This window comes from Hyperolius riggenbachi, chromosome 7 (assembly GCF_040937935.1).
Source record: "Hyperolius riggenbachi isolate aHypRig1 chromosome 7, aHypRig1.pri, whole genome shotgun sequence".
Classification (NCBI taxonomy): Eukaryota; Metazoa; Chordata; class Amphibia; order Anura; family Hyperoliidae; genus Hyperolius; species Hyperolius riggenbachi.
The window spans coordinates 82,489,005-82,633,183 of NC_090652.1; the positions used below are offsets into that span (position 1 = coordinate 82,489,005).

The 144,179-nt window shown below is 43.9% G+C and overlaps 1 protein-coding gene across 1 annotated transcript; it reads right to left on the minus strand.

Annotated features, from left to right (window-relative positions):
* Positions 1-10,623: 10,623 nt before the first annotated feature.
* HS3ST6 (heparan sulfate-glucosamine 3-sulfotransferase 6) lies at positions 10,624-114,583 on the minus strand. The gene is made up of 2 exons (XM_068246711.1): positions 113,652-114,583; positions 10,624-11,672 (listed from the first exon to the last, which is right to left on the minus strand). The coding sequence occupies exons 1-2, from the start codon at positions 114,239-114,241 to the stop codon at positions 11,054-11,056; spliced, it is 1,209 nt and encodes a 402-aa protein (XP_068102812.1). The 5' UTR covers positions 114,242-114,583; the 3' UTR covers positions 10,624-11,053.
* Positions 114,584-144,179: the final 29,596 nt, after the last annotated feature.

Consider the following 144,179-nt stretch of genomic DNA (forward strand, 5'->3'; position numbering starts at 1 on the left):
GGTCTCCTTGCCTGGAGTGAAAAAATGGCCAGAGGCGCCCCTGGTTATGTACATATGATTGAAAAATGTCCCTCAAAAATACCCCTTCTAATCACTGTGTGAGAAGTGGGGAATGGCTAAACTGCCAGCGAACTCTCCGTAGAGATAACCTCCAGGGCCCATATGCAGTTGCCCTTTTCACTTGAGTTATTTCCTAGGAGATAACTTTCATGTTTTCTTTATAACTTTTAAGCATTTTACAATTGAAAAAGTACCCCAAAGTTGGTGAAAAGTGCTGTCAAATTTATTTTGAGTATTTTCTTGTTTGTTGGTGGCTTGGAAAGCATTTTATGACAAGTTGTGAAAAGATCACCTAGGAGAAAACTCAGTAGAAAATGTGAATTGCATTTGGACCCAGGGTTTACCCCTCCTGGCAGTATGCAGTTTCAGAGGCTGCGTTCGCAGGAGGATTTTTTTTTTTATAAAATGCGTTTTTTATGTTTTAGCTAGCACTTCGCTAGCTAACTATGTCCCCTAAACCCCGCCGCACCTAACTAAACCCCCCGATCGCCGCCGGCAATATTTACCTTTCCGCGATCCCGCGAGAGCCGCAGCTTCACCATTCAGCTTCACTCGTCGCTATGGCGACGATCGGACATGACGTCATGCGCGGTCCCGATCCTCCCCATAGCGAAGCCTGGAGCTGATTGGGAGGCTGCGCCATTGCGGGATCCATGAGAGGTACGTATTATGGCGACGATCGGGGGGGATCGGTGGAGAGTGGCGAAACTTGGGGGACTTAGTTAGCTTGCCAAGTGCTAGCTTAAGCATATAGAACAGATTTTATTTTAAAAAATCCTCCCGGGGCCATGTGATCCTCTGCGGTGGCTACCCCGAGTGTAGCTCGGGGCTACCGCCAGGAGAGTTAAGACAGCATGCGCTAGGGAGTTGGGTCACTGAGCTTATCTCAGAATAACAGGCTGTCTGCATGTTGGGCTGATGTGGCTGTGTGAAATGTATAAGCTACAGGTTCACTATACACCAGCGGTTCTGGATTTGCACGTGGCTTTCAGGGGCATAAAGAGATTATTTGCATATTGGGGAGTGATGCATCATGGGAAGCCACAGTTGCTCATTTAAAGCTGATTTATCACAAATACCTTCCGTTTTTTAGAAGGGAAAATTATATTAAACTTATGTCATGAATTATCTCACCTATTTTTCACAAGTAATATGTTGGGATGTGGATGTAGCACCTTGCAGTGGATATTAGTATTAGTATCTTCTGGCAATGTGCACATTGGAACGCATGGTACATTGTTACCATTTAGTTGTAATGCGGCCGTAATGTGCACATTATCCGTTAGCACACAGCTCAGCTCGTTTTGTTATGGTGGAACCCAATGCAACAGAGAGGCAATGCACACATGTGAATGTGCCTGCTCTGGCACCCTTGCAGCATGTTACTGTATGATTATAGTTTAAAGAGGAACTTTAGCTAAAAGGCGAAAAATAAATCAATACATTGCAGTAAGAAGTTAAAAAATAGAAGAGAGATGAAGAAATGATTGATATTCAACCATAGATTTACATAGGTTACGAGGATAAAAGTATGACAGGATTTTTAAGCTGCATAATGATTGTAATATTTTTTGTAATTTTTAACTTTTAAGTTCTAATCCTTTAATTCTGGTAATATGCATGTAAACGGGCTGTTCCTCCACGCTTAGCGGGGTATATGAGGATTAACCAATAATGAAAGGTATTCACTAAGTGCCCCCTTAGGAACCAATGATGGCGCTGCAATCAACCAATAGCAGTGCCCAACATGATGGGCAGTAGGAGCGCGGTGCGCACTCGCTCTCAAAGCCAATGAGGAGTGGGAGATGACGTCGCAGGGAGGCCAATAGCGTCGTAAAGCTGGCAATATTTATCCTAGTACAGTCTCTGTGCCCCTGATGAGTAATGAGGGAGTGACGAAATCGATTAAGCGGAGACTGGGCGTACTAGGAACTACACTTAGACATGCAAAGACCGGCGGCTCATGCTGAGGCGGAGCGGACAGCAGAAAAAACAGCAGCATGTTCCGGGATGCCCCAGCCAGGCAACGGGGGAGAGCCCGTATAAAAACTCTATGCTATTATAATAGCAAGGAATGTGTGATTTTAAAATACATTTTTTATTGCTTTTACGGTTTCACGCTATGAGAGCATTTTTTTAGGTACATGTTGCAAGACTGTAGGAAATTATCTGGCAGTGTATACAACCTTCACATTTGATGGCACCAGAATCCTGAGGCTCCAAAGCTTCCTGGATATGTGCGCATTTGGCCAGTCTAGCAGTGGCCAAATTATCTGGTGAGTCTGTATGCTATCGGGTGTCTATGGTGGAGAATTATTGTACATGAAATTTTTACGGACTATTAATAGGTTTACCAAACCTGGTTATAGCGCACTCCGCACTTATTGAACTGTATATCTCTCAGATATAGTGCTTTGATATGTTTTAAAAAAGTGTACTCAATAGCTACTTACCTCTATCTTAATTTAATGCATTTGGTCATCTCCCTTCCCTACTAAAGAAATTTGAAACCCCCTTTCCAAGCTTTGTTAGGGTCACCAAAAACTACCTTTCACGGTACAACTTTAGCTTGATTTACTAAGGTTGGAGAGCAGTGTAGAGCTTGTTAGGCTAGGTTCACACTGGGGCATTGCATTGTTTGCCTCAAAAAAACAGGATTATCAGCGAGCCACGCAACGCAAACAGTGAAGCATACGGTTTATGAAAAGTACGCCTCGCATTATGCCACTGCACTGCTAACCTGCCGATGTGAATTATGGCATAATTGCATCACATTGGCAATATGATTATACTTTCCACCAAAACGCCCCAGTGTGAACCTAGTAAACGTTGTTTTTGGGTGACAAGAATGTCAAATTTATACATAATTAATGGCTAGCCTTTCTTACTACGCTGCCCAATTGCTAAAAAAAAAAACACTCAGCACCCCAATCCCTGGCAGGCCTCCATTCTGTGAACACTGCTGTACTGACCCCTCTCCCTGCACTGAGGCCCCAGCACCAGAACCTGGTCATGTGGTGTGAGAAGTTGTTGCTTGAAAAGAGGTTTTGTTTCTTTTAACAGAGATACTGTCAAAATGATCCCTCTGCACCATAGGTTAGCCACACTATTGCAAAGACAAATTTTTTGTGTTGCTAAGGATGGGGGGGGGGGGGGGGGGGCGGTGTCTGACAGGTGAAAAGAGCTATACACATGTTATTATTATTATTACTTTAATTTTGTCCTATTACTTCTTTAGTGTCATTGTGATCTCTGCAGACTTGCAGATTGTTTCTCCATATCAGACTGCTGAAGATAAATGAAAAGTACTCTGGTTTGTAGTAAAGGCGATTTTTGCAAAGCCAGGAATGAAATGAAAGGAAAAATGATATGCCACTTTTGCAGAGAAAAACAATCAATCCTTTCAGTTCAGCTCTGTATATTGCAAGGAATGATGGACTTTAGAATACTTTCCCCTGGTTTTGCATACCAAATACAAACATCTTCCTATCAGAAACTGGCAGATCAGAGCAACCAGCTTTGTTGCTGGTCATTGAATTAGTTTAGGTGTTTAGCTGATTGCTTCTTCAAAAACATGGGGGTTATAGACAGTTTATCTGGAGAATGTGTTGGCATATCTGGAGTGTGTGTTGGCATATCTGGGGGTGTGGTAAAGTTTGACTAGAGGTATTGAGTCAGTGATGGACGGTAGGTTTGGTGGCAAGGGCATGGAGGAGGGTGAGGCAGCATAACTGGAGGTGCAGTGGTAGTGTGACTGGATAAATAATTGGGGTCTTAAAGGAAACCTGAGATGTCCAAGTAAAAAGATTTTATACTTACCCAGGGCTTCCTCCAGCCCAATGAGCACAGATGCATCTCTCGCCGTCCTCCCGAGTACCTCCATTCGCGGGTCATCAGTCTCGGTAATCCTGCTCAGTCGTGCCAGTCGGCTCCTGCGCATGCATGGCCCCTCAGAGATGTGGTAAAAGTATGACTAGAAGTGTGTTGGAAACTAAAGGTAACCAAAGCGATGATAACTAAACGTTTAGTAGGGATGTAAGTTGAGGTGTGGTGAAAGTGTGACTGTTGGATTTGTGGTGGCTGGAGAATTGACAAGGGTGTAACTGGAGGTGTGATAGAAGTGCGAGAAGTCCATTACTTTTCCCCCAAAAAATCACTATTATTTTTTGGGTCATCTTAGAAAGTTGGAAAACATGGCATTGCGAATTTGTGTATGAATATTTTGATTTATTTTTAGTATTTTTTATAATAGTGCCCTTTTTAGTTCATGTCACAATATTTGTGCTTCCGATAACCATTATTTATTGGGAGCAGACCAAATTACAGAGCGGTAAGTCCAATGATCGGTTAGCACACCAGGCTTCTTATGAGCAAAAAGGTAATGGTTTTATTCCTTCAAAGTACGTGTTAAAACACCATTGATAGACAATTGTTTTAGGGGCCATACAGGGTACCCTTCTTAAAGAGACTCTGTAACAAAATGTTCAGCCTTATTTCTTCTATCCTATAATTTACTATACCTATTCATATGTGCTCTAGATTACTGCAGCCTTTTCTAGTTGCACTGTCTCTGTAATATATCTAATCTTTTTGTTGTCAAGTTTTGTTGACCCAGGGAGGAATGCACTGCCTCTGCTGTGATAGGGAGAAGTTATGCATGCCCCCTCCACGCCCCCTGCAGGCTCTATGTGTGTGCTTTGTTTATTAGTAACAGACAGGTCTCTGCTCTCAATTTCAGCTTGTCTGAGGGGGGAGGGAGCTGCCCATGCTAAGAAACTGGGAGAATCCCTGACTGGAGTGAAGATAATTCACTATGTAATAAAAACTTGTAGTATACTGTAACATGATATATATATATATATATATATATATATATATATATATATATATATATATATATATATATATATATATATATATATACACATATACAGTATATACACACACACACACACAAACATCACTTCCTGGTTAGCAGCCATGTTTTTTGTTTGTAATCACTGCCTAAAACTGGCGATTAAATGCTAGGATCGCGGCGGAAAACGGCAAAGAGGGATCCAGGAAATCACAGTGACTCAATTGGTATGTTTTTTATTGTACAAATCAGACCGTACACATTCTCTTTAAGAAAAGTGCAGACAGGACACTTACTCATGAGAAGCCTGGTGTGCTAACCGATCATTGGACTTACTGATTACGCAGGGTGTCTGCTTTGCACCCAAGGTTATGCACCCACCCAATAGGGTAAGGTGTGCCACTCTAAGCCTTCTACTTCATCAAATTACAAAGTGGGTGCCGCCATAGCTACAGTTACGTTGTGGAATAAGGGGAGCTTATTTTAAGGAACGGCCACCAGGGCCCAAATAACCTGCTTCGTCCCTAGATTGGTCACTGCAGTGACATTACAAGATGGGGAAGGGACAGCTTAGCTTTAAAGAAAAGATTCATTCCAGGAAAGTGTGCACTTCTCATGTAAACATGCCCCACAGTGCTAGCACACCTCTAGGTTCACATTAGACCAGGGCTGTGGAGTCGGAGTCGTGGAGTCGGAGTCGTGGAGTCGGGCAATTTTGGGTGCCTGGAGTCAGAGTCGGGAAAAAATGCACCGACTCCGACTCCGACTCCTAATGAATTTGTAACTGTAATTAAAATAGAAAATATGATAAAATGTTCTATTTCTCAGATAATAGTCATTAAAAATAATGTATATATACAGTCATATATAATCAAAATTAGTTACTTGTGCTGCTTCAATAAAGCAGTCACCGTATTTTTAAGGTACATATCTGATTGTGTGACTGTATATATGATGTGTACACAGGAATCTCTTATATATACTAAATAACATCTATGCTGTAAGAATAAAGCCTGATGTGTAGCTGTGTCACTAATAGAGATGGTCAACGAGATGGAAATAATTCTGCACTGATGCTGATTTAATTTCATCTGTCTCAGGTTTACTTTGTTACACAGTAGTACTATACTTTACATATGCACTCCCCACAGAGCTGCAGGGAATCCACTGAGAATGCTGTGCACATTGAACACAGAGGTGTTGTCTGTTTACAATCTCCTCATTCTCCTGCAGAGTACCTGCACATCATTCTTACATGTACCCACACTTACATTGCCTAGGTCCTGATAGATGTTCTTTGTTCCGGTTTGTACCTTTTACAAGTACTCTTACCAAGGACTAGTTTTAGTCTAAAGGGAATAAATATAGTAGTCTACATATCCTTCTCACTTCAGTTGTCTTGTAAAATTCCTAAGCTTTGGCAGTTAAGAGACGAATTTCATGTTACATACTTTTAAGCAAAAAAATTGTAATATGCAAATTAGAGGAGTCGGAGTCGAGGAGTCGGAGTCGGTGGAATCCTAAACTGAGGAGTCGGAGTCGGTGGATTTTTGGACCGACTCCACAGCCCTGCATTAGACATGAGGTGAAGTCAGGGCATCGGAATTTGTATTGTTCTTTTCCATTTTTCCTCCTCCCCCAGTTTTAACCAGAGCCAGAGCAGCATCCATGTAAAGATGCCAATGCAATATTAGTCCAGGCAGATGCTACCCCTCCAAATACTTTGTAACTGTTAATTCGCAGTGAAGGGAATTCAATAGCGCTGTCTTGTCCAGAAGAGTTTTCCCTGAGATGTATAATTGGCTAATGGAAGATTCAAAGCTGGTAATCAGCTGCTGATCATTAGAGGTTAATGAGGTGTCCCTGCATTCGTTACACAAATCAGACTCATTAAAATGGATCTTTTTTCCTGCTCGTTAGGTGCGTTTCCCATAGCTTCTTATTCCCTTTATCTGTCTCACTGTAATTTGTCACACTGGTTTTTATTACATTCCTGTTCATCCAGAAATAGTTGTTGTTTTTTTATTCCAGGAAGACTAATTATCAGTTTATGCTGAATAAGCAGCTTATTTGGTATGTTTACTTTCTGCACAGCAAATATTTACATATACATTTCATTGGTAACGCTCATACCTTTGTCATCCAGCGGACTGTACACATTGGACATATTTTCCACAAGAAAGTATGGGGTGGATTGACAAATCTTTTCTTATGAATCATCTAACCTTATGGCTACATTCAGGCCTCATTCACACATAAAAACACAATCATTTTGTGGTTTTGTGCGCTTTTCTTTACCCCCCTCCCAGCGCTCCACTGCGTGCTGCGTGTTTTGAAAAAGCACTTTTCTAAGCGCTTTTTGAGAGGGCACTAGATACCGGGGAACTGTATAGGAGAGGGAAGGGGGCCACTAGACAACCAGGGAACTGTATAGGGGAGGGAGGGGGCCACTAAACACCAGGAAACTATATAGGAGAGGGAAGACCGCTAAACATCAGGTAATTGTGTAGATGAGGGTGGCAGGACCACTAAACATCTGGGGAACTGTAAAGGGGGATGGAGGGTGCTATTAGACACCAGGGAACTTTATAAGGGAGAAAGGTGGCCACTAGACATTGAAGTTAGCTCGCGACTTGGTCCCAGAGCTCAATTTCGTCCCACTTTGCATTGAGCTCGACACCCCTGCTTTAGAGAAAATGTGGCTGGTTGCAGTGTGTACAATATGCCCTGATATAGTGCACTCCATTGCTGATGTTCTGAAGGCAAACAGCCCTGCTCTGATTAGCCGGACACAAAGACTTCCCAATGGCTGCTACTCTGAGCTTGTCAGCATCTCTCTCCAAAACTGGCATTGTGTGGACTGGCCATTTAAGTTGACTGAATAGTTGTGTTTGCTCTATGCACTTTAAAAAAAATTGATACATTGTGTGACAGGCAAATTGCAACATGTAACATATCCAAGCCTGAAACACAATGCTTGGTATTTCTCAGAAGTATTTGTATCACACATGAAAGGACACATTTCCTCATTACAAGTAATAAAAAAGTTGGAGGTATTTAAGATTGCTGTGCTATTTTATTACAGATGCCTTTCATGTGTCCCAGGTAGAACAGGCGGTCCTCTGGTTTCCTGTTTCACCAGCTCTCCTCTGTGATTGTATTTCAAAGTGTTCCAGGATGACAGCCACTGTTCCCTGCGCAGTGAATGGCAGCTCCCAGCAATCATGGCCCAGGGTGCATAGACTGGGAAAGGTAACACTGCAGGAATGCTGCCTCCAATGTACGAACCTGTTCTAGTTTCTGCAGGTGTCTGCACTAGAGGAAGTAGGTCAGGTCTAATAGCAGGCTTCATGCACAGCTAGAACAGTCAGGGCTGTTTTTAGCAATCCTACTGCCCTTAGTACACATATGATGTATGCTTTCATACTGGCCTCGCCTATTTTCTCACAGTTATACCATGTGGTCATGCAAATTCCCATTTGAATGTGCTTTGTGAGGTGAGTGATGTTTTCTTCACACACAGAGACACTAAGAATCTGCTGTCCTAGTACCTGCATGTAAGGGTGAAGAGCAGTGTATTTACATGAAGGGTAGCCTTATCACCTATTTAAAGGATACCTGAAGTGACAGGACACATGCATGGCCCATATGCAATTCAAATTTTCTCCTTTTTTGCCTAGGTCAGGCATGTCATGCCAAATGCGGCTCACCAAGCCTTTTCTGGTGGCCCTCAAAGCTCTGTACAGTTGGTAATTTCATGTAGCCCACAGGCCATAGCTGCAGTGTCGCATGGAGGGGCCACCTTGTGTTGCAGATTTTCCTCCCCCACTGATCACCTGTAGGTTAGCAGCCACCACTGTAGCAGAAGCAGCTACTGATTATCAGCCACCACTATGCCAGCCGCAGTAGCGGACACTAATTAGCAGCTGCGACTAAGCTAACGGCACAAGGTATATGGGTTATTTCACGTGGAAATGTCACAGGCATAGTGTACCTAACAGCAATCTGCAAAAAATTTGTTTAATTTGACTAGTTTGGGCCCCCTAGCACTCTCACGAATGAGAATATGACCGTTGGCCAGAGTTGGACACCCCTGGCCTAGGTGATATTTTCAAGCCTTGGCAATAAAAAATATTAGATCTCCTATATACAGTGTTCCCCAACTCTGTTTTCAAGGCCCACCAACCGTGCATGTTTTGTGGAAATCCACACAGGTAGTTAATCAGCTCTGCTGAGTCACTAATTACCCCAACCTGTGCATGTTTGTGGTTTCTTGCAAAACATGTACTGTTGGTGGGCCTTGAGGACAGGGTTGGGGAGCTCTGTCCTAGACGTAGAAGACAACCTAGGAGAAAAAGTGAATTGAATAGTGGCCATGATGAGATTAATGTGTACTACAGTCCCATTCTTGTTAGCAGGTGTGACCAGCACTCAGCAACCAAGAAACAGTCCATTTCATATAGAGCACATATGGTGTATCACATACCCTGCAGCCATCAGTACATCAATGTTAACCAGCCAGCAAGAAAGAAGCAGGACGGCACTGGTCTCACCACTGATTGTTTATTTTGTATGGGGATTTGAGACCAGTGCCCATCCTCCTTCGTTCTTGCTGGCTAGTTAATTGTCCTTACATAGAACTAGCCTATGTTCCTTTTTTCTCACTGTAAAAGTGCAGACACACTTATGAAAATTGGTTGGTACTCAATCTCTTGAGTGATAGTTCAGAGCCAAGTATGATAATTTATATATTCATATAATATAAAAAAAAATTGTTATTGATGAAAGGACACCCAAGGCAATGTTACCTAAGTCAAGCAGGTGTGCTCATGCTAAATCCACATACCTTTGTGCCTCTCCTGCCCCCCCCCCCCTTCCTGGTCCCTATAATAACTCCTCAAAAAAATTGACTTTTGCTATTTTCAGACAGGAAGAAGAAGTAGGCTTGCTGCCATGTTTCCTCTAACCCCCCTCCATTTCTTCCTCTTCCAGCAAACCTGAATAAAAAAAACAGATACTTACCTGAGGAGAGGGAAGGCTCTGAGTCATATTGAGCCTTCCCGCTCCTCTCACGGTCCCTTCATTCCAGCGCTGTCTCCCCCGTGCAAATCTCCCGCCACCGGATGCTTTGGAGGACTTCAGGAGCCCGAGTGCTCCTGTAGACAGGCAGCTCCGCACTGCACGCGCGCAAGAGAGTGAGCTTATGCATGTGCACTATGGTGCCGCCCGTCTTCAGGAGCACTCAGGCTCCTGAACACTTCCGAAGCCTCCCACGATGGCACAAAGCAACATTGGACCAATTTACCACATACTGCTAAAGGGGGAGACAGCGCTGGAACGAGGGGACCAGAAGAGGAACGGGGGGAGGAGAGATTGGGAGAGCGATAGGAGAAAAAAACATTGCAACAAGCCTGCCTTATCTTGTCTGAAAATTTAATTTTAGCCAAAAGTCAGTTTTTACAAGGAGTTATTATGGAGACCTTAGTAAATCAGTGGCTCTATGTAGAACAGAGTTTTCTTTATTTTTGGTAAAATGAGTGGTATTTTTTCTTATGCATTAAGCCTAGTATGTTAAATCTGTATTAAGCCTACCTCTACCACTGTATTAAACCTACCTCTTATGTAAAATTAAAAAAACACAACGTTTTGCTGTATTTGATCATCAGAAAGAAGGGAAAAAGACACAGCCGGAAGGTATATTTGCTTATGAAATTTAATGTGTGTCTTGACATAACTGTCACAGGCACAGTAAAATTCCTTTAATCCACAACGCTAATAAGCCTCACCTTCCTGATCACTGGACAGCCAGGAATAACAGTTCCAGTGGGTCAAATGTACATTTTTCTGAAACTGGGAAAATATATATTTGTGAAGGAAACAAAATGAGGAGGGGGATGGTAGAACTGAATAAAAGTTACAAATTAATGTGAATTTAGCCTCTTTATTTATTTTCATGCAGTCTGCTAATCAGAAACACTTGATAATCCAGCGTTTCTGTGGTCCCACAAATACTGAATTAAAGGAATTTTTCTGTATGGATGATAGCCAAATTTGTGTTTTCCATTTTAAAAGAGAACTAAGGCCTGGTTATACTGGCATATAAAAGATATGGATTCTATATACTGCGTTCGTAAGACGTTAGTCCCATCCAAAGTCGTGGCCCGTCATTTGGTAGAACTTCATATTGTGCGGTCTGTAAAAGTCTTGGAGTCTCAGTAAGGCTTTCTTGTCAATGTTGGGATGTGGACGGCCCTTTGATTTGCCCAGACATCTAGGCTTTCCACTCCCCTCAGGTTTTTTCAGGCAGGGGAAGCCCTTGGTTTTGTTGAAGTAAAAGTGTTTGTCTGTTATCACCCTTTTTAGCCCCAAAAAGTCTTGAACCCTTTCCATCTCTCCAGCTGGGTCGCTGACCAGTCTCTCCCCGCTGACAAAAAGGAATTTGGAGAGAGGAAAGAACTGAAGCCAGTTTTCTAAGTGCTTGGCATAGATGCCAATCCTAATGGCACTCCACGAAGTGTCAATGGTCCCTGTGCTGGTGTTCTTAAATGCCAAAGCTTGGAAGGTGGGGAGTGATGGGGTTTTAGAAAGTGTCTGTGTGTAGTCAGAAATCGCCCTGGTCACAGGATTCCTGACCACTACGATCAGCTTGGTGTCCTTGGACATATTGTAAATCCTTTTTGGTGCCTCAACAGTCACAAAGTAGCTTGGCGTCTTTTCCATAGTAATCTGCCCCTCCAACGTTCGTGGCATCAGGTTTCTAAAAAGAAAAAGATATGGAAGACGGTTATATCCAAGAACTCAATGATTAGCAGAAGCAGACTTTTATTTTAGACAGGTTACCTTATCACTACAGTCACAAAAGTTTGGAGAAATTACTTTTTAGAACCAATTTGATTTGATTAAAATTAAGATAACGATGTACTGCACCACCCTTACAACCTCGTTACTTGTGAAACTTTATCCAACGTGGTTATGTTCAAAATTAATACTCATTACCTGTGAAACTTTATCCGACTTTGAAAAGTTGAAAATAACACTAATAAAACATTTGTTTTAATAAAAAAAGATAAATAACCAAGAGAACTTTTTTCTCAGTTTGTATAGTGGGTAAAAGATAAAACCTCTACCAACTCATCCATGCCCTCATAATTTCCCGCCTCGACTACTGCAATGCCCTTCTGTCTGGTCTCCCTATGACCAGAATAGCCCCACTGCAGTCCATCATGAATGCGGCATCCAGAATTATCCACTCCTCCCATCGCTCCACCAGGGTGGCTCCCCTCTTTGAATCCCTCCACTGGCTTCCTATCCAGTCCAGAATCAGATTCAAGATATTGTGTCTGACCTACAAATCCGTCCACAAAACCTGTCCAACCTGCATTTCTGATCTTACTCAGAGATACACACCAAGCCGCTCACTCCGCTCCTCCAATGAACTTCGCCTGACCGTCCCCCGCATCACCCAGTCCCATGCACGCCTCCAAGACTTCTCAAGAGCCAACACTATGAAACTCCCTACCTCCACCCATTAGGGCAGCCCCCTCCTTCAACACCTTCAAGAAGGCCCTCAAAACTCACCTTTTCACTCTGGCCTACCACCCCTTACAATTGCTCTAAACCCGCAGCTGAACTCTGGTCCCCTACCTCTCGTGTCCCTACTTCTCCCTCTAGATTGTAAGCCTTTGGGCAGGGTCCTCCTTTTGTGTCCTACCTGATCATGCACCTCCATTACTGTGCACCCATGCTATGCATTTGAGTAAACCTAACTTGCCTAATCTCCTTGCTCCCCTCCAGTGACTGACTAAGCATTACCTTGTACTCATACTGTGCTGTGCGATCTGTGTTTTCTTGTATTCCTGTATTGTCATATTGCTGTATGTCACCCCTAAATATTGTCTGTAACCTAAATTAACCACTTGAGGACCGCCCCCAGCCGATGGGCGGCGGCAAAGTCCGGGCCCAAACGACCGCAATACGCCCATCGGCGGGGGCGGCTGCGTGGGTGGCTATGCGGCGATCGCGTCATTCGTGACGCGATCAGCCGCCGGGGACTGGCTCCGCCCACCGCTCGTAGTAACCCGCCGGCCGTTCGGAAGCGCCGGCGGGTTACTAGCACCCGGATCGCCGCATGGAAATAGTATAATAGGCTTTGTAATGTATACAAAGCCTATTATACTGGCTGCCTCCTGCCCTGGTGGTCCCAGTGTCCGAGGGACCACCAGGGCAGGCTGCAGCCACCCTAGTCTGCACCCAAGCACACTGATTTCCCCCCCCCTGCCCCCTGATCGCCCACAGCACCCCTCAGACCCCCCCCTGCCCACCCCCCAGACCACTGTTTGCACCCAGTCACCCCCCTAATCACCCATCAATCACTCCCTGTCACTATCTGTCAACGCTATTTTTTTTTTTATCCCCCCCCCCTGCCCACTGCCCCCTCCTGATCACCCCCCCACCCCTCAGATTCTCCCCAGACCCCCCCCAGACCCCTCCCCCCGTGTACTGTATGCATCTATCCCCCCTGATCACCTGTCAATCACCTGTCAATCACCCGTCAATCACCAGTCAATCACCCCCTGTCTCTGCTACCCATCAATCAGCCCCTAACCTGCCCCTTGCGGGCAATCTGATCACCCACCCACACCAATAGATCGCCCGCAGATCCGACATCAGATCACCTCCCAAATCCATTGTTTACATCTATTCTCTCCTCTAAACACCCACTAATTACCCATCAATCACCTATCAATCACCCCCTATCACCACCTGTCACTGTTACCCATCAGATTAGACCCTAATCTACCCCTTGCGGGCACCCAATCACCCGCCCACACGCTCAGATTGCCCTCAGACCCCCCTTTATCAATTCGCCAGTGCAATATTTACATCTGTTATTCCCTGTAATAACCCACTGATCACCTGTCAATCACCTATCAATCACCCCCTGTCACTGCCACCCATCAATCACCCCCTGTCACTGCCACCCATCAATCAGCCCCTAACCTGCCCCTTGCGGGCAATCTGATCACCCACCCACACCAATAGATCGCCCGCAGATCCGACATCAGATCACCTCCCAAATCCATTGTTTACATCTATTCTCTCCTCTAAACACCCACTAATTACCCATCAATCACCTATCAATCACCACCTGTCACTGTTACCCATCAGATTAGACCCTAATCTACCCCTTGCGGGCACCCAATCACCCGCCCACACGCTCAGATTGCCCTCAGACCCCCCTTTATCAATTCGCCAGTGCAATATTTACATCTGTTATTCCCTGTAATAACCCACTGATCTCCTGTCAATCACCTATCAATCACCCCCTGTCACTGCCACCCATCAATCACCCCCTGTCACTGCCACCCATCAATCAGCCCCTAACCTGCCCCTTGCGGGCAATCTGATCACCCACCCACACCAATAGATCGCCCGCAGATCCGACATCAGATCACCTCCCAAATCCATTGTTTACATCTATTCTCTCCTCTAAACACCCACTAATTACCCATCAATCACCTATCAATCACCACCTGTCACTGTTACCCATCAGATTAGACCCTAATCTACCCCTTGCGGGCACCCAATCACCCGCCCACACGCTCAGATTGCCCTCAGACCCCCCTTTATCAATTCGCCAGTGCAATATTTACATCTGTTATTCCCTGTAATAACCCACTGATCTCCTGTCAATCACCTATCAATCACCCCCTGTCACTGCCACCCATCAATCACCCCCTGTCACTGCCACCCATCAATCAGCCCCTAACCTGCCCCTTGCGGGCAATCTTATCACCCACCCACACCAATAGATCGCCCGCAGATCCGACATCAGATCACCTCCCAAGTGCAGTGTTTACATCTCTTCTCTCCTCTAAACACCCACTAATTACCCATCAATCACCCCCTATCACCACCTGTCACGGTTACCCATCAGATTAGACCCTAATCTGCCCCTTGCGGGCACCCAATCACCCGCCCATACCTCAGAACGTCCTCAGACCCCAGCCCTGATCACCTCGCTAGTGCATTGCTTGCATCTATTTCCCCCCTCTAATCACACCTTGAGACACCCATCAATCACCTCCTGTCACCCCCTAGCACACCTACCCATCAGATCAGGCCCTAATTTGCCCCGTGTGGGCTCCTGATCACTCGGCCAAACCCTCAGGTCCCCCTCAGACCCCCTTCCGATCACCTCCCCAGTGCATTGATTGCATCTATTTTCCCCTCTAACCGCCCCCTGAGACACCCATCAATCACCTCCTGTCACCCCCTAGCACTCCTATCCATCAGATCAGGCCCAAAACATCCTGTCATCTAAGAGGCCACCCTGCTTATGACCGGTTCCACAAAATTTGCCCCCTCATAGACCACCTGTCATCAAAATTTGCAGATGCTTATACCCCTGATCAGTCATTTTGAGAAATTTGGTTTCCAGACTACTCACAGTTTTGGGCCCGTAAAATGCCAGAGCAGTATAGGAACCCCACAAGTGACCCCATTTTAGAAAGAAGACACCCCAAGGTATTCTGTTAGGTGTATGATGAGTTCATAGAAGATTTTATTTTTTGTCACAAGTTAGCGGAAATTGATATGTATTGTTTTTTTTTTCACAAAGTGTCATTTTCCGCTAACTTGTGCCAAAAATAAATCTTCTATGAACTCACCATACTCCTAACAGAATACCTTGGGGTGTCTTCTTTCTAAAATGGGGTCACTTGTGGGGTTCCTATACTGCCCTGGCATTTAAGGGGCCCTAAACCGTGAGCAGTAGTCTAGAATCCAAAGGCCTCAAAATGACCTGTGAATAGGACGTTAGGCCCCTTAGCGCACCTAGGTTGCAAAAAAGTGTCACACATGTGGTATCGCCGTACTCAGAAGAAGTAGTATATTGTGTTTTGGGGTGTATTTTTACACATACCCATGCTGGGTGGGAGAAATCTCTCTGTAAAAGGACAATTGTGTGTAAAAAAAAATCAAACAATTGTCATTTACAGAGATATTTCCCCCACCCAGCATGGGTATGTGTAAAAATACACCCCAAAACACATTATACTACTTCTCCTGAGTACGGCGGTACCACATGTGTGGCACTTTTTTGCACCCTAAGTGCGCTAAGAGGCCAAAGTCCAATGAGTACCTTTAGGATTTCACAGGTCATTTTGCGACATTTGGTTTCAAGACTACTACTCACGGTTTAGGGCCCCTAAAATGCCAGGGCAGTATAGGAACCCCACAAATGACCCCATTTTAGAAAGAAGACACCCCAAGGTATTCCGTTAGGAGTATGGTGAGTTCATAGAAGATTTTATTTTTTGTCATAAGTTAGCGGAAAATGACACTTTGTGAAAAAAAACAATTAAAATCAATTTCCGCTAACTTGTGACAAAAAAAAAAATCTTCTATGAACTCACCATCCTCCTAACGGAATACCTTGGGGTGTCTTCTTTCTAAAATGGGGTAATTTGTGGGGTTCCTATACTGTCCTGGCATTTTAGGGGCCCTAAACCGCGAGGAGTAGTCTTGAAACGAAATTTCTCAAAATGACCTGTGAAATCCTAAAGGTACTCATTGAACTTTGGGCCCCTTAGCGCAGTTAGGGTGCAAAAAAGTGCCACACATGTGGTATCGCCGTACTCAGGAGAGGTAGTATAATGTGTTTTGGGGTGTATTTTTCCACATACCCATGCTGAGTGGGAGAAATATCTCTATAAATAGACAATTGTGTGGAAAAAAAATAAAACAATTGTCATTTATGGAGATATTTCTCCCACCCAGCATGGGTATGTGTAAAAATACACCCCAAAACACATTATACTACTTCTCCTGAGTACGGCAATACCACATGTGTTGCACTTTTTTGCAGCCTAACTGCGCTAAGGGGCCCAAAGTCCAATGAGCATCTTTAGGCTTTACAGGGGTGCTTACAATTAGGCACCCCCAAAATGCCAGGACAGTGAACACACCCCACAAATGACCCCATTTTGGAAAGTAGACACTTCAAGGTATTCAGAGAGGGGCATGGTGAGTCCGTGGCAGATTTCATTTTTTTTTGTTGCAAGTTAGAAGAAATGGAAACTTTTTTTTTTTCTTTTTTTTTGTCAGAAAGTGTCATTTTCCGCTAACTTGTGACAAAAAATAAAATCTTCTATGAACTCACCATGCCTCTCACTGAATACTTTGGGATGTCTTCTTTCCAAAATGGGGTCATTTGGGGGGTATTTGTACTATCCTGGAATTTTAGCACCTCATGAAACCTGACAGGTGCTCAGAAAAGTCAGAGATGCTTGAAAATGGGAAAATTCACTTTTGGCACCATAGTTTGTAAACGCTATAACTTTTACCCAAACCAATAAATATACACTGAATGGGTTTTTTTTAATCAAAAACATGTTTGTCCACATTTTTCGCGCTGCATGTATACAGAAATTTTACTTTATTTGAAAAATGTCAGCACAGAAAGTTAAAAAAATCATTTTTTTGCCAAAATTCATGTCTTTTTTGATGAATATAATAAAAAGTAAAACTCGCAGGAGCAATCAAATAGCATCAAAAGAAAGCTTTATTAGTGACAAGAAAAGGAGGTAAAATTCATTTAGGTGGTAGGTTGTATGAGCGAGCAATAAACCGTGAAAGCTGCAGTGGTCTGAATGGAGAAAAAGGCTCTGGTCCTTAAGGGGCGAAAAGACTGTGGTCCTGAAGTGGTTAATGTCCAGCGCTGAGTAATATGTTGGCGCTTTATGAATACAATAAATAATAATAATAACTAATTAATGCTATTTAATTTCCTGTCCTTGACACCTCAAGGATTCATTTTAAATTCATGGATGTCTGAGGAACAGAAAGTGAGCTGAAATCTTTCCAGAGTGTTACAGCCAACACTATGAAACCTAAAGAGGTTCTATGTCCTTGCCACACTATCTAAAACGGAAGTATTTTTTTTCTGCAGTTTGACTTTCATGTCAATTGCATTTAATTGCAATTGCATAAAAACCTAAAGTACCTGTAAGCGGAAAATGATAGAAAGGAAGGATATATTAAAAGGGAAAAAGTCAAAGAGTTAGAACAACATGAAGAAAAAATGTTTGTGGTATTGTAGATAGGACATAGAAGATGATGAAGATGTCAAGACTTGAGTGAGTAGAGGAGAGGAGCTCAACACTGGAACCTGTTTAAAGCATGTTTCTCACCAGGCTGTTGAACGTACCTAATGAAAGGGTTAAATACAGTGAGAAGATTGTCTGCAATAAAAACATTTCCCTATGCAATTAGCACAGAAAATGAACATGCTGACCAGACTATGTCCTGATGAGTCACCTAATACGAGGAAATATGTAGGACAGGTCCAGACACAGAAGTAAAAGGGAAAGAAAATGTAGCTTGATGGTGGTGAGCATTGCTTAACCCCTTGTACCACACAGTGGGAAACAGCCAGAGGTGAACAAACTGGGACAGAACATGTGATTTGCACATCATTTTCATGTGTATAGTGCAGCTTCATGTTTTAATAAGTTAGTTGGGGTTTTACACTATTGGCAACATAGCTACAGACCTGTCGCTAATCTTCCCTTTCTGGGGAAGGTCGTTAATAATGCTGCATACCACCAGCTAGAAGCCAAAGTTTTGCAAAAAAACATTTATAACTTTTTCCAGTCTGGCTCCAGGAAACATCACAGCACTGAAACTGCCCTCATCCATCTTGCAACCACCTGCTCATGGCAAGAGACAGAGGAGAGTGCTCCATCCTGATACTGATAGACCATTCTGCAGCCTTCAATACAGTTGACCATGACATCTTGATAAACAGGCTACAGGAATACTGTGGCATTGAGGGCATGGTTCTCCAGTGATTTCAGTCTTTCTTGAGTGGCAGAAGTCCTTCTCACCGGAAGGTAGCGCATGACATCAAAGCAACTTCACTTGCAGTCTTCACCACTGGGAATAGGAGGCACATATCTACACAGCTATGAGCATGTGTGTAGCCTGGGAGTTCTAATTGATGGGGATTTAAACTTCAGAACTCATATTTCTGCTTTGGTAAAATCATTCTATTTTCACCTGAATAACATCGCAAAAATCAAGCACCTCATCTTCCCCAGAAAATATGCCAACCTTACTTCATGCCTTCATTATTTTCGGCTGGACTATTGTGATGCTTTTTACACTGGCCTTCCAAAAAAGAACTTGTACCTCCTACAGCTGACACAGAATACTGCTGCCAGACTGTTAACCAACCAACCCCTTCACTGCCATATAACAACAGTTCTGCACTCCCTTCACTGGCTACCTATAGAATGGAGGAGCCTATTCAAGATCGGCCTACTGACATTTAAATCACTACACAATCTGGGCTCTGGCTACATGAAAGAAATGTTGCAGCTGTGTAGCAATCCCTGCAATTTCAGATCCACAGGTTCTAATAATCTAGTCGTACGCAGAGTCCACCTGAAAACTATTGGTCACAGAGCCTTCTGTCGTGATCAGAACAGCTCCATTCCTGAACGTGTTTAAATCCAGACTGAAACCCACCTGTTTAGCATTTGCAGAAATATAATTTTATCCTCTGTGTCAATACTTCATCCTACTACCATATACTACCATCCCACTACCAATTACTGAATCTGAGAAAGCCTAAGCGCTTTGAGTCCTATGAGAGAAAAAAGCGCTACAGAAATGTTATTGATATCTGATGTTATTGAGGTGTATGGTCATCACACTAGTGCTGGCAGTTCCGCATGACAGGAGAGAGTCTGGTTCAGAAGGTGGGGAAGCCCTCAAACGTCCCCAAATGCGAGGTGGCGGTCCCTTTCTCTGGTGTCTGAGCAACTGAAAGAAGAACATCTGAATACAAGTTTATGAAATTATTAAGAAGTTTATGGGAGGGACTGAATATCAAACTAGAAATCATGATAAACTATGAACCATCTGCCTGACATCTCTCTTCCACCAGTCATAAACATACCAACTTTCACACATTCTAATCTCTTGCTCTCCCCTAGCCTGGAAATTCAAGTATTAAATTACAGAATGCAAATCAGGGTAAGGAAAGGTTTTACAATGGACAAACTGACTAAATAATTTTATATTAAATTTGATTATCTTAATTGCAGTGGAGTTGTGAATATCAACAGCCTTCTCACTGTATTAAACCTATTTAGTAGGTTTGACATCTGTTGAAGTGTCAGATTTACTGAATTCAGTCTACATACCTAGATTCTAATCAAAGATGCTAAATTTAGGCAATTATCTCTAAACGCGCCTACACACGCCATATTTTCACAAACGACGGGTCCTTCAGACCCTCCCGCTGGGCGGACGTTCTGCCGACAGTAGGACGTGTGTACAGTCTGTCGGCAGACTGATAAGACTGTTTTTGACAGATCCGCTGAACGTGTGTATGCGCCTTAGTACACAAACCCCATATGCAATTAACTTTTTCTCCTCAGTTCTCTTCTATGAGATAATTTTTCATCTTCTCTTAAAATAAGTTTTGTCTTTTCAAGCCCAAGCCTGCCCTCTTGTGGCTCTGCTATAATGGTTCCTGAGCAAAGCCAGACTTAATGCTCAGTCAGGGATTTTATCAGGGCTGATAACAAGCAGGCTGAGCAGTGACGGATAAAACAGAGAGCAGGGTAGGAGTTTTCTCTAATGTTCCCACTGATATGTTTGGTAAAATACATGAGGGTGCTTCGTCTCTGGTTCACTTTAAATTTAAAATAAAACCATGGGATATCTAAAAAAAAGTCATTTTTAGCCGTAGGGGGGTAAATAGAATTGTTTATCTCATCAGTTTATGTTCACCTCATGTTCACTTCAAACTACAGGCACTTACATTGTTCATATATACTTTGCTGCTTATGTGAATATCTAGTTACTATTAGTCATATTTAGTGCGGTAATGGTTCAGCCTGGTGTACAGAGAGCTTTATAATGAATAGAGATATTTTATAGGAAAATAAAATGATTAATCTAAGACCTGTGTTCTCACTTTCTGCTCCTCAGGGGACATGAGATTTGAGAAGATCTGGAAAAAAGAGGCCTCAGCCAAATCTAATATTTGTTGAAACAGTAAACTGTGCCAGGGTTTCCTCAAGCATCAGCAGATAAAGGTGAGCGTACACGACATTTCCATTGTCACATCCATCTCCGGACTATCAGATAATACGCCATTACTGCTGCCATCCGATACCTAACATGTGGAACAGGGAGCAAATGCGGTAATTAAGCTTTCAGCCTAGATTGAAGGCTCTTACACAGATGAGATCCAAATGCTTTAACTGAACTTCTCTCCATTCACCAACTGTGGGATAAGAGCTCAAGCACAATTCTGGTGATCCTCAATTGGGGAATTGTCATTGTATCCTTATCATGTGGAATGAATGAGGCACAGAAAAGGGATGCTGGACGAATACAGGGCAGGGATGGGACCATTCATACAGTACATACACAGCAAGCAGTGGCTATCAACACCTGCCGATTAATCTACCTTATCGGCAAGGTTCATTTGCATGCTAGTTTGAGAACAGGTTGAATTAGAAATGAACTTGTCAGAGCTTACAACCTTTGAAAACGAACTGCTGCTTGAAGCAGACCTGAAAAATACAGCTGACATAGGGCTGTATACACAAAACTGCGGTAAGGATAATACTATGCCTAAAGTCTTACCCCACAACAAGTAGAGCAGAATGCAATACATTACATGCAATTCATTACCCTCTACTCATCATGCTTGTGCACATTCTTTTGCTTACCCAAGATTAGTGAATTACCACACTTCATCACCCAGACATGTGGACAGGGTTGGGAAAGTTTACTTAGTTGTGCTTTTCATGTGACTCGTGAAGTGCAAATATGTGAACTGACCCTGTCCACTTTTATGGGTGCTAAAGTGTGGTGACAAGCTAATCCGGGTTTCCAGATTTCAATAACTTGAACACAAAAAATAGTCATAACACCTCCATTTACACCTTCATCACACTTCTTGTCACCCAATAATCGCACCTCAAGTCATACCTTCTTCACTCTTCTAATCACCCCTTCATCATGCTTCTTGTCACCCCTTTATCACACCTACAGTCACACCTTCATCACACTTCTAGCCACCCCTTTATCACACCTACAGCCACACCTTCATCACAATTCTGGCCACACCTTCATTGTGCTACTAGCCACTCCTTTATCACACCTACAGTCACGCCTTCATCACAATTCTGGCCACACCTTCATCACACTTATAGTCACCCCTTTATCACACCTACACTCACACCTTCATTATAATTCTGGCCACACCTTTATCACGCTTCTAGCCACTCTTTTATTGCACCTACAGACACACCCTCATCACAATTCTGGCCACACCTTCATCACACTTATAGTCACCCCTTTATCACATCTACAGTCACACCTTTATCACAATTCTGGCCACACCTTCATCACGCTTCTAGCCACTCCTTTATCACACCTACAGACACACCTTCATCATAATTCTGGCCACACCTTCATCACGCTACTAGCCACTCCTTTATCACACCTACAGTCACACGTCATCACAATTCTAGCCACACCTTCATCACGCTACTAGCCACTCCTTTATCACATCTACAGTCACACCTTCATCACAATTCTGGCCACACCTTTATCACACTTATAGTCACCCCTTTATCACACCTACAGTCAGACCTTCATCACAATTCTGGCCACACCTTCATCACACTTCTAGCCACCCCTTTTTCACACCTTCATCTCAATTCTGGCCACACCTTCATCACACTTCTAGCCACCCCTTATCACACCTACAGTCACAGCTTCATCACAATTCTGTCCACACCTTCATCTATCTTCTAGCCACCCCTTTATCACACCTACAGTCACACCTTCATCACAATTCTGGCCACACCTTCATCACACTTATAGTCACCTCTTTATCACACCTACAGTCACACCTTCATCACAATTCTGGCCACACCTTCATCACACTTCTAGCCACCCTTTTATCACACCTACAGTCACGGCTTCATCACAATTCTGGCCACACCTTCATCACACTTATAATCACCTCTTTATCACACCTACAGTCACACTTATAGTCACCCCTTTATCACACCTTCATCACAATTCTGGCCACACTTTCATCACACTTCTAGCCACCCCTTATCACACCTACAGTCACGCCTTCATCACAATTCTGGCCACACCTTCATCACGCTACTAGCCACTCCTTTATCACACCTACAGTCATGGCTTCATCACAATTCTGGCCACACCTTTATCACACTTATAATCACCTCTTTATCACACCTACAGTCACACCTTCATCACACCTTCATCACAATTCTGGCCACACTTTCATCACACTTCTAGCCACCCCTTTATCACACCTACAGTCACAGCTTCATCACAATTCTGGCCACACCTTCATCACACTTATAATCACCTCTTTATCACACCTACAGTCACACCTTCATCACAATTCTGGCCATACCTTCATCACAGTTCTAGCCACCCCTTTATCACACCTTCATCACAATTCTGGCCACACCTTTATCGCTTCTACAGTCCTGCTTTCTTCACAGTGGAACAATGATACAGTATTTCTCAGGAGCAGAAAATCAGGTTTCAGCTGTTAAATGAAGTAAGTATTAGGAATAGTTGTTTTGGGCAACTGTTCCATTTTGTCTCCCAGATATCTCTGAGTATGATAAAACAGACCCGGGTGACTAAATGGGATTTTTTTTTTACTCTAATCCCAAAACACAGCTTACGGCCTGTTTCCACTGCGAGACGCACAGCGGCACTTCCTTGTTGAGCGAGTACGCAGCCTAATCCCGGAAGCAGCTATGGGATTCGCTGGCTCTAGCACGGAAAAATGCTGCAATGTCGTCCGAATAGCTATGGCAAGCGATTTGGTCCGATTTCCGCAGTAGTGGAAACGGTCCCTTAGTGTTTATAATGAACAATGCATACTTTAGTGTATACTGCTATTCCTCATTTTCTGTTTTTCTAGGGCTGGAATAAGCAGGCGTTTTCTACAAACCTAAAACCCTTTCCAGATGAGGTTTCACCCGGCCTGTCATGCTTTCCTGTAAATTGCCTCGCTTAATTATTGATAGCGTTCATTTGTACCTGAGAGACAGAATGGACATTAAACCTTGACTGTGCATTATGCATCCTTTTCTCTGCATTCTCGTAACTTTAATTAAAATTGCAGCTAATCAGGAGTGACCTTAGAATTCTGATTTGGAATGTTAAACATAGCCTGCAGGTATCGGATGCTGCAGAGAGCACAACCTGTAGCGGAGATGACATTAAAAGTCTTACTTTGCTGAAAGCCCAGGAATCCTGGGGAATGCTCAGTCCTGCAGAACCTGCAGCCATCCGACTCAGTCACACAGAAACCTGCACAGAACTCTCAGCCACTTTATAGATCATACAACTTATTTTTCACAGAGGAATAATTTGGATGGCATTATATGGTCAAGACCTTTCCACATCCTTATCTGCAAAATGTCAAGTCTTCTGGAATGTATATAGATCAGGATATTAGTAACAGCAGCCTACACATTGACTAGATTTGTTTGACTTTTGAAGTAAAATTCCAGACACAGAAATTGTACTGAGCTGCTTTTTATGTTACCAGGTTTATAGCCAATAGCTTACCGTTAGGGCCTGAATGCACTTGCATGCTTCTGTGCCAATTTCAGCAACATACAATGTTACAGACTGATGTGCATTGCTGAAATCAGCAGAGAAGCAGACCATCTTGTGCTAGTGTGTTCAGGCCCTTACCTAAAATTAATTACAGGTAGTCCCCAGTTAACGAACGAGATAGGGACTGTAGGTTCGTTCTTTACCTGAATCTGTTCTTAAGTCGGAACAATGTGCTATCTCTGTCCCCTGTACCTCCTCTGAGCCCCCCATGTGCCTCCGGTGTCCCCCTCTGTGTCACCTCTGCCCTCTGTACCTGCTTATACAAGTTTAAAAGCCATTTTTTCTTTACATTTTTTAAAATCGATGTTCTCAAAAACTACAAGTACAATTTGAAAAAACATTTTTGACTTGTTCCCATGGAAACACTGAATCCATTCCGTTCGTATCGGCAGTTTGTTCGTAAGTCGGGGACTTCCTGTATTGCTGAATTGGTCAGTCAGAGCTGGTTCTAGACTCTATACTTTCTGAAACATTGTGAATATTGGGAATATTCTAGCAACAAATGACATCTGTACATAGCTTTGGGGTGTGATAAGATGAAGGATTGGTCAAAAAAGTCTGTTTTCCTATATAGCAAGTATTAAAAAAGAAAATTACAGTTGGTATGTATGCAAGTTAGCTTGTCAAACAGCTTGTCAAGTTTAGCCATAGAAACCAAAATCTTTTTATCTGTCCGAGAAAATCATGCTGATAAACTTTAATGCTGGAAGGTTCAGAGGATCATTACTTCTGTTTGTTTTGCAGCACAACAAAGCAGATTTTACATCAGACTGCCATTGATGGCATTAAGTCGTTGGCATCACTGAGGCGAAGCAGGTTATCTCGGCGCCGAGACTGGGCGCCACTAAGCAGCAATATAATGCTGCAGTAATTCGGGGCCCCGGCGGTTGCCAGACCCTGCATTACATCTCTCTCCAAGTTGCGACAACTCGGAGGGGGAATAGTATTTAACACCGCCAGGAAGTTTTGCAGCAGGGGGGAGAGCCGTCATTCGGCTCGCCCCATGCCGAACTGCCTGGTGCTGTGACAATATGTACTCTCTCTGAGGGCAGTCACTAACGTGACTATGTACTCTGTAAAGTGCTGTGACAGAAGTCGGCTCTATATAAATATATAACAATATGATAGGACAGTGGTAGGGATTAGATTGTGAGCTTCTCTGAGGACAGTCAGTGACATGACTATGTACTCTGGAAAGTACTAAGGAATATGCCAGTGCTATATACTTCACTTCCATGAAACTGATATGGTAGAACTCTGGACTAAAAAAATGGTGGGGATTAATAGTGATCAAATCTGTCTAAGATTGTTGCTGCAATGTGGTTTTCTGATTGTAATTTTGATTTCCAGCCAAAATTGATAAAAACTGTCAACCCAATATGCTGGAAAGATAGCACCTAAAATGGGTTGGTTAGGTGCATGGCAGTATCGGCGTCCGATTTCCTGACGAGCGATGGACCCAAATGTGTGATTTGTATCCCCCAAGCCTGTGATGAGTATGGAAGCAGTGCCCAAGTGTACCTCCACCAGTGTCCCAAGTATTCTCTACACATCACCGCCGGGCGCCTGTACCACATGACCTGAGGGCATGTACGAGATCACGCATGTGCCACCAGTTCATGGAGTACAGGCACCCAGTGGCGATGGAGAGAAGACACTGGAGGAGGCCCCCTGGTGGCCAGTTGAGCTATGTGTGGTACATATTACATTAGACAGACCTGGGGGGCCCGACAGGCAGATTTCTAATAGGTTTTATGCTGAAATCTATTGGAAATCTGTTTGCAGTACACTGGCAGCAATAGATTCCTCTCAGAACACATCAGAGAGGGATCTATTGAGGAATCTGTCGAGTAATATATTAGCATCTTTAGTGACATGACTGTGTACGTTGTAGAAAATGTCAGCGTTTTATTAATTATTATTATTATTCTATCATGCATACATGCATAATAATAGCAAATGTATTGCTTTTGATTGTATTGTGCTAGTTTTTTTTATTATTATTATTTTAGTCCAATTCTAATATTTTTAGATATTCAAGGGTATGTAGTTAGCTAAATCAAGATAGAAATGCTTATAGGAATTGTTTGTTAATAATCAACAGTTTTCCTTGTTCACCAGACTGCTGCCTTCTCTTACAAACCCCACCATTTCTGTCCTGTTTCCAAACCTTTTCCTTCTTATTCCCCAGTGCCCATCTATAAGTAATCTCTATGTTTTATACATTTCTTCTTTACCGGTAACTTCATACATCCAGATTGTAGTTGGTGCCAGCTAAGGCAGACGCAGAAAGCGGATATGACTGGAAGTAAATATTTTATTACACAGCCTGCCGTACCAGCGGCACAAATGCTCTGGTATGGGACGGAGGAAGCCTATTAACTTATATTGGGGTTTTTACAGGGGGCTGGGACATACCATGAGGGGAGCAGCAATCCTACTAAAAATATTAACAAGGAGATACTGGATCAATAACAAAAGCCTATTCAAGGACCACTTTGAAGTGTGATCTCAATATATTATGTGTTATAGACTCACAAACACACACACTTAAAGAGGAACTTAAAGAGAACCCGAGGTGGGCAGATGGGACACAGAGGAATGTTCTCTGCCTCCTGACATGCCTCTGTGTCCTCACACCGCCATTCTCTGACACCCCCCCCTCCCCCACCGCCGCGCTATGGCCCCCGAGATTGCCCACATTATTTGTTGCCATCTGGGAGGTAAACACAGGGAGAGGGTTTCCCTGTTCAAAATGCCTGCCAGGGGCATTCCTGCAGGGTTTCCAGAGCTGCCATCACGCACCTCTCTCTCTCTCCCTGGCCACGCCTCCTGCTGCTCCCCCACCTCCCTGCCTGCTGTAAATGAGAGAATGAATCTCTCATTCCAGCGTTGTGACCCAGAGGTCACAAAGGGGAAAGTGGCCAGTGCGGCCCACTGGAGCAGCGGTTTTTGCCTCTACCTGATCCACTCAGCCCCACGGATCAGGTATCCTACTTTTTTTTTAATTATTTGAGCCCACCTCGGACTCTCTTTCAAGAGGAACTGTAGTAAAAATAACGTAATAAATAAAATTGCTTATTTTTTACAATATTCATTGGTAGATTATTTAGTCAGTGTTTGCCCATTGTAAAATCTTCCCTCTCCCTGATTAACTTTCTAAACATGTATCACAGGTGATGACATCTTGTCAGGTGATCTGTACGGAATGTTCGTTACTGAGAGTTCTATGCACAAAGGGAGATATTGCTTGACAGTTAGAATAAGCAATTATTTCCCACAATACAACGTGGTTCACAGACTGCAAACTGTCAGGGCCATGGTCATGACATCACACTGTGGGAGGGGTTTCACCACATTATAAGCCACACAGACCCCCCTGATGATCTATTTGAGAGAAGGTAAAGATTTCTCATGGGAAAGGGGGCATCGGTTACTGATTGGGATGAAGTTCAATACTTGATTAAAGTTCCTCTTTAAAGACAACTGTAGCGAAAGGGATATGGAGGCTGCCATATGTATTTACTGTTAAACAATACCAGTTGTCTGGCTATCCTGCTGATCCTCTGCCTCTAATACTTTTAGGCCTATACCCTAAACAAGCATGCAGCAGATCAGGTGTTTCTTACTTTACTGTCAGATCTGACAAGATTATCTGCATGCTTATTTCTGGTGTTTTCAGAAACTACTCCAGCCAAATAAATCAGCAGGGCAGCCAGGGAACTGGTATTGTTTAAAAGGAATTAAATATGTCAGCCTCCATATTCCTCTCATTACAGTTGTTCTTCTTTTCCCTTATCATACCACAGTCAGTACCATATAATAAGAACACTTTGACACAAGGATATTGCCCCTATACTGTGTGTTTAGGTGATTACAATCTGGAGACTGAAGGGCTATGGAAATTCTCTGAATGTACAGTAGTGTGAAGAAGTGAAAGTACTAGTAGCTATCAAATCTGTATATCTCAATTAACTGCAAAAATAATAACCAAAAGAAAGTCAGCCACCCACGTTTCAATGCTGACGTGGGCTATTCAGCTCACTGACCACAAGCAAATATCTGTAGTGCATGAGAGTAAATATCTATTCGATCAAACGTAGTAAATTATACGCTAGAGAGAAAGAGCACTGTCATTTTAAAACTAGAAAATGAAGTGGCAGGCTGACAATATACCAACAATAAACAAAAGTTCCCCCAACTCTTTGAGCGCCTCTGTTCACTCCATGCAACCTCTTCCTCCAGGGTTAGCTTACATATATGTAAGAAAGCAGATGAGAAACATATAGCACGCTCTGTAAATACAGGCTGCTACCACCAGTCCACCGGTGAGTGTGTTCAAACTCTGGCTGCCCCGCCGTCATGTGCCTCACTCCATGTGCACAGCTCACCTACCATATCAAATGGCTGTCTAGACTATAGGATACCGTTATCAGTGTCCACTCTAAGCTCAGTTGCAGCTCTCAAACAGATGTTACACTGTAACTTTCTCCAGTCCTTTCTGTCGCCTCCATCTCCTCCGTAGCCACATAACTCGACAACAGCCCACTCTATGACCAACACCAGCAACAAGATAAGTAATCCATTGGGCTTCCGGCGGAGGGAGGCGCGACAGCTTCCGCAGCATCAGTTGCCAGGTCCATCCGCCGTGTGTATGCGGAGGGACCTGGCGACGAGCTGTTGCCGGCCTGTCGCGCACACGCTCACGTGTGCTGGCGACAGGCCACTTTTGTCCCTCATGAGTATGGGCCATAAGGTTGGAAGATCTTCTAGTGGGATGAGGTGTTTAAAATTTACAATCAGCCTTGCATGAAAATATGAAGTTTTTTCAACAGCAGAGATGCTATTTCTGAAGTTCAATTCCTGGTCAGTTAAAGAGGAACTCCAGTGAAAATAATGTAATAAAAAAGTGCTTAATTTTTACAATAATTTTGTATAAATGATTTTGTCAGTGTTTGGCAATTGTAAAAGCTTTCCTCTCCCTGATTTACATTCTGACATTTATCACATGGTGACATTTTTACTGCTGGCAAGTGATGTCAGTAGAAGGAGATGCTGCGTGCGTTTTTGGCAGTTGGAAACAGCTGTAAAGAGATTTTATTTCCCACAATGCAATGAGGTTCACAGACAGGAAACTGCCAGGACCATGGTCCTCACAGTTTTCTGTGGGAGGGGTTTCACCACAATATCAGCCATACAGAGCCCTCTGATGATTTGGTTGAGAAAAGGAAAATATCTATCATGGGAAAGGGGGTATCAGCTACTGTTTGGGATGAAGTTTAATTCTTGGTTATGGTTCCTTTTTAAAGAGACACCGTAGTGTAGTGCCATATAGTAGAATGCGGTAAATTATTCAGGATACCCACTTTTATGTTAATTGCCCTGGTTTCAGCATCAGAAACACTTTCTATAGCGATATATTGCTGCATATTGGTATATAGCCCTGCCCTCCCACTGAGGCATTACTTAGGCTGTTTCTTATGTTCTTATGCAAAATCCCGCGGAGACCAGAATCTTTTCCATTGGCTTTAGAACTCCCAGTAAAGAAACATTCCGCATAGATCACTTACCAGGACTAGAGATGTCGCCACCTGATCTGAGCTCCTCTCAGCCCTCAGTGGTGCTGAATGAGTGTGGAGCAGCTCACTGCCAGGCACCGACCTTCAGGGACAACAGCTTCAATTTTGACCACGGTATATACAGTATGTTATGCATACTTTGTGCTACCTACTGTTTATGACTTATGTTTACCCCAAGGTTGTGGTGCTTAGCGTTCTTTCAATCCAATTATGCCGGGCGGTCTTCAGTTCTTAATGAATAAACTAAAGAAGGCATGGTAACTAAAAGGGCCCATACACTGGTTGATTTTAGCTATTGATTCTATAGAATCGATCGGAAATCGATTCTTTCAAATCAGAAAATCGATTGATTTGCAGCTGATTTTGATCAATTTGATCTATCTGAAAGGATGGAAAATCTAAGTCTATCTGCTGCTGGCAACAGATTGATGGCCCATAAGAGTTGTATTGGATCTAATGGTCCAATAATGCATTTTCAATACATTTAATTCTAGTGTGACCCACATCAGATAGATTCCTGTCAAATTCGTCTTGACAGGCATCTGACAGAAATCTATCTGATGGTCGAATCTGCTGAAAATCCATAAGTGTATGGCCACCTTTATAATGATTATGCCCCTAAATATATTATTATTATTATTATTATTATTTATTGTATTTATAAAGCGCCAACATATTACGCAGCGCTGAACATTAATTTAGGTTACAGACAATATTTAGGGGTGACATACAGCAATATGACAATACAGGAATACAAGAAAACCAGATCACACAGCACAGTATTAGTACAAGGTAATGCTTAGTCACTGGATGAAGCATGGAGATTAGGCAAGTTAGGTTCACTCAAATGCATGGCATGGGTTCACAGTAATGGAGGTGCCAGATCAGGTAGGACACAAAAGGAGGAGGACCCTGCCCAAAGGCTTACAATCTAGAGGGAGAGGTAAGGACACGAATGGTAGGGGACCAGAGTTCAGCTGTAGGTTTAGAGCACTTGTGAGGGGTAGTAGGCCAGAGTAAAAGGTGAGTTTTGAGGGCTTTCTTGAAGATGTTGAAGGAGGGGGCTGCCCTAATGGGTGGAGGTAGGGAGTTCCATAGTGTTGGAGCAGCTCTTGAGAAGTCCTGGAGGCGTGCATGGGACTGGGTGATGCGGGGGGTGGTTAGGCGAAGTTTATTGGAAGAGCGGAGTGAGCGGCTAGGTGTGTACCTCTGAGTAAGATCGGAAATGTAGGTTGGACAGGTTTTGTGGACAGATTTGTAGGTCAGACACAGTATCTTGAATCTGATTCTGGACTGGATAGGAAGCCAGTGGAGGGATTCTAGGAGGGGATCTGCCGTGGTGGAGCGATGGGAGCAGTGGATAATTCTGGCTGCCGCATTCATGATGGACTGCAGTGGGGCTGTTCGGGTCATAGGGAGACCAGACAGCAGGGCATTGCAGTAGTCAAGGTGGGAAATTATGAGGGCATGGATGAGGAGTTTGGTGGTGGCAGAGGTCAGGAAAGGGCGAATCTTACAGATGTTACGAAGGTGGAAGTTGCAGGACTTTGTGAGGTTTTGGATGTGGGAAGTGAAGGAGAGTGTGGAGTCCAGGGTGACACCCAGACAGCGGGCTTGAGAGGTAGGGCGAATGGTAGTGTGGTTAACAGTGACATGCACATCTGGGAGGTTCGTGGATGGCCGGGGTGGGAAGATCATAAATTCCGTTTTGTCTAGATTTAGTTTCAGGAACCTAGCAGACATCCAGGAGGAGATGGCGGATAGGCAGGAGGAGACCTTGTCCATGGTAGTGGTCGATATGTCAGGGGTGTGGAGGTAGATCTGACACTTGCAGATTTCTATCTGCTGCCTACAAGCATTTAATACATAGCATAGTTTTGGACTGGACTGGCCTGGCCGGGAACTGTGAAAACCCATGTGTGGTCAAACAGCACTAACTATAACCCTCTAACCATCACAGGGGAATCTTGCTACTAGAATGGATAAGAAATGGTTACTGCTGCTTGGCTACAGGTGGATTTTCCCAAGTCTTTCACAGACCGGACCAACCCTGGCCAGGGAACATTTGCTTCTAACGGCAACAATAGAGGTGACTTGAGATACTTTCCTTTGGTTTGTCACATTGACCAGCAATGAGAGCCTCTCCTACACTATAGTACATCATGTTCAGTGAATAATTAAACATGCATATCGTTTCCTGTGTTTAAAGCGCAGGAATAGAATCTCTGAATCCATGGCATTACCGTGTTACATAAAGCAATTGATTTCACATCTTGCTGTCTCATTTCTGGCCTAGAACAGGCATTATTCTAAATAAGCTGATGAAAGTGGACACTGGAGTGAAGAAAGAATCCTATTAAGCAAAATTAACAGGAAGAAAACATATACTTGTCTCTAAATTGTCTATTAAAAGGATTAGTGTACTTGTAAAGTACACTTATCCAAAATGCCGTCTTCAGCCTCCACCGACACCCCTTAGAGAATGTGACGTTAAAATAAACTTGTGAGATGATTATTTGTATGTGTAGTACAGCTAACAAATAGAACATGAGTAGCACAGATACAAGTCTCATATTGTTTCCAGTACAGGAAGGGTTAAGAAACTTCAGTTGTTATCTATACAAAAGAGCTTTTCTCTGACTACTTTAGTCAGAGAGCAATGCTATTATCTGAAGCACTTATCCCAACCTGACTCTGGCTGTTTCTTGTTTATTTTAGGTTTTTCTGCCAGGAAGTTTAAAGGGTCATTAGCTCTGTTCTATTTCATCATTTAAAATAGAGTGTAATTCGTAAACTGCAAATATTAGAACATGATGCAATGTTATAGAAAATCAGCTATATAACTGAAAATAAAAATATGAGAATATTTTCCTTGCTACTAATGTTCTATGAATTATCTGTACTACACATAAAATTCATTATATCATAAGTTTTTTTTGCTTCTCTTTAGGTCCATCACTGCCGCCACCCACCCGATCCATAGGTACCATAGTCCTGTTGCTTGTATCGGCCAATGAGGTGTTTATTTACATACGGTGGCTTCTGCTCCCTCCCACAGTTTAAACAGCCCAGCCAATCACATAGCAGTTGTACTAGGTCATGTAAAGTCACTGTCAGTCGGGACAGACAGAAATGGCGCACAGCGCCGATAGTGTCAGAATGGCGCTGCAGTAATTAACTTAAAACTATATTTATCGTTTTATATGTTATTTTTTTTTTTAACAGGGATCGGGCTGGCGAGGCAGGGGGCAATGGGCTGGCAGCGGGGGTTGGGCTGGAGAGGCAGCAGGCAGTGGGCTGGCAGTGCGGTCAGGGTGGAGAGGCAGCAGGGGTCGGGCTGGAGAGGCAGCGGGGTGGAGGGAGTAGGATTAGGTAGCATGTGTATACATTACCTTGTCCCGGCCGGCGATCGCTCCTTCACTTCATAGCTTGCACGAGTCCTGCATCCAGCCAATCACCATGCGGCTTCAGTTTCCGCATGGTGATTGGCTGGATGCAGGACTCCTGCAAGCTATGAAGTGAAGGAGCGATCGCCGGCCGGGACAAGGTAATGTATACACATGCTCCCTAATCCTACTCTCTCCACCCCGCTGCCAGCCTACTGCGTGCTGCCTCTCCACCCTGACTCCGCTGCCAGCCCACTGCCCGCTGCTTCTCCAGCCCAACCCCCGCTGCCAGCCCACTGCCCGCTGCCTCTCCAGCCCGACCTCCTCTGCCTGACTAGCTCCCTGCATTTTTCAATGGCGCACTGTTCCGCTGTTCTATAAAACGCTATTTACCGTTTTAATGTATTTACAATAAAATGGTAAATAGCGTTTTATGATCGGCAGAACGGTGCGCCATTTTTTACTCTGCGCCATTTTTTACTGTATGCTCTGTCAGTGTGTAAACCTGACAAATGCCTATCAGACGTATGCAGAAGTGGTTATCAAGCAGTTTTGAAGTGGTTATAAGTCCACTTTGGGTCTGTTTCTTGCGAACCACAATTCACTCAAACACACTCCACATTATTGTTAAAAGTGGACAAAGATTTTGCTAGTATTAGGCTCTAGATTGGATAATGTTAGGAATTGGATAAGGGTGACTTTACTATTAAATTCTGGATGTGGTTAAGGTTATTGTTAGGGTTAGGTTAGTGTAAAGTATTGGACAAGGGTTAGGTTAGTAATAGCCTCTGAATGTGAATTAGGTTATTATCAGGCTTCAGGTGGGGGCTAGTTAGTTTAGGGATTTTGGATAAGGGTCAGAATAGTGTCAGTCTTCACAGGAGGGTCAAGTTATTGTCAGGGGCCTTTTACACTATGGTGTAAGTATTTATACTGCAAAGGCTGCTGAGGCAAAGCGCTGTATCTGAAGTAGTTAATTTGCCGTAATCCCATCACAGTGTGAAGACGGCCTAACACTGCACTATCCTAGCCATCACCCTATAAACCCTAACCTGATGCCAGAGCACTGAACTCACAAGCCGGGTCTTCTGATGGCGACTGCTTCATAAGGCTTTTCCAGATATTTAACCCTGAGCCCACCCTCATCGGCCAGCACATTATAGGGCCACATCACAATTCAGCTGTGTGTTTCCAATCATAGAGCAGCAGGAAGTATTAGTAATAATCCCGATTCCTGGAATATGATGGGAAACACATACAAGGGATCTGCCCTTTAACTTTTTTTTTCCCTTTAGTCTCTTGTTTGTTTTATTCTCACATCTGCATTTGTGTTTTTATAGCAGAAGTCAGCCAATAAAAAATAAAAAAAAGAGTATGATGCTGCAGAGGCATTTTAAGTGAATGAAATAAAAGAAAGAAAAACACACAATAAAAGATGAAATACAGGTTTAAAACTACATCTGCTGTTCTTCTGAGACAGGCAACAAAGCATGCTACTTCCAAGATGGAGTTACACAGCAGCAACGTAACGCTACAACGACCAACCCAACAAATTGAGGAGCCCCATTTTTTAAAGTGTGTCTCCGGTCACAGGGGCAAACCCAGGATTTTCAAGGGGGGAATTCCTGAAAGGTCTTCGTAAGTCACGCACATTATAGTATAATAATATGGTAGAACATCATGCTGGGTACACATAATGCAATTTCCCGAACGACCAACAACGGGATCGATCAGAAGCAGTTTGGATACAGATAATACTGAGGACAGCAGACATTGGTAATGAAGGGGATAGTGAAGCATTCACACACCAGAGCTGCTCCATGCTCTGTACACATGCTGCTGCTCCATCCAATGTCAACTGTAGCAGGGAAAGAATGGGGGCAGTGCTGTGAGCTGCAGGATACCTGCAGATATTCTGGCGTCTCAACTTGTGCCTGTCCCCAGACACTGCATCTGCCCTGGTCTGAAGGGGGATTCTGGCCATCTGTAATCCCCCCCTGCGTTTTCCTATGGGTCACAGGATCAGGACCAAGTGGCCAGGCTGAAATCCTGTTATCATAAGAATTTGTTTTCTTTATACAGTATTATTGTGTTATAGTAAACTCGGATATAGTAAAACTTTGGGTGTAGTAAACTAAATTTGGTCAATGGCAAGTCCTTAACATAGATATATTGATATTCAACCGTTTACACGAGATACACAATTTTTGAGGATCCCGTGCAAGCGGGAAAGGACAGAGCGGTTGAATATCAATATATCTATGTGAAGGACTTGTCATTGACCACTCATAACAATGGATACGTGTAGATTGAGTGAGATGGATCCTTCAGTTACACTCTCTGTTTTAACTCGGAAGGAACTATTTGGATAATCGGATAATCTGATTTAGAAATTGTTTTATGTGAAGTACAAGCTTTTTATGTGGAGTGGATTTACCACAGAATTTGAGGACTATATACATATAAAGAGGGAATTTTGATTGGTTAGAAGAGCCCTTCTACTTTATGTGGGTGTGGCAGGATTGTATGAATGGTGTGTTTATTTTGGAGATACAGCCTTATTGATCTTTGAAAATATTTTGAATAAATGGCTAATTGTTTTTGCTTTTATTTAGCGCATGTTACATTTGTTTTTATTTTCTAGAAGTTATTTTTTGAGGGTTGGAGGGATTCCCTCATGTAACGTGCAGCTTGTTTGGGAGAGATCACCTAGTGCTAATTGTGATTGGTACACGAATCCTAAACACTGTCTGTGCATTTGTTTAACTGAGGGAATTGCTTATCATCTGTGACTTGCTTGTGTATGTTTGCTATGTATGTACAGCACTATACCTGTGCTGTACTGTATCTGGAGCTGCATCTGAATGACTTGCTTGTGCATGGCTGCAATGATATAGTATCATTCAGACTGCACAGTTATGTGGACCCAGGAGCACACATTTGGTACCTGTTTAAACTTGTGAGACTTATGCCTCCTATGTAAGCTGTTATGTGTTATTGCAGTCAGTATGACAAATTCTGATGTAGTACACTTTCAAATGTAGTAAACTACTTGGCCTGGTTCCTTGGAGTTTTCTATAAATGGATTCTACTGTATCCTGTAATGGTATACCTGCTTTATAAACATTCTGAAAAATTCAGGGCCAGAGCAATGCACTGTTAGTTACATCTCCGATCTGTTGCTTGAACAATGTTCTGTGCTTTTTATGTGCTGTTTGGACGCCAGGAAAAAAAGAAAAACAACCATTGGTCTATTCGGAGAGGAAGATACGGTATTTAAGTGTTTTCATGCACAATGCGAAATGCTGTGGCTGTTGTTTAAAAACTACTTCCATTCACTGGAATAGACTGCAGCTCATCACTTTTAAACATTGCTTTTGTCATATGCCGAAAAACTTCACGTTTCGTGCCACGCACAAGCCCATGTGCACCAGCCCCTAATACAGGCAGGCATGTAATGTACGGGTCAGGTCTAGCTTAAAGCAAAAAGCTTTTTAGGTACACATGTGGAAAAGATAACTTTAAAGGGGAACTTCAGCCTAAACAAACATACTGTTATTAAGTTACATTAGTTATGTTAATTAGAATAGATAGGTAATATAATGTTTTACCCACCCTGTTTTAAAAGAACAGGCAAATGTTTGTGATTCATGGGGACTGCCATCTTTGTCATGGGGGCAGCCATCTTTTTGGTTGAAAGGAGGTGACAGGGAGCGGGAGACACAGTTCCAACTTTCCTGTGTCCTGATAACCCCTCCCAGCTGCACACACTAGGCTTCAAATGTCAAATTCAAAATGTAAAAAAAAAATTGCACCAAAACAGCAGAACGAGAACAACAACATCAGAAATCCCATCATGCTTTGCACAGCATAAGGGGAAAACTGCCCGGGCAGTTTTCTTCTGTGCAGCTAAAAATGAGACTTGTATAAGAGAAACAAAGTTCTGATGCTGTGAAACTGTTAAAGAAACACCAGGCCTTTTCAGTGCTGCTGAGTCGATTTTTAGTCTGGAGGTTCACTTTAAATAGAAAGTCCTCTTTCGTTGAGTTCTGTTCTGTATTTTGTGATTTATTTGTGCCCTTTAAATCTGATATTTGCGCCTCTAGTTTATGTGAACTGCGATTCTGGCAGTAGGCCTCATTTGACAGTTTGAGCCTCATGCATACAAATAAGAGGTAAAAAGAACATTTTTTTTCAGCCTGTAGTAACCAATCAGATCCCAGCTGTCATATTTGTGATGATTGATAGCTGCAAACACTTTCCCTTCTACTCTGCATCTCATTTGTCAATCATCTTTTCTATACTCTCCACACTGAACATATGCCATTATTTCTGGATAAGAGCGCAGCCTTTCTCACTCGACAGGCAGCGATTGTCCCGTACGCTGCATGGGGGGGATCTGGGCACAGTCACATGCTGTGCGGTAATGAGAAAATTAACCTCGGATGGGTCGTCCAAGGTGCCTGGGCTGCCAAGACGGGCTACTGACAGCCCATTAGCTGCATTGCCTTCCTGTGGCCAACCGCGTTGGCTGCTCTGCGCCGTGAGAGCCAGTGTCTGCCAGATCCCCTCTCACACCCTGAGAGATGGGAAAGTGCATCTGTTGCCTCTCCTCCTCACAGAAGAAATCTCACACGAAAAGTGCAGCCAGTGTCTGTTTTCATTAGCTGGCAACAGAAAATCACCCTTGAAAATTTTATAGAGAAAACATCATTACAGAATTACACAAGGTGTTAAAGAGGAACTCCAGTGAAAATAATGTAATTTAAAAAAAGGGCTTAATTTTTACAATAATTATGTATAAATAATTTAGTCAGTGTTTGTCCATTGTAAAATGTTTTCTCTCCCTGATTTACATTCTGACATTGATCATGTGGTGACATTTTTACTGCTGGCAGGTTATGTCACTGGAAGTAGCTGCTGCTTTTTTTTTGGCAGCTGGAAACAGCTGTACGCAGCTATTTCTCACCATGCACTAAAGTTCACGGACAGGAAACTGCCAGGACCATGGTCCTCACAGTTTCCTGTGGGAGGGGTTTCACCACAATATCAGCCATACAGAACCCCATGATGATCCTTTTGTGAAAAGGGAAAAAAGGAAAACCGAGAGCCCAATATAATGTAGTATGTACAGTGAGTTATGGTAGTATGAAAGAGTATGATGAATATACTTACAAGTCAGTGTTACCTCCAAGGCAACCACTGCAAAGGCAGGTGAGGAGATTACCCTGTCCCCACTCAGGAATAAGAAGTCGCTCTCTGTTGACAGGAAAAAAGGGGGTATCCCTCCCCACCAAGGGTGGATAATAAATTTGTGAAGAGATTACAGAGGCGACAAAAGGATAACAACAGATGATAAAAGCATTTAAAATTGCTATTGAGGCAGTGGTGGACTTACCTCATACAAGCAGACACTAAAACTGAAATTCAAAATAAATATAAATGTATTTTGTGCAGGGGGGGGGGGGGGGTTAGTAGTTCTTACATGTATGTGGGGAGAGGGCAGTTATTGGCCCCGCCCCCTTCGCCCATAACTTCCCTCTCCCCACATACATGTAAGAACTACTACCCCCCCCCCCCCCATATGCACAAGCAGTGTTACATTCCCCCCCCCCCCTCCCTCCTTGCCCACAGCCCCCACCACTATCCATGTATCCCCTTAAAGAGACTCTGAAGCGAGAATAAATCTCGCTTCAGAGCTCATAGTTAGCAGGGGCTTGTGTGCCCCTGCTAAACCGCCGCTATCGCGCCGCTAAACGGGGGTCCCTTCACCCCCAAACCCACCCCCGCAACAGTTGGTCGTAGACTTGGTCGTGATTTATTTCTTCCTGGAGGCAGGGCTAACGGCTGCAGCCCTGCCTCCAGTCGCGTCTATCAGCGGCGCATCGCCGCCTCTCCCCCGCCCCTCTCAGTGAAGGAAGACTGAGAGGGGCGGGGGAGAGGCGGAGATACACGCTGACAGACGCGCGTGGGGCAGGGCTGCGGTGGTTAGCCCTGCCCCAATGCGGAAGCGCTCCCCAGCTGTATGGAGGGGATTTGGGGGTGAAGGGACCCCCGATAAGCCGCGGGATAGCGGCGTTTTAGCAGGGGCACACATGCCCCTGCTATCTATGAGGTCTGAAGCGAGATTTATTCTCGCTTCAGACTCTCTTTAAAGCGCATATCGCTTGCACAACACTTTTTCGAGCATGCAGATATGTGCATATATTGTATACAATTGACACTTGGGATCTCGATAATACTACAGTACACATTAACCACCATTGGTGGGTTTTCTATAACAATGTACGTATATCATACATCTTATACAATTCTGCTGTACACCTTGTTTTTTGCCTTTGTCTCCAGTTGTATGCTCCCAACTTGCCTGAGGAAGCGGGTTTTAGCCTGCGAAACGCGTAGCAGTCCCCCTTTTTGGAGTATGTTAAATAAATTTATATTTGTTTTGAATAGACAGTTTCAGCGTCTGCTTGTATGAGGTAAGTCCACCGCTGCCTCAATAGCAATTTTAAATGCTTTTATCATCTGTTCTTATCCTTTTGGCGCCTCTGTAATCTCTTCACGAATTTGTGAAAAGGAATAGTTTTCTCATGTAAAAGGGGGTATCAGCTACTAATTGGGATGAAGTTCAATTCTTGGTCACGGTTTCGGGGTATCAGCTACTAATTGGGATGAACAAAGTACAGTATCTCAAAACTATAGCAGTTTTTGCTAGTCATTTTAAAACCACTTTTTACCCCTGCTTTCAAAGATCACCTTAAACATTGTGTGTTTATTTTAAATAGTTTTGCTAAGTTCAGGTTCACTTTATGCGCCCATTACAGATGACTAATCGCTCACATTCACTGTTTTTGCTCACATTTTTGCACAGCGATTTACGATAAAATTTCTGGTGTTTTTAGAAGAGATTTTGTTTCAGTGCTTGCGTTTTTAATTTTATTTTTTGTGGTTCTGGTAGTAAAATTGCTGCAAAATCGGCACTTGCAAGCCTCTAAATAAACTGGCTGATAAAGGGTCAATATCAGCTGCCACTGATCCTGACTGATCATAAAGTGGATGGATAGTGTACTATTCAGAGAGGCCAGCGCCTATTCAGTAAGGAGCCCTTGTGCAAGACACCATAACACTTGAGGGGGGGGGGCTGTTGAGCGCGCTTTTAGTGACTGCAGCTCTCAAGCACTTTGAGTCGAATGAGAGAAAAGCGCTATACAAATGTTGTTATTATTATTATCATGTGATTCTCATTACACCTACAACAGCCCAGCAGTTTATTTCTCACAGCAGTCTGCTTCCAGATTTACTGTACAAGTCATTCAGCATGTGAATAAGCAGTGGAGTGTAGCTATAGGCATAGCATTCATAGTTGCTGCTGTGTGGCCCAGGGAGTTTGGAGGGCCAAGGGAAAGACTTGTCAGGTGATTTATATCGAATAACAAAGGGTCATTGGATCATAGCTTGTTCACATGGAAAGCAATGTTGTCACATCTCTGGACTTGGACATGCATTTTAAATGCAGAACAGGTTTTTTCAGGGTTTCCTTTTATTTTCCTCCCTCTTTCTACTTATTTTCTCACTAAGAGTCTGTCATCGAAATCCAAAATCTGTCTTTCAGCCTCACTGTGCAGTGGCTGGAGTTTAATTGCCTTTAAGCTGTGGATGGATATGCTAATGTGGTCCCTTAATGAGCAAATGATCTGTCTGGAATAAAAACGGCTCCTGCTGACTTCAAGGCTTTTCAATTAGCGACAAGGGGTGGCGAGTAAAAATCATTTTCATAACATTTCCCCTTTGCCCCCAGACTCCTCATTATAGCCCTGAGCCAAGGCTGGCTGTGCAGACTGGAAGACCTTCAGTGGATTTTACTAGCCAGGCCCAGGCTGAAGGTTTATAATTCACTGAAGAGTTATAAAGAGGGCTCTCTGTACTTTGGGCCCAGAACGCCATTCTGGAGACGCAGGCTGTAATGGACTCTGTAACAAGCGCGTTAGATCATTATTTTTCTTAATGTGGTTGGTGTGCGGTAATAAAAAAAAAAGTTTGCTTCTTAATCCCTCCTCGTTGTTTAGTAATGATGTGATCACAAAATAAGACATAATGCCAAAATCTACGAATAATGGCAGTCACATGATAGCTCCAGACAAAAGCAAACGACTCTGCCTCAATTCATTTTGATGCAGAGCCAGTTTATCGGGCTTCCTCCCCTAAGAGGTAAATACTGCTAATTTATTGGGTTGGGAAGATCAGGGAAGTATTAGAATTAGGCTTTATGTTTGTTGAGGGTTAATTTAGCTTGATATTTGGTTTATAGCCACTAGTTACGGTACTTCTTGACATCCAATCTAACACTAACCCGAACAGGAATTTGGAATTGATGTCATGATGAATTGATCCCATCAGTGGACTGCTTTGATGTTTCTCCCACCAATCAGGTGTTTGCACTCACACTCCATGCTACAGGTCACACCTCCAGATTGATATTGATAGGAGGCTAAAGGGTAGGCTGCCATTGCTGTTTTCCCAGAATCCACTAAACCATGACACCCCTAGCCACATCCCACAAGATCATGCCTTAACATCCCACCCTGCAGTCAAACCCCTTAGAACAGTGGTCCTTAAACTAAGGCCCGCGGGCCGAATGCGGCCCCCTGAGGCTTTTTTACCAGCCCACACACAAAATGTATTACTTTTGGATGCGGTCAGCTACATCTTTAAACATTAGTGTTCCGCATATAGAATAGCAGTGCTGGCACCACCCATCCACATGGAAGCCAGAAAGCAGTAATTTGCTGGTTTCCAATCAAATTCCACATCAGGTGACATTGCTGTCCAATTGGACTGCAGGTTGTCACCTGGGTATGCTTCACTGTCTGGCCCGCCAAGAATTCTACATCATTTTATGTATACTCTGGCCCCAAGCAGTCTGAAGTATGTTGACCTGGCCCTCGACCCAAAATGTTTGGGGGCCCCTGCCTTAGAAGATTGCATGGGAAGGGAGGTTGGGGGTTGTTAAAGTTATGACCTTCTGATGGAGAGAGCATAGGGTTTGCCACCATGTGTAATAGGGGTAAACAATGGCATCAATTAACTAAGCAGTTTAGACTGTTTTTAAATATTTTTGAATAAAATAATTTTCTTACTAACATGGAACGGAGCCTTATGGATCACAATTGAAGCCCACCAAAAGGCCCATACCTACTAAGTGATTTTCGCAAGCGATTTTGTGTGGCAAACTTTTTTTTCACGATATTGCACAGCATTGTTTGATGAAAAGTAATTAACCATTTAACGGCAATCTATCGTATTAAAACGACATGCTTTTGCCTGTTAATGGCAACATGACGTTTTAATACGTCGCGCGTTCCCGCCGCCGCTCCGCACGTGTGTGCGCCGCTACCGCCGCCGTTTCCGTCGGAATCCCGTGCTGAGTGATTGGGGAAGAGGACCGAGCAGTCCTCTACCAAATCGCACTGTCTGGAGTGAAATGACGCCACCGCAAACAGCATCCGCGTCCATTCATAAAAACAGGAAGCTGTCACAGTTTAATACTTCCTTTACGGGAGAGTGTTCACTAGCGCCATCTTGTGGCCAAAAAGTATATTACACATGCATATACAAATACATACACACTATTAATAAAATTAATAGAATTACACTTCCAACCCTCCCCCCCCCCCCCCCCCCCCCCCAAAAAAAAACCCCACAAATAAATAAATAGTTGCCTTAGGGACTCAACTTTTTTTTAATCTATATTTTATGGGGGGAAATTAATTTTAATTTATTATATAGGGGCTTGTAATTATGGCCAGAACAAAAAAAAACAAAACAGGAAACTAACACATATATTTCAAAATAATATATTGTCGCCGTGCATTGTGATAGGGACATAATTTAAACGGTTTAATAATCGAGACAACCCGGCAAATAAAATGTGTGTGTTTTAACCACAGGAGAATGTTTAATTTTAAAACTATAATTGCTGAAAACTGAGAAATAATAATTTTTTCTTAATTTTGTTGTTTTTTTCCCAATAAAACGCATTTAGAATAAAAAAATTCTTAGCAAAATGTACTACTCACAGAAAGCCTAATTGGTGGCGAAAAAAATGAGGTATAGATAATTTTCTTGTGATAAGTAGTAATAAAGTTATTAGGGAATAAAAGGGAGGAGCACTGACAAGTGAAAATTGCTCTGGTCCGTTAGAGTAAAAACCCTTGGGGGTGAACTGGTTAAACGATGTTTGACGATGCAAGCCGCCCGCTGCTATCATTCGTTTTTGAACGACCGGCATGTCCGATTAAGTCGTACTTGCACAGGATTTCCCCAATCCATGTGACCGTATCTGCCGGTGGGTATTTAGCTTATGACTCCAGAGTTTGATTCCCTGCACATCTGATGACCATTGGTGCTGAATCACTTTGTATGTACTAGCTAAATAATCTTGGAGAAACTTCATTGTGTAACAATGCGGATTGTGATTGTGACCAGTGCCCTGTTTGACAGAGTATATTTAAGATGAAGGCTAACATCCACTAAATAACAGGCATTGATTGACTGCTATAGATCTCAGTAATGTAAAACAAATAAACCTTTCTTCTTTGCTTTCAGCTGTTTATTCCCTTTAAGGCTGTAAATCTGATCCTGTACAAGGTCAGAAAACTGTAACTGTTCCAGCCCATTCCGCCTTTATCCGTATGATGAGGTCTGATCTTCTGAATGGTTAGTCAGCCACAGAAATGCAAAAACTGGCCAATAAACAAGTCAAATAAAAAAAGCTTTGGATTTGTTGTTATGAAATGTCAGAAAGGGGCCTGTTTGTATATGGGACCCCAAACATCCCCCCTACCCCAGAAGACCGCGGGACTAAATGACACCTTTAACTACTAATTACCTCTGCACAACAGAGAACTGCATTGTGTTCCTTCCTTGTAGGAATTATAGAGAATTCCAAGGGTGCAGGAGGAGGAGAATGTATGATTACAATTATTTATTTATCTGCATGTATTTGTATAGCACTGACATGTTGCGCAGCACTGATGTCCTCCTCAGGAATCTCCAGTTGCCTTCTCACTTTCTACCCAGTCAGACAGAAGCCAGGACAGGCTGTTAGTGAGCAGAGGGATGCGGGCAGGCAGCTGTAAGCCAAAGAGGATCATTGAACTTCTGTAAGGCTTTGAAGCTGACATGAAGTCTGTACACAGGTTTTTCCAGAAAACATTCATCAGTTATCAATGCTAAATTCATTTTTGACTCCCACTTTTCTGTGGGTTGAAATGTATTTTATTTCTCTTGTATAAAAATAGGGCAGCTTCAAAAACTCTCTGAAAAGCTCCAGATGCGATGTAACCTGGCATATATTACCCAGTTATTTCTCCTAGAAACACTCCCAAATTTCATGTCATTCTTTTAGCCCCAAGCTAAACATTTACAGGAACATAAAAAAAAATCACCCCTTCAAAATATTAACCTTTTGTATGCTTTGCAGCCAGAGAGGAAGACATACACACACAAAATAATTTACAGCTGTATTTATCCAGTGCAGCTCTTAACAGCTCAGGGCAGGTGCGCTTCTGAGCGCTTTTCAGATCACCAGCACTTTGAAAAGCACTTGACTACTGAAACCCTATGAGTTTGGTCCCACAGCAGCGTTGTGGTTTTTCTAAAATCGCGAATGTGCTGCATGTAGCATTTTTTGGAGCGATTCAGCTTGAATGAATGAATGAGTAAAAACGCTCATTCATTCAAAAATCACGCTGAAAATCACTACACAGAATTGCTTTTGCAAATCGCTAAGCGCTAGCGATTGCAATATCGATTTTGGGGTCCACTAGCCCTAAGATGCAAAAAGGATCACCGCCTCCTAAAACATACTAAAAGACTTGTAAACTCAGTCAGGTATAACTAATTACACTCCCCATTGCACCCCAAGCAAATTGTTTCTTCTGTGTTATTATTTTGATTAGTTCTACAGAAAAACAGCTATTTCTGGAGCATTCCAGTGCTTAGTTGCGCAAATGAAAACAAACAATCAACTGTGGGTGAATAGCACTGTTATATGGATCTGAACTCTTGCAAAGGACAGAAGGAAAACATAGAGAAATCCACCCCGGAATTGAGGTCCTCTCAATTCCACAGAGCACAGTAAAATCTATGATAAAAAGTAGAAAGTGTGAGATACTATTAGGATCCTTCCAGATGAGGCTATCCCTCAAATGGAGTTGGATAAGAAAAAGGTTCACATATGCCATCAAGAGCCCCATGGCAACTTCGATGCAGTGACAAGAATGTATGGCAAAGAGTGGTAATTGTCTGCATGTGACAACAATAGCACAAGTGCTTCACAAATCTGGGAAAGTTGCAAGAACAAAATCCACTCCTTGAGAAAAGACACATTAGGCCTCAATTAAGCGTTGCCAAAATGTGCCCTGAAGATTCTAAGGGCCAAATGGAAAAAAAGAGCTATGGTCAGTTGAAACCAAAATGCAACTATTTGGCCTCAACTCCAATGGTCTATCTAGCAGAAAGGCAATACAGCTCACCATTCAGAGAAAACCATAGCTACAGTAAAGCATGTGTGTGTGTGTGTGTGGGGGGGGGGGGGGGGGGGGATGTTTCACCACAGTGGTACTGTGGCATTATTTGTCTGGACAGAAAGAAAAATGGGTGGGGCAAAATACCATCAAATTCTTGAGGAAAATCTGCATCCTTCTCTTAGAAGGTTGTCAATGGTAAGAAAGTTCACCTTTCAACATACCAGTGACCTGAAGCACATAAGAAAACTGACCACAACTTGGCTAAAGGAGAAAAAGGTAAATATTTATGCACGGCCTACTCCAGACCTTAACCCTATTGAAAATCTGTGTAATGTCTTTTAGATGGAAGTCTACTAGTAGTCACCATCCAGTTTGACTGACAGTTCTATAAAGAAAAGAGGTCAAATATTGCATAGTCTAGGTCTGCAAAGTCTGTGTAGAAGTATCCTAACAGATGCAAAGCTGTCACAGGTTGTCGAAGGAACGACGAGAAGGACCGTAGACTGGAAAAGCTCTATGGTATCCAGAGCATACCCTCTACTTAGGTTTGTATCTAAACTGTAGAGAGAGTTTCCTCCAGGTTTTCTTTAAAAACAAAAAAGAAGTTCCACAAAGTATTGACACGGGGTGACCCTTAACGTTAGTCAGTGAATGCGCCCCATACATCCCATTTCATCCTTGCATTCATCAGACTAGCTAGAGATCAGCTTTAGCAGAACAGTGAGAACACTGGGGCTTTTTGCTGACAAATTAATGGCCAGGACTCCCAGCAGTAGCTTATAACCCCAAGTCTCTCATTAAAAGTATAAAACAATGACCGTCTGTCATTTACATGTGTAAATGTTTTACAGGGTTTCATTACACAAAGAAGGGGCAGGGGGAACAGAGCTCATGCAGCACATTCCCAAATATGACCTCCTCTAAGTATAATATTGTTGTGCTGGTGGGGAAAAAGTGGTTAAAATATAAGTGAAGCGAGGGATTGCTTAAAAAAAAAATTGGAATGGGGAAGAACTAGACTTTTTTCGGTACTAGTGTTTCACTTTTGACAAACCGTCACATCATAAGGTGATTGATACAAGAGCTTCAGACTGATTTTTTTTTTTTAAATAATTTTGGTATCTATTCACTGTGGAAATTGGAAACTTTCCTATAGCACTATAGAGTCAGCGTGCAAAGCCCCTCTTCAAGAAAAGTGCACAATATTGTTAACTTGTTTTTAACTGTGGCCAGGTACTGACTTCTGTACTGACTTCTGTACTGACCTTACATTACAGCAAACAGAAAGTCTGTGATCAGCTGCTGAATGCAGTTTTCAATGACCACTTTTGTGGGTTGTTTTGTGGTCTCTGTGGGTCAGGGAATCCTGTGCACTGCTTTGCCTGATCATTAGTTGCACTACACATGATGCAGAGACGGGCGGCACAGTGGTATAGTGGATTGCACTCTCGCCAGGGACCCTGGTTTAAATCTGGGGGAGGACACTATCTGCATGGAATTATAATGTTCTCCCTGTGTTTGTGTGAGTTTTCTCCAGGTACTCAGGTTTCCTCCAACGTCCCATTTTTTTGCTGAATGTTTTTGAAGAGATCCTAAAGCCAAACTAAGAAGCAAAGAAAGCAAAGCAGCATAAAGCGGAGCTTGCATTCTATACTTGACATCCTTCTGAAGATACTGTCTACGTACGTGTGCATGAATATGCGTCCCTCGCACTCCACTGGACTAGCACCCTAGCTTTTCACTGAAGAGGAATAAGTACTGTTATTTTCTTGCTTTTATTTTACCCACCTGATAATTCTGGGCAGCCACAGTTTAAATTGCGCACGCTTCCTAGCCAGGACTGCGTTCCAAGAGAGGCTCGTGTAAATTCAATTTTACAGAAATTAATACTTGTTGCTGTGCATTGTAATGCTAGTTATAATTGCACTGCATCTCACTGCAATGGTCCCACAATGGTGTACATTCCAAAAGGGCGCCATGGTAATTTGGGCGTCAGAGAAAGTCATATTCCAGTATTGTCTGTGGCTAATAACACCTAACCTAATCCTGTCCTCACACGAGCCGTACCTCTACCGATGCCTAACCCCAACCAACCCCCTTGAAGCAACATTTTCCGATATTAATGCCTAACCTAATTCTCAGCCAACCCCTTCCCTTTACCAATGCCTAACCCTAACCACACCCCCCACAGCTCAACTTGCTAAAATTTACACCTAAGCTATTCTCAGACAATCTTTCCCCTTATAGATGCCTAACCCTTGCCGACCTTCTCCTAAATGTATTGGGTACCACAGACGCCAGCTGCCTAATCCCAATATTGCATGGAAGTCCCCCCTCAAAATGCCTGTTTCTTAGTGAACAATACCGGTGTGACATACTATTTATTGCTTTAGTACGTGTACACTCTCTCTTTGTCCTTGTCTTCATAATGTGGGCACGCAGCTCCATAGACAGGGACAGAAAGAAAGAGAATTCTTTTTACTGGGGACACATACCACAATTAACCTCTCAAATGTTTTCAAACCAATTCCGCTAAAATAATGGCTTTTCCTGAAACATTTCTTTAAAGAAGATCTTAGAAAATCAAAAATAGAAACTCACTGTAGCACTCTCCACCCCCTAGGTTGCTAAGGTCACGGTAGCTGTTATTAGTAAAAAAGAAAATCCTCTACAAGACGTTTTTTTAGTCTAATCATATAGAAGTCATGCAGCCACGGCTGCCAATCTTTCATTCTTTCTCTCTGAACTGTGGTAGGAGCTTTCCCTCTGACGTGATGACATGTTGTGTCTATTGCACCCTCAATGCTGTATTGGTCCTGGGATGCTGGATATCGCCTGGTGGACTAAGAGCAGCCAAGTCACAAGACCACCATGTTACATAGCTGAAAAAAGATGCGTAAAAGTTTTTTTTTGCTTTTACTGCAAAGTTAGCAGATTGGGAGCTTAAAGTGTACCCGAGGTGACATGTGACATGATGAGATAAACATGTGTATGTACAGTACTAAACAAATTAATAACCAGGGTGTTTTACTTATTTTATTTTGCTGGCTGAAAGAGTTAATTTTTAAAGATGGAAGTGGCAGCTTTTGTCTTGTCAGTAGCTTGTCAGGAATATTGTAAACATCACTGATAAGCAAATCACAGCCATAAAAGTTTTCCTGGCAGAATACATTTTTCTACATGTTTCTGAGAGCAGAGAGAGAGAGAAGGGGTCAATATAGTTCATGTATTTCCATTTAAGGACACTTAATAGACTGCAACTGATCAGAGACTACAAATATTTAATCTACTTTATAAACGTTTAAATATAAAATAAAATCCTGGGATGACTAAAAAAGTCATTTTTAGGAGTAGGAGGATAAATATAATGGTTTATCTCATCAGTTTATTTTCACCTCGGGTTCACTTTAACCACTTGAGGACCACAGTGTTAAAGACCAGCCTGTTTTTTCTCTAATTGGCCACTGCAGCTTTAAGGCCAAGCTGCAGGACCGCACAACACAGCACACGAGTGATCCCCCCACCAACAGAGCCCTCTGTTGGTGGGGTCTGATCGCTCCACATTTGTTTTTAATATAAATATTTCCTTTTTTTTTTTTTCCAATAAAAATGCCTATTTTTTATTAGTCCTCCCCTGCTCCCTTCCTCCCTCCTCCCGCCAGCCAATCAGGGTGATCAGCTGTCATAGGCTTCACCCTATGACAGCCGATCACTGCGCAACCTCAGGAGGGGACAACCGCCGTATCACACGGCTGTCGCCAGTACAGGGATCACGCCGTCTAACAGTCTTCCGAGCGGCAATCGAAGAGGGGGCGGAGCTCTGCCCCCCGAGCAGGAGATGCGCACGATCTCATGCAAATTAGAGCCCCAGGACTTGACGCCAATTGGCGTTAGGCGGTCCTGGGGCTGCCGCCGCGTCCACGCCCATTGGCGTGGTAGTTAATAAGGAATTTCAACCAAGGATTGAATTGCCATCCAATCAGTAGCTGATACCCCCTTTTCCACGAGAAATCTTTACCTTTTCTTGAATAGATCATCAGGAGGGTCTGTGAGACTGATATTGTGGTGACCCCCACTCCCTCCCCGTGTGATGTCATGACCATGGTCCTGACAGTTACCAGTCTGTGAACCTTGTTGCATTGTGGGAAATAACGGCTTTTTCCAACTGCCAATGCTATCAGCATCTCCCTCTATGCATAGAACTCCCAGTAATGAACATTCCGTACGGATCACCTGGCAGAACTAAAGCTATCAGCACCAGTGATACATTTCATGCTGTGAATCAGGGAGAGGAAAGATTTTACAATGGGCAAACAGGCTAAATAATTATAAATTAATATTGTAAAACAAATTATTCGTTATGTCATTTTCACTCCACTTCCTCTTTATAGGCCTGGTGCACACCAGAGGAGTTTTTCTAAGCGTTTTGAGTTTTTAAATCTGCTGCTAATGTTATCCTATGTGTCTGTGCACACTGGAGCAATGAGGTTTTGTAAAAAACCCCATAGCATTGCATTGGGAAGAGCTTTTGCAACCTCTAAGGCCCAGTGCACACCAAAACCGCTAGCAGATCCGCAATACGCTAGCGGTTTTGGGAGCTGATTTTAGAGCGATTCTAGGCATGTTTAGAGAGGTTTTCTAAACATACCTAGCGGTTTTGGGTGCGTTTTTGTGTAGCAGATTACACATATTGTTACAGTAAAAGCTGTTACTGAACAGCTTCTGTAACAAAAATGCCTGGCAGACCGCTCTGAAGTAGCGTTTTTCAGAGCGGTTTGCCTTTTTCCTATACTTTACATTGAGGATGAAACGCTTCCAAAATCCGCAAACGCGCAGCAGGAGGCGCGTTTGCGGCTTGGCAAAAACCTCAAACCGCCGGTGTGCACCATCCCATTGCAATACATTAGCCAAGCGTTTTTCCAGGCGGATGCGGCCGGCGGATCGCTCCAAAAACCGCTCGGTGTGCACTAGGCCTAAAAGCTCTTCCCAATGTAATGCTATGGGGTTTTTTACAAAACCTCATTGATCCAGTGTGCACAGACACATAGGATAACATTAGCACCAGATTTAAAAACTCAAAACGCTCAGAAAAACTCCTCTGGTGTGCACCAGGCCTTACAGCCTTTGAGCTGGTAAAAGGGATTGGCTCTGTGGCGCCACCATAACTACCCTCTTCTATTATTTATTCTCTCCAGTGTTATCTGCTGTGCTCCAAGCATAGTAGATCAACTCCTGTGACTGCATCTGCATTGCTGATTGGCCAAGAAACTCTCACTATGTAAATCTGATTCCAGCGGTTCTGGAGGTGTGGTTAGCTTACAGGGACAACAAAGTATGATTTGCATATTCAGCAGTGATGCATCGTGGGAGACGGCATATAATACAATATACAATACAATAACATTTATATAGCGCTTTTCTCCCATAGGACTCAAAGCGCTTAGGCTCTCTCAGATTCAGTAATTAGTAGGATGAAGTATTCACACAACAAAAGTTATATTTCTGCAAATGCCAAACTAAACAGGTGGGTTTTCAGTCTGGATTTAAACATGTCCAGGGATGGAGCTGTCCTGATCTGTTGAGGTAAGGAGTTCCAAAACGTAGGGGCAGCATGACAGAAGGCTCTGGGACCAAAAGTTTCCAAGTGGACTCTGGGTATGACTAGATTATTAGAACCTGTTGATCTGAGAATGCGGGGATTGCTACGCAGCTGCAACATATCTTTCATGTATCCAGGGCCTAAATTATTCAGGGATTTAAATGTCAGTAGGCCGATCTTGAATAGGACCCTCCATTCTATAGGTAGCTAGTGAAGGGAGTGCAGGACTGGCGTTATGTGGCAGTGACGGGGTTGGTTGGTTAGCAGTCTGGCAGCAGTATTCTGTATCAGCTGTAGTCGGTACAAGTCCTTTTTTGGAAGGCCAGTGTAGAGAGCATTGCAGTAGTCCAGTCGGGATGTGATGAAGGCGTGGACTAAGGTTGGCAGATCTTCTGGGGGAATGAGGTGCTTGATTTTTGCAATGTTCTTCAGGTGAAAATAGGATGATTTCACCACAGCAGAGATTTGAGTTCTGAAGTTTAAATCCCAATCAATTAGAACTCCCAGGCTACGCACATGATCAGAGCTGCGCAGATCCGTGCCTCCTATTCCCAGTGGTGAAGACTGCAAGTTAAGTTGTTTTGTTATCATGCTCTGCCCTCCTATCAGAAGGACTTCAGTTTTGTCTGCATTTAGTTTCAGCCAGTTGTCATTCATCCATTGCTGTAGTTCACGTAAGCAGGCGTTTATAGTTAAAGTTGGGTCTGTCACACCAGGCTTGAAGGAAAGATATAGTTGGGTGTCGTCTGCATAGCAGTGGTATGTCAGGCCATGTTTTTGGATTAGTTTTCCCAGCGGTAACATGTAAATCGTGAAAAGCAGGGGAGAGAGGATTGAGCCCTGGGGCACCCCATACTTAAGTGATACAGGGGTGGACAGGAAGGGCCCCATAGACACTTTGTGGGTTCTGCCACTCAAGAAGGATTGGAACCACTGAAGAACTATGCCATCAATGCCGCAGTATTCCTGTAGCCTGTTTATCAAGATGTCATGGTCAACTGTATCAAAGGCTGCAGAAAGGTCTAGCAGTATGAGGATCGATCACTCTCCTCTGTCTCTTGCCATGAGCAGGTGGTTGCATATTTGGATGAGGGCAGTTTCAGTGCTGTGGTGTTTCCTGAAGCCAGACTGGAATGGGTCATAACTTGTTTTGTAGGATTTTGGCTTCTAGCTGGAGGTAAACAGCTTTTTCAATTAGCTTGCCCAGAAAGGGGAGGTTAGAGACAGGTCTGTAGCTGGTCATTGCGTCTGGGTCCAGGGAGGGTTTTTTGAGGAGAGGCCTGATGATTGCTTCCTTCAGTAAAGCAGGAAATATCCCTGATTTTAAGGAACAGTTAACAATTTTTAGGAATACCGGTACGAACAGGTCAGGGCAGTTCAACATGAACTGTGTTGGGCCAGGATCTAGGTCACAGGTAGTTAGGCGGACGTGAAGGAGGATGCTTGATGTGACTTCTTCATCAATTTCTTTGAAGTTTGACCAAGGTGTTACATATGCTCACTCCCACCTGAATTACCGCAAATACCTTCTGTTTTAAGAAGGCAAACTTTTGTCTTGCTTATCATTTTAGTAAGACGGCTTTTTGGTCCCTTGTAGCCCCCTTACACACTCCAATGAGTTCTGGTTCACAATGAGCTTTCTGGGTAGCCTGTAACTCTATGTAAATCTGAATAAACCTCTCACTGGTCTTGCTTCAGAGGTCAGGTTTGTGAGTTATTCCAGCCCCCACCTTCCACCCCTGGCTTTGTCCATCCTGGCCAGCCGTTCCCTAGAATCCCATTCCTGTGCTAGAGCAGATTTGCGTGGCGTCTGGCTGGATGTGACGGCTGCAGTATTCTGTGATGAGGTGAGAGGATTAAGGATGCTGCTCATCTGATTGGGACCCTCTGGGACAGACATCCGTGCTGTTTTACAGCTGTGATACAAATTAATTTTCTAATATCTCCGCTTCATCCTCCGCACGCTGCAAGTAAAACCACCAGGAGCCGCCGCTTTTTAAATACCGGTCCCCTCTGTCAGGCGCAGCACAATCAAACATGCTGACAGGCCCTATAATTCCTGCCTCTCCCTCAATCAGCAGCTGTTAGGAGAAATACTCCACAGTCCCCCGAGAGAGGAATAATCTGACTATATTTGTATTTATTTCCTCCTGATAAACACTGGCTCTGTCATGGAAGAAGTGCGGAGGTAAGCACTATCTGGCTGCTGTTCCTGCCTGGTGGACAGGGCACTTTGGGCCTGAAAGCTTTTATAAAACAAACCGGTAATAAAAGATCAGAGCTGAATTGCAAAACTTGCAGATATGCTTGCGTTCCTTCTTTCTGAAAACACAGCTCTCGGCCCAAATGTCATCCTAGGTTTTCTTGTAGCTAGTTTTTATGGGCAGCATGGTGGCGTAGTGGTTAGCGATTTCACCTTGCAGAGCTGGGTCTGCGGTTTGAATCCCAGCCAGGGCACGATCTGCATGGAGTTTGTATGTTCTCCCTGTTTCTGTGTGGGTTTTCTTCTGGCACCCCATTTCCTCCCACATACCAAAAAAATACAGATAAGCTAATAAGCTCATTGGTTTCCCTCTAAAATTGGCCCTAGACTACAATACATACACTACACTGGGGATTAGATTGTGAGCCCCTCTGAAGGACAGTTAAAGGATACCTGAGGTGACATGTGACATGATGAGGTAGACATGGGTATGTACAGTGCCAAGCACACAAATAACTCTGCTGTTTTTCTTTTTTTTCCTTTCTCTGCCTAAAAGAGTTAAATATCAGTGGCTGACTCAGTCCTGACTCAGACAGGAAGTGACTACAGTGTGACCCTCACTGATAAGAAATTACAACTATAAAACACTTTCCTAGCAGAAAATGGCTTCTTAGAGCAGGAAAGGGATAAAAAGGGTCAATAGTTCATAGATTTTAGCTCTGGCATGCTTCAATGAGTATGTCATTGAGCAAAAACAATAAAACAGTTAAAACTTAAAAAGTAGATTTAAACATAAAATAAAACTGTGAAATATCTTAAAAAGTCATTTTTAGGAGAAGGAAGATCGATACAATCGTTGATTTCATTCGTTTATTTTAGTGACAAGACAATATACTCTGTACAGCGTTGCTGAAGATGTTGGTGCTATATACTGTAAGTACTAAATAATAATCTTTACGCTGTTATTTCCTTCCACTGGGCTGCTATAAGTCACATGACTACATTTTTAAAACCAGACTACAGTAGCGTCCCTGGTATCCAGCACAGAGGGGATTGCCTGAATCGGATATGTGTTGCGTCAGAAATCAAGCAACCGGGCCTACATTGAACACCTCCCCCACAGATCAAATGCAAGGCAAGTGCAGTGGAAACAACTTCCGAGACCTCAGGGCATCCAAGATGCAAAAGGGTGAGAGCCCTGCTCTTGCGAGCTTACAATCTAAAGGAATGGGGGGGGGGGGGGGCACAAGAGGTGGAGTAGTATACAGTAAGCATACCTAGATGCAGTGTGTTTTTAAGTTATCTGTTCTGCAGTTTTGCGTCCCAGTACTTGGTCAGACGAAACCAGTCGAGCTGAAACTGAAGCACTTTTCCTCCTTTGGGGCATACTCTGCTCCCCTGTGCGGCTCCTGCTACTCTGCTCTCCCGCATAGCAGTGCCCGGCAACTGCGGCTGGGAAAGTCATGCTAACTAACTGGGTTTGCGCACTTCAGAAGTATCTTTCTATGGCATTTTGCAGCCAGCCATGAATTTTTAAAACTTACTGAAGCTGCCACTGCTCTTCATTGTAAGCCAGAAACTACCACTGCTGAATGAGTCATTAGCTGCACAGGGGAGATGCTGGTAACACATTTCCCACACATGGATTAATTCCAGTTACTGGCAACTAGGGATCAGCATGAAACTCACAAAGTCAGATTTGTGGAAAATCTGGCTGATTCACTTTGTGTATCTTCTCGGTTAATTACCTTTTTTTCCTTTTCTATAACCAATGGAGTTTTCCCAGGTATCCTTGCTTAGGAATAAGACTGTATAGAGCCTGCCCCTAGCAAGCAATAGGAATTAGGACCTACCTCATACCTTTATAAAGGGGAGAGTGGGAGTGTTTTCTCATTCTGTGTCCTGCTGTCACTCTAGCTGTAGGGAGAGATGCAGGAAGAGTTGTATTGGATTGACAGCATCAGTAAGTGCATAAGGAAAGTAGGATTTATTTATGTGTTTGCTGTACACACACTACACTTGTACAGGCAGTCTTTCACTGATAAATCACTGTGGGGATATTTTGTTCGAATATCAATATTTTTTTGGTATCTCTTTTATTTTTAACTTTTTTTCACTTACAATTACAACTTGCAATACATTGATTTATTTTTCCTCCTATTACTATTTTTTTTCACGTTCCTCTTGAAAGTACTTGGTCAGTGATCCTGATATGACCATTTCTTGCACCACTTTCCCTGCGAAGCGGTTAGCGCTCTCGCCTTGCAGCGCTGGGTCTTTGGATTGAATCCCAGCCAGGACACTATCAGTATGCAGTTTCTATGCTCTCCCCATGTCTGCGTGGGCTTCCTCAGGGCTCTCCGGTTTCCTCCCACATTCCATAAACCTACAAATAAGTTAATTGGCTTCTGCCTAAAAATGGCCCTAGACTATGATACATACACTACACAATACATACATAGACATATGACTGTGGTAGGGATTATATTGTGAGCCCCTCTGAGGGACAGTTACGTGACAAGACAAAATACTCTGTACAGTGCTGCATACGATGTCAGAGCTATATAAATATGAAATAATAATAATAATACTTTGACCAGCAGAGTGATTCAAAGCAAAAGACAGTAGACCGTCCAACAAAGCCTTATAGTGTCTCCCTGAACTCTTTTTTGTGATTAAAATTTCAAAATAAGATTTTTAGCTTCAGAATCCCCATTTTACATATTTAGTACAATGCTGGATTAAAATGACACATGTAGCCAAGGTTTAGTTCAGTACACACAATCCTGGTAGTTCTCCATAACCCAACTGGGTACATTCTTAACATCAGAAGACCAGAGTTGTGCATTAAAGCATTATGGTAACCTTGTATGGGGATCACAGATTCCAGTACACAATACAAAGCCTCCAGATGTTCTATATAAAGAATATCAGATGTCGCCACATTCTAGAACTCAGCTTGTCAGGCTTCTATGAAAGCCGGAGCAGCAGCCTGGAGAAAGAGGAAGAGCTCCATTGCGGCTGTGTTAAACAGGACCATACAGGTGATAGGGTTTCCTAGTAAATTCCTGCCGAGGAAATGCCTTGGCTTTCAAAGCTGTGAAACACTCATGCCTAAGGCTGAAAACCAGCATAGAAAATAAGCAGCAATCCATCTTTCTGAACCTTCACAGGTCTGTGATGAAAAGTTTCACGTGACATGTTATTTTTGTTTCATTTTATTCCTCAGAATGTGTGGCTTGCACACCACGGGGAAGTCTGAGAACACTTAGGGAAGTATGTATGGAGAACCGGCAGGTCCGCCAGCATGGATCCACTGACGTTTGTTTATAAAGCGTATGGGTGGATACTGCCCCATTGAAGTGCTGGCGAATGCAAGTAAATCTAAGTGACTACACAGCGCCTATCAGTAAAGTTGGATTTTAAGAGCTGTTTATTTTTAACCAAACCTACTTTGAAGAGTATTCCATGAGGTGTCAGTGTATCAGTCATTAAATAAGAAAAACAATTCAGACCTTTTTATAAAACTTAAACAGGAACTACCAGAATTTGACTTTGTCCCAATCAGATACCCCCTTTCCCATGGTAAATCTTTAACTTTTCTTGAGTAGCTCATCAGGGGGGTCTGTGTGGCTGATATTGTGGTGAACCCCCTCCCCCAGTGTGATGTCATAACCATGGTCATGACATTTTCCTCTCTGTAAACCTTGTTGCATTGTGAGGAACATTGTCTGTTTTCAACTACAAAGCAGCCAGCATCTCCCTCTTTGCATATGCATCGCTATATAAAAAAAGTTCTAGCTTGTTGTTAGTGGGTGTGGCTTTAGATAATGGCAGTTGGTGCTGTCTAGTTTTTTTTTTTTTTCTGCCAGCAGTAAAAATGATGACACATTGTGGCTCAAGCAACAAGAATGAATTACATGGCGAATATAATTTCAGTTCTTGATCTCTCTTCTATTTTTGAACTCCTTAATTTGTAATGTCTTGATTTATTTTGTCCCCTACTACTATTTTTTGGTAAAGTTCCTCTTTAGATCTTTTAGAAGTTGTTAGCACTCACCTATTTCACTAAAACGGGAAATGATAGGAGAAGAACAAGAACAAAAGAGTTATAATGTATTTAAAAACACACAAGGGTGGCAAACAAATCATGAACCTGTTTTTCTCAGCCACACAGGCTTTTCCAACCTCTAACTACTTATTAGTGAGAGTTACGCTATGGTTTGACTACAAAGAGAATGTTATTTAGAGCTGTGAATTCTTAACTGCAGAAAAACTAATTTGGATCCCTGAATTTGGTTTGGTTCACACTGCAACGCAAAACGAACATATTCTTTGGTCCATTTTGCCAGATCGGAAATGCGGATGTTCAGAAAGAGATGGTTACCTAAAGAGAGGGAAGCCTTAGGATCCTATTGAGGCTTCCCTTAGCATCCTCTGCCCTTCCACTGCCAAGCAGGAACTGGGGCCGCACTGCGAGGTGGGACAGCAGAACACTGAAGGACACCGCAATAGGATCCTGAGGCTTTCCTCTCTTTTTGGTAAGTATCTCCTTTTGCTCAGGCACACTTTAACGTCAAGTACCAGACTTAACCACCTACACCTTCAGGTGATCACAACTGTGTTCATTGTGGATCCCTTCCATGCAAACGAAAACCAACAGCAAACGAAAACCAAAACTCAAATAAGTGGAAACAGCCATCCCACATCAACAGTACTAATTGGTACAGTACGATTTTTAAATGAGAAATATATTGAGCACAAGAGATACAACCAGCAGCTGTCAGCGAAACGCAATGATTTTTTCAAACAAGCAAATGCGCTTTCTGTAGAAGTCTATGGTGGATCACATTGACCTCCTGAGTGGATACTGCACTGTACGGTCCGGCTGGCCATTGGAGTTCCAGTACAGTTGTGACCCAAGCCTTATAGTGATAAAAAAGGAACACAGCCTTGTACAGTGTAGAACAGGCACTGTACATATACGTTTATCTCATCATGTCACGTCGGTCCAGGTGCTCTTTAAACCAGATGTGAAGAAAAAAAAAAGGAGATATTCGCCTATGGAGAGGGAGGCCTCAGGATCTCACAGAGCTTTCTCAATCCTCTCTTCATCCCTTAAGTCCACCGCTGACTTCCATTGAATTTCCGCACCTTCTGTAGTCCTTGGAGGGCTTCAGTAGCACTTGTGTCCCCAAGTGCTTCCAAAGACAGGCGGCTCTGTACTGCACATTTGCAAGTTTGTGCGAATACTTATGAAGCCTTCCCAGGACTCCCAAAAGGTCTATTTTTTTGGCCAGATGGTCAAATAGTTTCAACGGGAAGCCGGAGGGGAAGATGGTGTTAGGGGGAAAAGAGGACTCAGACGTCTCTATGAGATCCAGAGCCTTCCCTCTTCTTCTTAACTTTTGTTTTTTCCTAGTGGCTTCAATTTTACTACTATCACTAGATAATTACTGAGACTCTTAATTCCAGTGGGATTAGAAGCACCAAACATTTCAGGTGTTATGAAGGAGGTCAGAGAAGGTACCTGCTGTAGAAGATCTCTGTGTTTCTAGAAAAATCCCTCTCCTGATCCTACACTGATTAGGTTTGTGCTAATGCTTTTACAAATAAGGATGTATGTAAAATAAATTAATAAACTGTATACATACAGTGATTGCTGCAATACCAGTTTATCAGTACCAAGACTTTGGATAGCAGAATTACAGGGATGCTGATCTTATTCTAAAAATGCTAGTTGTCTGGCTGATCCATTGGTTTCACATTTGAATCACTGACATGAAACAAACATTCAGCCAGTGAAGTCAAAGTGGAGACAGAAGGTATTGGGGATTATTCAGGTTGGAGTGAGCATATGATGTCTTCCACAATGCATCACTGCTGAATATGCAAATCAGCTTGCTGAGCAATCTGTCCTGGATCAGTAACTCAGAAAGATATAAGTATAATTGCAATTACAAATGCAAGCTCAGTTATCCCAATGCCCCTAGTTCTTCATAATACTAAATACCTATACTCACCCCATTCCCATTACATGCAGACTGGGGTGTTGCAGTCACACAGTGGACTGGCCAATCAACATAATTACTGATGTCAGTCCATGCTTACTCTGGTTCTGTGACTTATTTGAAGGCAAAGGAGATATTTGAAGGCAAAGGATCAGCATGACAGTATTTTCATATTCTCTCACACAGCAAGCACTGTGGAGCACCTCGTATGCTCACTCCAACCTGAATAATCTCAAATACCTTCTGTTTTAAGAGGACCAAATTCTGTTGTACATAGCATTTTTATTTAACCACTTAAGCTCTCAGTCGTTTTCACTTTATGCATCCGAGCAATGTTCACCTCCCATTCATTCGCCTATAACTTTATCACTACTTATCACAATTAACTGATCTATATCTTGTTTTTTCCGCCACCAATTAGGCTTTCTTTGGGGGGTACATTTTGCTAAGAGCTACCTTACTGTAAATGCATTTTGACAGTAAGAATAAGAAAAAAAACTGAAACAATTCATTATTTCTCAGTTTTCGGCCATTATAGTTTTAAAATAATACATGCCTCCATAATTAAAACCCACGTATTGTATTTGCCCATTTGTCACGGTTGTATCACCGTTCAAATTATGTCCCTATCACAATGTATGGCGACAATATTTTATTTGGAAATAAAAGAGCATTTTTCCCGTTTTGCATCCATCACTATTTACAAGCTTATAAAAAAAAAATTATAGAAATATTTCATCTTTACATAGATATTTAAATAGTTTAAACCCTTAGGTAAATATTTATGTGTTTTTTTTTTAAATTGTAATGTTTTTGTAATGCCCTTACAAACTCCTAGGAGTTCTGGTTCACCATGAGCTTGCTGGGCAATCTGTAACTCTGGGTGTCTCAAGTCCCACCCCATAGATCCACATAAATCCATGCCATGCACTGATGCTGATCAACCAATCCAAAACAGTCTGTATGTATGTTGGATTAGTTTGGCTCTGTAATATCAACAAGCTGACACATCATTGCATTCCAATGGTTCTGGAGTTGTGGTTAGCTTATAGGGACAACAAAGAGATGATTTCCATTTCCAGCAGTGATGCATTGTGGGACACCTCATATGGTCACTCTACCCTCAATAATATAAATACCTTCTGTTTTGAGAAGGCAAAATTCTGTTTTACACAGCAAGTTTTCTTTCCGTGGAAATGACTACATAGCGAAAGACGTGACTACGTAGCGAAAGATGATCTCGCGAAACAACAGAACTTTAACAAAGTGCTGAAATCGACTTGGTCTGAAGTAATGTGTGGCCCCAGTGCTGCCTTAGATTAGTTCCAAAACTATATTCCCACAGCAGAGACATTTCTGTGAATCGCTACAAGGCACAACAAATGCATGACATCTGCCTGAATATCGGCGTTCAGAAGAGCAGACATCATCCCTGGCCATGCCAAGGGGGGGAGAATACTGAGGCTTTGAAGTCTGGCAGCAGGCTGTTCCGCCGTGGAATATTGCGCCGGCACACGGCAGAATCACCATCCCCTGGCTGTGTAATGAGACGTTATGCAGAGCATTGAAAGAGACTTTCTGTTATACTGGGAGATTTATCCAATACGCTCTCCATAATTTCAAAAACTTACACATTGTTCTTCAGTTTTTGATGCTGTTACTCACTGTAGCTTGGCCTACACAAGTGAACACATTTAGGTAGGAGCCCTTTATTTGCGCACCGGAGCCTGGTTATTATACTGCGCTGATAAAGTTTAATAGCTGCCAGCGACTTTCCACCTAGGGGGCTTTAGTTGAGGGCCGCGTCATAGCTGAAGTAGCGGCATTTAAATTTCAGCTCCTAGTGCTTGGATTCAGAATTGACTGGTGTGGAGGGTGGCTGTCACTTAGGATTAGTGATTAAGGTTAGGCATGAGTTTAGTCGGACAATGCAAAAAATGTGCACTATGGATCCACATAGACGTCACAGCAGCCTCCAAGATGGACGACTCTTCTTATCCACTAAATGTCACAGTGGTTCATCCTAAATAGCAGTTGTGGTATGCACCAACACCGCACCCCACTGTGGTGGGAACTCACCGGATGAGGCGACCTAAAAGGTCATAATGCGCTAAATAAACAACTAGCCCATATTATCTCTGTACAGCTGCAACAATCTTCTATCTGGTAGTCCACTACTACACTTGCCTGTATAACCTATCATGAATACTGCAGCTAGACTTCTCTCTCCTTCTCGCCACTCCTCATCTGCTGCTCCTCTGCAAATCTCTACACTGGCTTCCATTTCACTGCAGAAGCTAATTCAGGCCACAGTGTTTTTCCTTTAGATGAGCCCACTGTTCTTGACACAAATGCACCCCTTAATGCCCTCTCCTATCCTCCAGTGACTTTCTCACTAATTCCCCACATGGTGCTAACATTTCTCTACAGCTGCCCCCCTCTTCGGAATTCAGTTCCCTCCCTCACACCATTAGGCTTAGGCTTACCTATAGGGAGGACTCACACCTGACAGCAGCTGACTGTTGGCAATGGGAATCGCACGCGGTATGCGAAAAAGTGATGCAGGCAGCAACGTTTTTGCCCCTAAACTGCATGCGATTTCCCCCAAGTGTGACCCCTGCTTTAATGTATGTAAATTAAAGACCCCAACCCCCCCCTCTTCAACTGTTCTGTCCATCTCAATGTCTCCTAACAATATATAATGAACCTCGGTTCTATTTCCCTTCCCTATTGTACAATATGCAAACCACCTCCTAATTTGCATTGGGAAGGGTCCAATCATTGTCATGTACTTGTTATGTATGCAGGTTTGTCATCTGCACCTCTATTTATTATTCAGGGCTGCGTAATATGTTTATAAATAAAAGATAATGATACAGAGTGTGCGCAGAGTGCGCGGGGGGGGGGGGGGGGGATAGCTGCGTATTCTGACACCTGAGCAGCCTCAGTAACGGCCTCTGTGGGACCATGCTTTTGGAAAATGTTATTGTTTATGTAAACAGAGTAGCTGATTGTTAAAAGACGTGCAAATCTGTTTCCCTCCCTCTACATCTTGTTGTTGGAATTGTCATTAATTCAGCTTATCATGTAGAGCAGGGTTGTTGTGCATTGCTGTAAGGGCCACACTACACCGGATACAGTGCGGTGCTTTCACAGCACATCCTGAGCGGATACGCTGTGCCCCGTCGCAGTGTGCAGCAAGATTTTCACACTACCTACCATTGTGTATGCGGTCCGAGCCTGCCGCCGTTATTCAGGTCTGCCGCCGCTCCTTCTCTTTCTTTTAAAGTGCATAGAAATTAAAGTAATTACTAAGAAAAAATATCAGCCACAAAAAGCCTAATTTTTCCTGAAAAAAAAACAATATATAAATCATTTAGGTGTGATAATTAGTGATTAAGTTATTACCAAAGTAATCAGAGATGTGCTGAACTGTGAAAACAACTTTAGTAGGGAAGTGGTTAAAATGAACCCAAGCCCAAGCTCAGGTTCAAAATCAGAAGCTTACCCTGCAGAAAGGGAAGCCTCAGGATCCTATTTTTACAGATACTTTACTATAGCTAACCTTATTTTCATACAGAGCCCTCCCTCTAACAATGCCTGGAACTAACCATGCACCGTTGATGCCTAAACCTAACCACCCCCTCCAATACCTAACCCTAACCACCCCCATCCAATACTTAACATTCCTAACCCTAATCACCCCCTCTGCTGATGCCTAACCCTAACTCCTCCCCCCTTATCCCTCGATGCCTAACTCTAAACCCCTGCTCCCCATCCAATGATAATATAGGCGCTGCCATTTGCACCTGCTATTTGAAGCCATAATTTGCATTGCGGCGGCCCCGGCACTGCTGTTTTATCACTAATTGCAGCTATTAATATAGTAGTTTATGACAGTGCCCATTTTACCCGGATGCCTCCGGTGTTCAATTGGTCTGAAATTCTGACATAACATTCAATAAAAATGCGTTTTCCTACTTTTTATTACTCATATAGTTATCATATTTGCTTTGGTGCACAAGTAATAGTGTCTGTCTACTAATTATACATTTCCAAAGTGTAGTTTATCTTGCCCTGAAAGCTGCCATTGCATTTTATTTCAGCTGCTTTTTATTATATAGTAAAATCTTCTAGTGAGCTGCTCTGAACTGTGTGTATGCCTGAAGCAGAAAAAAAATGTATCAACATTAGAATGTATACAAAGATACTGAGCTCTCCAGTTTGGATGCGGTTTTGAAGCTGAATAGCATTTCCACAGTGCAAAGTACAAAGTGCTGTGTTCAACCATTTTAATGATGTTCTGCTACAATTTTTTTTCTGGGATATTAGCTTTAATGTAAGGAATCTTTTAGAGCAAAGTAGAAATGCCAGGCCACCAGAACAAGTATGACCTATTGTTCTTTATAGAGCAGTGTGATGCCCCTCCCATAGGTATGTCTTTGCTTTTGTTTATATTATATTAAATATATTATATATTGTATATTATACAATATATATTATATATTGTATATGCAATTAGGAATCAAAGAGCTCTGGAAAGGTGAGTCTACATAACTCTGTAGTATGATTTTTTCCCTATGGGCCCAGTAATTCATAGGAGTAATTAGATCAGTATTCATAAGCATTAAACATAACGAAAGATTATTTTCACTTGGGGTAATTTGGAGTTGATACAGCATGTGTATATATACATATATCCTTATAAATGTGCAAGTGGAGCTGCCAGATGTTTTCGTTATGTAGCTTCTGAGCAGGAAACACATCAGCAGACACATATTCAGGACATTCCAGATTAAATCCATCTTCTTATAGCTTTCTCATGGTGCCAAAATATTCAAAGAGGACAGTCAAATGTGTCTTCTAACTAAATGCCATAAAATGAAATGTAAGGGAACCAGAGAGGAGTATGCATTTGTAACACTCCCTTAAATTGTAAACCTGCTTGGCAGGGGCCTCCTCCCCATGTGCTCTTCTCCGCTACCATATGGACTCAGTGACTCCTCTGCTGTACTTATCCCTTCATTGTTACATCACTGTTTTGTGTACCATTGTTAAACACTATAACGTCCTGTGTAGAGACGGCACACTACTGGCTGCAATTAACTTGCTATGTATTTTGCGAACTTGCAAAATACGCAGCAAGTTAATTGCAGCCAGTAGTGTGCCGTCTCTTCATTCCTCTTTGATGTGACGTAAGCTGTATGAGCAATCCAGCTGTGGCAAGGCACCGGCAAAGTGTTTCAGGTAGTTTGACACCTGACTAAGCTGCATACCAGGCACCACTAAAGTTTGTAAACGTCCTGTGTAGCATTGTTTGCTTCTGTCACTTCTCCCCTATCAGTTGTACAGCGCTGTGTAAGACGTAAGTACTTTATAAATAAAGTTTAAATAATATTCCACTTTTAGACTTCTCTTTACCTGCCTAGGACAGCTATTTGTTATTTTACTAAACTTACTTTCTAAAATTCAGCTCAAGGGCAGGCTAGAAATACACTACATAGGCTATCAATGTCCAGCCTGAGCTCAATGCTAGCAGGGCTGGGACCCACAGGAGCTGGTTCAGCCACACTTTGGAATCGCCAGTGATTCCAGAGGCGCTAGGCTAATTACAGTCAATGACCCCCAAATCCTAATCGCGGGTCCTACAGCATTTCTTAAGTGATTGCGTAAAGTATAGGATTGCTGCAAATTCGCTTTTAAAGCTATGTTCCAACGTCGCGATTTTCCCGACGACCAGCGTGCTTTTGAGCACCGAGCTGTCGTTTCCACACGCAAATGTTGCTTAGCGTTGCACCGCATAAGGACTGTCACAGCAGATCGGATCACAAAGATCCCCCATGACTCCCGCGCAAAGTACCGCGATCACTTGAAGTCTCATCCGCTCCTGACGTGTAGCGTCACGTGACGTCTTGCACGCCCGCCGGCAGGAAGAAGTATCACTTGATGACCGTCATCAAGGGAACGTCACAGGACCCGTTGGGTGAGTAGTGAGCTTAAATGGCTGTACAAAAGTGATTTTGCAGCAAATTTATTTCCCAGAACCAAAAAAGACCGTAAATTGCTGTGCAATCACTACTATTCAACTAAATATCGCTTCAAAATCGCTGGTTCTGAAACTGCGCATAAATCACTACCAGGAGCGCTCAGTGATTGCGATCATCACGGTTTGTGCTTTCTAGTGGGCACCAGCCCATATAGATTATCTTCTCCGATGCTAAGAAAATCACTGACTAAGAGTTTAGCCATTACGGTCTTGCTGATGGCACCTTTGGATACTACATGGCTTTGTTTTCAGTAATGAGCCAAATTCCCTTTAAAGTAAATGGGACTCGTTAAATAAAAAAAAGAAACCAGATACTTACCTAAGGTGAGAAAAGGCTCTGGGTCCTAATGAGCCTTCCCTCTCCTCTCCCGGTGCCCTTAGTGCAGCGCTGGTATGGAGTGACCTGTCTTCGGGAGCACCTGAAGCCTTTACAAAAGTCATCAAAGAAGTGACATGGCATATTAATTAAAGTGGATGTATACACTTCTATCTTTCATTCTTCCTTATCTGTCTGTCTGTCTATGTATTTGCATTTTACCAGCTACATAAAGCCGATAACAAGCTTTAGCAAGACCAGCAATTTTGTTCATGGCCTTATATAAAACAGTTAGAGGTAAATTTAGACTCCCTAGGCTGACCCACACAAGAGATGCACACTTAGCGTTGCCACTTTATCTCATTAAAACCGGACAGACATCAGCTAACCAGCGATTAATTGGACTTAGTTATTGCCTTAGCTTTGTTTAATCTGCCACAAAATCTGCACAGTTCGCATGTGTCAGACATTAAAGAGATGAAGTGGCAAATTTAGACATACCTCTCCTTTTATCAGAAAGCCCAGCATGCTTTGAAAGAATCATGCATCCCCCGGTGGAACTAAGAAAAAAAAGACCTGTAAAGAAAAAATGTTTATACTTACCTCATTTCTGGCAGCCCTGTTTCATCGGCATGCTACGGCACTTCACAGTCAGTATGTTGAAGTAGTGGCTAGAAGTTAGATTCCCAAATTTTAATCTCACCCAGGACACTATCTGCTTGGAGTTTGTATTTTTATCCCCGTGTTTGCATGGGTTTCCTCTGGGAAATCTCAGTTCCTGCTACTTCCCTAAACATACTTATATGTGATTTGGTTCCCCTCCAGTGATTAGACAGTGGTTTTTGACTATGGTTGTGATAGGGAGAAGATTGAGGGCTTCTCTGATGGCACTCAGTGACATGGCTATGTACTATGTATGTAGGGTTGCCACCTTTTGGGCAGAAAAATACCGGCTTGGGGGTGTGGCCTAAAAGTGGGAGGGGTTTGTTACGACCTTTTTTTCCCAAAATAGCACTAGAATCTGCAGAAAAAAAGCCCTTTTGAGAAAAAAATGCTCAGTGTCCTCTTAAAAGCCCAATTAGGTGGTCATATAGACAACGGCATAGCCTCCCTTCCCTACCCCTTATATTTCGTCTGCTGCTGGTCTGCTCCTTAGCCCCTCTTTATGACTGTAATAGCCAAAGCTCCAGTACAAAATACAGCAAAGGAAGCCTCATTTGGATCCAGAGGCTTCCTACTCCTAATGCTTGGGTACACACGATGTGTTTCCACGTTGAATGCGCCGCTCGATTCAATTATTTCCGAGCACATTTCGATGATTTTTAGGTCGAATGCCATGTAAAGTATGGCAAATCGATCTAACAATCCATCGAAATGCGAGTCGGACATGTCAGAAATAAACGAATCGACGGAAATCGAGCGGCGCATTGAACGCGGAAACGCATTGTGTGTACCCAGCATTAGGTAAGTATTTGTTCTTGAACCTGTGCTTCAGCTCAGGTCTTCTTTAATGTATAGTCTATATTGTATATCTAGATGCAGAGGGGTGAATGGAGCAGGCATTCACGTTCATTACTCACTAAGCGGCTGGCAACATGAGCAGTGTACCCTAAGCTACATACTCACTCTAAGATGGATCAGGGGATATGGGACGTGCAAGCGTTCCCTGAGCCATGTTCGCAATCATGTACAGCGTTAACAAGCGACGGGAGCGAAAGAGACTTTAAACCATCGCAGTAATTATGTGCAATTGTAAAGGGATCCTGAGCTGTAATTTAAAAAAAAAGGAATCTGGACTTACCAGGGGCTTCCTCCAGCCCCCTGTAGCCAGTGAGGTCCTCTGGGATCCTCTTCTTCCTTCCCCTGGTCCCACTAGCGGCTCGGTAATCTGCAACTTCAGGTAAAGTCGCATCTGCGCGCCCCCACAACACGCCTGTTGCCATAAGCCTCCTGCGCATGTGCGGCTCTCTAAAGAGTGAACCTCTCATGCGCAGGAGGCATACGGCAACTGGCGTAATGATGCAAAGGTTGCAGTAAAGTCGCTGATTAATGGAACCACCAGCCAGAGCAGAAGAAGAAAGAAGATGATGCCGGAGGACCTCACGGGCTACGGGAGCTAGAGGAAGCCCCAGGTAAGTTCAAATTCAGTTTTTAAGTACAGCTCAGGGTCCCTTTAAACTAGCTCTTGTGCAGTTTACAATCGCTCAGAGGGATTTCTGGAAAGGCTAAGGAGGTAAGTGGACCAGGGGGAGGGACCCTGAGGAGGACAACAACTTGCATCTGGACATGTAGCAAAAGGTAATCTAGCCCACCATGTTTCCATTATGTTTTTCATGGGTCAGGTGTACTTTAATGCTGTGCAGTGTATAAAAGTGTAGAAAAACAGCAGTAAATAGAGCTGACAAAGAGCCCCATAAGAAGTGCAGGCGTATGAAATAATTGTAGGGCCATCGTTCTGCTTAGTCAACCACGGCCCAGATACTCCCCTCTGTTTAAAGTAAATGTGAAGTGAGTTGGTAAAAAAAAAAAGTCAGATACGTATGGACAGGGAAGGTTCTGGATACTATAGACCCTTCCCTGTCTTCTCTTACACCCCTCGTTCCAGTGCTGTCACCCCTGTTGTGCGTACTCGACTAACTGGTCGAATACACGACTGGGAGGCTCAAGTGCTTCCAAAAACTGGTGGATCCGTATTCGTGCATGAGTATACTGCACATGCGCTCTCGCACAGTACAGAGCCGCACGACTTCATAAGAACTCGGGGAGGGGACACAAGTGCTTCCCAAAGCCTCCCTAGGTGGCAAATGTAAATGGGGGTGATAGCGTTGAAAAGAGGCGAACAAGAAGTCAGGGAAAACTCTATAGGATCCAGAGAGCCTTCCCTGTCCATAGCTGTCTGTCTTTTAGATTTTACCTCACTTCACATTTACTGTAATGTACATTAAACAACCTTTTCTTCACAGTGTTCTTTGTCTGCAATTCAAAGGCAGTGACAATGCAAAAAAAACACAAGGAAGTACCGTAAATCGAGCTGATCTGGAAGCAGTATAGTCACTGATGAGAGCTACTCAAAGTGCTGCTCTCTTTACTCTGATGTTTCATTATCACACTACAGGTCTGCTGCCTGTCAGCTTCAGCGTGTGACTCCTGTGAGCTGGGAGCTGACCTTACTGATAACGATCTTCTCCGGTCTCCTCTGCCCCTCTCAGCTGCAGCTGCTCTGACTGTCACTGAGGAAGACATGCACTGCACAACATTCAGGCGCACGGAAGGATCTTCCCTGTTCTGCAGCGCGGGGCTTCCTTTCTAAATTGTGTCCCTCCCTCCTCCACTCCTCATTGGATAGCCTCAAGCAGCAGCTCCAGCATTGGCTAGTGGAAAGCTGGTGCTGCTGCCGCTATTGGCTAGATCTTTCCTTTTTATATTAATGACACTTCTGTGTGTCATGACTTAGATTGCGCAGCAGGGATTTTCCGGCAGATGACGTGCCGGTATAAATTAGATACCGGCTTCCGGCTTTTCAGTGAAAAAAACGGCCGTACCGGCCATATACCGGCAACCCTATATGTATGTAGGATAATATGGCAGCACTATGGCTATGGTAGGGATTAGATTATGTGCTCCTCTGAGGACAATGACATGACTTTGTACTGTAAAGTGCTGCAGAAGATGTCAAAACTATATAAATGCATAATAGTACTATTTTTGAAAATTGAGTGTGTTCTTGTGATATCTGCCTATGCTTTAAGGGCAGTGGGAAGAAATAAGGTTATGGAGTTACTTATGTGGTCTGACTTCAGAGCTATCTGGAACAATTGCAGAACTTTTTTTGCTGGAAAGGCACTTCAACTATGTATTCAGGTCTTCTTTGAGGAGTCCGGCTCACAACCTCAAAGTAAATGAAGTAGGAGAACTATGTATAAAAGCCTCACTTTAAATTATGACTGCATCCCAGAAAAGGTTCACTGCGCAGAATCCACTCCCCAGGCCATCAGCGGCTCTGCCCTGGCAGACCGTATCATAGCCGCGCATGTGGGATGCTTGGCAGGGCAGGACGCACAGAGCACTTTCTAATTAGCACAATGTGAAATCAGTATGACGCAGTTACTCCGTTTAGGCAGAGATGGCCAGAAAGCCCTTACGGCTCACTGATCATATTTACAAACAACGGGCTGACGCGTCCAATGTCAGAGGCTCCTGACCATCACTGCACAATTACTATCAAGGCAAAACAGATGGGAAGCCATGAAACGGGATGCAGAGCACAGCACAGTGCTGCTCTGTCGCTCCCACTGCCCATATGGTTTCATTTAAACTCATCTCTGGTACTAGCAGAACAGGATGCGGATCCCTGTGCCCAGCCACTTAAACCCACAGCTAGACCCTGCCTGGGGCCAGGGGGTCTGCTGCTCCAGATCCGGCAAGCTGATTCTTTCTACGGAAGCCAAAAAGGACAAAGACAGAAGATTAGGACAGGATGCCTGCATGAAATAAAGTTTTGTTAACTCTACTTGTGCTGAAAGCAGAAACAATGTCCATAAATACACTGTAAAGAATTATGTTACATTACGGAGAGCCGGAAGCAGTTTCGTACAGAACGTAGAGAACCAAAAAGCTGCAAAGCAGGCTGGGGACATGAAGGGATGAGGTGCATGGTCACTCACTGGCCTGGAGTGACGTGCTAAGGTGGCCACACAACATACATTTGTTTAAATATCTGTTCAGTTCAAGAACAGCAATCAGTTTTTCTGACTGATTGTAACTTTTCAAAAATCTGACCAATGGACCACACACCTATGTTCCATTTTTCCCCAATTATGATAAAAATGATTGGAAACTCTGAGAGAATAGCTTGAGTGTATATATTAATAAGTTGTCGATCTACTACACACCATTCAAGTTTCATAAAAATTGATCAGAAAAATCCACCATTCCCGAACTACTTTTATCGAATGAAAACGGGAAATCCAATTGGATTTCTTGTTCGCATAAAAAAGGATTTTTTTGGGGGGGGGGGGGGGGGGGGATCTGATCAAATTGCCATAAAATAATTTTATTGTATCGTGTGTGGCCACCTTTATAGAGGTTCTTGGGGATCATGGCAAGCTTGCAAATACCTTCTCATTTAGGAATGCACTATTTTACTTGGCAAATAACTTAGTGAGGAACTGTGGTCAAAGTAACATAATAAATAATGTTTTTTTGTTTTGTTTTTTTGTTGTTGTTTTTTTTTTACAATATTCATTTATAAAGTATTTAGTCAGTGTTTGCCCATTATAAAATCTTTCCTCTCCCTGATTTACTTTCTGAAATGTATCACGTACACACAGTGACATCTTTAGTCCTGGCAGGTGCATCTCTGTGGAATGTTACTAGGAGCTCTAAAGCCAGCAAACATAGCTGGTCTCCCAGAATGCTTTGGGGAGAGAGAATTATGCATACTAAATAGCCTCATAAGCCTCATTGGGAGGACGGGGCTACTCACCAATATACACCAACATATAGCTATAGGAATTGTTTCTGATGCTGACACTGGGATTTTTAATGTAAATGACTTCTCCCTTCAAGTTGCTAGGACTTGGAGGGGGAATAGTATTTAATGCTCCTGGGAATTTCAGCGATAGCGGGATGAGCCATCTTTAGGCTTACCCTGCGCCAAGCTAGCCGGCAGCATACTGTCACGTACACCTTGGTAAAGCCCCTCGCTGATAAAGGGATACATTCTGTCCTATTGCTGAGAAACTCTATTCTAGATGAGTGGTGCATAAAGTATAGCAGCCAGAGGATCAGCACTACAGCCAGGCACGATGCATTTTCAGAAGTAGGCCAGCAATGACAGACTCCATATTTCTCTCATGAATAGTGTACTTTAAATATATCATACTCCTCCAAACCTCATGCATCACTTAATAAGATGGCATGTGCGGACAGCTATTTTTGTCATGCATGTCAGCTCTTCTCGATAATCTAGGTCGTGTTTTTTTTATTGACGGGTATGCTGAGGCTTGTAGTTCCACAGCAGCCAGCGCCTGTCGGCGCCTGGTGACCTGCATGCTATTGTATGTGACTCATTGCATTACTGTAAGCACATAAGGCTCCATCACAGCAAAAATAGAAGCATTCTCAGACAGAAAGGACAATAATTGCTTTTCCTGTGTCCTGGTACACAGGGTTCTGTATCCTTTTAAAAATAAAAATAATAACAGTTTTTGACGGCAGATAAAGACCAACTGCTCTGTCTTTGTATCTGTCCATTTAAAGCATACTTTAGTTCTTCCCAGAATAGCCTGCTCTATGGTTTATAATGGTTGCAATTTTGGGGTTTATTAAGAAGCATATGTGCCGGAAATTTCCACCAAATATCAAACAGACTCCCTTATATTTAAAAGGTACTAATGATCCCGGACCACAAACATACTATTATTATATTTTGCTATTAAAAGTGACTTGTGTTTTGCTCATTTCAGAACTTGTTATTATGTTACGCATGAATTGTTGTGGTGCTCTTTACTGGCATTTAGACTTTTAAAATAAAATAAAAATAGAGTTACGAATTTAAATTTGATCTCTCCATTAGTCCCACATCTAACTGATCCACACTGGCTACTCTTCTAGCTGGTCTTCAGTGGCCTTCCCTGTAACCACTCTCTCTAGCAGCTTCCATTAAATGTACTCCTTACTGGCTCCCATTCTGATGCCTCTCAACTGGCTGCCCTCCTAAATCCTCCCCACTAGCTAACATTCTAGGACCTCCTTAGCAGCTTCCATTCTAGGTCCTCTCATTGTATAGAACAGTGTTTCTCAACATTTTATTGATATGTACCCCTTTTAAAATTCTGTACTCACCAAGTACCCCCTAGCATAATACACATTATCACAAGTACCCCCTGACAAATATATATTTAAATTGTAGTACATGATAATTGGTTCTAAACAATGTCCAAGCATTCACTATTGCTTTTAATTAGATAAAACACTAATTTGGTACTGTTTAAATAAGATTTATCATTTTCTAAAACTCTAAATTTGTTATTTTTGGTTAACTATATCAAGCCTGAGTACCCCCTGGAACCATCAGAAGTACCCCCTGGGGTACACGTACCACACGTTGAGAAACTAGGGTATAGAACCTTCCCCCCCCCCCCCCCCCCCCCCCTTCCATAGCTACCATTCTTTATAAACCCTCCCTTGGATTTCAGTCTTTGTCCTTCCTGCTAGCTGTCATTCTAGGTCTTCCTCACCAGCTACCATTCTAGATTCCCACTGGCTTCTATTCTAGGTACTGTCCACCAGCTTCCTTCGGCTACAATTCTATGTCCTCCTCACCAACTACCATTCTGAGTACACTCCACCTGTTCCCACACTAAATACTCCTTTGTGGCTTCCATTCTAAGTCCTCTAATTGTAGGTGCTTCCTGAGAGTTTCTATTCTTTATGTTCCCATTTGCATCCACTGTCTGATGCTTCCCATCTCAGTGCTCCCTACCTGGCATCACTGCCTACTTCTGTACAGGGTGCTCCATCTTGGCCCCACTTGCTGTATATACTCGACTATAAGTCTAGAAATGTAGGTCTAACTCACTAAATAAAAGTATAGGGGTCGACTTATACACAAGTCACAGGCAACACTGAGCACACTAAGTAATGTGTGTACTAATAGTGACATTCCCGTTTGCAGCAATTTACCTAGCGGTAGGTGACACTTTCTTGACAAAGGAAATGCCAAGAAAACACAGGTCTGAAAGTCCTGCCCACAACAATGAATAAGGAAAGGGCGGGGGAAAATACTTTGCTGCAGGAGGGGGAGTGAATAAATGTTGCACTTGGGGACCAGGAAGAATTAAAAGCTGCACTTAAAGCGGAATATAACCCTGCATTTCAACTTTGCTCTAAAACATTATTTACAGCATATTATATACAAAAAGCATTTTTTTTTTTACTAGACCAGCATTGGAAGGGTTAAACACAGAAGTTTAAAGTTCCGTGGAGAGATATGCAGAAGTTCAGATTGTTACATTCTATTTAGTTAAATGTATCTATTAAGAAATGTTACACACTCTTTGGCTGTCCTCCAACTCCTTCTCAGTCAGAGACAGTGAGTCACATTCAACACTTAGATACATTTATGTAAACAAAATGTATCTATGTCAGCTTCGGATGCGTCTGCAGAAATCTCCAGGAACTTTAAAGCCCTGTGTAACCCTTCCAATGCTGGTCTAGTAAAAAAAAATGCTGGTTGCATATAATATACTGTAAATAATGTTTTAGAGCAAAGTTGAAATGCAGGGTTATATTCCGCTTTAAGGGACATAAGGGGGTTAATTGCTGCAATACTTTATGCAGTGCAGTCAATAACCCCTCCTGAGCCCCGAATGCAGCTTTTAATTTTTCCTGGTCCCCAAATGCAGCCATTAACTTTGCTGGGTAGACTTATAAATGAGACAATAAAAAAAATTCCCGCTTAAGAAGGTCAAATATTGGAGTCGACTTATACACGAGGTCGACTTGTATTCGAGGATATACAGGTAGTTAGTTTCCACTACCTTCCCATCTAGATGCATATTGCATATTGTTAGAATCTAACTGTTTCCCACTGGCTCATGCTCCCTCTCTAAGCTTTTCCCCATTCTAGGTGCTCTCCAACATCAATCAATAGATATAATCAATTTTTGCTGCATTATTTCTCCCATAGTTCATATCAAAACAGGAAATGAAAATGGCCCATGACAACATAATCATCACTTCACTTCCTGTGTAGGATAAAACTCATCATGTGATTGATATGTAATTCTTTACTCGTCTGGTTGTGATCATGTGCCACTTTTGCTTTCAGTTTTATTTAACATTATTTTGCCTAAAGGACACGAAGGGCTTTGTGCCTAGTACTGTTGTGATTAGATGTTATGAAATTTCCCCGACTGATTTAAACCTTATGTAGGCAGAAAATGTTTGAGAAGGATCTTATCTGTTGGATCAAGCAATGACCTCATCTGTACTGGATTTGACCATCCTCTAGAGCCCACCCTGCCAGTATGGGTAGCAGGGGTTTCCTACTGCCTCTTTCCTCCCAGTCGCTGCCTCTCTACATACAACACATACACATTCAGTAAAGCATGTTTGTCAGCATTAGAGTCACTAGGCAGGAAAAGTTATTTTGCTTTGTGTGTGCAACTCCTATCTCATGTGTAACAAGGTTTAATTGTACAGCTACAACATAAGAAATGTATTCTGACTGCATATTTTAAAGTAAACTTAAGATAAGAATTCATACATACCTGGGGCTTCTTCAAGCCTCCATTTGGTCTGAACGCTCTCTCACTACCATCTTCCGCCTCCTGGATCCTTTGCTATCGCTCCCGGTAACTTCTGGAGTTGGTGCTTACTGCACATGCGTGGCCCGGCCACACACGCACGTCCAGTCGTGCTCCTGTAGCTGGGAGAGATCTGCACCTGCACAGTACTACTGCACTGATGCGGAACACTCCTGGCTGGGGAAACGCACGCGACTTCACTGCGCCGACTGGTCAAAGTTACCGGGATGATTGCGGAAGATCCAGGAGGCGGAGGACGGTGGTGAGAGAGCGTTCAGGCTGAAGGGGGCTGGACCAAGCCCCAGGTATGTATGAATTTTTCCTTTTAATTAATCTCAGGTGCACTTTAAGGCCTGTACAGACTCAGGATGGATGTCTCCCAATGGGGACAATGCCTGCTGTTTCTATGCGGAGGTACGGAAGGCACAGAGAGGTTCAGAGTGGATGTCACCGGGTGAAGCAAGTGGCAAGCACAAAGGTATTGGTCGTTAGTCGCCCAAAATTGATCCGCCTGGGAGAAAGTTGGCCGGGTGACAGTCTGGGGTGGTGGTCTGCTGTACACACACTGGATTATCGGCAGAGGCAGTCATTATCAGCCACTTCAGCTGACTTTAATCTACAGGTCTTTAGACGTTGGCAATCTTATAAAAGCCTATGTTGCACATCAGAGTGTATTGTGCAATTTGCAGGGAAGCTTATCTAAAGCACAGGCGTTGAACTCCAGGCCTGGAGGGCCAGATCCATGCCAGTGTTTAGAATGGTCTAAGAAATAGAGGAATGTGTTCTACCTGATGGACCACACCTATCCTGATTCAGGCCTCATTCACACCTAAAATTGAAAACGCAAGCGTTTTGCGTTTTTGAGCGCTTTTTCCCCCCTCTCGGTGCTCCACTGCCCGCTGCGTTGTTGCTAAAAGCACTTTTCTAAGCGTTTTTCCAGAGTGGTTTTGTAATTTACTGCCTGACGCAAGTCAGGAAGTGAACTCTTTCACCCGGAAAAGAATAAATAAAATGTATTTATTCTAAAAAAACGGGAACGCAATCGCCGCATAAAGCGGTTTTGTTATTCCTATACCTTCCATTATAGGAAAAACGCCTCAACAATGGTACAGGCACCGCTTTGCTGAACGCACAGCGCACGAACCGTGCTGACATGAACCTTCTCATAGAGATTCATTGCACAAGCATTTTGTGGGCGATTTTAACAACCGCCTGGGCTTGAAAAAAGGCCAAAAACGCCCCTAGTGTGAACGAGCCCTCAGTCCCATCAATTCATTTGTGCTGCGTCAAAAATGTGTGAGGACCTCGGCCTTCAAAGGACCGGGTTAACATCCCTGATCTAAAGAAACAGTAATGCAGCTTCAATTGCACACAATTTAATTTTTGTGTTCTAGAAGACATTTCTAAACAGGTGCATTTCTAAACAGTACAATTCTGCTTTATCTTTCCAGGATGTTGTAAAGACAATACACCCTACAGCCAGGTACTGTAGGGGGTCGGGGGAAAATGAGTTGAAGTTACCCGGGGCTTCTAATGGCCCCCCACAGACATCCTGTGCCCGCGCAGCCACTCACCGTGGCTCCGGCCCCGCCTCCGGGTCATTTCTGGAATTTCTGACTTTAAAGTCAGAAAACCACTGCGCCTGCATTGCCGTGTCCTCGCTCCCCGCTGATGGCACCAGGAGCATACTGCGCAGACCAGAGACCATACTGGGCTTGTGCAATACTCTCCTGGTGACATCAGCGGGAGTGAGGATGCAGCTGCGCAGGCGCAGTGGTTTTCAGACTTTAAAGTCTGAAATTCCGGAAGTGAACCGGAGGCGGGGCCGGAGCATCGGTGAGTGGCTCCGTGGGTACAGGATGTCTGCGGGGGGCCATTAGAAGCCCTGGGTAAGTTCAACTCATTTTCCCCCGACCCCCCTACAGTATCCCTTTAACCTCTTGACGACCAGCTAACGCCGATTGGCGTAAACTGGTCGTCTGCGGGTTACCATGGAAACGGCCGCACGATCGAGCGGCCTTTCCATGTCAGTTCACGGAGGGTGTCTCCGTGAACAGCCGGAGAGCCGCCGATAGCGGCTCGCCGGCAAAATGTAAACAGGCGGGGAAGAAATCCCCGCTGTTTACATCATACGGCGCTGCTGCGCAGCAGCGCCATAAGTCAGATCGGCGATCCCCGGCCTCTGATTGGCCGGGGATCGCCGCCATATGATAGGCTGAAGCCTATCCCACAATGCGCAGGACAGTTATCCGTCCTGCGCAGCCCAGCAAGGGAGAGGGAGGTAAGGGGAGGGAGCGCACAAAACGCTGCGGAGGGGGGCTTTGAGGAGCCCCCCCCCCCCGCTACCCACTAATGGCCGTCGGCGATCAGACCCCCCCAGCAGGACATCCCCCTAGTGGGGAAAAAAGGGGGGTAGTCTGATCGCCCTGCTGCACTGCTGATCGGTGCTGCGGGCTGTAGAGCCCACGCAGCACCGATCAGTGAAAATTCCCCTGGTCGGCAAGTGGTTAATGGCCTAGATCAGTCGCCCTATTCTCATTTTCTAATGCGTAGGATGGTAAATCTGCATCAGGCACAAAGTTCTATTCTTTTTGCATTAAATATATTAAAAGTACCTTGCTGGCTGTGTCCCGTTGTTCCTTTTCCTGCTGAGATATTGCTATAATTTCAACAGTTTTGATTTGAACAGTTTAGATCCTTGGTTATCCATACTCCTCCCCATGTCCCATCATCATCTACATAAGCAGAGAGAATCTGGAAGGGGGGGCACCAGCAAAATCACCTCTCCCCACCTCGCTCCTCCCTCTGATGATAAGCGAATAACTATTTGTGGTCAGCATTACAACTTAGATGAGTCTTATTTCCCTAAAAGAGCAGGCAGTGTTATTAGAAGCGCAGGTGGCTTCCACAAGTGCATTGGAAAGGTTGTAGAAAGGGTTAAATGCCTTCTTACACGCTATGCAAGGAGGAACTGGGCTGGATGGTCTGCAATAATTGTGGAAATGATCTGAGTAGTGGCAAAGTCCCGTATTCAGCTTTACCAACAATGAAACATCCAGGTGGGTGAACTAAGGCGTTAGTTATCATCTGCACTGTTGGCTGGACTGACTGGTGCCCTGCAGAAGTAATGTTTCATCTCAGGGGCGTAACAATAGACCCTGCAAGGAATGCATCCGCAGGGGGACCCAGAAGCAGCAGGGGGCCCTGTGGGGGGAGAAGTTTATTTTCCCTGTGTGGAGGGAGAAGTTTATTTTCCCTATCCTGAGAGACTGCCAACTAAGGGCACAGAAAGAAGAAGCTTTCTGCTCTCTGCACAATTGTTCTAATGACTGCATCTACTCAGCCACTGATAAGGAATCATACAAAGTTTTGCAGGCAAAAATGTGTAGACAGTCCCTATACAGTGTGCAGCGGGGTCTTGTGTACAGCGCCCTGCCCCAAACCTCTCTACCCCTCCCCAAGTGCTGTGTACTGTAGTGATGCTGAAGAAGTCCGCAGAGCCAGTTCTGCTCCAGGGATGGACAGAGTGAGTGTAATAAGCTGAGGCTGGGAGCACACTCTTCTGTCGGTTTTCTGTATGCGTTTTCTGCACACCAGGGGCTCGATTTTCTAAAGTGTGATAACTGCTATTGCAGCAGTTATCTCGCGAGCTGCCGTGCGCTACCCTTTGCAGCTTTACTTGAACGTGAACAGCGTTACTTCACGTGATAAGCGAAGGTTTGCGCTCGATCACGTGCGCTTTTCACAGGATTACTTCACGTGATAAGCGAAGGTTTGCACGTGATTACGTGCGCTTTTCACATGAAAAGCGCACGTGATCGCACGCAAACCTTCGCTTATCACACAAAGTAATGCTGTTTGTGTGATAACTGCTGTGATAGTAGTTATGACACTTTAGAGAATGGAGCCCCATGTGTGTCTGTATGTGTGAAAACATGCATGTTTTATCACAGAAGCTAATGTAATTGATAGAGAGAATGCTTCCAGTGCTTCACTTTTTATCAGCATGAGAAAATAACATTCAGGTATGCACTAGCAAATTGTTCAACATTGGTTCTTAGTTTCGAACACGGTAAATCCAGCGCTGGAGACTTGGGCGCAGCAGCGCAGGAGACTTGGGCGCAGCCGGCGCCACCATAGGCCGTAATAGGAACTACGGCTATCGCAGGCACATGGAGTAACTTCAGCGCCGTCAGAAGACGGATCTGAAGTTGCTTTTAAAACAATAATTCGGCTTCCAGCTATTGCTGGAAGCCGAATTATTTCATTCCCCCACTATCCATGTCGGCCTGGAGGGGGAATAGTAATTAACACGGCCGGACTTGTGCGGCAGCAGAATTAGCCATATACTGGCTGTGTCCTGCGCCCAAGTCTCCGGCGCCGTTCTCTCTCGTACGCCTTAGTTTACCTGTGCAGAAAGCCAGGGGGGGAGGCCCAACCAAAGTTTTGCAGGGGGGGGGGGGGCAGTGATTTCTAGTTACTCCCCTGTTTCATCTCCAAGAACACAAAAAGTTGTCCAGTTGAAGCCACCTTATTTTACCTTATATGTACCAGGGCCTGCATAAATGAGCACATGCACATCAATAGTGCCGAAGAACATGTTCTGCTCAGCAACAGACAGCTTATTATATAAAACAATACAGAAAACTGTGATAAAAACGTCAGATTGAACAGAACAAGGACAAAGGTACTAAAGTTATGCAGTTATCAAAGACTGGATGAACAGAAAAGGTACAGCACATTCTGAAGTTGATGTCATTTTGAAATGTCAGTTTCATCTTGTTTCTGTCACTATCCAAACCTGGTATTTTTTCACATTCTTCCATCTTTGACGGGCATAAAAATCCAGGGGACCCTAAGGACGTGACTTTCATGTGCCTGACGAAAGTCCGCCTTTGTTTAAATACACCTTTTAAACCCGAAGGGAGAGTGATGCTTTAATTTAGTAACTCCTGTCAATTGACAAAAAGGTTTATTGACAGTCCGCTTACCAGGCTGCCAGTTACTCACTGACAACTCGGAGAAGTTATTGGCAGGTGCGAGCGATGAATGGCAGCGATGATAAGAGCACAGTGCCGCTGTCTAATTAATCACACACATCAAACTCTGCTCAGCAAGGCATTGTGGGAATGATTGTCCACTGCATTTCTTCACCCTCCAACCAGGCATGTTTCAGTTACTTAAAGAGATCGGAGATCGGCAAAGAGAATTGTGTGAAGGACTTCAGGCTGCTAGAAAAGTGTTGTCAGTGACGAACTAATTCTACTCGTGAAACACTGCATCTATGGGGAATACAAAGGGGGCAATTTATCAAGATCAGTGGCTGGATAGTGTTGTGGTTACGGGCTCTGCCTCTGACACAGGAGACCTGGGTTCAATTCTTGTCTCAATTCTTGCTGGGCATACACGGTTCGTTTCCGCCGCTCGATTCTCCCGTTCAATTGTTTCGCCGCTCAATTCTGCAGTCCATTCTCTTATATTCTGATTGTTTTTCTTATCTTTTTCCATTCACTTTTATCACAAATCGAGCGGCGAATCGATCGAATGGGAGATCGGAAATGTCGGAAATTATCATTTCAAATGTCGGAAATTATTATTATTATAAGGTGCTGCTTATAAGTAAGGCAGCACCTATTCAGCAAGGAGTCTCAGTACTGCCTACTGAGCGCGCCCTTGTAGCTGCAGGAGGACTGTGGAGTTGGTACAAGAATCATCCAACTCCTAAGTTTATGAAGCCTCCAACTCTGACTCTAGGTACGCAAAATGGCTCAGTCTCCAACTCCTTAATCTAATATTTACCAGGGCTGTGGATTTGGTACCAAAATACCCCGACTCCTCAGTTTATGAAACCACTGACTCCTACTCTGACCCCAGGTACCCAAAATTGCTCTGACTCCTCGACTCTGACTCCGACTCCACAGCCCCGGGCTGCAGCTCAAGGGCCTTGAGTCCACCAGGAGAAAAACATGTGCAGCAAGAGAAATGTTATTTGTCTTGTCTTCTTATTGAAAAGATGCACTCATACAGTGCAGCTAACAAAAAGGCAATTAGCAGCTACTTCCCACACAGGAAGTACAGGATTATGGGACTCACTACCCTACTTCTTTCTTTCAAATTTTGCCAGCCATTCAAAACAGACATCATTTATGAATAGCGATGATCAATTCTGATAGAAATAGTTTCACCACAGAAGAGTTGATGAAGATGAATGAAAGCAATTTTATCAAGTGGGTTTTCAGATTTTTTTACCCACATTCGTGTTATCTTGTCCCACTGCTATTTATGTGGACTGAAACAGGAAGTGGGAGTAGGTCATGATCACACAGTCAGCCAATAAGAAGTACAGATAATTTACCTGACCCGACTGATCATAGAACTGACAATTACCTTTTAGGTAAAGCTATTTCACCCTCGACGTATTTAAATCTCATTTGAACCCAACCCTTTCTAAACCCTTGGAAAGAAGGGCGCCGCCATAGGCCCCCATTATAGAAGCAGTGATAAGTGGCATTGGGAGGAAATTTAGGCACCTAGAGTCACCCGATAAAATGCTGGGTGGTAGGTTGAGGGATCACTGCGCCCTGACGGAGACATGGGAGAAGTGAGAGGAACTACACTCTGCAAGCACTGTTATTGGGGACACCATAAGGGCCAGTTTCCACAACCTCCAAATACACGTTTCCCTGCAAACAAGCCCGATGGGGAAACGGAACGCTGCCTATGCTATATAGACAATAAGCTTGCTGTCTGAATACATGGCGGTGAAATTCAGGACGAAATGCTGCAGTTTTCCGTAAGCATGCATCCAAATCGCTTTAGCAGTTTATGGCTATAGCAATACGGCCTCTGTGCATTTTACATTAACCTAAATGTGAATTAAGATTTGATATAACTGGTTACGGTAATTGTTTTGCTGCAAGTGGAGTTATGCTTTTAAGCAGATCTGAACTCAGAACTTCCTTTCTGCTCTAAAAGATAATCAACAGCATAATAACCTTTAAAGAAAAAACATTTCTTTGTTACAGCTGATACAAATCTGCAGTGTTTTCATGGAAGCAGACATATTGTTAACATCCTCTGTTTAGAAATGAGTTGCTCTGCCATGGCAGAGGCGATTCTTCAGCTATCACAGCTGAGAGATCAGTCACAGATGAGGGGGGATTAGACAGGCAAAACTCTCTAAATACATACAGGGTGCATTTCTCTCTGTTTTCCCTCTGTCCTGTGCAAAAGTTCAGGTCCACTTTAACTGAACTAACTGCAGACTGTGGTTGCCAACAGTGTCAGAGCAAAGCATAAACCTGTTCCACCTTCCCTTCCTCCCATTCATCTTTATGTTCAATTAATCAAAGATCCCGAGGTTTTAGATACTAAAATTCTGCTTCCCACAAAATCTGCTTACCCTCTGCCATCCATCCAGCTTTCCTCACGTCAGTCTACCCAGAGGATTATTTACAATGTAAACTCCTATTAAACTTTATGGATTGGATTTCAGGCCATGTCAAACAAGCCTAAACATCATGTCAGGAGAGGTCCTGGGGGCATTGGCTCAGTGCATTGACCTGCCACCAGCAGTCATTTTTACTCATTTTCCGAGGCAGACGGGGCTGGGAAGAGGAACCGGCATAAAGAGGAAGGCTGAGACCAGACTGCCTCTTTTTTCGGGAGCCCTAATTCCGTTTATAGACAGTTTGACACTAATAACATCACAAACTCTTTTCTTCCCTGAGTCTATAATGACTCAGACAACATTACAGCGCACCACTAATCTGCAGAGGATTAGAGAGGATTAGGACAGAGTAGCCTCTTAAACGCTCTAGTAAAATTTCAAAGATGATGGATAACGGGTAAAAAATGCAGATTAAGGGCTGAGAAATTATACGCATTTTAAGCAAGGAGAAACGTTTTTAAGAGCTCGTGTTTCATAGGAACGTTTATGGGATCAATTTCCTTGGAGATGACTGTGACACATCAAGGGAGCGTGCATTGAAAAACAAACATTGTATATACTGTCATAAAGATGTCTAGATGTGAGAATGTAAAATATAACAAGAGGTATGAGTGTCCTGCCCAGGGGACTGGAGTTACACATGCCCCACTCACCACAGCGATAGGGCGTGAAGCAGGCCATTTCAAGGTGCCTGCTCTAACCAACAATGCGCTTGACCTGGGCGCCGCCATAGACATAATTTTACTATGTCTATGGCCGCCCAGCAGTGTAATTTGCGTGCCAGTGATCGCTGGACTCCTAATTACTTCCCTCTATGAGTTGCTACGACTCAGAGGGGGAATAGTAATGAACTCCACCCGGGATTTGTGCGGCAGAAGGGTGAGCTGTCATTTGGCTCGCCCTGCACCAAAACGATGGGCGGCGAGAACAAATGTGCACATATGGCGGCCCACAATCACATGTAGTGGGCTAAAAGGAACCTAAAAACCCTCTACAATACTTTACAAGTTACAGTATACTAAATGTCTTTTTAAGACTCAAGTCTGAATGGCACACCTGAAACAAGCATGCATCAAATCCAGTCACACTTCAGACATCTGATCTGCAAGCTTGTTCAGTGTCTATGGCTAGAACTATTGGAGGCAGAGGCTAAACAGGACAGACAGGCAATTTGCATTGTTTAACCTGATTGGCGGTATGATTATTTCCGCCTTCTAGGTTCTAAAAGTAGTTTTTTTGCACTTGTAGACCCTAAAATCTAGGGGGAAAAAAATCATACCCCAGAGAGATCCTCCGGCAGCCCCTGCACAGGACTCAGATTAAGCACTGCATTTCTTCCTCCTGTCCTCTGGGTGGCGCTCTATCTCTATGGTGAGATCACATGACAGACGGTGATCTCATCTGAGGGAGATGCTGTGCTCAGCTGCGCCCGCTCTGCAGTAACCTGCCCAGTGGTCACTCGGATCAAGGCTCGGGATTAGTGCTTGCAGCCTGTTTTTTCACCTCGAGCCTCTGGAATACCATTAGGGAGGTTAAACGTGAGAGAATTTGTCAATTAGATAGCTGAATGTTAACTCTTTAAGGCATACAAAGAAGAAAAGAAGCACAGCATAGGTATTTGTATGCTTGCCACTATACAGATGCATGTCTATCTCATCATGTCACTTAAGCTTCCCTTTGACATTCTGCTGGTGAAGATCTCGTTATACTAATTCCTTTCCCATCACATATGAGCATTCTATCTCCCCTGCATTGTGGATCCTTTTCACATCTCCTCATACACTGGTATGTTTATTTCAGGCATACAGGCTGATATCCCCATGGCTGGCAGGTTGCAAGTGTGTCACCTCCCTGTAGTGCTAACACCAAGCCATATGGCTCAGCACTGGGCATATGCTTGAAGAATATCTTGTGGAATATGTTATACATCATGCCGATAGATAGTTGTGAGCAAGTCTCTCTGGCTGCATCTTTAATACCCCTACTGTGCTACATAATCCAATATAATACAGCTTCTTTTCTTCATGCTAAAGTGATGCACATGTAGTGAAAATAACTTAATAAATAAAATTGCTTATTTCTTTACAATATGCATTTATAAATGATTAAGTCAGTGTTTGCCCATTGTAAAATCTTTACTCACTCCGATTTACAGTCCAGTCAGGCGCAGATCTGTGGAATGCTTGTTCCTGAGAATTCCAAAGCCAATTAAAATAATGCCTGGTCTCCCAGAATGCTCTGGGAGGTGAATTCCACATAGCTAAACAGCAGAGGCTAAGCCTCACTGGGAGGGCAGGGCTACATACCAGCATTCAGCAATTTATTGTTATTATTGACAAGGCTGCATACCTCCAACTTGAAGGCAGGCTCTCAACGAACAACATCTTGGACCCCCTACAATCTGGCTTCAAGAAGCACTACAGCAGTGGAACAGCCCTTGTCCAGATTTGCAATGACCTGCTCATGGCCAGAGACAGAGGGTTCCATCCTGATACTGCTTGATCTCTCAGCGGCTTTTGATACAGTTGACCATGTAATCTTGCTTAACTACTAAACGACCGCTCCATGCCAATTGGCGGGGATCCGGCGACAGCCCCAGGACCTCTCAATGCCAATTGGCGTGAAGTCCTGTGTCAGAGTTTTGCAGGAGGTCGTGCACACCGATGCGCGCGCATCTCTGCTTGACTGACAGAGCTCCACTCTGTCATCAGTCTCCCAACGGCGGTCACCGTCTCTTTACACTGTACAGCGATGCGATCTACGGCAGCGCTGTACTGGGGACAGCCATGTGACGCAGCTGATCGGCTGTCATAGGCTAATGCCTATGACAGCTGATCGCGGTGATTGACTGGCGTGGGGAGGGAGGGCCGGCTTTCTATAAAAATAAAAATTGTAAAATGTATTTAAAAAATAAATACATAAAAAAAAATTAACAAACAGGGCGGCAGGGATCAGAGCTCACCAACAGAAATCTCTGTTGGTGGGCAGAAAAGGGGGGGGGGGGGGGGGGGATCACTTGTGTGCTGAGTTGTAAAAAAATAGCCTGGTCTCTAGGTGGGTAAAGCCTGTGGTCCTTAAAGGGATACTATCGATTAACATGTGTTTTTTAACCTGAGTTTGAGAGAGTTCCTGAAGTGCTGGTAAATAATAATGTACCGGTATACATTTCATTTGCTATCTCTTTTGTTTACTGTAACAAATTCCTTTCACTCTGAACTGAGGGCAGTCTGTTCATTTTGTGATGGGAGAGTGAACAATGAGGGGGAGGGGGGGGGGATTTCCCTCACTGTTATCTCTGTATGTAACTGTGTGTGAGAGAGCTCTCAGAAGCTGCCTGTGTTTCTGAGCTGTCTGCAGAGAGCAGGGGAAATGTAACTTGTTTTAAACATTAATTGTCAGTGACTCAACAGCTTTTCATACATTTTTTGCTTTCAGGGAAAAATACTCTGTAGTCTGATATGCAAAAAAACAACACTGGCTGTGGATTGAAGCAGACACCCCTTTGCAAATACACAGTGAATTAAGGCTTTTGCCTCTGATATTTAACATGAAAATTAGGAAAATGTTTACACAGCTACTTAGACAATTTTTATACATTGTCATTTTAGAACACTTGGGTATTGATAGTATTCCTTTAAGTGGTTAACAGGCTGCAAGAAAGTACTATGGCATTAATAGTTTAGTCCTCCAGTGGTTCTATTCCGTCCTGGCTGGCAAAACACAAAGGGTAGCCTTGGGGCCTTTCCAGTCCAACTCTGTACTACTAAAATATGGTGTGCCTCAGGGCTCAGCACTATCCCCTTGGTTGTTTACCATATACATGCTGCCACTCAGGAAAATCTTCCAAAAACACGGTCTGACATACCACTGCTACTTAAAGAGAGTCTGAAGCGAGAATAAATCTCGCTTCAGACCTCAGAGTTAGCAGGGGCATGTGTGCCCCTGCTAAACCGCCACTATCCCGCGGCTTAACGGGGGTCCCTGATCCTCCAAATCCCCTCCGTAATGCGGGGGAGTGCTTTCTGGTTGGGGCAGGGCTAACCGCCGCAGCCCTGCCCCACGCGCGTCTGTTAGCGCGTATCTCCGCCTCTCCCCCGCCCCTCTCAGTCTTCCTTCAATGAGAGGGGCGGGGGAGAGGCGGCAATGCACTGCTGACAGACGCGACTGGAGGCAGGGCTGCAGCCGTTAGCCCTGCCTCCAGGAGCGACCAAGTCTGCGACCAAGTGTCGCAGTGGGGGGTTTGGGGGTCAAGGGACCCCCGTTTAGCGGCGCTATTGCAGCGGTTTAGCAGGGGCACACGTGCCCCTGCTAACCATGAGCTCTGAAGCGAGTTTGTTATGATCATGTCTGCAGCGTTTACTGATGGCTGCAGTGGTATTGTAACCCAAGCAGTTCTGATGTCATTACATGCATTTTCTTGCATAGTTTGGTTTGCACTTAAACTAGTTACCATAATGTTAAGCTTGGAGGTGTAATCTCCACAGTCAGCATACAACACATAAGCTGACGTGAAGGAGGTACACACACCAGCACAAGGGATCAGGATATCCCCAGTTTAGTGGAGGAGAGGACTGACTCCAATAGGAGATTGTGGTGCACAGAGCCGGTGCAGATCCGAACAGCCACAAACAACACTTTCGTAATAACGTCTCAGCGCAAAGTAGCGCTGAGCGCATAACCAGGACTGAGGAGATCAGAACAAGTAGACAGAATGAACGCTTGCTAGCTAGCGGCTACTTAGCGACAGCAAGCGTCCAAAACCAGACAGACTGGAATGAGGCAGCCAATGCGTTGCGGCGATGGCGTGCCTCACAAAGACAGGACAGAAATAGTCAGAAAATAGCAGGATCAAGATAGATGAACGTAACACAGATAAATATACAATAAGTATGTTTTCCTAGCGTATTACAATTACAGCTATCAATGAAACTCTTTGTAAGGTCTGACTAACATATGTATATATCGGCAATGAACCGATATATGACATAAGCAGGAACGCTGACTAGGACTGGAGTAATACAGGGAACAGGACTCAGAAGGATTCGCTATCTCTTCGCAGAGATGAACGCAATCCACAAACAGTAACAGAACAGGATTCAGAAGGATTCGTTATCTCTTCGCAGAGATGAACGCAATCCACAAACAGGACCAGGAACAGGATAACTAGCTCAGCACGGGTGTTCACGGTACGCGCAAACTACCAAAACGTGCTGGAAAACTGACTAACTGAACACAGGAAATAAACAGTTCGTGTACGTATATATCAGCGACACTGATATATCAACGTAACACAAATACAAGGAAAATAACAAAATGCGCAAGTATGCGTATATATTGGCGATGAACCAATATATGACACAAGACAAGCAAGTAGCAACTTCTAGAACAAGAGCAGAACTAGGAGGACTCGCTGACCCCTTCGCAGGAGTCAGCGCAGTCCACACGGACCAGGAACGAGGTGGGGCACGAGCAGAGTAACAGACTGAATCTGAGACTATGGTAGCCCATGAGACATTGCAGGAAGCAGTTCTTTATACTGAGGTCATCCAATGGGAGCAGACCTGCAGATTCCCACACAAGTGAATGGTAATTAATCACAGGCTGACAGCAGGAAAAGGCAGACAATGATATGCAGCCTGCAGGAAAGGGACCGCCCCTCCACTGCAGCAGACAATGTTTGTTTACACAAGAGCATGTTAAACTGTCATTAATTTCAGAGTGACTGCAGATGGAATCAGCAACTAGTTTAAGTGCAAACCAAACTATGCAAGAAAATGCATGTAATGACATCAGAACTGCTTGGGTTACAATACCACTGCAGCCATCAGTAAACGCTGCAGACATGATCATAACAGAGATTTATTCTTGCTTCAGAGTCTCTTTAAACTAAATGCTGACAAAACTGAGGTTTTTGTCATCAGAGGCCAGCGCCTAACAGCAAAGCACTCCAGACACAGTCAACACCACTGAAGTTAGGGAAACCTTACTAGCTCCAACACTGTGCACAGCTTGGATTTACTGATTGATGGGGAATTAAACTTCAGGAATCAAATCTCAGCTGTGGTGAAACATTCCTACTTTCACCTAAGGCCATTTTCACACCTGCATTAAAACAGATACTGTACATATGGAACGGAAGCAAACTGATCCAATGTTAACCTATGGATCCATTCACATCTGTCCATTTAAACGGATCCGAAGTTTGCTGCAGCACCTATTTTTCCGGATTTAGCCCAGCGGAACTGAAACGGAAAGATGAAGCACTGCATTGGGGGCAAGGAGAGAACGGAACGTTTCTTAACACTATTGAAGAAACAGACCGTTGAGGGCAAAATCCACTGGGAGTGAGGGAATGTAGGGATGCAAACTGGGCCATACCCGAGCGGGCGGGTGAGATAGGGTGCAACCCAGAAGGAGAAAGCGTAGTCACATGACGCAATGTGGGCTGCAATACAAGGCAAAAGAAGACAGAAGCCTGGAAGAAACCCTCCTTACCGCCCGGCTGCAATTGAAGAAGACGGAGGCCTGGGTAAGTTTAACCCTCCCTCATCCGGCTGCTGCACCCTCCCTCATCCGCCCGGGTGCTGAGGCAATGGAGTGAAAATGGATCCGATCGACCAGTGATCAGATGCGTTTTCATGGATCCTTTGCCAGTGTGAACCAAGCCTTACAGATCCGGTGAAGCAGAAACCAGATCCATTTTACCGGATCCGTTTGGTTGAAAATTTTAGCCTGAAACGGCCTGAAGGAATGTTGTAAAAAATTAAGCACCTCATTCCTTCAGAGGATCTTCCAACCCTAGTTCATGCCTTCATCACATCACAGCTGGACTATTGCAATGCTCTCTATACAGGTCGTCCAAGTAAAGACCTACACCGCCTGCAGCTAGTACAGAATGCTGCCGCAAGACTTGTTAACAAGCCAATCCCATGCTTGCCACATAACAATCCTTTGCTCACTACACTGGCTACCCATAACATGAAGAATACTTTTCAAAATTGGAGGGAGGGGGGTCGGTTCCTGGGTGGGGTCCTAGTGCTAAGCATAGGTATAGGATGGCTCATGTGAGCATTAGCTATCAGTAAATTTACCCGTATTCTAGTAATGTTGAAAGTAGATGGTACAATATTGGTAAATTTACCAATATTCCGGTAACAGGTATATCCACGCCTATTTTAACTTATGGTTTTCATAAATGTGCGCAAGGCATGAGTTCGTTCTGAATGTGCGAAATGATCTGACATCGGACCTAGTGTGACCTGACCCTCACTAAAATGTCACTTTTACAAGCTGCCTTACGCCAAATTGCACGTGTCCTGGTGACACGCTCTCCCGCTCTGTAAAGTGCTTTTGAAGTAAGCAAGCATATGTATGCAATTGTTAAACAAATAAAACATATATTCTAAAAATAACTAGTGCCATTGTGCTGGAAAACATTGCATGTAGAAGGCATGTGGATTTATGAAAATGGATCCAATATGACACAGAGAGGCTTTGCTGAGATTTATGTCTCTTGGGTGGGGGGAGTTTCGTGAACTCTTCCTATTGTACAGGGAACACTTGCCAAAACAAGCATGGCACATATAATGTTTCACGCAGCAGAAGCACGCGAAGAATGTTCTGTGGAAATCGCAGCAAATGTTTCTTTATTATTCTTACTTATTAACTTTATAACTTTAAAAGGAAGAATAGTTGTGTTTGCTGTAAATAGCACTATAATGTGTGGAGAATCAGAGTGGTGGCCCATGCAGAGCTTACTATGTCAAACATTTGCTGTGACAGTTCGGAAGATGCTGCGCCAAACCTCTATTATGTATTTCCAATATTTTTTTTTTAATGTGGAATGGGGATCACAGCACGTCGACAATTTTCTGTGCTATATTGCTGTGTATTGGGGTAAAAGAGAACACTGAGGGCACTGGGATTCGCTCTGTACTCCTGCCTATTGGTTGCTTTGTTATAGGCAGCCAAATGCTAGGCAGTCTTAAAGGGAACCTAAACTGAGAAGGATATGGATTTTTCCTTTTAAAATAATACCAGTTGTCTGAATCGCCTGCTGATCCTGTGTCTCTAATACTTTTAGCCACAGCCCCTGAACAAGCATGCAGATCAGGTGCTCTGACTGAAGTCAGACTGGATTAGCTGCATGCTTGTTTCAGGGTGTGATTCAGCCACTATTGCAGCCACAGAGATCAGCAGGACTGCCAGGCAACTGGTATTGTTTAAGAGGAAACATCCATATCCCTCTCAGTTAAGGTTCCCTTTAAAGCGCATCTGAACTCAGAACTTCCTCTCTGCTTTAAAAGATAAACAACAACATAATAATAATAATATTTGAAGAAAAACATTTCTTTGTTACAGCTGATACAAATCCTGCAATACATCTGCAGCGTGTCTACTTCCTGCTTTCATGGAAGCAGACATATTGTTAATATCCTGTGTTTACAAATTAGCTGCTCTGCAAAGGCAGCCAGCTGACACAGCTGAGAGATCAAATTACAGTTGTGATTAGAATGATGATGGGGGCACTAGACAGGCTAAACTATCTAAATACATACAGGGTACATTTCTCTTTATTTTCCTTCTTTCCTGTGCAAGAGTTCAAGTCCACTTTAAAGGGAACCCAAAGTGAAAGTGATATGGAAGCTGCCATATTTATTTCATTTTAAACAATGCAGGTTCCCTGGCTGTCCCTCTGATCATGTGTCTCTAATACTTTTAACCATAGACCCTGAACGAGCATGCAGATCAGGTGCTCTGACTCAAGTTTGACTGGATTACCTACATGCTTGTTTCAGGATTGCGGTTGAGACACTACTGATGCCAGAAGATCTGCCAGGCAACCTTGCTTTAAAAGGAAATAAATATGGCAGCCTCCATGTCACTCTCACCTCAGTTCACTTTAAGCTAGAAACACATGCTAGATGATCCTCAGCTGAGGTGGCCGTTCAGTAACGAGTATATAAACAATGTATGTCCCTGTGTTCTTATTGTGCAACATTGGATTGACTCCCCTATCTATTGTACAGTGCTGCGTAACATGTGGGCGCTTTATAAATAAAGTTTAATAATAATATATGGGGGGCATGTAATATACTCTTATCATGCAGAACACCCAGGTTCTGTATCCAAGAAATTTGGAGAAAGAAAAGAAAATGTTAAAACTTGTATCTAGGCAAGATTACAATATTGTGTAGAATGAATCTGAGAAAATTGCCTTTTATTTTTTGTGAAATTATTTGTGAATAATAAGCATAATGTAAAACACCCATTTTCAAAAGGTTTGACCAAAAAAGCCTTTGCTGTTCCCCCCACAAAAACAGTGCAAATATGCATTATGACACAAAGACGTTAAAACATTTTTAGTTATTTTGTAAATACAGGAAAGTGTGTCAAATGATCTACTGTGTGTTCAAGTGTTTAGGAAGGAGGAGAGATAAATGGTGTGCTGTCAGAGGTGGACAGTGCCGTGGAAACTAATTACTATGAAAACAAACCTGACAAGAGAAGCAGTCTTTAAGATACAGTGGGTTGCAAAAGTATTCGACCCCCTTGAAGTTTTCCACATTTTGTCACATTACTGCCACAAACATGCATCAGTTTTATTGGAAGTCCACGTGAAAGACCAATACAAAGTGGTGTACATGTGAGAAGTGGATCGAAAATCATACATCATTCCAAAATTTTTTTACAAATAAATAACTGCAAAGTGGGGTGTGTGTAATTATTCGGCCCCCTGAGTCAATACTTTGTAGAACCACCTTTTGCTGCAATTACAGCTGTCAGTCTTTTAGGGTATGTCTCTACCAGCTTTGCACATCTAGAGACTGAAATCCTTGCCTATTTTTCTTTGCAAAACAGCTCCAGCTCAGTCAGATTAGATGGACAGCGTTTGTGAACAGCAGTTTTCAGATCTTGCCACAGATTCTCGATTGGATTTAGATCTGGACTTTGACTGGGCCATTCTAACATATAGATATGTTTTGTTTTAAACCATTCCATTGTTGCCCTGGCTTTATGTTTAGGGTCATTGTCCTGCGGGAAGGTGAACCTCCGCCCCAGTCTCAAGTCTTTTGCAGTCTCCAAGAGGTTTTCTTCCAAGTTTGCCCTGTATTTGACTCCATCCATCTTCCCATCAACTCTGACCAGCTTCCGTGTCCCTGCTGAAGAGATGCACCCCCCGAGCATGATGCTGCCACCACCATATTTGACAGTGGGGATGGTGCGTTCAGAGTGATGTGCAGTATTCGTTTTCTGCCACACATAGTGTTTTGCATTTTGGTCAAAATGTTCCATTTTGGTCTCATCTAACCAGAGCACCTTCTTCCACATGGTTACTGTGTCCCCCACATGGCTTGTGGCAAACTGCAAACGGGACTTCTTATGCTTTCTGTTAACAATGCCTTTCTTCTTGCCACTCTTCCATAAAGGCCAACTTTGTACAGTGCATGACTAATAGTTGTCCTATGGACAGAGTCTCCCACCTAAGCTGTAGATCTCTGCAGCTCTTCCAGAGTCACCATGGGCCTCTTGAATGCATTTCTGATCAGCGCTCTCCTTGTTCTGCCTGTGAGTTTAGGTGGATGGCCTTGTCTTGGTAGGTGTACAGTTGTGCCATACTCCTTCCATTTCTGAATGATCGCGTGAACAGTGCTCCGTGGGATGTTCAAGGCTTTGGAAATCTTTTTATAGCCTAAGCCTGCTTTAAATTTCTCAATAACTTGATCCCTGACCTGTCTTGTGTGTTCTTTGGACTTCACGGTGTTGTTGCTCCCAATATTCTCTTAGACAACCTCTGAGGCCCTCACAGAGCAGCTGTATTTGTACTGACATTAGATTACACACAGGTGCACTCTATTTAGTCATTAGCACTCATCAGGCAATGTCTATAGGCAACTGACTGCACTCAGATCAAAGGGGGCCAAATAATTATGCACACACCACTTTGCAGTTATTTATTTGTAAAAAATGTTTGGAATCATGTATGATTTTCATTCCACTTCTCATGTGTACACCACTTTGTGTTGAAGTTGAAGAGAAATCGAGAGCCCAATATGGTGTAGTATGTCAAAATTGATTGGATAAATGAAACAGTGAGATGGTAATACTCACAAACACGGGTTACCACCTAGGTAACCACTCATTAGGCAGGTGAGGAGATTAGACCTGTCCTCACTCAGGATTAAGAAGTCGCTCTCTGTAGATAGGAAGAAAGGGGGTAGATCACCCCTCCACCTGGGGTGGACTCAAATATATTGGTAGGTGAACAGAGGCGCCAGAAGGATAAAAGCACTCTCTGTGACAGAGGTGCTCTGCTTGCTATAACTGAATTGCTGTTGTTTATCCCCTGCTTATTGCCTGAAGAAGTGGGCTGTGCCCGCGAAACACGTTGCATCTTTGGGGTATTTTCAATAAATGTGTATATCTATACATTTACAGTCCTTGGTGTCTGCTTTAACGGAGGCGAGTCCACCACTTCCTCCCAGCAATTTTTTAAAAATTTTATGTACTTTTATCCTTCTGGCGCCTTTGTTCACCTACCACTTTGTGTTGGTCTTTCACGTGGAATTCCAATAAAATTGATTCATGTTTGTAGCAGTAATATGACAAAATGTGGAAACTTCAAGGGGGCCGAATACTTTTGCAACCCACTGTATACCCACTGTACACACGCTGAATTAAATTTGGTCAAGGTGGCCGTTAAGGATTGTCTTAGCCAAAAATCTAGCATGTACAGGAGACTCCCGATGTTGCTTATTAGTAACATCTGACCAACCCCCATGTACAGTGCTGCCCATAGTTATTCATACCCCTGGCAAATTTTGACTTAAAGTTACTTTTATGCAACCACCAAGTAATTTTTTGACAGGAAATGACATAGGGGTCTCCCAAAAGATAATAAGACGATATGCAAGAGGCATTATTGTGGGGAAAAACATTTTTCAGCTTTTATTTACGTTTGAGTAAAAGTAACTTTAACTCAAAATTTGCCAGGGGTATAAATAATTATGGGCACTACTGTACAGTATATTGCTTTATTTTGAATGAAGCCCTGCTCCACCAGTGAGGTTTAGCCTAGGCTGATTAGCCATGCACAATTCCCCCCTCCAACATTCTAGGAAGCCAGATGTCTTTTGTACTGGCTTCAGAACTCTCAGTAACCAAACATTCTGCAGAAATCACCTGCCAGTTGTAAAGATGTGATGAATTTCATAATGTAAATCAAGAAGTTTTAAATCAGGATGATACCATTTATTGGCTAACTAAAAATGAAAGCAAGCTTTCGGCCTTGCAGCGTTCGTCGGGCTTACATCCTGTGTAATGTATAATGTATTATGATGGACAAACACTGACTAAATAATTTATAAATGAATATTGTAAAAACAAACAAAAAAAAAGCTAAATTTTTGTTATATGCAAAATAAATTCTCTCTTGTAAGTTGCTATTCTTTCAAGTTGCAGACTTGTAAGTGTTTAAGTTACTATCCTGAATTCTGGAACCCCATGTGCACCACTAGATAAGGCCCGGTTCACATTAGCGGTGGCTATCCGGAATAGCCGTGCCGGAGCCGCACCGCATGCTGGCCGGACGAAACGGACGCACGGCATAGCAATGTAAATCTATGCCAGGGTTCACATGTGTCCGTTTCGTCCGGACCGGAGCCGGACCGGATCCGGACTCCGGTGTCCGTTCCAACATGCGCTATTTTTTGGTCCGGCTCCTCCGGCAGCCGTATCCGGGGCGGAGCCGGACTGCACCATCCGGCCAATGGAAACCAATGAGAACCGGAGAGCGCACAACACACTGGCAAAAAATCCGGATGTTCTACCCCACTTCCTATGCGGATTTTTGCGGCGATATTGGCTGGGGACACATGGGCAAGCATTTTGGAGTGGAGCAGCACAGCTGGATCCGGATCCGGAGATGTTGGCAGCATGTCGGAGGTGGAGGTGAGTGCTAAACAGCAGAGGGCCTGATTCCACAGGTCCCCCTTCTGCTGACCTCCCAGACCCCAACATTTTTTTTTGTTTTTATACAGGTTGTTACTCTTTAAGAATCCGGATCCGGACCGCAACCGTGTTCATACCGCACGGAAACCGTATGCAACCGGACCGGATCCGGACAGGAACCGTACGGTTCAGGTCCGATCCGGCTCCGGTGCGGTCCGGACATCCGGTGCGGTTTTTGCAAAACCGCAAGTGTGAACCGGCCCTAAGATTTCCCTCACTTGCAGAGGTCTTGTGCACATATTGCATGCCTTACGCTTAACAATGTTGGCTTTCCCTCCTACTATGTTAAGAAAGGCACAAATCTGGCAATAGATCTGGCAGGCATAAACTCATTCATAATCAAATGGCGCTGATTCATATGCAGTTACTTTCCCCTTTCCCGTATGCAGAAAATGACTTCACCAAGTCTGTGCAATCAATATGTGTCAGGGACTTCCCTCGGGAGCTCATAGATGCCTTTGTACATGCCAGAGTTCTCCAACACTGACCTTAGGTTGCTCCGTCAAGTCAGGCTGAGTGGTATAATTGCTTTCTCTGTCACTTAGACTAATCCACTTGTGCAGCACTTACAATAGCTTGGAGAGACGAGCGTTGTTTGGGATCTGAAAGCCACCATGCCATCCGGGTGGGAAAGATGCACGACGTAGCTGCCAAAATGGTAAAATAATTCCCAGGGACATTTCATGACAAAAACTGGGTGGTCAGATGACCAGATGCAATTCTAACCGTTATAGGAAATGTTTTGTAACGTGTCCGGTTGGTTGTGAGCCTCTAGTCTAGTCAGTGCAAACGTTTGGCGGTTACCTATTGCTCAGATTTTCAAGTTGTTGCCCAATGAAAATGGTGGAATAATGGTGCTCACTGATGATCCAATCTTTTTTGTCCAATCTCACCAAATCTACAGTATGTAGTAGAATGGAAAACTGAGTGAATGTATTGAATGGATAGGCAGCCCCTTATATCACATAGAAATGGTAAGATTGGACAAAAAAGATTGGATCATTAGTGGGCATCTTTTAAGGTGCAATATTTTCATCAGATGCGATCTATCGATGCAATATTTACGATCGGATTGTACAGAAAACAGCGCAGTGTTTGTTGAAAAGCGATGTGAAACGATTCTTTTGTCAATTGGAACTGAAAATTCTGTCAAACCGAAAGTTATGATTGTATTTGAAGAGAGAAAATTCCCTAATCGACCTGTTTATGGGAACAATTGAGAATTACCTTCCGATTACTTTCGATTGTAAAAAGTGCATCGAAAGATCCCATCTGATGAAAAAATCGTATCGTTAATGGGCACCTTTAGACTAATGATCTATTATTTTTGCATGCTTGGAATTTTGTGCATGCCAGAGAATACTGACATTAAGAATTAAAGTCAAATTCCTGGAATTTAGCTGAATGATCACTTACTGACTTATTAGCCAATAAAGTTCCATTGTTTAAATATAGTTTAAATAAAGCTTGGCGGATCGCTCAAGTCCAGTCTTATCAGCTGCACGACAGACTGTACACAAGCCCGATTTGACGTCCAAATGACGGGTCGTTTGCGAAAATCCGACGTGTGTACGAGCCTTTAAGGAGAGATAAATAAAGGGTTAAGTAACGTGAGCTAGCTCATGAAATAAGTTAGGTCTATTAACCCCATAAGTAGTAGGGTACATGCGCTCTGGAACATGATCTCTGTCATAGCCTGATTTGGCAAACAATAGAAGAAGCAAAGGGTTGTCCAAGTGTAAAACCCCAGGTCTCCTCTATGGCAGAGATACTGTAGATAACCAATTAGACACAGAGAATAATACACAAGTCATGAAGATCGTGGGTTTCACGAACCTGCAGTGCATTATTAGTGAGTTTTACAAACACTAAAGACTGGTTCACACCGAAAACTTTTTAAAGAGAACCCGATGTGGGTTTGAAGAATGTTATCTGCATACAGAGGCTGGATCTGCCTATACAGCCCAGCCTCTGTTGCTATCCCAAACCCCCCTAAGGCCCCCCTGCACTCTGCAATCCCTCATAAATCACAGCCACGCTGCTGACAAACAGCTTGTCAGAGCTGGCTGTGTTTATCTCTATAGTGTCAGTCTGCTGCTCTCCCCGCCTCCTGCAGAACTCCAGTCCCCGCCTGCATCCCTTCCCTCCCTGCTGATTGGAGGGAAGGGACGGGGGCAGGGACTGGAGCTATGCAGGAGGTGGGGGAGCAGCTGAGACTGACACTACAGATGTAAACACAGCCTTACAGCACGGCTGTGATTTATGAGGGATTGCAGAGTGCAGGGGGACCTTAGTGGGGTTTGGGATAGCAACAGAGGCTGGGCTGTATAGGCAGATCCAGCCTCTGTATGCAGATAACATTCTTTAAACACACCTCGGGTTCTCTTTAAGCACTAGTGATTGGAAAAGCTCTTGCTAATGTAATGCTATAGGTGATTTTTCTAAAATCCCATCGCTCCAGTGAGAACACACACGCTCCAGTGAGAACACACACATAGCATTAAAAGGAAGGTCCAGGCAAAAAAAAAAAAAAGAGTTTCACTTACGTCGTAGTCACTCACTGCTGCTCCGGTCCCCTTCCGTCTGCTCGTTTAGTTTTTGCCGACCTCAGAGGTCGGGGGCCGCATTTTTACGCATTCCCGCTAGGTGCAGGAATATTAAGACATACATTTTTACGCGTTAGTGGTGCAACGCCTAAAAATGTACGCGTTGCAACGCCAACGCGTAAAAATGTATGTGTTAATGTTCCTGCACCGAGCGGGAATGCGTAAAAATGTACGCAATGCGGCCCCCGACCTCCGAAGTCGGCAAAAACTAAACGAGCAGGCGGAAGGGGACCAGAGCAGCAGTGAGTGACTACGAGGGCACAGGATGGCTGCATGGGGCTGGTAGAAGCCCCAGGTAAGTGAAACTAATTTTATTTTTGCCTGGACCTTTCCTTTAAGGGGCCCATACACTGGTGTATTTCAGCCTTCGATCGATCGACCGCAAATTGATGCATGATCGATCGGCCGATTATTTTGCAGCCATTTTTGATCGATTTTGATCTATCTGACAGGATGGAAAAGCTAGATCGATTTGCTGCTGGCAGCAGATTGATGGCCCAAAGAGTTGCATTGGATCTAATGGTGCAATAGTGGATTTAGATTGATTATTAATAGATTTCCAATAGATTTCAGCATTAAATCTATTGGAAATCTGTTCCTAGTATATGGCACACATCAGATAAATTCCTGTCAGATTCAACCTGACAGAAATCTGATGGTCAAATCTGCTGCAAATGCCCCCACATCACCCAGTCCCATGCACGCCTCCAGGACTTTTCAAGAGCTGCTCCAACACTATGGAACTCCCTACCTCCCCCATTAGGGTTTCCCCCTCCTTGAACATCTTCAAGAAGGCCCTCAAAACTCACCTTTTCACTCTGGCTTACCTCCCTCACTAGTGCTCTAAACCCGCAGCTGAACTCTGGTTCCTACCTTTCGTGTTCCCATCTATCCCTCTAGATTGTAAGCCCTCAGGCAGGGTCCACCTCCTTTTGTGTCCTCCCTGATCACGCACCTCCAGTACCGTACACCCATCCTATGGATCTGAGTGGACTCAACTTGCCTAATCTCCATGTTCCATCCTGTGACTGACTAAGCATTACCTTGTACTCATACTGTGCTGCGTTATCTGTTTTTGCTTGTAATCCTGTACTGTCATATTGCTGTTTGTCAACCCTAAATATGGTCTGTAACCTTAACTAATACACTAAATAAATCTATCAGTGTATTGCCACCTTTACATTAGCAAGAGCTTTTATAACCATAAATCGCTTAGAAAAGCTCTTGCAATGTGAACCCGCCCTAACTGTGATTTGGTGCTCTACATAGACTGGCCTGTGGTTTGGACCTGTGCTGACAGACAGCACACAATAGTAACCTTTCAGGCCAATCAGATTGGCAACATGACCTATATTGGTAAACACGAAGAGTAAGACAAAAGCAGAACTCATCATTTACACATGTGCATAACATTATTACACCATCAACATCAATTTTAATTTCTTGTTTTGAATTGTGTAGCATTTGACTTCCATGCAAGTTTGTAGAACACAAATCTGCCTTAAATTAAGAACTCCATAAACTGGCGACAGTGAAAGTTGCAGGACATTAAAAATAGTTAAAAAATGCATACGTCACACAACTATAAAATTGACTATCATTGTTTAACTTCTGGAAGTTTTGAATCAGGATGATACCAATTATTGGCTAACTTAGAGAAAAATAAAAAGTAAGCTTTCAACTAATAATAAGCCTTCATCGGACTTGGTTCCTGTTTAACCTGTGCAAAGTTGTATTTACATGCACCCGCCATAGAATAAATCCCTAGCAGAAGCTGAAAAGCCTTGTATATTGCCTGTGGCTGTCCTCTATAGTGGACAAGGATGTATTTCATTCAGGCCATCGGCATCTTTACATGCAGCAGTTTAACACAGTGGCCAAGTTAATATTCTAGAAGTCCCTCGTAAACTTGGCACCTTTAAAGTGTTGTGACATCTGAGTCTTTATGAGCTGCCTTTTCTCACGTTACAAAGGCTGTGACCCTCTCGTTATCTCTAATAGGGAAACTATATCCCAAGTAACAACTGCCCAGGGGCCTGGGTTAAGGGTCACCCCATTCCTGGCCTGATGATGGCCCGGCCACGTTGACAGCACTTAAAGGTTTATTGTAAGGAAATGTGAATGGCCTCAGCACAGATAAGCTGCTCTTTTGACTGATTCTATGACTTCTGCGCCCCTTTTGTATTGCATGGCGCATTGATGCAACGGTCAAGTCTGTAAACAGCCGATGTACTTGATGTGAATGAAGCTCAAGAAATATTTAAAGACTTTCTCTTTTCAGGGCATTAAAAAAGGCATTTTTACGGCTGTCGTGGGTGTCGTAAATCAGAAGACGGCAGGGGAGCCAAAGTGCTTCTCCTATAACATGTGCTTGCCTGCCACTGGCAAATAGGGGAATCTGCTCTATATTTATATGGGACCTCTGCATTCCAACAACCTCATCTACTCTTAGGTTAGTTTATTTCTGTGGTTACCCCATAAAATAGCCATAAAGGTCGGCACCGTGCATCATAAATGCCAGCAAGTGTGAGCAGGATAGTACATTGGGCAGCACAGTGGGGTAGTGGTTAGCACTGTAGCTTTGCAGTGCTGGATCCCTGTTTCAAATATCAGTCAGGCGTTCGTATAGCTCTGCCGCCGGTGAGCTCAAATCCCCAGCGGCTCTGAATATTATTTCGCCTCTGATTTGTAGCAACTCGAAGAGAGATGTAATTTGGGGTCTGGCGATCGCCGGATCCCCAAATTACTCTTGCCCGCCCTGCACAGCATAGCACTAATGCTATGACGGCGCCCAGCTTCGGAACTGAGCGCTGGGTGTCCGAAATGACCTGCTTTGTCAGCCAGGGCACTATCTGCATGGAGTTTGTGAGTTCTCCCCGTGTCCGTGTGGGTTTCCTCTGGGTACTCTGGTTTCCTCCCACATCCCCAAAACATACAGATAAGTTAATTGGCTTCCCCTAAATTGGCCTAGACTATGATACGTACACTACACGATACATGCAAAGACATATGACTATGGTAAGGATTAGATTGTGAGCCACTCTGAGGGACAGTTAAGTGACAATACTCTGTACAGCTCTATATAAATACTAAATAATAAATTGTGCCAAGCCAACAACCCTTCTCCAGTTTGATTGCCATGTTAAAAAAGTGAAAATAAATATTACAAATGTACTCTTTAGCCTTAGTACAAGTGGTTGTGTGACTGGCCCCTCCCCGTCACTGTGTTATGCATGGGGGGGGGACTTGGAACCAGTCACCTTGCCCATTTTGTGTGCAATCCTCTTTTTGAGCAGCTTTACATCAACACAAAACTTTGATGGGCCCCCCTTAATGTCACAACCCTTCCATTGCCTCCCCTTGGTGAACGTTACCTTGCCTCCCATTAGGGGCCCATCTTACAAGGGTCATAAAACAAGTGTGGCCATCAGGATCTTCACACTCATAACGTGTAGCCACAAAAACTGGAGTATTGGAGCAAGGGGTGGTTAGTAGTTGGGGCCCTCCCACACCTCTGGACCCCCTGCAGTCACAGGAGTTGCTCCCCTGTAGTTACGCCTCTGCATACAACAGTGGGAACTAAAGATACATAGTTTATACACAGTAAAATCAGAACATCCAGCAACGCAAGTGCAAAACACATGGATAGTTCATGGCGGTTATATACGAATAAGTAAAGCAAACAGGAAACACTAGTCCTTGTCCTTGCAAGGATACAGTCTAGAGCACATGTGTCGAGCTCCAGGCCTGGAGGGCCAGATCCATGCCAGTGTTTAGGATGGACTGAGAAAGAAAGGAATGTGTTCTACACCTTTCCTGATATAGACCCATCAATTCATTTGAGCTGTATCAAAAATGTGTGAGGATCTCGGCCCTCGTAGGACCGGTTTGACATACCTGGTCTAGAGTATAGTGAGATGGAGACACTAGGGCCCATATGCAATTCTTTTTTTCCCTACCTCTTGAGGTCCGTGGTGTTAAACCCCCCTAGTGACCAGGCCATTTTTTTCTCAAATAGGCCACTGCAGCTTAAAGGCCAAGCTGCAGGGCCACACAACACAGAACACAAGTGATTCCCCCCCCCCTTTTCTCCCCACCAACAGAGCTCACACAGCTGTCCCCAGTACAGTGCTGCTGCAGATCGCAGTGCTGTACAATGTAATTATACGGCGAAACGTCGTCTAACAGTCTCTAGAGTGGCGCCCACCAACAGGAGATGCGTGCGCAGCCTGCACGCGATCTCTTGCACTGCGAGCCCCAAGGACCTGACGCCGATCGGCATTAAGTGGTCCTGGGGCTGCCGCACCGGCCATGCCCACCAGCGTGATGCGGTCGGCAAGCAGTTAAATGGAGTCCTGAAGTGATTTTAAAAACAAAAAACGGATACTTACCTAAGGAGAGGGAAGGCTCTGGGTCTTATAGAGCCTTCCTGTTCTCCTCACGGTCCCCACATTCCCCCACAGACTCCTCCATTAGTAGTATCTTACCAGTCGGTTGTAGACTGCTCTTTTCTGTTTTGGCTGGTCTTCGGAAGCACTTGGGCTCCCAAAAACAGGCAGCTCTCTACTGTGTATGCGTGACAACCCTCTCTGGCGCACTCTCTTGGGCACTCGCGCGTGCACAGTACAGAGTGCCGCAGGACAGAGGACTTCCGAAGTCTCCCGTAGCGGGAGATTTGAATGTAAAAGCCTGCGGGGGAACAAGGGGACTGTGAGGAGAACAGTAAGGCTCTATAGGAGCCAGAGCCTTCCCTCTCCTTCCGTAAGTAAGACAAGTGGCAAAGTTGAGTAGGGATCCAGAAGTTGGATTGGAAAGGGTTACTATACCTTCAGCAGGCATAGTGGCTGATCTCCTGTGTTTAGGCTAGTGACATCATTACACAGAGATTCCGGAACCCCACTAAGCTGCCCAGAGCACCATAATATTGCCTTACAATTTTGGCAATACAGAGGGAGGAAATGGTGACAATCTCAGAAATAAAAGCCAGCTTTCCTCCTAAACTAAGACCAAATAAAAACGCAAGATGCACGCTCTCTCCACCAAACACCCCTCATCTGTTATTCCTCCTTTTCTCTGTGAAACACATACAATCTGCTTGGCAAGAGCACACACAGAAGATCAAAAGCTATTAATTATTACAATATTGTGGGAAACATTTTATTCTGAAAAGCCTTCGAAGACTGGACTTTTCAGATTCAATATAGAACAGCTGTTGGAGAAGACAAAGAATAGTTCTTGATATAGATGGTTAGTGTTGACAGCCGGAGATGGTCAATGAGAGGCAAAGAATTCCGGCTTGTATGCAGATTGTATTCAGCTTGAAATTGGGCTAATGCACTTGTTTAAAGCCACATACTTACCTCGGTAGAGGGAAACATATGGAGCCTTCAGAGGCTTCCCACTTCCTCTTAAAGACCACCAGTCCAGTACTGGGACCCTGTGGGAATTTTTGGCAGCACTCCTGTCTGTGAACGAGCGTGGCCACACTGCCTTACATCTGTGCAGTAGCCTGGAGCCGCATGGCCAGTATGTTTTTGGAGATCTCCTTAAGAGTACTGTAGGGGGAAAAAGAGTTGAACTTACCTGGGGCTTCTAATGGTCCCTCGCAGACATCCTGTGCCCGCACAGCCACTCACCGATGCTCCAGCCCCGCCTCCGGTTCACTCCTGGAATTTCCGACTTTAAAGTCGGAAAACTACTGCCCCTGCGTGGCCATGTCTTCGCTCCTGCTGACATCACTAAGAGTGTACGGCTCAGACCCAGTACGGTATGCGCCTGCGCAGTACGCTCCCGGTGACAGCAGCGGAAGCAGGGCGCAGCCACGCAGGTGCAGTGGTTTTCCAACTTTAAACTCGGAAATTCCAGAGGTGCACTGGAGACGGGGACTGGAGCATCAGTGAGTGGCTGTGCGGACACAGGACATCTGCGCGGGAACATTAGAAGCCCCAGGTAAGTTCAACACATTTTCCCCCCTCCCCCCTATAGTACTCCTTTAAGGTGCCCATGCATGTCCACTACGACACCGTGCCCACTACACCACACTTAAAAATTCCTAAAGGAGAGCATTCAAACTCCATGTACATGGTGTCCTGACCAGGAGGGGGACCCGGGACTTGAACTCTGCAAAGTGAAGATACTAACCTCTAGCCTCCCTATTGGTCTATCCAGCGTATACTGATCACTTACTAAATCTAGAAGCTTTTTATCTGATTTCAAATCCAAATCAGCAACTCTGAAGTTATTCACTTTTTATGTATTTGTTTACACTTCCATGTAGTATGAGGGCTTATTTACACAAGTATTCAAAATCTGTTGACCCTCATACTATCAACGTTGGATGTGTGTATGCACCCAAAGCCTGGTATGCAACAGACAATTCTCACTGCAGATCCTACTCCAATGAGAGATGCAATCAACATTCAGATCTGACATTGATCAAATATAGAAGAAAGCTAGCATACACACGTATGCATTTTTTCAATATTTCAATCATTTTTCCAGTTGGATATTGACCAAAATTTAATCAAGAGGGTATAATGTTGGCGATCAATATTTTCCAGTCTGCTTCCGATCAGCTGCCAATAAATCAATTTTTTTGCCCAATCTGATCATTTTCTCAATCAGCAGTAGGATCTGAAGTGAAAATTGCATGGTAAGTCCCAGGCTTGAAGTGTCCCTGGGAAAACCTGGGGGTACAAAATGACATACTTACCTAAGAAGAAGTAAGCACCTGGATCTTACAGAGGTATCTTACACTGTCTTTGGGTTCCCCATCCCCAAACATTGGCCTCTTGAAGATTAGCGACAAGGGCCTGTCAGTAGAAACGTCGGTGGCCGCAGTAATCTTCAGGCACGGCATTACTGCCCCTGAGCAGTAAGCTTGTGCATGAACAGCTTCGTGCTAATGTGCAGACATGGCCATGCTCAAGCCAGAAGAGTGTCATAACCCCAGTGTTAGGGAGTGGAACTCTATAAAATCCAGAGGCTTCCATCTTCTTAGGTAAGTAAGGTTGTCTTTAAAGGAAATCTAAAGCAGGTAAAAAAATCAGTTTAACTTACCTGGAACTTCTTGCATGCCCCTGGAGTCATCCTGTGGCTGTGCCAACCTTTCGAGACCACCCGGCCAGTAGCGGTGACCCCCACAAAGTTGGATGGCTATGCACCCCCTTACTGCTTCCCAGTGAGTGGCAGCTTCTGAGCATGCGCAGGATGCCAAAATCGCTACTATGCATGCGTAGAATGCTTGCAGGAGCATGATCAGGGTGGACGTGGCTCGGGGCCGTACATGTGCAGTAGCCTCTGACTGGCCAGCTTTCAGGGGGCCGCTGATGCTTGCTGGAGGGTCTCGGAAGGACGGTGTGGGCACGGGATGACTCCAGGGGGCTGCCCTAATAAGAGAGTGAATGGTGCAGTTGAAGCATTTAAGCATCTAGAACTCAACCAGCTTAAAGTCAAGACATTTAGAGAACAAAAGAATGTAATTCTAACAACTGGCAGACAAGAATTTAGTAATTAAGACCAGCTGATAACTGGGTTTTGATGCATCGCAATCAATTTCAAAGGGAAATGGCTGGTAGGAGATAATAGCACTTATTGTAAATTACTGGCTAATTCTACAATTGATTTTAAAAATGGATTTGGGAAATTTGCACAAAAGAATAATGTTCTGATACACTTACAAAAATGAATTTAGATTTTTTTTAACCAGGGCCCTGATGCACTATCACACGGCAACTGTACCATTTCTACTGCTGGGGGAGTGCCGTACGTTAATCCTTAGCGCAACAACGCGTTACCGGGTCAGCACGCGAGTTGCTATGGTACATATACTCCTTGGGTTACTGGGGATGTTCTTGTCTAGGGGGTACCTGCACTTGCCATAGTGAGTCTGTTTCACGGCATTTAAATTGATGGTAAATTATATATAAAACAGCCCAAATAAGACTGTCATATATATGATCGCACCACAACGGTCCCCACAAGCCGCTCTGCACGTTATCCCTGCGGTGCAACCAAATCAGTGAGGCATATTTTCCATTTCATCTCCATTTTCCATAATTTCCATCGAAATTATGCCTCACATCCTGGTTTGCCGCACGCGATGCATGGCATTATGCCGGTTCCCACTGCAATGCTCCTGAGACGGGATGCGGCAGTTTTGTGCTATTTGACACACTAAGGTCCTTATTCCATTCACATTTTCTTCTAGGTTATATTTTAACACCTTATCAATGAAATCCTTTTTAAGCCACCAGCAGGCAGAAAAACACTCTGAATAATTTTGAAAGTACTTTTTCACCTACTTTATGGTACTCTTTCATTTGCAGAGTGCTGAAAAGTCATTTTATACAGAAAATAAACAATATTTCCTAGCAGAAAACTTAGGAGAAAAGGTGAATTGAATAAGGACCTAAGTGTGAAGGTGGCCCAAGTACTGTACTCCATTCCGAGTTTTGGAACTTTTTCAATTGCAGAGTGATGAAAAGTGAACAGAAGATGAAAAATTGGCCCGTATGCAATTCACTTTTTCACCTGAGTTTTCTCCTAGGAGATAATTTTTCATCTTCAATTTAAAATAACTTTCCAGTACTTTTCAACTAAAAAGTACCAAAAAGTAGTGAAAAAGTACTATCAAGATATTTTGAGTATTTTCTTGCTTTCTGGGGGCTTAAAAGGCATTTTATTGATGAGTTTAAAATTATCACCTAGGAGAAAACTCAGGTGAAAAAGTAAATTGCATATGGGCCATTATCTCCTTGCAGAAAAAGTGAATTGAATAAGGGCCACTGGGCCATATGCAATTCACTTTTTCACCTGAGTTTTCTACTAGGTGATATTTTTAAATGTGTCAATAAAATGCCTGCTAAGCCACCAGCAAGCAAGAAAATACTCAAAATAATTTTAATAGTACTTTTGCACTTACTTTTCAGTACTTTTTCAGTTGAAAAGTGCTGGAAAGGTATTTTAAATAGAAGATGAAAAATTATCTTCTAAGAGAAAACTCAGGAGAAAAGTGGAATTGCATATGGGCCCCTGTGTCTATTGATTCTTTCTCTACATAATCACCTCCTTTATTTAAGCATTTATCATATCTCTTTATAAGACTTTCAATCCCTTTGTTAAAGTAGTATCACTGTCACACTCCTCACCTATAGGGGGAGGAAAATAATGTGTGTGTGTGGGGGATGGGGGGCAGCTTCATGTTAATGCTGCTGAACAAACAGTTACTGGTGTTCTGCAGTCACTTGACAAGCAAATGCCTAGAGGAACTGATGTTGTTTTGAAGGGTGGTGACACAAAGAATGATTTGATTTAGATTTGTTTCTTCTATTCAGCATTGTTGATTGATAAAAGTAAGCCATTAGCACTTCTATTTGTGAAAGCATTCTTAAGCAGGCCATACATTACCCGACCAACCAACCAATCAACCATCCAAATCGATTATTATAATCAAATTGGGTGAAAATTGGTGCTGCCAAGTGCATGCCCGACCAACAAAGCGACCAATTTTGGGACAGAAATTTGCCGCACAGTCGATTGCGCATGCTGGAAGATGTCGGGCCGAAGTTGGTTGGTCGGGTGTGCGGCGGTACGGCGTCTGAATTGCAAACGAGCGATGGGACGACGAAACCCCTGCCGCAATGTATAAATGTATATAGTGTGTGTACATTTATACATTACCTGTCCGGTGTCAGCCTCCAAGCGGTTTCCGTCCATCTCGCCGGGTTCCACATACACGCCGGGGGGGCATAGCGTCTGACGTCAGATGCTATGCGCCGCTAGCGTGTACACGGCTATTACCGGGTGAGATGGGCGGACACCGTGCGAAAGCTGCTACAGGACAGGTAATGTATAAATGCACTACATTACATACATTTATACATTTTGGGGGCAGCGGCCGAGTGGACGCGGCGGACTAAGCCGATTCCCTGATGACTTCATGCTGAAATCGGATGGGAATCGGCCTGTAGTGTATGGGCAGATTTGACCAAGAGACAAATTGATCTCTAATCAGATTCGATTAGAGATAAATTTCTCTCTTGGTCGAATCTGCCCATAATCTTCTAATGTATGGCCACCTTTAGTTTACAGCATGTTTTCTGGCTGGAGCAGCTTAAAAACATGTCTGGGCTTATATCCAGTATAGACGTTTCTGTGTGCATTTCTGTAGCAGGTATAGTGTGTGATACGCCAAGCATTAGAAGTGCATAGACTGAACTTTCTGATGTTCCCACTAATGCGTCACACAGCAGTGTGTTATCCAAACAGATTGCTGCACGTGTAGTGCTGTCTCAGCCTCAGTGATCTCAGTGCTGCGTGGCTATCTGCATTATATAGTCAGTACAAGCCCTGAGGTTCAGACATTAGACGTAAGTCAGTCACAATAAACGTTACCTTTGGATGACTTTCTGCTGGAAGCCCTGTGGAGGCTCATGCACATTTGGCTGAGTAGGGTGGGGAGTCAAAGGAAAAGCAGGAAGCTTCCCATAGCATCCAGGGACAACTAACTCGACCAACTCAGGCCCGGATTTACATCACAGGAGCCTATAGTCACAGATATCCTGACACTCTTGACTTTGCCCTCCATGAACCAACCGCAAGTGTGCTGGTTGTCCCAGCTGTCACTTCTCCCTTAGTTTCCTTGCCAGTCATAGGTAGCTACAGGTGCCCCTTAGTATTAAGTAGCCAGAAGGACCCTCAATATTAAGTAGCTAGAGATGCCTCCAACTGTAGGGAGATCTGCTCAGTGGAAAGCAGAGAGCCAGGTGACTAACATCTCATTTACACACTGCTCAGGACTGCATAGGGAAGGAGGGAGGAAGGCACTAGGGGAGGGAGTGAGCTGCCTTTCCATCATCAGGCACCTGTAGGCATGTGCCTTATGGTAAATCCGCCCTGGACCAACTGCTTGTCACCGGTAGTTTAACAGGCAAGAAAGACAGCGAATGCCTGTACAGAAATTAAGTCGTAGCTTAAAAGATCATTTCAGCCATCAAAAGTTACATGTCTGATGGTATTTTAGGATTCAGCCAAACACAAATGTTCTACAGCACACAACAATGAGGTAAGCAGGCAGTCAGGGAAATAGATGGGCAGACTGACAAATGTGAAGGCAATGGTAACAGAAGTCACATACTTATGTACGTGGAGCTGACTTGTATCTAGGTTGCCAGAGACAAATTACAATGGAAAAATGTTTCACTGTGTGAGCATCAGGGATGCTGCTATCACTGGTAACTGAAATCAGTGGAAAGCTGAAAGATGCAGAGAAACAGGAAAGAATGACCTTACAGCTACAATGTTTTCCAGTACAGAGACTATGAAGCTGCAACAAGTCTCTGGTCTACCAACACACAGCTGAGACAGGTCACAGTGGCAGAGGCTCTGTACCACATGCTGTAGAGCTATAGACCTGGTAAAGCAGCGTCTGCCAGACCTGTGACTGATTCTTCAGCTGTATAAGACCTTGTATGAAAAATGTTTGTACAAACAGGAACTATCTCTTTCCCTCTTTATTAAAAATAGGCATAAAATACAAATGCGGCTGTATCAGATTTTAGGAAAACAGAGACAAGAGATATGCATGTGTCTTAAGACTGGAAAACTAAAACACAAAAAGGCCATTCATTTAATGGATGAATAATTCAGATCTGTAGCTTATTCTGCTTAAATATAGTCTGTGGACAGGATAGCTTTATGCAAAGAGGACAAAAAGGGTTTTTTACACAAGGTTTACTAAGAGAAAGGGGTGATTCAAAATCACATGTTCCTTAAGGCAGATCTCTTATATGTGAGAGTATAAATCTTCATAAATATGGATCGGTGACAGAGAGAGAGAGAGAGATATGGGATAGAGAAAGCGTGATAGATATAGATAGAAAGATTCTTCTACAGGTGCCCATACACTCATCAATTTTCCAATTCGATTCCCTGCAGATTTCATTCAACTGCTGGGAATTGATTCCCCCAAATGTCTGATTCATTGATTTGTGATTGATAGGGCTCAAAAAACAACCAAAGGTATCGATCAACCAGGACGGAAAATTTAAGTTGATTCGTGGGGCGGGTCAAGATCATTCGTAGATCGATGGGCCACAGCGTTGTACATTATTGAACAGTGCAATGCTGGGGTTTAATCCGTTTTCATTAGAATCTTTTTAGGCATTGAATGGAAATCTAGAAGTGTCCAGTTTATCGCATATTGTAGATAGATACAGTAGATTCTTCTATGAGATAGATAGATAGATAGATAGATAGGTAGATAGATAGGTAGATAGATAGATAGATAGATAGATAGATAGATGGATAGATAGATAGATAGATAGATAGATAGATAGATAGATAGATAGATAGATAGATAGATTCCTCTATGGCATATGGGGTGGATAGATAGATAGATAGATAGATAGATAGATAGATAGATAGATAGATAGATAGATAGATAGGTAGATAGATAGATAGATAGATAGATAGATAGATAGATAGATAGATAGATAGATAGATAGATAGATAGATAGATAGATAGATAGATAGATAGATGCTTCTATGGTATGATAGATAGATAGATAGATAGATAGATAGATAGATAGATAGATAGATAGATAGATAGATAGATAGATAGATAGATGCTTCTATGGTATGATAGATAGATAGATAGATAGATAGATAGATAGATAGATAGATAGATAGATAGATAGATAGATAGATGGATAGATAGATAGATGCTTCTATGGTATGATAGATAGATAGATAGATAGATAGATAGATAGATGGATAGATAGATAGATAGATAGATAGATGGATTCCTCTATGGCATATGGGGTGGATAGATAGATAGATATATAGATAGATAGATAGATAGATAGATAGATAGATAGATACCAGATAGATAGATAGATAGATAGATAGATAGATAGATAGATAGATAGATAGATACCAGATAGATAGATAGATAGATAGATAGATAGATACCTCTATGGCATATGGGGTGGATAGATAGATAGATAGATAGATAGATAGATAGATAGATAGATAGATAGATTCCTCTATGGCATATGGGGTGGATAGATAGATAGATAGATAGATAGATAGATAGATAGATAGATAGATAGATAGATAGATACCAGATAGATATATAGATAGATAGATAGATAGATACCAGATAGATAGATAGATAGATAGATAGGTAGATAGATAGATAGATAGATAGATAGATAGATTCCTCTATGGCATATGGGGTGGATAGATAGATAGATAGATAGATAGATAGATAGATAGACTGATAGATAGATAGATAGATAGATAGATAGATAGATAGATAGATAGATAGATAGATAGATAGATAGATAGATAGATGCTTCTATGGCATATGGGGTGGATAGATAGATAGATAGATAGATAGATAGATAGATAGATAGACTGATAGATAGATAGATAGATAGATAGATACCCCTTCTGCATTGCAGCTCTAGAACCCTGGGTTCAGTTTTTATCACATACATTATCTGCATTCTCCCGGTGCTCACACTAATTTCCTCCCACAATCCAAGTCTGTGTTGGTAGGTTCCCCTAGCATTAGTCCTGGAGTGTGGCAGGGAGTAATGCTGGTCCAGCACATATAGATTTTCATGCAGCATCCTTAAACCATTCATTTATAATGGCATGTGATCACAACTAACTGATGTTTTTTAACTACCTAGTCAGTTTTGATTTTACAAAATGCAAACCTGTTAATGAACTGGAAGTGTCATTCAATGACCACAGCTGAAACATTTACAGCAAGCCTAAAGCCCAATCTACATGATACGATTCTTTGTGCGATTCGATTACGATTCTATTACGATCCGATTAAATCCCACATGTCCGATCGGGATTCGATTCAGTCCAATTTGCCATTGCGAAACATCCCGATCGGACATGTCGGATTTAATCAGATCGTAAATAGAATCGTAATCGAATCGCACAAATCGTATCATGTAGATTGGGCTTAAAGCTGGAAATACAGAATACAATACATTCCCTTCAACTGATAGGAGCATGGATAACAGAATCAGCTCAGTTCTAAATCCAAATGGAAATTAGGTGCTAGTCTACTTGAGGGGACCTGTGGCAATCTCGCTGCGACCACTAATTTGTAAAAAGTCAACTGAATAGGTTAAGTAAAGCTATGTGAGTGAAGGTGAAAGCCAAAGAGAACGCCAAGCCCGAATGTCACAGGCAAAGGTCCTGGTGTGCAATTTTAGTTTTAGTGTTACCCTCTGGGTCTCCTAATTTTTAAAAATTAGTAGACACCACCAGTAGCTTTGAGCAGGAGGTGGCCATTGGTCTCTGAGGTTTGCTGCTGGGTCCCCTTAAGTAGACTAGAGCCAGAAAAGTTCTCTACAATGATACTGAAAAAATATTTTAATTATTTATTCATCAGAAAATGAAGTGGAACAGTTTAACAGTTTTGTTGAAGTAACGTCCCTGTGTGATCAGATATTGTCTCATGCATGATGGCCATTAGATTGTGCACCTTGCTGAGGGACGGTTAGTGATACATATAGTTTAGTGTACCATATAAGGCACTGTGCAATATGTGTCTGCTGTATAACTGAAGGACGTAAAGGCCGTTATTTGATAGGAACCTCAAATAATGGGTTGAGATGAGTTTGTGGGTAGTATAAAAGTGCCCGCTAACGATACAATTTTCAGCAGAGAATCACCCGAGGGATCAAATAACTGCAGTTGGAAATAAAATGTCATAATACATTGATTATTTCACCACCAACGAATCAATCTGTACTTACAACCTGTCACAACAGATTATAAAAACTGTTTTTCTGATCAACTAAATTGTCATTGAACAATAATCATTAGAATCATTTACAGTCAATTTGAGACATCAACGAGGTTAATTTTCTGCCAATCCGATCACATTTATCTAATCACTCAGGCGATACTTTTCAGACTCTTGGAATCTGACTGCACACTCTTACCTGTACCACTCCAGTCCTTTCTCATAGCACCTGTCAAAAAAGTGGGGTTCAGCCCCGAGCGCCCTGACATCGGGATGCACCCTCAGGAACTCCAGCAGCGCCCGGGTCCCTCCCTTTTTCACTCCCACGATAATGGCTTGAGGATATTTTTTACTCCCATAACTGCCATGGGTGGAAAAAGGACCATGCAACAGTTTGTGGGATAGGTGAACATTGGTTGGCGTCCTGTTTAACTTCCCTAGGCCGACCTCTGATGTGTGAGAGTCCTCAGAGGATTGCGAAGGTCCCTCAGCTGGGCTTATCACAGATCCCACTAAGCTGGAATGCAAGACTGTCCTCCAAGGAGAAGAAGAGCGCTGCACATGCTCCTGTGCAAAGCCCCTGTGCAATAAGTCACTCGCTTCCATGGAAGGCACCGCCTGTTGGGTGCCAAAGCTGAGCTGAGTCTCACAGCAAGAGCCACTTAGGCAGTAGAAGAAGAAGGTGAAAAGGAAGATCATAGTCAGCAGAAGGGAGACTTTGGGCTGAGCCCTCAGTGCCTCCAGGTGCCCACCAGAACCAATCCAAGGCTTTAGGGTGCCACATCCCATGAGTGGGGCTGAGGACCTGGGAAGGAGATGGCCGGCATGGCACAGCTCTGTCCACAACTGTTGCCCACTCCTCGGCTTTGGAGCAGTCCAGCCTGCTGATTAATTGTGCAAACTGCTGGAACAAATCTTACAAGAGCCAATGTAATCACAAAGCAGCCTCATCGGTGGAGAAAAGAGGTATCATAATCCAGGATGTCATCAGCTGAGATCCTCTTTTTATGTAGATCCAGGTGAGTCTGCAGAGAGAGAAGAGGACAGAGCAGCAGTAGTAGTAGGACTTGAATGAAGGGTGACAGCACAGAGCTGAGGCAGCTCTGCACATGGGTTTCACACTCCACTAGTGTTGTCATAACTGGAGTGCAGCATGGTTTGTGCTGCTCGGTGGGAGTGTCAGGGGGGCTGGAATCCTCAGCCTGACATCTGACAGCCCCTCCTAGAAGATGCAGAGCAAAGCTACGCTCGTTGGCTATATCCCTTCTCTCTATATCGATGCTTCATTAAACTGTGCAGCACAGGCAGAAGGAAGACGCTTGTTTTCAATTTGAGAAGTTTTACTGGAGAAATTACTAACAGATACAGCCCAGAGCAAAATGACAAACAGGGAAACAAGGACGGAATTAAACTGAGCCGTGCTCAGCAAAAGAGATTAGCCCAATGATTACAAAGCAGCCAAGAGCACAAAGATGCTCCTAAAATTCATTCTTCTACTGACTTGAACTCGGTAAAAGCAGATCAAATAGCTAGCAGCTGGTTAAAGCGGGTCCGAGATGAAAAACTATAACCAGTAACTTGTGTATATATCTATTCAAAAGTTTAGATAGTTTACACAGCAAATCTAGCTGCAAACAGCTTCAACAGTTTATGATTATTTATTCCTGTGATACAATGAGGGCAGCCATTGTTTGTATGGCACATTACACACAGGCAAGCTGATCTTTATCTCCAGCCGTCAGCCTGTGAAAACTTCACTCCCCTCTCCTCCTCCCTCCTCCCAGGGGCGTAGCAATAGGGGGTGCAGCGGTAGCGACCGCATCGGGGCCCTTGGGCCAGAGGGGCCCCGAAGGGCCCTCCCTCAACTACAGTATTAGCTCTCTATTGGTCCTGTGCTCATAATAATCACTTCTATAGATAGCTTTGAATAGTTGTAATCATTAACAAGCTGTTCCCCATCCCCTTCTTGCTCCTCTGACACTGTAGTTACCATTGGCAGGTTTTGGTGCGCCGTATCAATTGTTATGTATAGAGTGCTTGAGGGGCCCCATTGTAAGACTTGCATCGGGGCTCACAGCTCCTTAGCTACGCCACTGCCTCCTCCCCTCTGCCTCAAAATCTCTGGCTAGTAACCTCCTTCTCCTCCTGCCCAGACTGAGCTCCCATAAGCCCTTGCTACTAAGTCTGAGAGTGCCAAGGCACCGGAGGAGCTGTGGGCGAGGCTTGTTTAGTTTATATTTATATTTACAGTATTAAAACAAAAAAAAAAGGATTTGGCTTGAGGAATGCCTTATAAACTATATGAAAGGTACACAATTATGCAATGAGTAAAAGTTTATCTTGGATCCATTTTACATAACCAGCAGCTAGGAGCTTTCCCTCCAAAGGGACAGTGGAGATATGATATTTATTTATTTATTGTATTTATAATGATATGTATTTATATGATAGGAGCCAGTGGACTTGAAAAGAGGCCCTGAACAAAGTTACAATACACCTGATTTGAGATGGTCAATTCTGGCTTACATGCATTGTTTGTAGCGTGAAATTGGGCCAATCAGAAAATGCAGGAAGTGCATTCATTGGCCTAATTTCAAGCTGCATATAATTTGCATTAAATTTGCACGTAATCTGGAATTATTAGCATCTCATTGACCATATCTAGAGTTACAGACTACCCAGCAAGCTCGTGGTGAACCAGAACTCCCAGGAGTGTGTGAGGGGCTACAAAAGACCAAAAATCCCACTTACTATAATGCTATGCAAAACAAAAGTTTGCTTTCCTAAAACAAAGTATTTGCAATCATTCAGGTTGGAGTGAGCTCCAAGATGTCTCCCAGTGCATCACTGCTGAAATATGCAAATCAACCATTGTTGTCCTTGTGAGCTAAACACACCTCTAGATCCGCTGGAATGCAATGATGTATCAGCTTTTTAATATTGCAGAGCCAGACTAATTCAACATACATACAGACTGTTTCAGATTGGTTGATCCTCATCAGCGCATGGCATGGATTAATGTGGCTCTATGGAGTAGGACTTGAAACACCCAGAGTTACAGACTACCCAGCAAGCTCATGGTGAACCAGAACTCCAATGAATAGGTGCCAGCTTACTGAACAGAAAGAACCGTGATTAGAACCCAGGTAGCCTGTGTCAGAGGCAGAGCCCTTAACCAGTACACTATCCAGCCACTCCCCCACACTATTGTGAGTCTCAGGAGATGAGGGACAGGGCTTCACGTCACATAGGTGTATCACATGAAACTCGCATAGTACCGTGATGGTTATGTGATTTTCATAGACTTCTACCTATGTGCAGTTGCAGGAAAACTGCAGCAAGTAGTACAATTATGCTTAGGTAAAAACTGTCAATAAAGAAGGAAAAGACACACACCATACTAATGTAACATTCAAAACATTATCTCAAAATATAAGGGAAGACGATGAGAGCCCAGTATAGTGTAGTATGTACTGTAAATTGGGTGTGGAAGGTAAGTATAGGTAAGTTATACTCACAAACAAGGGTTACCGTCCAGGTAACCACTATGAAGGCAGGTGAGGAGATTAGACCTGTCCCCACTCAGGATTAAGAAGTCGCTCTTTGTAGATCTGGATTAAGGACGAATTCCCCTCCACCAGGGGTGGAAACAACTGCAATAGTAGTACAGAGGCGCCAACAGGGTAAAAACAATATTTCTTTAAAATGGATAAAATGAAGTACAGTATTTTTCGGACCATAAGACGCACTTTTTTTCCCCCAAACATGAAGGAAAAAAGTGCCTGCGTCTTATGGTCCAAATGCTGCAGTTTCTGCCCGGCACCAGTTGTCCCCCCCACCGTTAAAATCACATGTCCGCACGGCTGCCTCGTCCCCCGTCTGTCTAAAGCCTGTGTGTGGCTTGCAGGCTTGTAGTGCACAGTTTTTGTGTGTCCCCCGAGGCTGCCGCGTCCCTTTATACATTGTTTCCGCCCCCCATCCTCCTCTGCCCCCCCCCCCCCCGTCCTCCTCTGCCCCATCCCCACGGACTCCTTCCCCTGGCTCTCTAATGTGGGGCTATGCGGGGAGTGTGAAGGCTGCTGCGGCTTACCATTGGATTATAGCGCTGAACATCGGTAAATCCGCCGTGTGAACAGCCGCTGGGTGGTCCGTGCACATTGCCGAAGCCTCTCTGCCTTCACTTCCGCATTGGTGATGTAAGCGGAAGTGAAGGCAGAGAGGCTTCGGCAATGTGCACGGACCACCCAGCGGCTGTTCATGCGGCGGATTTACCGATGTTCAGCGCTATATTTCAATGGTAAGCCGCAGCAGCCTTCACACTCCCCGCATAGCCCCACATTAGAGAGCCAGGGGAAGGAGTCCGTGGGGATGGGGCAGAGGAGGACGGGGGGGGGGGGGCAGAGGAGGATGTGGGGCGGAAACAATGTATAAAGGGACGCAGCAGCCTCGGGACACACATAAACTGTGCATTACAAGCCTGCAAACCACAGTTGTAATAAACATGCACGGCACTGCACGGGACTTAGCTTTTTTAATATGTATGTCAAGAGGGTATATTATTGTTACTTTTTAAATCATGGGCTTGTAATGAGCGATGGACGCAAAACTGAAAAAATGCACCTTTTATTTCCAAATAAAATATTAGTGCCATACATTGTACTAGTGAAAAATTTGAAACATTGCAATAACCGGTACAAATGGGCAAATAAAATGTGTGGGCTTTAATTACGGTAGCATGTATTATTTTAAAATTATGATGGCCAAAACCTGAGTAAGAATTTTTTTCAATGTATTTCTTATTTTTCCTGTTAAAATGCAGGTAGAATAAAACAATTCTCAGCAAAAAGTAACCCCAAAAAATAAAAAACGTATTTGTTAAAAAAAAAAAAAAAAACAACTCCACAAAGAGAGCCTAATTGGTGGCGAAAAAAACAAGATATAGATTGGTTTGTTGTGATTAGTAGTAATAAAGTTATAGGTAAATGAATGGAAGGAGTGCTGACAGATGAAAATTGCTCTGGTTTTTTAAGGGGGAAAAGCCCTTGGAGGTGAAGTAGTTACTTTAGAAAGACTACAGATCTTCCTATTATCAAGAATAAAGCTAAAATGAGCAGCATTTAAATGATATCTTGTCTGGTTTTGATTGTTTTCTTTCTTAAAAGAGCGTTCATATAGGTCATACATTCTGACCAACATCAGAGATTTTTTTTATAGGATTTGGCTTGAAATCAAATTCCCCTCCAAATAAATCCACTCACTTTGAACTATTTTTATTGTTAAAAACAGAAAACATTCCTTTTATATAGCAAAGCCTAGCAGACGCTCCATGCCTAGGGAGCAATAAGCACATGGAACATGCTATTTATTGAAGCTAATGGGTCAATCAGTTTGCATCTTTAGCTAATCTCCTACAGGAGGTTTAAAGTGAAGAATGAGTTTGCCAGTCTTTGCTTTTGTATGCACAAGAACTCCTAACATTTGGTTAAAGAGACACTGAAGCGAGAATAAATCTTGCTTCTTGTCTCATAGTCAGCAGGGGCATGTGTGCCCCTGCTAAAACGCCGCTATCCCGCGGCTAAACGAGGGTCCCTGACCCCCCAACCCCCCCCCCCCCCCCCCCTGCAAAATCAACGACCAATTTGGTCATAGATTTTGCTGCTCTTCAGGCAGGGCTAACGGCTGCAGCCCTGCCTCTCAGCGCCGTCTATCAACGGCGCATCGCCGCCTCTCCCCCGCCCCTCTCAGCGAAGGAAGACTGAGGGGCGGGGGAGAGGCGGAGATACGCGCTGACAGACGCGCGTGAGGCAGGGCTGCGGCGGTTAGCCCTGCCTTAATCCGGAAGAGGGGATGCGCTGCTCAGAGGGGATTTCGGGGGGGAGGGACCCTCGTTTAGCCGCGGGATAGCGGCGTTTTAGCAGGGGCACGCATGCCCCTGCTGACTATGAGGTCTAAAGCGAGATTTATTCTCGCTTCAGACTCTCTTTAAATATGTATGATGTATTAATATTTAGATTTACCTGATAAAAAATACTCCCCCTGCTCACCAGTATCAAAGAAGTTTTAAAATATTTCTGGAATTGGGATGGCCAACTGGTATTATTTAAAGGGAAATTGGGTACAAATGTGTTTGGAATGTTTACGAATGCATTGCCAATGTATTACTTATTTTACTTTTGTTGTGAACTTTGTTTTTAGAGTATTGAATTAGAATACATCTCTGGGAGTTTACAGGGGATAGTAGGTATGACAATCTAGGTATAATTTATAAAGGGTTATATGTAATTCATTCAAATAAAAACAATTTTTATTTTAACATCCTAAAAGATAAGACACTGCAAAACATAGAACATTCGATGAAAAAAAGAGAGAAACATTACATGTTTTTGTCAATTCAAGTTTCACAATAACATCATCATTTAGCTCATCGCACATCCCGTGGGGTAAGACAATATATACTTCTCTGTAACATTTAGACCAATAGCAGTATTCGATTATAAACCACTTTCAGGCCTGTTGCACGCGACATGCGATTCTGATTTTTTTTTATACGATCCGATTTTTGATTCCTATTAAAAAAGTACTGCATGCTGCTACGTTTTTTAATCGGAATCAAAAATCGAATCTAATAAAAAAATCGGAATTGCCTGTAGTGTGCAAGAGGCCTGAGAGTGTATCCAAGGCCGAGTACTTAGTGCCATGTGTTTCGTGAACAAATGCTTCACTTCTTCAGGAGGTGTTTGGCCCTTGGGTGGATGAAGCTATATACCCCTTCTGTGGTCCAGAAACCAAAAATACAGAGATATAGATTTATGTATTGATGACTATTCAAAACAGTAAGTATATATAAAATATAAATGATGAGACCTCTGCAGATCAAAAAGATACTACAGTATTCATAAGAGAGGAAAAGGGTTTCAAAGAAGAACGTTTGCATTCCCACTGATTCCAGCTAATCACTATCAATCGATGAGTGAATAATTGTAGGATACTCATTCAAAAATACAATTGGAATGAGGTATCCAGATCTAGCATACAGGGGCCTGTGCTGAACAATGCGAGATAGCCTGTGATGATGTGGTGTATTTTTGTTTGTAGCAAGAGACATGTAATGCAGGGTGCAGCCATGTTACTCAGAATAGGCGAGGTTGGGAAAGAATGGAGTTAGGGAAGTGAGGTGGTGGAGGGGAGGGGTTAGAAGGTGGGGCAAGAGATGGATGTGTACAGGAAAAAAAGCAAAGGAAATTACAAATAACTGAGGAGGAGGAAAAGGGATGGACGGAGGAAGATGGAAAGGGTAAAACAAGAGGTTGTGGAAATGGAGAGGCGGAGCTGTTTAGGGAAGGCAATGATTGGGGGGGGGGGGCAGGAGTTTGGGACTAAAGTTATACATGTGTGCGGAGGTGGGGAGGGGGTATGTGGAAGAAAAAGAGGAAAAACACAGAAGGAAGAGAGGGTGCTGGGTAAGGTGTGTAAATTACATTCATAAGTTCATCTATCCTAATATCTAGTATATTATACACAATGTAGGGGTGGCAGGTGGGATATTAAAAGAAATCTTGCAGTTGTTGTTAGCTTTTAATTCATATTTTATGTTTTATGGATTGGGAAAGCGCCGCCGCGTCACTTGCAGTGAAGCATACAGTGCATGAAAAGTATGCTTCACTTTTAACACGCATGGCTATGTGGTAACGCACTCCATGCAGTGCATTACAGTGCGAATGTCCCATAGGTGGTGCATTGCAATGAGGTAAGCTGTGTTGGAATGCTCCTGTTATGCCACAACGCACCACCATGAACTTGGCCTAAATGAAGTAGTTTGCCAGTAATACACACAGAACAGCATGAGCGTAGTGTGCCTGTGTAGCCATCAGTCACAAATCTTTCACTCTGTAGGGGGGGGGGGGGGGGAGTTGAACTTACCTTGGGCTTCTAATGGTCCCCCGCAGACATCCTGTACCCGCGCAGCCCTTACTAATGCTCCGTTTCCCGCCTCCGGTTAGCTTCCAGAATGTGCGACTTTAAAGTCAGAAAACCACTGCGCCTGTGCGGCCGTGTCCTCTCCTCCGCTAATGTCACCAGGACCGTACTGCGCAGGTGCAGACTGTACTGGGCCTGTGCAGTATGCTTCCGGTGACGTCAGCGAGGGCACGGCCGCACAGGCGCAGTGGTTTTCCGACTTTAAAGTAGCAAATTCCTGAAGTGAACCGGAGGCGGGAACCAGAGCATCGGTGAGGGGCTGCGCGGGCGCAGGGCGTCTGCGGGGGACCATTAGAAGCCCAGGGTAAGTTTAACTCTTTTCCGCCTCCCCCCTACAGTACTCCTTTAAGCCTTTATATGCTCCTTTACTCTTGAGGTCTCCAGATCTAGGATAAGAGCAATGAGGCCCCCTTAACCCCCTCCGCGATCGATCAGTATGAGCAGACATAGCAATGTAGACCTGCATACAGGATACAGTGCATGTGGCACATAGGCACAGTCATGCACAGTTGCTAGGGTTTGTCAATGAGTTGCTAATCATGTTGAGTGCATGCAAATGTCAGGCTTCTTTTATGCTCGATTCCTTCTAGCGCCAGATCACATGCGGCCAGCAGGAGCAGACACTGTAGTATCGGCTCCAATGGTCCTCTGTGGTCCGGCTGGAGCCCGGGGCAGATGAATTACTCCCATAGGCTATAATGGGACACATTTTCCTGCCTGGGATTATCACGGACTGCACAGAAGTGCGGTCTGCTCACCGCAACTCATCCCATAGATCCATTGCAGACTGACAAGTGTGAACGGCTCCTATTTATTAAATATGTTTTTCAATGAGCGGAGAAAAAATGTCTGTTCTCAGCTCAAGTGGGAACAGACCTTTACACTGCAATATGATTCCAATTTGCAATACCGATTTTCATTGAAGGTAACCAACACAAGAAGCAAAACACAGAAAAAACTCAGTGTGCAGGACCTTTTTAACCTCCTTGCCGGTCTGATTCTTTCCAGATTTTGGGGTCTAAAAGAGGTGCAATTTTTTCCACTCATTCAGACCCTAAAACCTGAAAAAAATCATTCTGGCAGGGAGATCTGCAGCAGAATAAAAAATTTACCTTCCTGGGCTCCAGCGCTGCAGTTATCATTTTGACCACAAGATGCCGCTAATATATATATAAAAACGAACTTCTCTATATTTCTCTAATATAGAGAAGTTCATTTTAAATATTAGCCCCGCCCCGATGACGTCACGCCGCTCCGCTGCTCTGATTGGCCGCCGGGTCTCCGGAAGAATAGTTGGGACATGGGGATCCCTGCGGCCAGGTGAAGACCCCACACTGCCGGGGAGAGAAGCTGGAGTCCCGCTGCGCAGCGCAATCGCGCGCGGGACTCAAAAACTGATAGGTAAAGCGCTGCACTGCCTACCCTGACCTGAGCTCGGGATGACCGCTAACAGCTTCTTTTTTTTACCTCAAACTCAGGTCGGGAAAACCGGCAAGGAGGTTAATTGCATCAAAATCTGAACCACATGTAGGCCCATATACAATTCACTTTTCCTTCTGAATTTTCACCTAGGTGATATTTTTAAACTTGTCAGTAAAATGCCCTTTAATCCACCAGAGAACAAGAAAATACTCAAAATAATGTTGACATTCGTTTTTCACCTCCTTTTTGGTACTATTTTAGTTAAAAAGTGCTGGAAAGTTATTTTAAATTGAAGATGAAAAATTATCTCCCAGGAGAAAACTCAGGTGAAAAAGTGAATTGCATATGGCCCATAGTGTAAAAGATCAGGGCCCATATGCAATTCACTTTTTCTCCTGAGTTTTCTCCTAGGAAATAATTTTTCATCTTCAATTTAAAATAACTTTATGGCACTTTGTAATGGAAAAAGTACCAAAAAGTAGGTGGAAAAGTACTATCAAAATTATTTTGAGTATTTTCTTGCTTGCTGATAGTTTAACAGGTATTTTATTTACAAGTTGTGAAAATATCAGCTTGGAGAAAACTCATGTGAAAAAGTGAATTGCATACGGCCCCAGGTTCATTTTATGCAGATTTATTCAGCTTGGAACCTGACCAATTATGACTGCGTTTGATTGGTAGAATTTTCAGTTTCATAAATCTGTACAACAGCAAAACATTTGCATCAGTGTACATTGATCAGAATATTTAATAGCTACCCCTCTCTTCCTGCAGATCTGTGAGTGGCCACTGATTTCCCCAGTCCCTCCACTGTATCTATTCTACTCCGCTCTCCCTGAGCTTGGCCACCTGATTTAAAGAGGAACTGTAGTGAAAATAACATCATGAATCCAAAGCTTATTGTTTATAATATTCATTTATAGATTATTTAGTCAGAGTTTGCCCTTTGTAAAACCTTTCCTCTCCCTGATTTTCCTTCTGAAATTTATCACAGACGACAACATCTTTAGTTCTGCCAGGTGATATGTACGGACTGTTTGTTACTGAGAGTTCTATGCACAGAGAGAGATACTGGTTGCGTGGCAGTTGGAAAAAGCTGTTATTTCCCACAATGCATCAAGGTTCACAGATAACAAACTGTCAGGACCATGGTCATGACATCACACTTTGGGAGGGGTTTCACCACAATGTCAGCCATACAGACCCCCCCCCCCCCCCCCCCCCCCCACATGGTCTATTTGAGAAAAGATAAAGATTTCTCATGGGAAAGGGGGTATCAGCTACTGAGTGGGATGAAGTTCAATCCTTGATTACAGTTCCTCTTAAAGGACCTCTGTTGCAAAAATCTTAAAATTTAAAATACATGTAAACATACACAAATAAAAAGTATGTTTCTTCCAGAGTAAAAAAAGCCGTAAATCACTTCTCTCCTATGTTGCTGTCACTTACAGTAAGTAGTAGAAATCTGACATTACCGACAGATTTTGGACTAGCTAATCTTCTCACGGGGGTTCTTAGGGTTTTCTTTATTTTTAAAAGCACTTAGTGAATGGCAGTTGCTCCGTTCAACTGCCAAAAAAAGTGTGCAGCGAGCAGGGAAGCTGGCCAGCATCTTTGTATAAATCTTTTTCAGGGAATGTCTTTATAAAGAATAAAGGCCATGCTGAGAATCTCCCATGAAAAGATCGACTAACCCAAAACCTGTCGGTAATGTCAGACTTCTACTACCTACAGTAAGTGACAGCAACATAGGAGAAAATATAATTTTTTAGCTCATTTTACTCTGGAAGAAATGTACTTCTTATTTGTATGCGTTTTAAATTTTAAGATTTTCATGACAGTTTATCTTTTAAGTGCAACAGAGACGTTTTAAACTAAAAGTGTTATACATACCCGGGACTTACTCCAGCCTCATGCACATGGATCGCTCCCTTGCCACCGTCCTCTATCGCCATCGTCTATCACCAATACCGGATCCCGTAACTTCCTCCAGTCGCGGCCAGTCTGCGCAAGAGAAGTGTGCTCTTTACGTGTCTCTTCGGCAGCCGCTGGAGGGATATGTAGAGGGCGCACTTCTCTTGCGCAGACTGGCCACGACTCGATGAAGTTATGGGATCCGGTATTGGCGATAGAGGACGGTGGCGAGGGAGCAATCCATGCGCATGGGGCTGGAGTAAGCCCCGGGTATGTATACAACTTTTAGTTTAAAGAAATACTGTAGGGGGTCGGGGGAAAATGAGTTGAACTTACCCGGGGCTTCTAATGGTCCCCTGCAGACATCCTGTGCCCGCGCAGCCACTCACCAATACTCCGGCCCCGCCTCCAGTTCACTTCAACGCAGGCGCAGTGGTTTTCAGACTTTAACTAGTTGCCGACTGCTCCACGCCAATCTGCATGAGCAGTGCGGCAGCCCCAGGACCGCTCCACGCCAATTGGCGTGAACGGTCTTCTATGGGGCTAGCAGGAAATCGCACGCAGGCTGTGCGCGCATCTCCTGCTTGGGAGGCGGAGCTCCACCCCGCCTTCAGTCTCCGAGCGGCGAGACTGTTAGACGGCCGTTTCGCCATCTTATTACTTTGTACAGCGCTGCAATCTGTAGTAGCGCTATACTGGGGACAGCCGTGTGGCACGGCTGTCCCCCTTGCCCACAGGAGAGCGATCGGCTCTCATAGGCTGAAGCCTATGACAGCCGATCGCGTGATTGGCCGGCGGGGGGAGGGAGGGAGGGTAACGTAAAAAAAAAAAATAGTAACATTTATTTAAAAATAAAAGACATCAATATTTATTTTAAAAAAATAAACAATGTGGGGGTGATCAGTCCCCACCAACAGAGAGCTCTGTTGATGGGGGGAAAAGGAGGGGGGAATCACTTGTGTGCTGTGTTGTGTGGCCCTGCAGCTTGGCCTTAAAGCTGCAGTGGCCCAATTAACTAAAAATGGCCTGGTCACTAGGGGGGTTTAACACTGCGGTCCTCAAGTGGTTAAAGTCTGAAATTCCAGAAGTGAACCGGAGGAGGGGCCGGAGCATCGGTGAGCAGAGCAGGGACAATGTCCTCCAGCGAGCAAGGCTGAGACACCAAAGTGCGCCCCTCCATCTCTCCCACCCCAGCCATCACACACCGATTGCTATTACACTAAGAGGCCCCTCCTCCATCCCTCCCAGCCGTCACCCACTGACTGCTATTACACTAAGAGGCCCCTCCCCCATCCCTCCCACCCCAGCCATCACACACCGATTGCTATTACACTAAGAGGCCCCTCCTCCATCCCTCCCACTGCAGCCGTCACCCACTGATTGCTATTACACTAAGAAGCCCCTCCCCATCCCTCCCACCCCAGCCGTCACACACTGATTGCTATTACACTAAGAGGCCCCTCCCACCCCAGCCATCACCCACTGATTGCTATTACACTAAGAGGCCCCTCCCCATCCCTCCCACCCCAGCCGTCACACACTGATTGCTATTACACTAAGAGGCCCCTCCCGCATCCCTCCCACCCCAGCCGTCACACTCCGATTGCTATTACACTAAGAGGGCCACAGGGCCCACAACCTCCCCAACACCTTAATATCTAGTTATCTGGCTTGCAGTCCCTGCTATGTATCCCCTTTTCTTATTTCTTTCTGCTTCATACACAATTAGGATTGACAGCTGAATGAATTGTGCACCCCCTCCTACACTGTGCCCTGAGGCTGGAGCCTCTCCAGCCTATGCCTCGGCCCGACCCTGTCGGTGAGTGGCTGCGCGGGCACAGGATGTCTGCGGGGGACCATTAGAAGCCCCGGGTAAGTTCAACTGTTTTTCCCCCGACCACCCTACAGTAATCCTTTAACCACTTGAGGACCCACCCTTTACCCCCCTTTAAGGACCAGCGCTGTTTTAGCTGATCTGTGCTGGGTGGGCTGTGCAGCCCCCAGCACAGATCAGGGTGCAGGCAGAGCGACCAGATAACCCCTCTTTTTTCCCCACTAGGGGGATGATGTGCTGAGGGAGTCTGATCACTCCTGCCTGCCTGGGTGTTGCGGGGGGGGGCACCTCAAAGCCCCCCTCCACGGCAAAATTCCCCCCTCCCTCTCCTCCCTCCCTTCCCCGGAGATCGGAGGCTGCACAGGAACGGATCTGTCCTGTGCAGCCTCTAACAGGCTCCAGCCTGTCATGTGACAGCGATCCCCGGCCGCTGATTGGCCGGGGATCGCTGATCTGGTACAACGCTGCTACTGTTAGCAGTGTTGTACGGATGTAAACAAAGCGGATTATTTCCGCTTGTGTTTACACTTAGCCTGCGAGCCGCGATCGGCGGCCCGCAGGCTATTCACGGAGCCCCCCGCCGTGAATTGACAGGAAGCAGCCGCTCGCGCGAGCGGCTGCTTCCTGATTAATTAGCTTGCAGCCGTCGACGCAGAACTGCGTCGCTGGTCCTGCAGCTGCCACTTTGCCGATGCGCGGTATGAGTGCGTGGTCGGCAAGTGGTTAAAGGGGAACTGAAGAGAGAGGTATATGGAGGCTGCCATGTTTATTTCCTTTTAAGAAATACCAGTTGCCTGGCAGCCCTGCTGATCCTCTGCCTCTAATACTGTTAGCCGTAGCCCCTGAACAAGCAGATCAGGTTTTTCAGACTTTAAAGTCAGATCTGACAAGACTAGCTGCATGCTTGTTTCTGGTGTTATTCAAATACTACTGCATAGAAATAGACCAGCAGGGCTGCGAGGCAACTGGTATTGATTAAAAGGAAATAAATATGGCAGCCGTATACCTCTTACTTCAGTTCCCCTTTAAAGCGTCTATGGTTTCCTTTAAGGTCTGTAGTCATCACAGAGTGGAAATGGAGAAATTAAAAGAGCAGTGAACTCGTACAGAAACACCCAGGTTCCCCCCTATACCTGGCCCTCGTAGCAGCTGCTATGGCTGTTGCTACATCTCAAGTGAGTTTGCCTTGCTAGGTACACACTATGAGATTTACTGTCAGATCGATTATTTTCCAAACTGATTTACGATCGATATCCAGTCATTTTTCTATTGATTTCCGATAGAAGTGAACGGAAAACAGTCTGAAATCGATCGGAAAATTGATTGTAAATTAGATCGGACATGTTGGAAATAATCGATCGGTCAGTGAATCTGCCAGAAAATCTCATAGTGTGTATCATAGTAAATAAAACCCTTCATATACAGTACTATGTATCTGCAGCCATAGTCAATAAGCAATAGAATGTGTAAGGAAAACACAAAACATGCAGAATTGAGCATTCCAGTCCTTCCAGTGACAGGCGTTTGGCAGGCACTCCATCTGGTCTGGAAGGAGGCAGCACTGTGGCGTCACTGTCAGTGACCTAAATTTGTGGGATCGGCACCTGTTGGTGTCAAAACTGCAGGAGGATCGCTGACTGCTTGTTGTTTATTGTTGTAGCCTACAGCTCACAGCGTGTCACTCTGCAAGATGCTGCTGCAACTGTTCTCTGCATACAAAGGACTGGACTGGCTGTATCCAAACACAGCCTGTATGAGGAGCCAAGAGCCCAATAGGCATGGAGGTCTTATGTATCCAACTGTCACACTGTAACATTGCAGGTCACTGCGGGGGATGCGTGACGGGATACCTGAAACTAACTGTAAACAAGTCTTGTGACTTTCAAAATGAAGTGTTACATTTTTCACTCCCAGCTGCCAACTCCCATTTCGCACCTCAAATGGATAAGTTGATTTTTCAAGTCTTTACATGCACCAACAGAACCCAAGGGGGATGATTTATCAAATGAAGTACATTGATATTAGTATTAGTTAAGCGTGCTTAAAATCACATAAAAGAATTCCTGTTCAATATTGTAATGCTGAGGTTGCCCTGAGCAACCAATCAAAAGCCCTTGATTGATTCATCAGCTGAAATCCGATTGGTTGCCCTGGGCAGCTGCTGCACTGTTTAAATCACCCGGCGGAGCACTCAGAAACAGACGTATCAGTCAGCTGACAGACTGTACACACGCCGGACTGTCGCTGGAACGCCCACCCAGCGGGAGGTGACGACGAACTTGTCGTTGCCTCCAGTCGGCGTGTGTACGGACCTTTACTGCATGGGTTTGATTGATTACTATTAGGTATGTGTGTTATTAGCTGGGGCTGGTTTCCTGTCTGTAATGCTTAATCTCTGTTTATCATACTTTATTAATCACTCACATGCTAGAAGTACACAGTTCTGATGGTGCTTTACCAATCCTGATACATGCATATGTTCTAGGTGACGGACCTAGAAAGCATTTTAGTCAACCAGCCTAACAGTCCGGGAAAAAAAAGCTTCATTTAATTTTAAAGAGGAACTTAACTAAGGATTGAACTTCATCACAGTCAGTAGCTTATTACCCCCCTTTCCCACAAGAATTCTTTACCTTTTCTCAAATAGATCATCAGGGACATATGTACGGCTGATATTGTGGTGAAACCCCTCCCACAGTGTGATGTCATGACCAGAGCTGGGACAAGGTCTTTCAGCACCCAAGGCTGAGACACCAAAGTGTGCCCCTCCTACCCCAGCCATCTAACACTGATTGCTATTACACTAAGAGGTGCCCCAGGGCCCCAACACTTTAATCCCTTTTCTTATGTATCTCTGCTTCAAACACAATAGGGGAATGATAGCTGAGTGAGTTGTGTGCCCCCTTCTACACTGCGCCCTGAGGCTGGAGCCTCTCTTGCCTCTGCCTCGGCCCAGCCCTGGTCATGACCATGGTCCTGACCGTTTGCTGTCTGTGAACGTTGTTGCATTGTGGAGAATAACTACTGTTTCCAATAACTGCCAAGCAAGCATTATCTCCCTCTGTTCGTAGTACTCTCAGTAACGAATATTCCGTACAGATCACCTGGCAGAACTAAAGATGTCGCCACTTGTGATAAATTTCAGAATGTTAATCAGGGTGAGGAAAGATTTTATAATGGCCAAACACTGACTAAATAATCTATAAATTAATATTGTAAAAAATAAGCATTTTTATTCATTATGTTATTTCACTACTGTTCCTCTTTAAAGGATATCTGAGCTGAAAGGGGGAAGATCAGATTTACTTACCTGGAGTTTCTTCTAGCCCCCAGGAGGAAACTGGTCCCTCGCTGTAGTTCTGCTGCCCTCCAAAAGATCCCCGGCTGCTGGTTTGGTTGTAGGCTTCTGCGCATGCACGGGAGGGTGTATCCCATAGACTAGAGCGTTCTGCGCTTGACTGCTGGCTACAGGTCAGGATTGAGAGAGGCGTGCAGATGCCATAGCCAGCAATCACAGCTGTGGCCAGGGATCTTTCTGAGGGGACAGCAGCACCCTGGAGAGCCACAGAACTACAGCGAGGGGCCAGATAAACTGCTGGGGGCTGGAAGAAGCCCCAGGTTAGTAAATATAATCTTCCCCCTTTCAGCATGGATGTTCTTTAAAGCCCGGTACTCACCACCCAAAGGGTCCTGAAACGTCCCCTTGACGACGGTCATCAATCGATGCTTCTTCCCGCCGGCGGGTATGCATGATGTCATGCGACGCTACACGTTAGGAGCGAACGAGACTTCAAGTGATCGCGGTACTTTGTGCGGGAGTCGTCGGGGATGTTAGCAATCCAATCTGCCGTGATTGTCATTATTGCGGCGCGACGCTAAGGGAGGTTCGCGTGGTCGTGTGACTGTATCTACGTTGCAATATCACAGAAAATCGCAATGTGGGTACGTAGCTTAAAGAGCTCTTGATAGCAGGCATATCATATGGCAGAGGTACTAAAAATGTTTCCTTCAGTTTAATTTATATTAATCCATTTGTGGCCCCTCCGCTGTGTCACATAATTGCTACTTTCACTGTCCCAAAACTGATAAATGGAACAGAATGGCTAATTTGGCTGCACCGTACAGTTGTCACTTTGATTATACTCGCTGCTGTGGCTGCAGCGCATGGAGCATTGTCACATTTTTCCCTCTCTGAGACTGTGATTTGCTGCAGTGCCAAAGACAGCCCCAATCACAGCATCCCTCATAATTCACAGGAGAAGAGGAGCAATGCAATGCACAGAGCATCTGCTGTGTGTGTAGTTATCATAACCACACAAACAGCTGCTAAATGTAGCTCTGCTCACTTATATAGAGCAACAGATTCTCCCAAAAAGTAGCAGTATGCAGGCCCTTGACTTGCATTGGAGCTATGTACTGCTGCTTCTTAAAGGATACCTGAGGTGACGTGACATGATGACATAGACATGGGTATGTACAGTGCCTAGCACACAAATAACTATGCTGTGTTCCCTTTTTCTTTCTCTGCCTGAAAGAGTTAAATATCAGCTTTGTAAGTGGCTGACTCAGTCCTGACAGGAGTGACTGCAGTGTGACCCTCACTGATAAGAATGTCCAACTATAAAACACTTTCCTAGCAGAAAATGGCTTCTGAGAGCAGAAGAGATAGAAAGGGTCAATAGTTCATAGATTTTAGCTCTGGCTTACTTCAATGAATGTGTCATTGAGCAAAAGCAATAAAACTGTTAAAACTTAAAAAGTAGATTTAAACATAAAATAAAACTATGGCATATCTTAAAAAGTCATTTTTAGGAGAAGGAAGATGGATACAATCGTTTTTTTTATTTTAAAAATGATGATCTCTGGCAAACTATAGAACAGGGTGTTCTAAACAAACACCATTAGGCCTCCTTCACACTAGGAATCACAAAACGCTTGCAAAATCACTAGCCTTTTGCAAAGCTTGCATGCCCTTTGCTGCCCATCGATGCTCCCTGGCCATTGATGTACTCCCTGCTGGACAGGAAGCACCTCACTGGGATTCCCGGCTTCCCCATCGTAGTTGCGATGTTTGCGCATGCGCTCCGCTCTGTTGTAGCCAACAAATTTTAAAAATTCTGCATCAGCCATTGACTTCCATTGATTCCAGTGTCCCCTCAGAAGTCGCACAGTGACGCACTGTTGACTTTGCAGTGGGTCAGCGGTGAATCAGAAGCTTCTGGCGTGATGCGTTTAGTGTACTGAACCCCATATACTTTCTTTGCTGTTGCGTTACCCTGCATGCAGAAAAGGTGACACAACACAATAAGAGTGTGACACAACACAATAAGAGTGCCCAAGTGTAAAAGGAGCCTAAAGGGAACCTGAAATGACAAGGATATGGCGACTGACTTATTTATTTCCTTTTAAACAAGTCCGCAGCTCCACTCCCAACCGGTGGCCCTTCCCTAGCAGCCAGCGACCTGGCCCTTCCGTAGCAGCCAGCGACCTGGGGAGTAGAGATGGTGGCAAACAGCCTGGTCCTGTACTACTTCCGGGTCGCAGTAGTACGCATGCCCGTGTCCGCACACATCCATTAGTACGCCTGCCCAGGCCCGGCAGTGCGCGTCCTTCATTGCGAACCAGTGACTGGGAATGCTTTGTGACATCACGCACATGCGCAAAGCGTGCCTGGCCACAGGTGCTTATCAAGGACATGCACCGCCGGGCCTAGGCATGCGTACAAATGGACGCATGCAGACACAGGCATGTGTACTACTGCAGAACATTGCGACCCGGTAGTAGTACAGGTCCAGGCTGCCCATAGATATTCGCGGTGAGCAGCTTGCCTATGAGGCAAGGCATACATCTCAACTGGTGAGGTCGGATGCTTCTGCGCGAGCGCTGGTTATGCCGCTGGTGGTCACAAGTATTGTGCCTGCGAATACAAGCGGCGCACCTGCGTGCTCGCACAGGCAGAGAAGTGGCCGACCTCTTCAGGTTGCCGGCTGCTACGAAGGGGACCTAGGTACAACGACTGGGAGTGGAGCTGCTGTGAGGGATACATAGGCTACCAGGAGCACGAGGAAGCCTCAGGTAAGTAGATCTGATTTGTTTTTGTTCTTTTAAAGCCTGATGTTTCCGTTATAAGGAAACTTTCATGGCAGCTTTCATATCCCTCTCACCTCAGGTCTCCTGCAAAGACAATGCCACACAGGTGCCTGTGTGGCATTGTCTTTGCAGGAGACCTGAGGTGAGAGGGATATGAAAGCTTCCTTATAACGGAAACATGAGGCTTTAAAGAGAACCCGAGGTGGGTTCTAAGAACGCTAATTGCACACAGAGGCTGGGTCTGCATATACTGCTCAGCCTCTGTTGCTATACTGATCCCCCCACAGGCCCCCCTGCGCTCTGCTTACCCCCCATAAATCATACACTGAGCTGTCGACACGCAGCCGGCTGTTTACCTTGCATCTGTCACTCTCGCCACTCCCCCACCTACTCCATTGCTCCGGTCCCCGCCCGCGTCCCTTCCCTCCAATCAGCGGGGAGGGGAGGGATGCGGGCGGGAACCGACGCTATGGAGGAGGCGAGGGAGTGGCGAGAGTGACAGATGCAAGGTAAACAGACGTCTGCGTGTTGACAGCTCGGCATATGATTTATGGGGGGCAGAGCACAAGGGGGCCTGTGGGGGGATCAGTATAGCAACAGAGGCTGAGCAGTATATGCAGACCCAGCCTCTGTGTGCAATTAGCGTTCTTAGAACCCACCTCGGGTTATCTTTAAATACAGGTATTTGCTTAGTGTGTCCCATAATATGCAAATGTTGAACCCCCAGCATGTTAAATATTATGTACACTGAAAAGTAAAGACTGCACATCACTGCCTATGTCTGTTTTGTGTACAGAACTGTGTGTGCATTCAATACCAGCGACCCTTTCTTGCCGCTAGTCCGCATCAGAGAATAGTAAGTACCAGATTAGGTGAGCCGGGGATGCGGGTGATATTTCAGCAGGTGCAAGTTCCTGTTTTTATCTGCATGAACCAGAGCAAACTAGGAAATTTATCGCAGAGGCTGCAGGTCGTTAGCTGGGGAGGTTTTATACGGCTCTGGACTGGCAGAGTCTTCTGGCTCTAATAATAGAGAAAACAAATCAAACCAGGAATAATGCCTGAAAGCAAAGCAGCAGAATCTGGAAAAGTGGATTGTAATGTAGGCCAGAGGCACTTTAAAGGGAACCTGTCCTCAGGGAAACATCACGGCTGGGTATTTTAGTTTCCGATTCTCTCAGCACAGAGATGTCAATGTGGTGAGGTGGCTTTTATCATACAGTGCTGCCCATAATTATTCACAAACTTGGCAAATTTTGACTTAAAGTTACTCAACCAGCAAGTAATTTTTTGATGGGAAATGACATAGGTGTCTCCCAAAAGATAATAAGACGATGTACAAAAGGCATTATTGTGGAAAAAAGATTTCTCAGTTTTTATTTAAATTTGAGCAAAAAGTGTCCAGTCCAAAATTATTCATACCCTTCTCAATAATCAATAGAAAAGCCTTTATTAGCTACTACAGCAATCAAACGCTTCCTATAATTGCAGACCAGCTTCTTGCATGTCTCCACGGGTATTTTTGCCCATTCATCTTTAGCAATGAGCTTAAAATCTTTCAGGTAGGAGGGTCTTCTTGCCATCACTCTGATCTTTAGCTCCCTCCACAGATTCTCAATTGGATTCAAGTCAGGACTCTGGCTGGGCCACTCCAAAACGTTAATGTTGTTGTCTGCTAACCATTTCTTTACCACTTTTACTTCCCCACTTGTTTCCCCACTTTGCATTATGTTTGGCCCACTCTAGACCACCAGGAAAGCTATATTGCAGGTGAGGCCCTAGACGCCATATGGGGGAGGTGGGGAAAGCACTAAACACCAGGGCTGTGGAATCGGAGTCCGGACAATTTTTGGGTACTCGGAGTCGGGTGAAAATGCACCGACTCTGACTGCTAATGAATTTAAACTGTAATTAAAATAGAAAATATTATACAGTGTTCTATTTCTCAGATAATAGTCATCATAAAAAATTATATATACAGTAATAGCTGTGCTTAGCCCCCCAAAAATGAAATAAACCAATCAAAAAATTGTTACTTGTGCTGCTTCAATAAAGCAGTCCCCGTATTTTTAAAGTCAGATATACATATCTGATTGTGACTGTACAGTATATATGATGTGTACATACAGGAAATATATATATATATATATATATATACACACTAAATAACATCTATGCTGTAAGAATAAAGCCCGATGTGTAGCTGTGTCAGTAATAGAGATGGTCAATGAGATGGAAATAATTCTGCGTTGATGCTGGTTTATGCAAATGTATGCACTCCCTTTGCTCATGAAATCAAATATATGGATATGTTGTTAAAATGTTTGATGACTATGAATTAAAGGGTACCTGAGACGGATGAAAAGAAAAGTTTTATACATACCTGGGGCTTCCTCCAGCCCCCTTCAGGCTTATCCAATCCCTGTCCTCCACCGCCACCTGGACCTTCTGCTATCAGTCCCGGTAATTCAGCCAGTCAGCGCAGTCCGGCCACGTGCCGCTCCTACAGCCAGGAGCATTCTTCACCTGCGCAACAGTACTGCGCAGGTGTAGTACGCTCCCGGCGGCGGAGTGTGTGCATGCGCACTACGCCTGACTGGCTCGAGTACCTGGACTCATAGCAGAAGATCCAGGTGGCGGAGGAGGACAGCGAGGGACTGATTGGCCTGAAGGGGGCAGGAATGTATAAAACTTTAATTTCATCTGTCTCAGGTTTACTTTGTTACACAGTAGTACTATACTCTACATATGCACTCCCCACAGAGCTGCAGGGAATCCACTCAGAATGTTGTGCACATTGAACACAGCGGTGTTGTCTATCACCCATAAACCTGGTTCAGATTGTACATGAAGAATACGTAATAGAAGAAGAATCCCCTCATTCTCCTGCAGAGTACCTGCACATCACTCTTACATGTACCCACAGTTATATTGCCTAGGGCCTGATCCATGTTCAGATTGTGCATGAAGAATGTGTAATAGAGGAAGAATCCCCTCATTCTTCTGCAGAGTACCTGCACATCACTCTTACATGTACCCACAGTTATATTGCCTAGGGCCTGATCCATGTTTAGATTGTGCATGAAGAATGTGTAATAGAGGAAGAATCCCCTCATTCTCCTGCAGAGTACCTGCACATCACTCTTACATGTACCCACAGTTATATTGCCTAGGGCCTGATCCATGTTCAGATTGTGCATGAAGAATGTGTAATAGAGCAAGAATCCCCTCATTCTGCTGCAGAGTACCTGCACATCACTCTTACATGTACCCACAGTTATATTGCCTAGGGCCTGATCCATGTTCAGATTGTGCATGAAGAATGTGTAATAGAGGAAGAATCCCCTCATTCTCCTGCAGAGTACCTGCACATCACTCTTACATGTACCCACAGTTATATTGCCTAGGGCCTGATCCATGTTCAGATTGTGCATGAAGAATGTGTAATAGAGGAAGAATCCCCTCATTCTCCTGCAGAGTACCTGCACATCACTCTTACATGTACCCACAGTTATATTGCCTAGGGCCTGATCCATGTTCAGATTGTGCATGAAGAATGTGTAATAGAGGAAAACTCCCCTCATTCCCCTGCAGAGTACCTGCACATCACTCTTACATGTACCCACAGTCACATTGCCTATGGCCTGACAGATGTTCTTTGTTCCTTTCTTCTACAAGTACTCTTACCAAGGACTAGATTTAGTCTATGACTAAAAGTATTAGAGGCAGAAGATCAGCCGGCTAGCCAGGTAACTGGTATTGTTTAAAAGGGAATAAATATGGCAGCCTCCCTATCCCTCTCACTTCAGTTGTATTTAAAAATTCTTAAGCGTTGGCAGTTAAGAGATGCATTTCATGTTACATACTTTCAATCAACAAGATTGCAATATGCAAATTAGAGGAGTCGGAGTCGGTGGAATCCTAACCTTAAGAGTCAGAGTCATGGATTTTGTACTGACTCAACAGCCCTGCTATACAGTAGGGGTCACTAGACACCAGGGAATTGTATAGTGGAGGGATGACCTCTAGACACCAGGGAATTGTATAGTGGAGGGAGGACCACTAGACACCAGGGAATTGTATAGTGGAGGGAGGACCACTAGACACCAGGGAATTGTATAGGGGAGGGAGGGAGGACCACTAGACACCAGGGAACTGTATAGGGAAAGTGGGAGGACCACTACACACAGGGAAACTGTATAGGGGAGCCATTTAACACCAGGGGACTTTATAAGGGAAGAAGGTGGCCAGTAGACATTGATGTTGGCCAGTGACTAGGTCCCAGCATTCAATTTCGGTCCACTTTGTATTTGAGTTTGACACCCCTGCTTTAGACTCTTCAAGCATTGTTCATTTGAAGTAGTCAGACCTGTATTTTACTTCAGGGATTTTGCGTGAAAGCAAGGCAGAGGAGACCTAGTGGATGCAGGCGGAGCACAGGAGGGACCTGACGCTGAAAGGGGTAAGTCCAAGCACTACCGTCCCACCGATCTGTGGGATCCGATCCCTCATTCTGAGGGAGGATGAGCGTACGCTCAGGGATGCACGGGAAGGTAATGGAGACGTTTCGGCCTCTTGCGACCGCTGGGTCTACTTCCCCAATAGTTACGGCACTGGTTGCTCTCCAACTGCAGCCTCATTTTCACCCCCTGGGCAGCTGCCGCCCTGTCCAGAAATCTGGCCCTTGTAAAACTTTTCAGGGGAGACACAGACAATAATTAAGAAAAGGTTCTAGCAGCGGTAACTGACCCTTGTGGGAAAAAAATTCTTCAGATTTAGGGCTCTTTCACACAGGGACGTTGCGTTAGAGGCGACGTTATGATCTCATAACGTCCGCCTACCGCAACACATGGTGGGGTTACATTTGGACGTTACCAAGACACGCGTTATGCGTCTCTTGGTGCGCTGTTTTCGTTTGATAGTGATAGAACGATAACGGAGCATGCATCAAAAGACTGTGGAAACCACGTGATCGGAACACTCCGCATCACGTGCTCCCACCAGCCAATAAGCGGCCTCTCCAGGAAGTAAACACTGCACTGCAGTGAATATTAATTAGCCATGTGGCTAAACACAATAGCGGACTCTCCCCTCCTCCTCTCCTGCATGGAAAAAAAACTAAAAAAACAACATTACTGAGCATGTGCAAACAGTCTAACGCAGCTAAAACCGCGTATAACGCAGAGCATGTTGCACTTTCATTGAACGTGCAGCGTTACACTGTAACGCAATGTGGGCACTGTGAACAGCCCATTGATTTTTCATTGCTGTGAGTTAGGCTGCGTTACAGGCTGCTCTAACGTGCGCCTGGAACGTCCCACTGTGAAAGCAGCCTTAAGTCTCATTCAAATGTTTATCCCCTGAAACGATCTATATAGATTGTTTAGGGAGGCAGTTCTGTAATGATTGCTGTGTGGGCACAATGTTTGATTCCTGGCCTATGGAGTGTGTTGCGCTGACTAAATAAGTTATAAATGAATATTGTAAAATAAAATAAAAAAAATACGGTAAGCCATTTCATTCATTATGTTATTTTTGCTTCAGATCCTCCAGACTAAAAATCTGTGAACCTCCAGACTAAAAATCTACTCAGCAGCTCTGAAAAGGCTTGGTATTTCTTTAATAGTTTCACAGCATCAGATCTTTGTTTTTCTTACCCAAGCCTCATTTTTAGCTGCACAGAAGAAAACTGCTCGGGCATTTTCCCCCTGATGCTGTGCAAAGCATTATGGGATTTCTGATGTTGTTTTTTTTTTTTTTTTTTTTGAATTTGAGATTTGAAGCCTAGCGCACGCAGCTTGGAGGGTTGATATGGACACAGGACAGTTGGAACTGTGTCTCATGCTCCCTGTCACCTCCTTTCAACCAAAAAGATGGCTGCCCCCATGAAATCACAAACATTTGCCTGTTTTTTTAAAACAGGGTGGGTTCCTTGGAGTTTTCTATAAATGGATTCTACTGTATCCTGAAATGGTATACCTGCTGTACAAACATTCTGAAAAATTCAGGGCCAGAGCAATGCACTATTAGTTACATCTACGATCTGTTGCTTGATCAATGTTCTGTGCTTTTTATCTGCTGTGTCTTTCATTAGTCCTTTGAGCTTATAGAAGCCAGGAAAAAAAGAGAAACAACCATTGGTCTATTCGGAGAGGAAGATACAGTATTTAAAGTGAACCTCCAGACTAAAAAATCTACTCAGCAGCACTGAAAAGGATTGGTGTTTCCCTTAACAGTTTCACAGCATCAGAACTTTGTTTTTCTTACCCAAGCCTCATTTTTAGCTGCACAGAAGCTAAGCTCCACCCCATCAAAGAAATCTGCCCAGGCATTTTTCCCCTGATGCTGAGCAAAGCATGATGGGATTTCTGGTGCTGTTATTCTCATTGCCTAGCACGCGCAGCTGGGAGGGGTGATCAGGACACAGGACAGTTGGAACTGTGTCTCATGCTCCCTGTCACCTCCTTTCAACCAAAAATATGGCTGCCCCCAGGGACGGATCAAGACCAAGTTGCGCCAGGGGGCAAGGTCAGGTTTTGGCGCCTAAAGGTCAGGTTTTGGCGCCCAAAGGTCAGGTTTTGGCGCCTAAACTGCCATTCATTTTGCCACCTTTTTAAGAATCCAACAAACTGCGCCTGGGGCAAGATACCCGCTTGCCCCCCCCCCCCCCCTAGATCCGTCCCTGGCTGCCCCCATGAAATCACAAACATTTGCCTGTTCTTTTAAAACAGGGTGGGTAAGATATTATATTACCTATCTATTTTAATTAATATAACTAATGTAACTTAATGTCAGTATGTTTGTTTAGCTAAAGTTCCCCTTTAACTTGACCATACACTGGTTGATTTGCCACCAGATCGACCAACAGATAGATCCCTCTCTGATCGAACCTGATCAGAGAGGGATCGTATGGCTGCCTTTACTGCAAACAGATTGTAAATCGATTTCAGCATGAAACCGATCACAATCTGTGGTGGTGCTGCCGCTGCCCCCCAAGCCCCCCCCCCCCCCCCGCATTTATTTATATTACCTGATCCGGCCGTTTGCGCAACTATTTCACAGCAGATTCGATCACAGTGATCGAATCTGCTGTATATCAGTAGGAAAATCGTTAGGTTATGGGCCCCTTTAGTCTTCAACTGCAGCAGATGTTGTTATCCATTGAAGAAGCTAATAACAATGTGACACTAGCAGCATCCTGTTGCTCCGTACACATCATTATACATAGCTACAGTATTGCTAAAGTGACAAAGTCTTTACCCTTATCTTTCTGTTATACCAGTGGTTCCCAACCCATGTGCCGCGACACATACATGTGTCGCGGCAGCTTCGGGTATGTGTCGCGGCTCTCTGAGGGGAGCAGCGCAGCGGAGGTAAAGCTGTGGGCAGCGGCGGAGAAGGGGGCCATCTCCCCCCCCTTCTCTCACCTTAGGGTGCTTTGCCTTCCTCGCTCTCCCCTCCGATCTGTGGTGACATATACCCCTGGCTACATATACTCTGTGGGGACATATACCCCTGGCTACATATACTGGGCACATATACCCCTGCCTACATATACTGGGGACATATACCCCTGCCTACATATACTGGGGACATATACCCCTGGCTACATATACTGGGCACATATATCCGTGGCTACATATACTGGGCACATATACCCCCTGACTACATATACCGGGGACATATACACCTGCCTACATATACTGGGGACATATACCCCTGCCTACATATACTGGGGACATATACACCCTGGCTACATATACTGGGGACATATACCCCTGGCTACATATACTGGGCACATATATCCGTGGCTACATATACTGGGCACATATACCTCTGGCTACATATACTGGGCACATATACCTCTGGCTACATATACTGGGCACATATACCTCTGGCTACATATACCCCTGGCTACATATACTGGGCATATATACCCCTGCCTACATATACTGGGGACATATACACCCTGGCTACATATACTGGGCACATATACCCCTGGCTACATATACTGGGCACATATATCCCTGGCTACATATACTGGGCACATATATCCCTGGCTACATATACTGGGGACAACTGGCTTTTTGTCATTATGTGCATTTACTGGTGAAAAGCTGTCTCTTATTATGTGCATTTACTGGTGAAAAGCTGTCTCTTATTATGTGCATTTACTGGGGAAACGCTGTCTCTCATTACGCGCATTTACTGGTGAAAGGCTGTCTGTCATTACCTGCATTTACTGGTGAAACGCTGTCTCTTATGTGCATTTAGTGGGGAAACGCTGTCTCATTACATGCATTTAGTCTACGTGTCACGGAGATCTGAACGTTTGGTTTGATGTGTCACGACTCCAAAAAGGTTGGGAACCACTGTGTTATACAATGGTTTTGCAGAGTTCTCCTTTAAAAGCCCTTTGTGCAGACGTAGATAACAAGGCAGTTTCTATTTTGGTGCGTCAGGAAAGGAAATGGCTGATCTAACGATCTCTCTTTATAGAACATAAAGTAAATGACTTACATCAGGATAAGATCATAGCAGACTTATCAGAAATAGCTCATATTGCTGTTTCTGTGTAGCCAGCATTTCTGCTTGCTGAAGTCAATGAGAAAATAGCGGGGGGCTTGATAGACACCTTACACAACAGATGCCTCAGCTTTTTTGTACCAATAAACTCAACAGACCTGGAGGTTTTGCCAAAATGTAAATCTGATTCCGGCCATTATTTCATTTCCAGTGATTTTTTAGTACCAGCGGACTCTGCTTTTTCGTAGGGTGTATAATGCACTTCCTAAAAGTAACTACTACTGTTTTGTCATAGACAATAATTTAGAAGTACATTCAACTTATCCATCATCACTGTTGTCCGAATTCCCATCAATTATTTTTCTTACTTGATTTTCCCAAAGGGACTCTGAAGTGAAAATAAACGTATGATATAATGATTTGTATGTGTAGTACAGCTAAGAATTAAAACATTAGTAGCACAGATATGAGTCTCATATTGTTTCCAGTACAGGAAGAGTTAATAAACTTCACTTGTTATCTATGCAAAAGAGCTTCTCTGAGTTTTCCGATTAATTTAGTTAGAGAGCAATGCTATTTTCTGAAGCACTTATACAGCAAAGAATCAGTGAAAGACAACTTCAGATAAGATTTTAGTGCAGGGAAGTTGCTTTGTTTCATAGTTTAAAATGCAGAGTTTAGTTTGTTAAAGAGTAACTGTTAGGCTGCAAAAGCTAATTTAAACCTCTATTCTCCTGTGTTAAACAGTTTAGAAGGAAGTCAAAACGGCAATACTGAAGTTAAAAATCTCTCTTACTGTGATGTGTGCTGACAGCAAGGCTCTGTATTCCCAAGCCCATAAAGAGGACGAGAGGACGCATACCATACAGCAAAGCATTCTGGGGCCCTCCCCTCGGCTGCTAGTGAGAAGTAGGCTCAAGTTACAACAGCATGTCCAGCTAACAGCACTGATAAATCTCCAGGCAGAGTACACTGCAGGAGTCCGCTATTGTTCCTAGCCACATGGCTAATTAATATTCACTGCACAGTAGTGTTATTCAGTATGAGCTTTTCTGTGAGTGGAATCATCAGGAAGCAGGCAGGACATGACGACACATTTGGCTTCATAGGAGACAGACAAACATGGAACCTGCCATGAGCTGTCAGGAGCATCATTCTCTGCAAATACTATATAAAAATTATGTGAAGTACAAACGTGGACAGTGAAATGCATATGTAATGTAAGTACAGCCAATATTTAGCTACTGATATATGTGTTTATTTTCTCTGAGACCTTATACCTAACAGCTCCTCTTTAACTGGAAATATGACAGAATGATGCAATGTTATAATAAAGCTATATAACTGAAAATAAAAACATGAGACTCTTTTCTTTGCAACAAACTATTGTGCTACACATACAATTCATTATAGCATGGTTTGTTTGTTTTGTTTTTTTTGTTTCAGTGTCACTTTAAAGGGAACCTGAAAGGAATACAGATTATGCCATCTTTATTATTTAATAAACAATTCATGTGCTAATACTCTAAGGCCTGGGGCCCACTGGCAGCACTTTTTGGAAACTACAAAATGCTCACGATTTCCAAATACCAGAAGTCCTGCGAATTTGAGGGCCCATTCACAATTAGGTGATTAGTGGGTGATTCCCGCTAAGCGGTAGCGCTTTTTAAAGCGCTACTGCTTTGTTACCCTATGGCTGTGCTCTCATTGGCGCCGATCGCAGGCGTTTTGCGATTAGCGCCAATCGCAAACGTGTTACATGCAGCCTTTTCGGGGTGATTCTGGAGCGATCGCAGTACAGTGCTTATAAAGCGATGACTGCGATCGCACTGAAATCACATAAGTGGCCAGTGATTGTTACCGCGCTAATCGCGGTAAAATCACTGGTGAATGGGAATGCAACTCCTGCAGCGATCTCAATTTGTTTCTGTAGCCTTTGAATGTGATTGCTCTGGGATCAATCCCCAATCGCAACGCTGCAAGTGGAACTGCCCTCATAGGGTTCCACTGTGGCAGCGCTATCACCAGTGATCGGCAAGCGCTGCCAGTGGTCCCCAGGCCTAAGTCACTGGTCCAGAATGAGCATGCAGATCAGATGCTTTGACACTGGTCTGACTCCACAGGTTGCATGCTTGGTGTGACTGTCACTTTAGGTTCCCTTTAACTAAGAATAACAAAATATGGCTTACTGCTCTGTTTAACCCCTTGCCGACTGCTCCACGCCAATTGGCGTGAACGGCCGTCTATGGGGCTAGCAGGAGATTGCGCGCACGCTGCGCACACATCTCCTGCTCGGGGGGCGGAGCTCCGCCCCGCCTTCAATCTCCTTAGACGGCGAAACCGCTGTCTAATAGGGTAGTCCAGCGCTGCGATAAGCAGCAGCGTTGTACTGGGGACTAGTGTTGGGCGAACAGTGTTCGCCACTGTTCGGGTTCTGCAGAACATCACCCTGTTCGGGTGATGTTCGAGTTCGGCCGAACATCTGATGGTGTTCGGCCAAACTGTTCGGCCATATGGCCGAACTAAGAGAGCATGGCCGAACGTTCCCCGAACGTTCGGCTAGCGCTCTGATTGGCCAAACGGGTCACGTGTAGTGTTGGGCGAACATCTAGATGTTCGGGTTCTGGCCGAACATGGTCGCGATGTTCGGGTGTTCGAGCCGAACTCCGAACATAATGGAAGTCAATGGGGACCCGAACTTTCGTGCTTTGTAAAGCCTCCTTACATGCTACATACCCCAAATTTACAGGGTATGTGCACCTTGGGAGTAAGTACAAGAGGAAAAAAAAAATTAGCAAAAAGAGCTTATAGTTTTTGAGAAAATCGATTTTAAAGTTTCAAAGGGAAAACTGTCTTTTAAATGCGGGAAATGTCTGTTTTCTTTGCACAGGTAACATGCTTTTTGTCGGCATGCAGTCATAAATGTAATACAGATAAAAGGTTCCAGGAAAAGGGACCGGTAAC

Coding starts and splice junctions, on each gene's coding strand:
- HS3ST6 (XM_068246711.1), bottom strand. CDS start 114,241: ATGGGATGTGGCACCCTAAAGCCTTGGATTGGTTCTGGTGGGCACCTG. Junction 11,673..113,651: donor AAAGGACTGGAGTGGTACAG/GTAAGAGTGTGC, acceptor TTTTCTTTTTAG/AAACCTGATGCCACGAACGT.